This window comes from Pleurodeles waltl, chromosome 4_2 (genome assembly GCF_031143425.1).
Source record: "Pleurodeles waltl isolate 20211129_DDA chromosome 4_2, aPleWal1.hap1.20221129, whole genome shotgun sequence".
NCBI lineage: Eukaryota > Metazoa > Chordata > Amphibia > Caudata > Salamandridae > Pleurodeles > Pleurodeles waltl.
In genome coordinates this window covers 39,323,960-39,468,138 of record NC_090443.1, presented here as the reverse complement: position 1 = coordinate 39,468,138, position 144,179 = coordinate 39,323,960, and the positions used below count along the sequence as shown (strand labels likewise).

The following is a 144,179-nucleotide window of genomic DNA, read 5'->3' as shown; positions in this document are numbered from 1 at the left end:
TGGTTTCATTCCACAAGGTTTCATATCCAGTTCGTTTAGAGGACACCAAATATATTGCCTCATAAGGACTATAATATTTGGTATCCCTTTTATTTTTCAGGTTACAGCTTACCATGATTCAATATGACATGGTCTTCAGTTGGCTGGCCGAACCCAGTATTTAAATGATAATAGCACCCTTCCCTGTGTTTTCCAGAATCTTTTAAAATGGGGATACCACATACTCCTGCATTGCTGTAATATCTGGTATCCCCTATTTTCCAAGGTTTAAACCTTTAAAGCACTGACCACTTCAAGTTGCCTTTTATTTGACAGCAGACTACAGTATCTGTTCACATATTTGGTTTCATTCAACAAGCTTTCACATCTCGTTCCTTTAGGGGATACCAAATATAAAGCCTCATATGGGCTATAATATTTTGTATCCCTTATCCTTCTGGGGTTAGAGCTTCCCAGTATTAAATATGACATGGCCTTCTGTTGGCTGTGTGAACACAGTATTTTCCTGCCAAATATCACCCTTCCCTGTTTTTTCCAACATCTTTTACCATGGGGATACCAAATATTACAGCTTCTGCATTGCTGTAATATTTGCTACCCCCTACTTTTGGGTTACCTTTTAGCCACCACCCAATTCAAGTTGCCTTTTAACTGATAGCAGACTACAGTATATTTTCACAATTTTTGTTTAATTCCACAAGACTTCACATCTGGTCCCTTTGTGGGATACCAAATATAGGGGGTCATTCCGACCGCCGGGGCCGGGGATGCGGGAGCACCGCCAACAGGTTGGCGGTGCCCCGCAGGGCATTCTGACCGCGGCGGTTTGGCCGCGGTCAGACCAGGAAAACCGGCGGTCTCCCGCCGGTTTTCTGCTGCCCTGGGAGTCCCCCATGGCGGCGCAGCTTGCTGCGCCGCTATGGGGGATTCCGACCCCCTCACCGCCATCCTGTTCCTGGCAGTTCCGACCGCCAGGAACAGGATGGCGGTGAGGGGTGTCGTGGGGCTCCTGGGGGCCCCTGCAGTGCCCATGCCAATGGCATGGGCACTGCAGGGGCCCCCGTAAGAGGGCCCCACTTTGAATTCCAGTGTCTGCTTTGCAGACACTGGAATTCGCGACGGGTGCCACTGCACCCGTCGCACATCCTCCACTCCGCCGGCTCCATTCGGAGCCGGCTTCCTCGTGGGGAGGGGTTTCCCGCTGGGCTGGCGGGCGGCCTTCTGGCGGTCGCCCGCCAGCCCAGCAGGAAAGCCAGAATTGCCTCCGCGGTCTTTCGACCGCGGAGCGGCCATATGGCGGCTCCCGCCGCCCGCCGGGGTCAGAATGACCCCCATAGTGCCTCATATGGGCTATAATATTTGGTATCCCCTATGTTTCTCAGGTTAGAGCTTACCAGTATTAAATTTGACATGGCCTTCTATTGGCTAGGTGAACACAGTATTTTCCTGCCAAATAGCACCCTTCCCTGTGCTTTCCGGCACTGTTACTGTGGAGATACAAGACATTACGGCTCCTGCTTTGATGTAGTATCTGGTATCACCTACTTTTCTAAAGGTTTCTTTTTAACTACTAGCCAATACAAGTTGGCTTTTATTTGACAGCAGACTACAGTATCTTTTCACATTTCTATTCCCTTCGGCTCCTGCTTTGGTATAATATCTGGGATCCCCTACTTTTCAAGGGTTACCTTTTAACTGCTAGCCACTTCAAGTTGCCTTTTATTTGATAGCAGACTACAGTATCTTTTCACATTTTTGGTTTCAGTCCACAAGTTTTCACATGTGGTTCCTTCTGGGAATACCAAATATAATGTCTCATATGGGCTATACTATTTGGTATACCCTATGTCCCTCAGGTTAAAGCCTACCAGTATTACATTTGACATGGCTTTCTGTTGGCTGGGTAAACAGAGTATTTCCCTGCCAAATAGCACACTTCCCTTTGTTTTCAAAAATATTTTACTGTGGGGCTATGGCAGATTATGGCTCTTGCATTGCTGTTATATCATGTATCCCCTACATTTCAAGGGTTGCCATTTAGCTACTGATTAATTCAAATTGCTTTTCATCCGATAGCAGACTACAGTATCTTTTCACATTTTTGGTTTCATTCCATAAGCTTTAACATTTGGTTCCTTTAGGGGATATCAAATATAATGCCTGATAAGGTCTATAATATTTGGTATCCACTATATTTCTGGGTTTACAGCTTAGCAGGATTCAATTTGACATGGCCTTCTGTTGGTTGGCTTCTCATGCCAAATATCACCCTTTCCTGTGTTTTCCAACAACTTTTAATATGGGTATACCACATATTACGGGTCCTGCACTGCTGTATTATTTGGTATCCCTTACTTTTCAAGAGTTACCTTTACGCCACTGACCAATTCAAGTTGCCTTTTATTTGATAGCAGACTACAGTATCTTTTTCAAATTTTTGGTTTCATTCCACAAGGTTTCACATGCGGTTCTTCTAGGGGATACCAAATATACTGCTTCATCTGGGCTATAATATTTGGTATCCCCTTTGTTTCTCGGGTTAGAGCTTGTCATTATTAAATTTGACATGACCCTCAGTTGGCCCGGTGAGCATAGTATTTTCCTGCCAAATAGCACCCTTCCCTGTGTTTTCCAACATCTTTTACTGTGGGGATACCACATATTACAGCTCCCTCATTGCTGTAATTATCTGATATGCCCTACTTTTAAGGGTTCCCTGTTAGCTACTGACCAATTCAAGTTGCCATTTATTTGATAGCACAATATAGTATCATTTTTAGTTTCATTCCACAAGTTTCTACGTCTGATTCCTTTAGGGGATAATGCCTCCAAAGTTTTTGAAATTCCAAGACTGTGACATGATCCTACAAGAGGTGGGCTGTGGGAATGTCTGCCATGAAAACTTGCAAATTCTTACATTCCCAGACTACACATGTGAAGTCCAAAACCAGTGCTGCATCTTTGGCTCAGTTAAAGGTTGCAGGTGCTCCAACTGCAATTTATGCTACTATTCCCAGCAAAACTCAAGGGCCTCTATCAGGGGAAATCCCTCCTTTTCCAGTCACTGGAGGAGGCTTGGGGTTGCCTATAGGAACGCCCACAGCTGCAGGGATGCAAATGGCTGGGCTGGCGCTGCAGCCACCGAGAGGCAGCCTGACTGAGGAGGAGCAGATAGCCAGCAGGCAGTGTCGTTCAGTGGCACATAACTCCATGGGGTATCTGCCAAACAGACTGCGGCCTTTGCGGGTCCTGGGTGTCAGCACCCACACAGATGGCAAACAAACTGGGACACCCAAAATGACTCAGGGGGACACACATGGAGGCTCATCTTCTCACACCTCAGGAAAGGAGGAATCAGCAGGTTTGGATGAGCCACATAATATGGCATTAGCAATTAACACCCTGGAGCAGGAGCCATACCTATTTCCTGATAACAGCAAGCCCTGTATCCGGGGAAGACACTTCTGAAAAGGTACTGTAAGTCGGAGATGGACAAACAGTCCAAGGGACTATTTCAAATCTCCCAGCACTTCACAGGTGGAGCTAAGTGCGAAGTTCCATTTTCTACGTTAAGACCACTCTTCCAGAAGGGCCAGTGGTACTAGATTGACATGGTTGTTCTATTATGGGGTTAAGTTTAGTGGAGGGTGGTGGACTACAGACCTCTCATACTCCTTGCACAAGTAATTCCGTTTAGTAATTTGGTTTATTGCTTGTTGGGATGGGGTTGGGGTTGTGGGGAAGGAAAAGGGGTTATGTTCTTAGTAGTTATTAAGGCTCACAGACGAGGGAAACCAGTACAGAAGTTTGTACATCATGTTCACAGGGGGCATCTGTTCAAATATTGCACCACTCCAGGTATGTGGCTTAACCAAGACTCTGAGATGATTCGGGACTCACTGTTTTGACGTTGAATGTCAACGGTGTGGGTAATAAGGTCAAGCGGGCCCGAGTTGTGCAGTACATACAACGATTGCACGCAGTATAGTCCTCCAGCAGGAGACACACTGGGGGGGGCACACATTGCTTTTTCCTGGGCAGAGGGGCATATAGCACACTGGCCCACACCAACTAAACATCGGGATCAATGTGTGTTGCTATCCTGATAAGGAAGAACACCCTGTTCCAAGTGACGCATAGATAAGACTCCAATGGAGGACATGTGAGGGTTCAGGGTCAGTGGGGATGGACAGCCATTACCTTGCTCAGCGTGTAAGCACCACATAGTCTGCAAACACCCACCTTAGATGAAGTTGCTGAAAATCTTCTGGAATCAGACTACTCTCTACACTTAGGGGCACAGTTAAGAAAAGTGGTGCTGCACCCTGTGCAGCACCACTTTTCCTGCGCCCCTTAGCTCCCCCTACCTCCACCATGTGTGCGCTGTATTTAAAATACGGTGCCACCATGGTGCGGGGTAGAGGGCAATAGCATCATTTTTTTAATGCTATTTATGTACTCTGCAGGAGTAGGGACAAAATGTTGGTGCTACTCCTTCAGAGTACATAGGGGCCCATTATAAATAATGGGATGCCCTCTTTTAACGTCTGCTCTGAGATTTCTCTTATATTTCCTTGCACCATTTTTTCGTACCCCCTAACAGGCATTCCCCCCGTACCCCCTTTCTTGCATACATTATGCCTAGCGCTGGCATAATTTGGTGCAAGGGTTTACAAAGTGGCACAATGTACGCATTGCGCCACTTTGTAAATATGGCGTGGGGAAAATGCCACTTTAGCGCTGCCTTAGTGTAAAAAAAACATGATGTGGCAGTGCTAAGGTGGCGCTAGGGGTTCTTAAATATAACCCTTAGTGGGTGGGGACTTTAATGATGTACTGGACCGGGAGGGAACCCTTGCAACAACTACATCTCTTTCTGGGTTCGCTGCCATGATGGGTCTGTCTGATCTGTGGTGATGCTCACACACGGAGGAGAGATGCCACTCGTAATTCCCTGGGGCCCACAAAGTCTTCTCAATGATCGACTATGTGTTTGCACTGGGAGGGGATGTTCACACTGTGGAAAGGGTGGAATACAGGGCTAGAGGGCTGTCGGACCATTATCCCCTGCTGGTCATGATGGGTCATCATAAACAGCGTGGGGTGGAAACTGAGTGCATGGGACCTGCGGCACCAGGCAGTGGAGATGGTACTCCAAAGTGCCACAGGACTCTATTTAAGGAAAATGAGGGGTCTGTTATATCTAAGAAAGCTCCATAGGAATCTTATAAGGAAGTCTTGTGAGACAGGGCCCAAAACGCGATTGCTCTGAAAAAGAGTAGGGAGGTGGTGGAACTTGAGTCTTGAGGCAAGACTTCTACGGTTGACAGTATGCCTTAGTTGGACACAGATACTCAAACCCTCAGAGTATTGAGACCTGGCGCACGAAGGGCCAAAGAAGCAAATACTGGCCAGTTTGCACACCTTTATCACACCTGGGACAATGCTGGTAAACTCTTAGCATGGTTGAGCTGGAGGGAAATAGGGGCCATATGGGTGTGTTGCATTATAGACGAGTCAGGGGCGTCCCACACCACAGATGAACACATTGCAGAGGTATTTGCTCACTATTACAAGGCGTTTTACAGGGCTACATCACTGCAAGACACAACCAGCATAACATCTTATTTGGACACAGGAGTTACCCCTGTTTTAGATGCAAAGGCCCGTGAGGCATTGGAAGGTGCTATAACACTATAAGAGGTCCAAGCATCCATCATAAAGTTGAGAATGGGTAAGTCCCCGGGGCCCAACGGTGTCCAGGCAGAATTCTATAAGCGGTATGCTGGACACGTGGGGCCACACTTCCTGAACCTATTTAAAGAAGCTAAAAATATGGGGGCCCTGCAGCCGGATCTTCATTGCTGTGATACTCGAAGAAGGTAAACCTAGGGACCACAGTGAGTGATATGGCCCAATTTCCCTAGTCAACACAGCAGTTAAAATACTTGCCACCATCCTTGCCACTAGGATCCTGCACACCATTACTCCCTTGATACACAGAGCCCATTTGGCTTTAGGCCAAACAGATCAACACAATATAACTTAAGGTGAACACACAGTAGGCTCGCAGAGGTGAAGCATTTTGATGCATCCCAAGTCTACTACTCATGGTACATCTAGGAATGTGCCAAAATTCATGGGTGGAAGCATGGGAACACCCATTCTTCACCCTTGGAACACCACCTTGGGAAAGAGTAACACAAGGCAGTGACTAGCGCTGCCTTGCATTATTCCAGATTTACCAAGTCACGCAAGGTGATCGTGTGTGGCTTAGTAAATCTCATTCAAGGTTTTGCATCACCCTGCATCCACTTGCATTGCCAAGGGTGTTGCAAAACCTTTGTTAAATATTCCCCTCAATTTACAGGTCCTGGGAACATGTAGCACCATATATTAGGGACTTACAAAAATGTAACAATCAGGTGTAAGCCAATTGTATCATGTTTTAAGGAGAAAGCACAAGCACTTCAACTGGTTGGCAGTGGTAAAGTGCACAGAGTCCTAATGCTAACAAAAAACAAATTAAGAAAACATGAGAGATAAAGGGAAAGATTTTGAGAGTGACCCTGCAGAGAGGGCCAGGTCCAACAGTTACCTTGATTGAGAGATAACATCAGCAAATTCAATATGTGACTGCTGATAACTATTTTCTCAATGCAAGAGGGCAAAGATCTAGAGAGAACTATATTTCATTCTCACAACCAGCTTGGTAGGAGTCTCAATTTCAACTGGATGAAATTCTGATAGTAATGTAGCAAAAGGCAGATCAAGCTTCGAATCCACTTAAAAAAATATATTTTTCAACCCCACTTCTGATGCCACTGATTTCTATCAGTGAGTTCAGTTGATTTCAGAGCACCCTAGAAGGAGCTTGTAAGAGAATGGGTTACTGGTTGGGGGTAGGGGGTGAAATGCTTCTCAAGCAGCAACCATAATTCTTCTCAGGGTGAAGTCACAAGCACACCCTAAATTAACCTGTGCTCTACCCTGGATAGCTTGGCACAGAGCAGTCAGGTTTAACTCAGAGGCAATGCGTAATGTACATGTGCATTATTTCAAAGAGTAACACAGTGAAAACACTCCACAAAAGGTTACAGTGTAGAAAAATAGAGTAATTTTAAAAGAAGAAGAAAACAACAAAAATTCAATTAATAGAATCAGAGATATGCAGGTTTTTCGATTTCAGTAAAAATAATGCTAAAAAGCACAAAGCACCAACTGTAGATATCTGATTGCGCCAGACCATGAAAGTCACAAGTTCAGGCCAACCACAATGGAGCATGGGCCAGCTACAGGGACCCAGTTTTGCCCGCTGAACAAAGTGCCCTAAATCGTGGTTTGCAGAAAGTTGAGCGTCAATGATGCATCGCCCAGCTGAAGCGATGCATCAGTTATGAGATGCGGCGATGCTGCGTGTGCAATCCTGCATCAGGCAGTTGGGGCAGTGCGTCGGTTCTGAGGAGCTGAAAGGTTGTGAAGCTGAGCTCGGTATCATTGTTGAGGCTGCCGCTGATGAGGGATGCAAAGTGTTGTGCTGAGGATGCGCCATGCAACTGCAGTTCCAATGAGGCAACGGGCTGCCATGTGATGCAGGTCTTTGCAGCGGTACTGATCCATGCAGTAGTAGTAGTGATGCATCGGTTGTGCTCATTGTTGTGCTGCGCAGCAGAGGAAAGGCATCAGTTCCCTTGATCCACAGAGGCTGGCAAAGCACCTTAGGCCCACTTCCAGTGATCCATGACTGGGGTGGCACCACCTGGGAGGGTAGACTCACAGATGTCGCAGTTCAGATGCAGGGTTTAATAGTGTTGGAGCGTTCTGCCTCTGAGGCTCAAGTCAGGAGGCCAGCCAACTAGCCCTTGGAGTCACTTTGGGGTCCTTGGACAGATGCGGGTCCATTCCTTCTCAGCCCATGTCAAGAAGGGAGCAGTCAGCAGGGAGCACAGCAGAGCATTAGTCATTCGTCCTGGCACAGTATCCACAGGCCCAGAAGTGTACTGAAGAGTTGGTGTCTAAGGTCCAGAATGTATACCCAGTTACGCCTTTGAAGTGAGTGAGGAGCGTCTAGAGGTTTCCCTTCAAAGTCCCTATGTACCCTGCCTACTCTGCTCTGGCCCCAGACTAGCTATAGGCGGGCCCTTTGTGTGAGGCAGGACACAGTCTATTCGAATGTAAGCAGAGTTGGGTCCAGCTCAGCCGCGCATTCTGCCAGTGATGACCCATCCAGACGCACCTAAGTTCTTTATTGTGTGTGGATGTCTAAGAAGAATACACAAAGCCCAGTTGTCAGTTACATCCAGTCATGTGGCTCCTGGACAGGCTACATGCGCTAATGGCTAAAGCAGGAAAATGCCAACTTTCTAAATGTAAAAACAACAACAGATGATGGACGAAATGCAGAGCAATTCAAATATTCACCCCCAGTCACAGATCTGGGTTTAATCCATCAGTTTTTTTGCTTGCATGCCATTCCAATTTGGACCCAGCCAAATGCAAATCAGTCTTGACCCTGTTCCCCATGGGAACAGTCCAGCCCGAACTGCCAGGCCAGGTCCTCCCTGGACCAGAAGCAAGCATCTTGAGACTGGTTTCAGGGTATCACCCTTTATCAGCCAGGCTAGCTTGAATCTGGTGGCATAGCAAGCACGGGACCCACGTCTGGGCATACCCTTCCCACGTGGGGTGACAAATGCAAAAACAACAAATGATGGACGGAATGCAGAGCAAATCAAACATTCACCCCCAGTAACATATCTGGGTTTAATCCATCAGTTTTTTTTGCTTGCCACGCCATTCCAGTTTGGATCCAGCCACATGCAAATCATTCTTGACCCTGTTCCCCATGGGAACAGTTTAGCCTGAACTGCCAGGCCAGGTCTTCCCTGTGGGTGGAGATGCGCGGAGTGGCCCACTGGGGACTGCTGGACCCGGCTGACGAGGAGGAGATTGCCACTGGCCTTCGCTGCTGCCAGTGGACCGATATGAGGTGAGGACGGCGGTAACTGCTCGGGGCAGAACCTGAGGGGCTGGTGTCCCCCTGAGCTGGGGATCCTTGGCTGGGGCCCTAGGAGATGCTCTTGCCGGTGGGTGAGCCCTGGGTTGGCTGTGGTCAGACTCCAGGTCCTGCAGCACCATGATCCTGTTCGGATCTGGATGTTATGTCACTGATGCGGAGCAGACCTGCCTGCAGTGCTGCATGCTGAAGGGGGCTCGCAGTGAGCACCAGTGTTGCTGTAGACCCCACTTGGCATACTCTAGCTGCAGTTTCCTACATGCATAGTCGTGAGCAGGGTCCCTCTGCTTGCCCGACTGCCGGTGTTTCCTGGGGGTGTTCCATTCTTATCTCCCCCCCTTGCGCCTGTACTGGACCTCGCAGAGCACGCTGCTGTCACGCAGTGGGTGTACCCCTTCAGCGCTGCTGTCGTTGCGTGTTGCACCCGCTTGACATTTGGTGACATCAAGAGGTGTGAGGTATGAGTGATATATAGCTCCCTACCGCTCTGCACAAATATCCTCCGCACCCCTGAACTGTAGTCTCAAGACCATTGCTACCACTATGCAGTCATAGATCGCACAAAAGAGAAAATCATGGACTGTAAGGACTACGGCCTGCAGTCTACACAATCAGAGAGTTCCCCGGTATCCATGTCTGAAGACTACATAACACCAACGCTTGCCGACAACCCATGTATAAACTTTATGTTATTGTAAAAGAAATCTGAGTGTCAAGATCTGCAATAGAGCAGCAACTGGGGTCCATTACTACTGAGCTCGGCCTCCTTACAGATGAACACAGGAAACTGGCAGACAAGGTGAAGACGGCCAAGGCAGACATTGCCACCCTCATACACTAGCATGAGGACAGTGAGACCACCGTTGTGCAGCTATGGAAACAGGTTGAAACTCTACAAGAGAGAGTGGAGGATGCGGAGGGGAGATCGCGCTGCAACAATATCCATATAATTGGTCTGCCAAAAGGCTTAGAGGGGCATGACGCCACGCAATATGTGGAAAACTGGCTGATGGACATGGCGTCAACTGGCCTCTCGGCCTTGTTTACGGTCGAGAGGGCACACCAAGTTCTGGCAAAGAAACCTCCGCTGGGAGCGCCGCCCGCACAGGGACCGAGGCACTCTCCTGTGCTGAGCACGGGTGACAGATACTATCATCGTTAACAATGCCCGAGTATCTCTCTATCAAGACTATACGCTTGCAGTGCAGAGGCAGAGAGCCTTCTTCCAAATTGTAAAGCAAAGACTCCTTGCAGAAGGCCTCTCTTACGCATTGCTATTTATGGCCCGATTGCGGATCAAACATAATCCCCAAAACCTTTTTTAACACACAGGAGGCTTTGCAAGACTGGCTTGACCAGACTTTCCCTCATTCATGCAACCACGAACCCTTCCACTCCTTGCAGTCAAAGATTCAGTGCCTGCCGCAGAGGGAACGGCGGTCTATGCTCCATCTACCCCCGGGAGTACTGGAGCTACACCTACGCAAGCTCTAGAGAGCCAGAGAGCAGCAATCAAATCATTGTATTCCATACAACAAGGCCATTTCTCTCCTCCCAGCATTGTTTCTTCGGTGGATAATACTCTCGGAGGGGAGCGTCGCCTTGTTTCCATCTATTACACCCCAAGCGGCCAATGACCTACAATCCTGGAGAAGCTACGACCTACACATTTTTGAGAGGCCCTGAAAGGATTGGAGGGGCAGTTCACTGTCTGGCGATGGCCACCTGCTTCTGCTTCTATCATAGTGGGAACCCAACAATACTTCAGACCTTGACGAATTGTGGCGAACATCATATGCAAATGAGTTCCCACTAGTGTTTGACTTGGTTACGAAGCAATGCTGCAAACTATGCGAAGATGTCTCCTCTATTGGTCACCCTGGGCTCCCCCTTCCTAGGGAGCACCCAGTTACCATTGAGTAGCAGGCCTCAGTGGGCACTTGTACTGGTTACCATGTTTATCCCACTGCTAATCATTGACGAGTAGTTTTATATCTGCAGGCCTACTGCCCCAGTAGTGACTGCATGTATAACTTTGTGATTTAATGGTTCCTTCTTTTTACAGGTTTGGCCAAGTGGGTTTATGCTTAGACTTGTGTTGTGGATTGTTTGGGGACGTGTTTTCATGTCACTTATTGAAAATCTGAAAATCTACAAATCCAACACATGACCTATATGATATTCATTGCCGGCGCACATATGCCACCCAGTATCATTACACACTGAGGGCCTATGATGACGTCCATACATAGCTATAACATTGTCACCTGGAATGTGCGTGGAATGGGCTCTATTCATAAACGGCACAGAATACTGGCTCAGTTAAACTGCCGCAAAACGCATAGTGTATTTGCAAGAAACGCACCTGACCACACACAAAACAACTAAATTGCGTAGGAAGTGGAGAGGGCAATTGTTCGACACTTTAATCTGCATTTGCCCATGGAGCAGCCATATGCTCCTAAGTCCCCTTTGAAGGGATAGACACTAAAACTGATACAAATGGTAGATATGTGCTACTCCGGGGCACCTTAGATGGTGAGCCTGTGGTAGTGGGAAGCCTCTATGCTCCCAACACTGAAAAGGATACATTCCTTGCACATCTGTCTACTGCCCTGACAGATTGGGCACGGTTATCTTGGTTAATGGGTGGAGGATATAATGCAGTACCGGACGTATCCCTTGACTGATTGCACCCACCATTGCCTGGTACTAATTCCCATAGACAAGCTGAGGCACTGAGAGGCTGGGTGCAGGAATTGACACCAACAGACATATGGCATGCCAGACATAGGGCTGCGCAAATACTCATTTTATTCCCCTCCACACAACCTGCATGTCGGCTTGATCACATACTGTGCACTACCACACTACAGACCCATATAACCCACACCACTTAATTGGGGAAAAAGCGGTCTTATCACAAAATGCTTGAAATGACATGTCCTGGGGGAAGATACCCACATTGATCCCCACTTGGCGGCTGCAACCCCAGATCTTGGAAGACATAGGCCCTCATTACAACATTGGCAGTAAATGCCGCTTACCGCCGTGCAGAAGACCGCCAACACACCGCCGAGGCAGCGGAATTCCGCAACAGCTATTACGACCCACAGCTCAGAATCCGCCAAAATCCAGACACCCACACAAGTCCGCCACACCAAAGGTCAGTGAGAAACTGGCGATAACAAAACCACCACCGTCATGCCAACAGGAATACGCCCACACTATCACGACCCACGAATCCACGCAGCGGTCTTTCAACCGCGTTATTCCATTGGCGGTACACACCGCCGCGCTCAAAATACACACACATTTACAAAACACTACCACATTGGACAATTCCAAATACACACACCTGATACACATACACACACCACTCCCACACACTCAATACAATATAAAACACACACCCATATCACCCACAAACCCTTACGACCAGAAATGTAGACGAAGGCCAGAGAGACAGCACAGCAAAGACAACCCCACCATACAGAGGCACACAACACCATCACACATACACATGCACGCACAAAACACCACACACCCGTAAACATCACCCCACACATCACAACACACACCGCCTCACACATCACCCACACCACCCCATGGCACCGCAAAGACACCCCAGGTTTTCTGAGGAGGAGCTCAGGGTCATGGTGGAGGAAATCATCCGAGTAGAGCCAAGGCTATTCGGATCACAGGTGCAGCACACCACCATAGCTAGGAAGATGGAGCCATGGCGCAGAATCGTGGACAGGGTCAACGCAGTGGGACAGCACCCAAGAACACGGGATGACATCAGGAAGAGGTGGAACGACCTACAGGGGATGGTACGTTCCGTGGTCTCAAGACACCACATCGCGGTTCAGAGGACTGGCGGCGGACCCCCACCTCCTCCCCCACAACTAACAACATGGGAGGAGCAGGTCTTGGCTATACTGCATCCTGAGGGCCTCGCAGGAGTAGCTGGAGGAATGGACTCTGGTAAGTCAAAGCTTTCACTACTTCATCCCCCACCTTACCTGCATGCTATCACATACCCCCCCTCGCCCTCACCCCCATCACTCCAACTCCTCACATATGTCCCTCTATCACAACCCACCCATCCCAACACCAAGCCCTGCATGCAACAACAAAGCATGGACACCCATCACCAATGCATGGCCACTGTACATACCAACACACACCCCTAAACAATTATCACACAAGGTCTGGGGTACAGGGTCAGCCTCCCATTGCACACCATGGCACACACAGATGCAATAATTATACCTTTACACCCCTGCAGGACCCCTACCCAACGTCACCGGACAGGAGGTTCCAGACATGTCCACTCCCCCCACAGTGGTGGCAGCAGCTCTGTCCAACTGGATCTAGATGACCAACCCGGCCCATCTGGGACCTTGGGACAGTCGGTTCCCCTCACACTGGCACAAGACACAACAGAGCCTCCCCCCTCTGGAAACACCAGCACAGCACCCACCCAGCAGGCCCATACCTCTGTCCCCAGGACACGTCAAGCAGCAGTGTGTCCACCATTACAGGGAACCCATGCTAACCCACCAACCAAACAACAGCAGGGACCTGGGGGCAGTGGAAGTGGGCACACGGTTCAGGGGACAGAGGCCCAGGAACACAGGGGAACTGTAAGGGCTGCTGTGCGACAGGGGGAGGACAGGCCCAGGGAACCCACTCTCCACGAGGCCCTCTCCAACATCATGGGAGCCTACCACCATTCCCAGGAGACGATGGCAACGGTACTGGCCAAATTTCAGGAGACCCAGCGGCTGCAGGAGGAACAGTATTTGGGGTTCAGGGAGGAACTCAAAGCTATCAATTCCACCCTGGGCACCATTGTAGGGGTGCTGAAGGAACTAGTGAACACCAGGAGGGACACTGTGGCACAAGAAGGGGCCCCTGACACTAGCCTGGACGATGAACTGCCCACCACCTCCGCCGGCGCTAGTGGACAGGAGGCACCGCCACAGGACCACGACACCAGCACCCTGCAGCACCCTGCAGATGGAGAACCACCCCGCAAGCGGTCCCTGAGATCCAGGACAAAGACAGAGAACAATGCCAAGACCCCCGCCAAGAAATGAGACCACCCTGATTGTCATCCTTTTGTCCCACTTTGTCACCCTGTCCATCCATCAACTGCCCCAGCTCCACTTCCTATGCCCCTTTGGACAATGCACCTGTGAGACTAATAGACTGGACTCTGCCATGGACATTCCTCCACCATCACCCATGACCATTTTACAACCCCCTCCACTGTTTAGTACTTAAATAAACACCCTTAAATCACAAAACTATCTGGAGTCAGTCTGTGCTTTCACAAATGTGTATTTGCAATAACTGAGGAAAAATGATATATCCATTGTATTGTCAACATACCTATGTCATACAGCTCTAGTCCATGAGGAAACAAAGCAGATGTCACACAGTCGGACCCACATCTGTGAAATCGAAAGGGAAAGTGACAACTCAGGCTCCATACACTGGGTGAAAGTGACAGACAGATGAGAGGTAGAACAAGTGTATCAGATGTAGCAGGCAGTGATGTCTTCTTACCTGTGTCTCACTGGAAGTATTGATGAATCACTGTGTTTCTGTTGTCGATATCCTCTTCTTCTGCTTCCTCGTCTTCACTGTCCACAGGCTCCACAGCTGCCACAAGTCCTCCATCTGGACCATCCTCCTGCAGAAAAGGCACCTGTCATCGCAAAGCCAAGTTGTGAAGCATACAGCAGGCCACAATGATGTGGCACACCTTCTTTGGTGAGTAGAATAGGGAACCACCTGTCATATGGAGGCACCTGAACCTGGCCTTCAGGAGGCCGAAGGTCCTCTCTATAACCCTCCTAGTTTGCCCATGTGCCTCACTGTAGCATCTTCTGCCCTTGTCCTGGGATTTCTCACTGGGGTCAGTAGCCATGACAGGTTGGGGTAGCCAGAGTCACCTGCAAATGTCGAGGGACAACTGTTAGACACACACTAATCCTTAGGGACAACCCCAGACCCAGACAACTATTCACACTGTATAGGGTCCATGTCCTCACCTAATAGCCACACACGGTGCCTCTGGAGTTGCCCCATCACATAAGGGATGCTGCTATTCCTCAGAATGTAAGCGTCATGCACTGAGCCAGGAAATTTGGGAGATGTACTGGTCGAACAAACACACCATCTGCACATTCATGGAATGGTAACTCTTCCGGTTTCTGTACACCTGTTCACTCCTGCAGGGGGGACCAAGGCCACATGTGTCCCATCAATGGCACCTATGATGTTGGAGATATGTCCCAGGGCATAGAAGTCACCTTTCACTGTTGGCAAATCCTCCACCTGAGGGAAAACGATGTAGCTGCGCATGTGTTTCAGCAGGGCAGACAACATTCTGGACAACACGTTGGAAAAGATAGGCTGGGACATCCCTGATGCTATGGCCACTGTTGTCTGAAAAGATCCACTTGCCAGGAAATGGAGTACTGACAGCACTAGAGGGGGGATACCTGTGGGATGGCGGATAGCTGACATCAGCTCCGGCTCCAAGTGGGCCCATAGTTCCAGGATTGTGGCATGGTCCAGTCTGTAGGTGACAATTACATGTTGCTCTTCAATTGTCGACAGGTCCACCAGCGGTCTGTACACTGGAGGATGCCGCCATCTCCTCACCTGCCCCAGCGGACGTGCTCTATGGAGGAGAACAGCGATCAGAGGGTCAGCCAACACTGAGGTACGAAAACACTACTTTATTGCACACATTTTTCAATCCGCTATGTCCCTGTCGTAATGTGTATGCAAGGCCTAGATATGTGTGACGCATTTAAAATTAATGCCATGTGGCCCCCGGAAATGGCGGCTGCCTGACCTGTAATGTGGGACAAGGTGATATGAGGTAACTGCGCTGGCATTGTACACCGTCGCGGTAGGCGGTCGAAGACCGCGGCGCAATCCTGCATTGGTTAACATTGGACCCTATGGGTCCCAGGAGCCAATGACGATGTACGCTGGCGGTGACGGTACGCACCGCCGCGGACGTGACCGCCATTTTCTATCTGTTCACTCACTTGATACCTGATCTTTGACAGGAGAGGACCTACACTGTAAGTGCTGCTGTGACCTCAGTCTGGAAGAGACAATGGCTCATGTGTCTGGGGAAAGGGCCCCTGCCTTCACCACGGAGGAGTTGGAGAAACTAGTGGATGGGGTCCTCCCCCAGTACACGCTACTCTGCGGTCCTCCAGAGAAACAGGTAAGTACGCTGTGAGCAATCTGTATGGGCAATGCCTGTGTGGAGTGGTGTGGATGGAAGATAGGGGGGGGGAATGAGGCGTGCATGAAACGACGGTGAGTGCATGTGCGTCATGGCAAGGGTAGGAACGTGGGCCAATGACTGTCACGGTCCGGACGGTTGTATCTTCTCCTTTTCCCCTGTACCATTCCTCTAGGTCAGCGCCCACCAGAAGAAGGATATTTGGCATGCCATCGCCAAGGAAGTCCAGACCCTGGGGGTCCACCACAGACGGAGCACCCACTGCCGGAAAAGATGGGAGGACATTCGCCGCTGGAGCAAGAAGACGGCGGAGGTCCAGCTGGGGATGGCCTCCCAACGTGGGAGGGGTGCCCGCTGCACCATGACCCCCCTGATGTTCCGGATCCTGGCGGTGGCATATCCGGAGTTGGATGGGCACTTGAGAGCATCACAGCTGCCACAAGGGGGTTAGTACACTCTCATTCAGCTGATTCAGTGCGCATTACGAGGTGTCTGGGTGGGGGAGGTGGGATATGGGTTCCCCTAGGCCAGGGCAAGTTTAGTTGGCAAGTTCTCTTCGTAAGGCAGGCCATGTGGCACCCCACCCCACCAGTGTTCCGAGGCAACTACACCTAGTCAGGGTCGTGTGACTTCCATGTGTGCATCAATCGGGCATAGGCCTTGTACCCTATGTCCCTGTGATTAATTAGGGAACTCTAAGTGAACGGCATAGTGCAGAGGTTTTCTGTGTCTGTAGTGTCCGCCAACGGTAGCGGTATTGCATGCACTCAACATGTCCTTCTTCTGTCTTCCCCCCCTTTTTTTGGTTTCCCTGTTCTTGTGTGCAATAGCATCATCAGGAGGAGGAATAGTGGCACAGGGGCAGGAGGGAACTGCATCCCACATGGCCCTGGAGGGCGAGACAACGGAGTCTGAAGCCACCAGTGGGACGGAGGGTGAGGGGAGCTCCACGGCAGGGACAGGAGCTGAGACCAGCGACACGGACTCCTCCTCTGATGGGAGCTCCCTTACAGTGGCAGGCCCCTCTGTGCCCCCGCATCTACAGGTACAGCCACCACCCCCCCTACCAGCAACGCCCTCCCAGTAGCCCCTCAGCGTGTGCCCCGTAGCCACTCACTCAGGAGGGTGGGCATCTCCTTCGCCCCAGGCACCTCAGCCCCTGCCCCTGTCAGCCCTGCTGCCCTCAGTGAGGAGGCCATTGACCTCCTCAGATCCCTCACTGTTGGGCAGTCTACCATTCTGAATGCCATCCAGGATGTAGAGAGGCAGTTGCAACAGACCAATGCAAACCTGGAGGGCATTCATTCTGGTCAGGCAGCCCAACAGCGAGCTTTTCAGACTCTGGCCTCAGCACTGATGGCAGCCATTGTCCCTGTGTCCAGCCTCCCCCCTCCAACTTCCTCCACCCAGACCCAAACCCCTGTACCTCAGCCTATCCCAAGCATACCATCAGACCAGCATGCTCACACCTCAACACACAAGGGAAGCTCTGGCAAACATAAGCACCACACATCCCACAGGCACTCACACAAGCATCATATCCATGCAGACATACCAAAAGCCACTGCCTCCACTGTGTCCCCCTCCTCCTCATCTCCCTCCTCCCTCCCTGTCACGTCTCCACTCACACCTGCATGCACTACATCTTCATCCACTACGTCCATCACCAGCACATCCATCACCACGCACCGCTCACGTGCAGTCACCACCCCCACTACCATTCACACATCCCCTGTGTCCTCTCCCAGTGTGTCTGTGAACCCACCTCCCAAGGTACACAAACGCAGTCACACACCACCCAACAGCCATCCACCTCACGACAGCCTCCAGCCCATGCACCTTCACCCAAAGTCAGCAAACGTACACCTCCTACAACCACTACCTCTTCCTCCACTCCCAAACCCCCTCCATCTACCCGTCCCAGTGTGTCTTTTCCTGTCCAACCTTGACCTCTTCCCCTCACCTCCCCCACCCCTTCAGTCGCCTAGGGTACGCCTTTCCAGGTCCCAACCCAGCACCTCAGCCACCACATCAGCGGGAACAGTGGTGCCAGCAGTAACCGGCTTCTGGAGTGCGCCAAGCAGCAGGGCAGCCAGTGTGCCAAGGAGCCAGACCACGGACAGTCCCCCACCTCAGAAGCATAAGAAGTTGCCCACTGCCCGGAGGGAGAAGGGTAAAACACCTGCCACCAATGGCCCTCCCAGGACTACAGTTGGGAGTGGGAAGAAAGCTGCGCCACCATCCAAGGTGGGGAAGGGGCACAGAAAGAAAGGGAAGTCGCCGCCAACCTGCACGGCGGACAAGACCGCTACCAGCACCACTGCCCAGGATAACGCCGCCACCAGCACCGCTGCCAAGGACACCGCCGCCACCAGCACCGCTGCCAAGGACACCGCTGCCACCAGCACCGCTGCCAAGGACACCTCCGCCACCAGCACCGCTGCCCAGGACACCGCCGCCACCAGCCCCGCTGCCAAGGACACCGCCGCCACCAGCACCGCTGCCAAGGACACCTCCGCTACCAGCACCGCTGCCAAGGACACCTCCACCATCAGCACCGCTGCCCAGGACACCGCCGCCAGCAGCACGCTAACTGAGCCACCCACCAGCACCGCAGGCCAATGAGCGCCGCAAGCACTGCCGCTACTGAGGCCGCCACGAGCAGGATGAAGCACTCTGGGCACAAAGCCCCCTCCAGAACCAGTGGAGAAAGGCATCCACTACCTCTGTCCTTGGCAGGATGAAGCACTCTGGGCACCAAGCCCCCTCCAGAACCAGTGGAGACTGTTATCCACTACCTCTGTCCTTGGCAGGATAAAACACTCTGGGCACCAAGTCCCCTCCAGAACCAGTGGAGAAAGGCATTCACTACCTCTATACTTGGCAGGATGAAGCACTCTGGGCAGCAAGCCCCCTCCAGAACCAGTGGAGACTGTTATCCACTACCTCTGTCCTTGGCAGGATGAAGCACTCTGGGCACCAAGCCCCCTCCAGAACCAGTGGAGACTGTTATCCACTACCTCTGTCCTTGGCAGGATGAAGCACTCTGGGCACCAAGCCCCCTCCAGAACCAGTGGAGAAAGGCATCCACTACCCCTGTCCTTGGCAGGATGAAGCACTCTGGGCACAAAGCCCCCTCCAGAACCAGTGGAGACTGTTATCCACTACCTCTGTCCTTGGCAGGATGAGGCACTCTGGGCACCAAGCCCCCTCCAGAACCAGTGGAGAGTGTTATCCACTACCTCCGTCCTTGGCAGGATGACGCACTCTGGGCACCAAGCCCCTTCCAGAACCAGTGGAGAAAGGCATCCACTACCTCTGTCCTTGGCAGCATGAAGCACTCTGGGCACCAAGCCCCCCTCCAGAAACATTGGAGAAAGGCATCCACTACCTCTGTCCTTGGCAGGATGAAGCACTCTGGGCACCAAGCCCCCTCCAGAACCAGTGGAGAAAGGCATCCACTACCTCTGCCCTTGGCAGGATAAAGCACTCTGGGCACAAAGCCCCCTCCAGAACCAGTGGAGACTGTTATCCACTACCTCTGTCCTTGGCACGATGAAGCACTCTGGGCACCAAGCCCCCACCAGAACCAGAGGAGAAAGGCATCCACTACCTCGGTCCTTGGCAGGACGAAGCACTCTGGGCACAAAGCCCCCTCCAGAACCAGTGGAGACTGTTATCCACTACCTCTGTCCTTGGCAGGATGAAGCACTCTGGGCACCAAGCCCCCTCCAGAACCAGTGGAGACTGTTATCCACTTGAGAGACTGTGGCTTTGCACTTCCCAGGATAAAGCAGTGGGCAAACCACCCACTGAAGAGACTTGAGAGACTGTGGCTTTGCACTCCCCAGGATACAGCAGTGGGTAACCCACTCACTGGAGAGACTTTATTGGGCACCCGAAGGGACTGAATGCCCAACACCCAAATTTATTCAGGCAGTCTATACCATGGGGCAAGGGAAGCACTTGATCAGATGGCTTTATAGAGGTCTTCGGGCGCAAATGTGAGGAAGATTTAGGGAGGGACATTCAGGATATAGAATGGGCCTCCATGCTGGCATATCCTAAGAGGGTATCTCGAAACTCAAGATTTAAATTTATACATGACTCAATACTGCACAGAGCATACCGTACGCCACATGGACTACACATATTATACCCGACAGCGTCACTGGCATGCCCTAGGTGGAAAACTGAGGAAACAAAGCTATTACATATACTTTGGAACTGCCCCAGAATATCCACATACTGGTCCCGAATTTGAATAATTCTTGCTAAGGTGACGGAGAGAGATGAATGGCGAATGGCAGACTCCTGTCTCTTAGGGATCTTCCGACACACTACGAGAACAAAGATGACATCATGATTTGCTGACTTAGCCTTAATATTAGTGAAACGATTAATAACCAAGCACTGGAGAGCCACCAGGGCACCTCCAATACCACAGTGGCAGAAGTGGGGGAGTGGGGCCTAACTGAAAGTACAGCACTTCGCAGAGAAGAATACAGAGGACTACGGAAAAACTCAATAGGGTTAGAGTGGGTTACTCTCTTGGAATCCTTTAAAGCACTTACTGACATTGAAACAGAGACTGAGTAATGCTACATCCATTGCCAGCCTCATGAGTTCAGGCTCTCCTGATGCGGCCAAGGCTGGCGGAATGAGGGACTCGGGCCCCCGTGGGGGCCCCTTCACGGCCCATGCACTTGGCATGGGCAGTGCAGGGTCCCCCATGCACAGCTCCGTCGCGCATTTCACTGTCCGATTTATGGCCATTGAAATGCGCGACGGGTGCTGCTGCACCCGCCACACTGCCACACTGCCACATTGCCGCCAGCTCCATTTTTTAGCCGGCGTGAATGTTCATGCCCAGCTGGATGTTCATTATGTGGCCGGCGGGGGGTTCTGCGCGCTGGTGGTCTTCTGTCGACCATCAGCACCGATCTCGGCGGGGAAACCCGCTGAGATCGTAATGGGGGCCTAAGTGCCCTAAGGCAGGGCCGCTAGATGTTTAGGAGCCAAGAAAGAAATAATTTTACACCGTATAGAATAAATACTTTCAAGGAACGGAGCAACATAAAAAACAATTGCAGATGGAAAGTCTGTTCTACAGATCCTTAGGGCTAATTTACATTGCCGGATGCCAACAAACGTCATAGGGGACAATCCAGCGTTTTCGCTGCTTAGGGTATACAGGGCAGAAAAACAATATATGACCATCAGTTTCTTCACCCCGCCATAGGTTAGACAGGTCTTGCTACCCCAAGCTCCACCATTCCATTTGGTAGTGAACGCTGTAAGTGGAAGAGTGCCCAGCCTAAATTTTATGTATAGGGACTTTGGGCCTGATTATGACCCTGGCGGACGGCGGAGGCCGTCCGCCAAGGTACCGCCGCTGAATGACCGCACCGGCCATTTAGACATTTCCTCTGGGCCGGCTGGCGCTCTCCAAAAGAGCGCCCGCCGGCCCAGAGGAAATGCCCCTGCAACGAGGACGCCGGCTCAGAATTGAGCCGGCGGAGTTGCAGGGATGCGACGGGTGCAGTTGCACCCGTCGCGTATTTCAGTGTCTGCTTAGCAGACACTGAAATACTTTGCGGGGCCCTCTTACGGGGGCCCCTGCTGTGCCCATGCCATTGGCATGGGCACGGCAGGGGCCCCCAGGGGCCCCGCGGCACCCCCTACCGCCATCCTGTTCCTGGCGGGCGAACCGCCAGGAACAGGATGGCGGTAGGGGGTGTCAGAATCCCCCATGGCGGCGCAGCAAGCTGCGCCGCCATGGGGGATTCTAAGGGCAGCGGTAAACCGGCGGGAGACCGCCGGTTTGCCTCTTCTGACCGCGGCCGAACCGCCGCGGTCAGAATGCCCTGCGGGGCACCGCCGGCCTGTCGGCGGTGCTCCCGCCGACCCTGGCCCCGGCGGTCTTAGACCGCCGGGGTCAGAATGACCCCCTTTGTGTGGGGAGGATCTATCTCATCCATGTGCGCCACAAATGAGCGGAATGGCTTGAACTTTAAAAATCATTTGGTCAAATGCTCCAGGCCTGGTCGTTTAAGCATTCTTTCCTCCTTCCGCTCCCAATAGATAGACTTCAGTTTGTTTGCTGCAGTAGATGGAATAGTGTGCGGATCAAGCCAATATTCTTGAAGGCCTAGAACATAAAGCAGTTGTTGCACATGCTTCAGCCATGGTAGAATCTCCCGTCTTTGCTGCCTGGCTAAAACATCTTTTAGGCCTTCCCTATTGTGAACTCCTTCAGGGGTGTGCCAAAGTCACAACCAAAATAAGATTGGTTTAAGGTTAATTAAAGGGGCTTTGGGCTGAAAATCCAGATGTTGTCTGAAAACTAGTGGGGATCTTTTGGGGAGATTAAGTGCCACTCTAATAAAATAAACTTCTGCAACTTCCAGTGCATTTAAGTTACTGTAGCCCCACAAGTCTGCACCTTATGCTGCAACAGCAACAACTTTACCCCTCCAAACTTCAAGAAAGGGAGATATAGAGTATAGAGAGGTCTTACTAGCAAACTTTGAGATAGTGGCTGCACTGTGATTCAATATGAGTGCCTTTTATAACTTGATTTGTCCAGGTATCTAAGCAAGATAAGTGGATGCCAAGATAATCAAAATTGGGCACTCTCTCAAGTACCACCCAATCTAGGATTGTTGCACCTCTAAAAGGATGGGTGTCAATACACTTTGTTTTACTTGCATTGATTTTCAAACCATGGTCATGGCAAAATTTGTTGAATTTCTCCACAATGGTTTCAAGGCCTTTCGAGGTTTTTGATACTAACAAGGTATCATCGGCAAACAACAATGCCAGAATCTTACAACCCCCAAGTACTGGAGAATCATTGTCACAATCCATTAGATAATCTATACATTTTTATAATAAACAGGAACAACGTAAGGGCAAGAACTCAGCCTTGCCTAACGCCCTTGTTGACCCTGATGGGGTCCGCGCTTTCCCCATTTAGCCCCCAACAGACCTGTGCAAATATATTGTAGTGTAACCAGACAATGAGATCAAGAAGGGGGGCCAGGAAGCCCTAGCTCTATAAGAGGACTACAAAAGTTATCTCTGGGGACCATGACGAATGTCACTTTTAAATCAACAAAAGCAGCATAAAGACTTCCCCTCTTGAGGTCAATTTCCTTCCATCTAAATAAGTGAAACCTGAATACCTGGTTCACAGAGCTAGTCTTTGAGTAGAATCCTGCTTGGAATTGAGTCAAAATCTCATTTTACTGCTCCAGGCCATCGGGCAGTCATGCATCAATTTACAAAATATTTTTAGCTAGAGTCTATCAAGCCAGTTGGCTGGTATTTAGAATGATCTGTTTTGGGACCTTTTTTGTGGGTGTGATTAACTTCAGCACTTTTCCAGGATTTAGATAAATCAGCTCCTGCTATTAGTGCATTTGCCATCCAAGTGAGGCAAGGAGCCCAGATGTCAGGTTTGGAAATAAAAAGGTCTACCGGAACATGGTCTAGCCCAGGGGCCTTACCTACATTCTGTGACTTAATGGGAAATTTAATTTAACCACAGTAAAAAAAAAACATCAACATTGAAAGTATTAGGCTCATATGGGGTTAAGATATAGCAGCCGTTAGGGGGCCATGCTTGGCAGGGACTGGAGTAGAAGAGTGAAGTGGAGAACCATTGTACAGTGATTTAAAATGGGTAACCCAATCTTGCTTTGTTATGAGAGATTCTGGCTTCATCCCTGACATTGTAGCACAATGGGAGATCACATGCTAAAAAGTTGGCTGGTTTCATGGGTGCACAGCTGCCAAAATGTCACTCCAAATATCAGTGGCCCAGGTACCTTTGGCATGCATTTGTGCTTGTTTATAGGAGGCTCTAGCAGATTGTATTACTGGTCGGAGACTGCCCTTGAGGGCATTGATAAGGTGTTTCTTTGGTAGTCTACAGTCCCTATTGAACCACTTAGGGTCCGATTTGGGAAGAGGACTCTTTAAAATAAAAGGTTTGATGAAAAAATGCATTTTCATTTCATGACACTACTTTATGTGGACATTCATAATGGATTTAGGATCTAGCTCTGGCTGGGCAGAGCTAGTATAGGGGTCAGACCCTGGTATAGTTGAGCATATGCAGCCTTATCTTTCACTACACTCTCCAATCGGCCTTCCTATGGTTATTACTAACACATGTATCACCAGAGGGTAATCGCTGCATCTTACCTGTACTAACAGAGTTGCTATGAAGGGTAAGAATCAAAGGGAAATGGTAACTCTCGAATCTAGGGAAAACTTTCATATCAATTATCTTTCCCCGAAATTGGAGTTCCACCAAAATATAATCTATGCAGCTTCAGTACGAGTTCCTTCTAAAGGTGGGCCGTCTCACTATGTCCAACTCAGTTCTACCATTGCAAGCTCTCAATTGTCAGCTCAGACTGATGTCCATCATTTGCAGGGCTACCCTGGAAGGAGTTGTCAAACTGGGGCTAGAAATGGGGGAATACCCCAGTATTGGTCCTCATCACCTGCAGTTTCCTTCAACAGTGTGGACGGTTCAAAACACACATTAATGTCCCTGGCCACAATCATAACTGCCTTCTCCTTAGACTTTGAAAGAATAATATCTCTCAAGAGATATAGAAGCGGGGACTCTGCTGTCTTGGGAATACTTCTACAATATACATTAAAGAGAAGAATATTTACATTCTCCCCTAGGATTATCTCGAGACCTAACAAATCAGGGGAATCAATTCATAATTGTTTCACATGGCAGTCCAATGACATTTAGGCCAAATAGAGAGGCCACCTGGGGGTCTACCAGCCTTTGACTTGAGAGCTGCCACGTGGCAGGTCTTATAGCCTTGTCTTTAGGAAGAATCAATCTCCCAGGTTTACTGAAATAAGACTATACCAAGTATGTCAATAAACCCCACCCCCCGTCGCTCTGCAAGAGCTTAGTAACTACTGTAGTTATATTCCATAAAACCAGCAAAAGATCATTTCTAATGCTAGGCATGGTCTCGTTGTGTATACCCTTTGGTGGAATGAGGGGAATATGAACACTGGTAGAAGGAACGAGAATGGATTGGATCACCTAGAGCAGTGGTTCCCAACCTTTTGATTTCTGTGGACCCCCACTTTAACATTAATGGAACCAGGGACCCCCACTGAATTATCATGGGAATCCGGGGACCCCCGCTTGAGTCATTACTGGAAGCTGGGGACCTAATTTGTCAATATTTGTTAATATCTTTGAATTTTCTAGGCTCTGGTGGACCCCCTGAGAAGGCTTCGCTGACCCCCAGGGGTCCCCGGACCACAGGTTGGGAACCACTGACCTAGAGCCACCACGGAGATGGCTGGAGCATTACTAGTAGTAATCATAGTACAAACTTGCGTACTTTTTGTTGGAAGAGTATTAGCAGAACCAATGTGTATTTCTGTAATGGGGAGGGTAAAAGGGGACACCCTGGGCAGCCGCAATGACATTTGCAGAACTTTTAGTAAGACTTTGCTTAGATGAAAGCTTTGGGGGATAACTGTTGCACATGGCCAGAAACCCTGGGGAGCCCATTCAGTCCACTCAGAAGAGGGGAGATGATACTTGAATTTCCTCAGCTCTCTGTCCTAATGGAACTCAGGATTTCAGATGTATCTGTGAGTCCATAAGAATAAGGGTTCGCGTATGTAAAGATAGCAAACAATCAACAAACCCAGGGTGAGAAAATGTAATTCTGATAAATCAGTGTTGTCTGTATGGGATAGCTGGAGTGCCCTGACTATGTCTGAATGGATTACAGTATGGCATTTCCTCAACTGCCTAATCCAATGGATCGTTTTAGTTTTCAGAGAGGTCTCATCTTCTTTAGCAGATTGCAGTAGCTTGGAAATGTAAATCATCCTAATATGGGAATAGGCATTGTTATTAGGGTTAATCGGTGTGTAGATTGGTAACGGTGATATTTGGGAGGGGACAAATTCTTACACAACAGGTGATGTTGGGGGAGGAGGATTTGAAGTATATAGATTTAACATGGAACCTCCGATTCTTCCCTCAAGCCAAAATGTTGAATTGTGGGACAACGGATTGTACCTGCACTAGTGGTGCATCAGAGAAACATTTGGTTTTCCAGGCACGGGCCCCCCGGGAACTAGTTTGTCTATTTTGGCTCTCTGGGATATAAGGACAGAGAAAGGATCCATGGGTGTCAGACTGCCTGCAGCTCCCCTTCTGACCAGCAGGCTGGGACCCAAGGCCCTGGTATTTTAGTAGGACTTTAACCTCACCCATTAACTCCCTTATTTCAGCCCTAAGGGAGCCAATAACCATTCATAGCTCTTTAATCTGGGTGTTGGCCTCCTCGGCCACTAGGGACTGGGAGACTGGGGCTACAAGGGCCCCTGGGTCGTGAGGGGACTGCTCGCTAGAAATCAAAGGTAAAAAGCGATTGGAACACCCAATCACAGGGTCAAGTGGAATAGTAAGTCTGGTTGGGGAACACTTAGGAGAGCTAACTACAACATTGTTCCCTCCCTCCTTCTCTTCGTGTTTACTGGCCTGGGGGTTGCGAGAACTTTCTCTTTTGTTCTAAATAGGGGGGCAACATGTGGCTTTTTTTAATTTAGCCCCAGGATTACTTGGTGCATCTGCATGAAGAATGTGCTTCATTTCCTCAATGAAGGTGTCAATGTCTTGCAGGGTGCTGGTGTCTTTTTCCCCATGGGTTCACCAGCTGGCTTTTCTCAGCATTTCCTTTTCCCAATGATTTTAAGCAGCGCTACACCTACAATATCAAGTCTAAATACTCAAACTACAGAAGTGGAGGCGATAAGATTATTAAATAAGCAGCCGCAGCAACTCTAAAACATTATTTCGACCAACCAAGCCCAAGGCTAATAAAAATAATCAGTTTACTAAGGTAACATAGTAAATTATATCATACAGTGGGTAAAACGTTTGCAAGTTTAAGTCTCTGATAGTTGTACACATCAGGTGCTGTTACCTGGTAGGGACTAGGCCTGAAAATTAGGCCACAGTTACATTGATGGGGGTCAAGGAATCCCTTTGCAGTCAAAAGTAGGATCTGGAGGATCAAGTGGGGTGGCCCCACCCCGGCTCGACCTGGCACTGATGGGCGCAGGATGGGCCTGCGCAGCTGGGCTGATAAATGTGCTATGTAGCGCCGGAATGAAGCACAGCTGGTGAGTAATACTGGGACTGCCTCCTGGGGCCCTGGAATGCTGGAATCTGAAGTCCACCTGCAGGGAAACACAAAAATGGTGCCGATGATCTCCAAATACATACCAACGGATTGGCTGATTTTTACAGAGTGAAACCAGAAAGCCTATATAAATCACGACTTCCCTGCTTAAATTGTGTGATCTTAGGTATATATTTTATTTCACCAAAACTCCATTTTCTTCATAATGGCATATTAAAGTACTTTAAATATGTGAGTTCAGAATACCAGCTCTCCAAAATCCTACAGTATTTCATTTATTAGACCATAATGTTGCTTGATAATGAACAGGGGTGCATACAAGGTTCACATGGCAATTGTCTTGCCTTTTAGTTCACTAACGGCACAGTCACCAGTGTGGAGGCAGGGGCAGGAAAGTTTCTACAGACATATTTAAAAACTATCACTTTTACTGAGTACTTCTCAGGGCAGCACTCTAATGGGAGGTTTTCATGTCCAGGTTTCCATATGTTAATGAAATACTCTTCTTTGAAATTTGATCAGACTTCATCATATTTTACACAAAGTTTGTTGTATGATTAAAATGTCAAACATTTTCAGGCTGGTGTACCAGTTCTAAGAGCCAAGCCAGACCTTTGGCTCATCTCTCACTATTAATTTGTTAGCTAGATCAGCTCTGAGCTGAATAGGGAGTCAGAGGTGTAGGGTGACCAGATGTCCCGGATTTCACTGGACAGTCCTGGTTTTTAGAGGACTGTCCTGGTGTCCCGACGCTTCTCTTAATTTTAAATAAATGTCCTGGTTTTTTGGACAAAAATCAGATCATTAAATAAATGTCCCGATTTTTGGGCCAAAGGTCAGATCATATAGTGAAGGATAAGTTAAAAGTATGCTCTCCTTTAACAGGACACCTACAAAGTATGAAATAATTTAAGTAATTTATCTGTTACTGTCAGGCAACATAGTCCCCTGTCTGCTCCCAGCAGAGAGACGGAGTGGGGAACAGAGAGAGAGAGGAGGGTGGTTGAAGGTGCAGGGTGGAAGGTCAAGCCATAGCTAAATTTCTATATGTAGGCTTGTAAATTTCTGTGTGTGTGTATATATATATATATTTTTTTTATTTTTATTTTTTATTTTATTTAAACACACATGTATAGGCACACATTCACAAAGCTACGCTAAAAAACGGGACAGGCCATATATAAAAGTGATAGTATTTAGTCCTTCTTTTATGTCTGACCTGTCCCGGTTTTTGCTCCTCAAAAGCTGGTCACCCTACAGAGGTGTCATATGAGATATTACCACTGGGTACATGTCTACTTCCAAATATGGAAGGCATTTGCTTCTTCTGTAGGTGTAGTATCTCAAGATTTGAATATGTTTTTCATTATTAAAAGGCCAAAATGTTTTATTTCTGTATTCCTCTCATGCGCTCTTTCTCCTTCTTTATCAACCCTGCAAATATTCCTTGCTTCCCTCTTGTTTTTGCATTATTTTCTTGGGTTGTCCATTACTGTGATGGTTCCACTCACTTTGTATTCTATTTTCTTCGTGTTCATTTCGTTCCATTTCCTTAAATCAATCTTTTCCTTTAGCATTGGAGATCTCCGTTTATTTTTCTCCTTTGGTTTACTTTTAATTAATATTTTGAGTTTGTCATCGCACATAATCGAAGGTCTTGGAAGGATAAACAAACGGCACAGTTAAGCACTTTATTGAGGCCCTTTGAGTGTCCAGCAAACAGAGCAATGGTTTTATTTCTAGCACCAGCTCTGCTCGGAGAGCGGCTGCTTCTGCCTGTTAAAGCCGAAGTTCACCTATCCTGGGCGGTGCTGCTGTAGGCCCGTCCCAGCTGGCCGATAGGCAAGACCTCCTAAGACAAGTAGATCCCAAATATTACAAAACACCGGTCTATTATTGGCACCCAGAGGGTAGATGGTCTCCAGCTTTACCCTCCCTTCCGGGTCTACTATTGGCACGCAGATGGAATATGGCCGTCAACCTTGCCCTCCCTTCCCAGCTATGACTGTGTTCACCCGGTTACAGAGCAGGATCCACGGTGGAGAGAAGGGGTGTTGAGACGGACCGAGGGAACGACCGGCAGTGGGAGAGAAGAGGGATGGGTTGGGGACGGGCCAGTCAGCGACCGGTGGGAATGAGAGACGTGGGAGTATCAGAGATGAGAGGAGGCAGAAGAGAGCGAGCGAACAGACAGCTGGGCGGCATGGGACCCTCGGGTAGGGCGGAGTGCTTGGCGAAGGGCGGGGTGATGGGAGGAGCGAGGGAGGCCAGTGGAAACCGAGGGAGGCACGGACTGAAGATCAGTAACGGCTGTGACGAGTCAGATATCGCTCCGGCTTCTCCGTGCCCTTCCTTTTACCCCGGCACCCCCTGACCCCCCCGGAGCCGCCATGCGGGCTGGGGATGGAAGCGGTCACCGATGTGTCCGTTAGAGAACAGCTCTTCCACCAGAGGGTGCGCGAGACCATCGTAAGTACCGCGGAGGGCAGCGCGAGGGGTGGCCGTTGGGGATGTGTGGTTGTTGGGCTCGGGGGACGTTCAGGGTGCAGGAGGTTGCTAGACGGCAGTGGGCGAAATTGGAAGGGTACCAGTTGCCCTTACTTTTATGGTGTATGAAAGCCCGTCCCCCTACTCTTTTAAAGAGACCACCGGACGGTTAATTCTGATAGTTTAAATGCCTCAGCTGAAGTGTCATTCAGTGAGTCTCGTAGACAGCTAAACAGCCTTCCTACCAGAGGGCCTGCTTGCCTGAAGGAAATGCAGATGTGTGCTACAAGTTAATCTTCACAATAAAGTAATGTTTTGGAGGTGATACTGGCTTTAATTGACCTAATCACTTGACGCTTTGTTATGACAAAGATTTATTCTTTTTGAGTGGCTGTGCGTTAACAACTGGTATGTGAAGTGCCTGATTTTAATTCTAATTGTATTTTTATTGCGCTTACTACACCTGGAGGTGTTGAAGGTACAGTAATATAAAAAGTTGCACTGTGTTCACTCTTTTTATTATTAAAATCTATATTTTGGAAACACTATTTTATCTTAAGCATTTTGCGCATTTTGTAGCAGTCTTTTTTTACTGTGTGTAATGCAAATTTAAAATAATGAATTGCATAATCACAGTGCTTCCTGTCACAGGCTGTGACCTTGTAGCACTACAAATACACGTCACTGTTCTCCACTGCACCAACCAAGGCTTAATTGTGTGGCTCTCTGGTTACACACAAAACTCTGCTATGGATTAACCAATAGAGGTTTCATAATGTACGATTGTGCATTTCCCAATGTATAACTTTTTTTTAATGAATTTTTCATTTAAGCTGCATTTTATTTTATATCTAGCTATCTTTATGGTGAAAGTCTCAAAAAAACTTACAGAATATTCTATTTTTTTTCTTTTTGTGCCATACCTTTGATCCCACCCCTATGCTCACTGCCCCTTCCCAAAGCATACAGTATTGCAGTGCCCATACTTTTTTTTTTTGTGATGCACTTCGACCACTGCATGGAGGACATGGTTCTATGTGGCAGAAGCTTTCAGAACCAAGGGCATTCTGAGGGAGGCACTTTATGGAGGTAGATACTTTCTGATTGGAGGGGGCCTCTGTGTATTTTGAGGGAGGAGATTTATGGGGAATAGACTTACCTGTCTGCTACTGACACACATATGGTACCTAGTCTCCAACTTTACCCTACCTTCCTGGCCTTCTATTAATACACACAGGGTAGCTGGCCTGCACATTTACCCTCACTTCCAGGACTACTATTGACACACTAATGATTCCTGGTGTCCAATTTAGCCCAACTTCCAGGTCTTCTATTGACACACAGATGGTAGCTGGTCACCAGCTTTACCCTCCCTTGCAGGTCTACTATTGACACACAGATGTTATATGGGCATCAGCTTTGACTTCCCTTCCCAGCTGTTATTGTGTTTGACAATATTAAAGAACAGGATCTACTATGGAGAGAAGGGGTGCTGAGCCGAACCAAAGAAAGAACAGGCAGTGGGACAGAAGAGGGATGGGTTGGTAACAGGCAAGTCTGTGGCAGGTGGGAATGAGAGACAGGAGATCGACAGGGAATCGGTAATAAGGGGCAGAATGATGGTGATGGGAGGCCAGAGGGAGCTGAGGGAGGCACACACTGCAGTAACAGCTCTGACAAGTCAGACACCACATTGGCCTCTCCATGCCCCTCCTTTTACCCGGCACTCCCTAACCCCCGGAGCTGCCATGCGGGATGGGGATGGAAGTGGTCGCTGATGTGTCTGTTAGAGAATAGCTCTTCCACCATGGGGTGTGCAAAACCATCATAAGTACTGCGGAGGGCAGCACCGGGGCACTGCGAAGAAGGACCGTTCGGAATGTGTGTGTGTTTGTGCTCAGGCGACTTTTGGGGTGCAGGAGCTTCCTGGTGGGCATGGTGCAATGCAGCAGAGGCTTTAAAAACCAAGGCATTCAGAGGGAAGGGCGTTATGGAGCTAGGTACTTTCTGGTTGTAGGGGTACTCACTGTATTTTGAATGAGGGTCTTTACAGGTAATAGAGACTTTCTGATTAGCAGAGCTATCAATTTTTGCATGTCCGTGCATGAGTACTTGAGACAGTCCAGTGTTAAGCTTTACATTCTTGGACTTGGAGTCCAATTTAGCCAATCCTAAAATCTACGCTACAAGTCTCAGTATACAAAGCATACATTTGGGCTGGATGAGCCTCTGCGACTTGTAGCGCCGTTTAGACTACAATACAATCAGGACTACAAGTCCCAGAATTCAAAGCAGACCCCTGGATTGGATGGACTACTCATGCATAGATGGATCTGGGAAACTTTATCGCTCTATATATTAAAGTGGGCTTTGTGGAGGAGCTCATGGCATTTTCATGGAGGGCCTTAGCCATATGGCTTTTTGCAGGAACACTTGCTATCTAAGATGGAGGGATTCTGTAAGGCTCAATACTACCTTATGGAGTGGTTCATATGTGTGTATATTTATGAGCAGAGGGATCCGTGAAGGGAATGCTCTCCAGGGAGCTCAGGACATACAGTGAGAGATTGGCCTATGCTCCTGTCTGGTCACGAGAGGGATCTCTGATGGGCTCAAAAGGTTTTGTGATGTGGGCAGCGTTGACTTATTTAGAGTTCCTGATGGCTTCCTGAGAGGGCTGAAAGGGATTTGTGAGGGAAATACTTACTGAAGGGGCACTCTGGGGATTCTGAAGAGGGGTTGGGACTTACTTAGGAAGTTGCAGTGCTTTTGTGGGCTCAAGTGACTTCTGATAGTAGTGGGCCTTCTGGAGGGTCAAAATGCATTCTACGTGAAGAGTAGGAGTCCAGACTGTTAATGTTTTTTTACTACAGGACATTGTGGTAATGGAGGATTACAACACAGTGTGCGAAATTCTATTTCTTCGTTGATGTGCTTCACAAGTGATGAAATGTGCATGTTGTCAATTTGTTTTGGTTATGTGTCTCATTCCAGCATGTGAACCCTTATGCAGGCCAAAGATATCCAAAACGCTGTATTGCCTGATACTGTTGTAGGCAGGGGCAGTATGAGCGTAATTGTGGCACAGGCGGTAAAATTAGAGTAAACCTTTGGGGTAAAATGTGGCTCAATTGAAGGACTCAAAGCTATTGATTTGGAGAGGTCAGGAAATATGTACTACAGTTGTAAGCTACACAAAATGTTAGTAGGATGAACATGCTTATGCAGCTTTATGCCTGCCCCTGCTCAAAAAGGCTTTGGCTATGAGGACCAAGAACTAGGGCACTCTGAAGTTAGATTTGGACGGCAGTGGTGGGCATGCTTGCAACATTACATGAACTTTTGGCATTACATTAAATTGGAGCATGTTGCACTAGAGATTTATCAAAGCCAAATTTGTTGGTGGACCATTGTCCATGTGCAAACTGAGTAGTTGGAGCTTAGGAATCGGGCAGATTGGACAGAGGTTGGTAGCTTGTATGTGTCCATTCCTAAGGCCATGAGTGGTACCACATAAAAGCAATGAATGGGTAGCCATGGTTAAAGAGGAGGCTTCCAAGGACACATAGACACTGCCAGGGATATGCTATTAGCTTTAGGATTATACTCTGTACTACAACAAGAGGGACAGGGAGATTAATGGTCCAGTGTACAGCCTCCCGACTTATGATACTTATATACAAGAGTACACTGCTCCAGAACAAAGAAAACATAAGTCCAGAAGGTACTCCTAAACTAGAAGCAAATGCCCTCACTTATCCAATCGGATATCATGTTTCATCATAGGGCTTGCTCCTCGTCAGACCGGCGCTGCAATGTTTGACAGGCACCCCATAGAGGGGGCACTTTGCCGGAGATCTTTTATCAAGATTATGTGCCGTGATGTAAGCTATGGGGCAGAAATTCCACCTACGCACAAGCAGACAATGGGAGAGCAGGAAAACTGAAATAAATTGGCTCAAACCCCTACACACAAACACCAATTTACTGTAGAGGAAAGGGTCTTGGCCAAGATTAAAAACTCGTATGGGAGTGAAAAGGAGATAATGCTCGATCACTCTCTCAATGCTCATCGACTAGGCGTTAAGCCAATCCTATAGTATGCAGCTTCCCATGGAGCCTGGTCTTTAATGTGGGATGGTCTCCCTCCCTATACGACTAGATTATTGTGTATGGCTGTTTTGGGTAGGTGACTGGAGTATTTTGACTTACCATTTTAGACATATTATGCTTTTTTGTAATATTGAGGAGAAGTGTTTTGTTTGTTAGTTGGTCCTGATAAAGCGTCACTGGATCCGTATTGACCCCTTAGACGCGAAACACGTTGACCTAGTGCAGGGGATAAAGGTCACCCCTATTCAATGAGCTTTGAGAGAGTGATCAAGCATTAGCTCCTTTTCACTCCCATATGAGTTTTTAATCTTGACCAAGACCCTTTCCTCTACAATAAATTGTTGTTTGCGTGTAGGGTTTTGAGCCAATTTTATTCCTTTTTCCTGCTCTCCCATTGTCTGCTTGTGCGTAGGTGGAATTTCTGCCCCATAGCTTACATTACGGCACATAATCTTGATAAAAGATCTCTGGCAAAGTGCCCCCTTTAAGGGGTGCCCGTCAGACATAGTAGCGCCAGTCTGATGAGAAGCAAGCCCTATAATTAAGCATGACATCCAATTGTATGTGTGAGAGGGCATTTGCTTCTAGTTGAGGAGTACCTTGTGGACTTATGTTTTCTCTGTTCTAGAGCAGTGTACTCTTGTATATAAGGAGGATACTCACTATCCGGTAGGACGCCCGTCTCTAAGTTAATATGGGGTCTGCAAGTTTTTGCATGTTATCTGAGTTCAAGTAAATGACAATTTTCCTTGAGTGTTTACTCTTCCCATAGGGAGCGTAAAAGCACATGCTCATAGGATATACTTAAAGTAAGGAGTAATTCAAAAATAGGTTATGCAAATAAAAACATTTACACGAAAAGAGGTGCATAACACATTTGGTAAAAAGTATTATCTAGCTCATGGAATCCTGAGACTGATTGATTCTGATGGTATTGGCAAATGTGTGTATATCAGGGTCACTGTGCGCCACATGGCGATGCTAAAATGGAGACAGCACATAAGTATTGAATTATGAGGTTGTGGGTAAAACCACTGACCAAATAAGTTGTATGCGTTATTTGTGCAATTAATGTTTGTCAAATTGTGTCAAACGCACAAAAGGTGATGGGAGGAATACTAGCAATAAGTTTAATTACTAACAGTTGCTCATAGTAGCGATCCAACCCATTGTTCTTTAGCCCATCCTGCCACCTCCGTTTAGACCCAGCTAAAGTCCAACCTGAGATGGGTCACATACTCACTGTGTCACTGGAACCAAGCTACACCCAACTTATGTGCCCTAATGAAGGCAAAACTGTTCTTGTCTGCTTGGGTTCTGGTTCAGGGAAGATCTGCTCTGGCATTTCGGGCAGGACTGTTCCTATTGGAGGTGGGCCAAGACTGATTTGAACATGGCTGGGTTCACACTGATGTAACATGGTGGACAAAAGAAAGACAGGTTGGAACGCTAGCCCGAGCGATTGCCAGTGGTTAGACTTATTGTGAGCATTCCGCCCATCACATGTGCATTTGACAATTTGTCAGTGAATTATTACACCAAATTTCCAGAGGTAAATGTTCTCTGTAGAGAGTTAAGAAGGCGAAAATGAAACGTTCTTCCTATGTCATAGATTTCCAGTTCAAAGTCAAATGAAAAGCATTTCTGTTAAAAAGAAGCAAAATCAGGATTACAGAGGTGCACTTTTTATTTTATTTTCTCTGGAGAAGGAAAACAGTGATATTAGTACACTGCTTTTGTCTTGATGCATCATTGAGATCACTCTTGCAAATAAACGGCACCAGTCAGAAGACCAATGACCCAAACAACAGTGATGAATGTTGGAATTGTGTAGAAAAGATAAATAATTTACTAAGTACATGACAGATTATGGCAAAGTTCAAGCAGGATGTCGTTAAGATTAAGTTACTTGGTTTTGGCAGGATGTAGTGCACAGTTTTGTGAACCCACTGAGGTGAAGTAGGTAGTTGCAAGTGTAGGTGTAGCCATGCATAGAGGAGTGCCGCATATACAGAGCACTGCATTGTACTACAGGTATGTCGCTGGTGTAATGGAGAATGAAAGATGATGCTAATTTGGGCATAGTGTTAAAGTGTGGTGCTGCTGTATGTCTGAATTTAAATGAAGTTAGATCAAGTAGCTCAAAATTGAAATTTTGTGGGTGCCCCTGGAAATCAGAGCAAACAAAAAGGCTTTTGTATCCTTCTCAAAAAGGCAGGGGGCAGGCAGAAGTGTAAGTCGGAGTTAAACAAAGGTTTAGATTGACAGAGTTTGTTTAGCGTGTGTGTGAGAGCGGAAGAATGCACGTTGGACTGACTTCGCTTCTGAAATTGTGGAGTCATTTGTCTGCCAATCTAGGCCACTGTGGTTTTGCATGGGATGTCACTGGCATGGTGTATCCCTGTGGAACAGCACTTTCTTGGCCAGCAGCTGGTGGTGATGATGACGTTCATGATGGTGTTGCCTTATCTTGGTCTACCAGTAGGGTGGGGTGGTTGATTTAACGTAGTCATTGGTATCGGAGGCCTTGTCTATGTTACGTACTGCGCTGGACTTCTCCCCTCTGGATACGGGGTAGGCGAATACACCAAGTCTTCTACAAGTTCTGGATACTCCCAGATAAGGGCGACCCCTTCTAGTAGCCACGGTGTCACTTGACAGGCTATGCCAAAGCAGACCGTACCTTCCAGAAGGAGTCCCAGAGGGAAAAAACCCCAACACTGGGGAAAAAACCTCAAACAAAAACTCCTCAAGAAAAAACAGGACTAAACAACAGGAAACAAAAATAGGCAAAATCTCCCAAGGCAAAAAGCAGGAACAAAGAACAGGAGCGAACAGCACAACCAGAAGGAAGTGTTTGCAACGCAAGGTGGAACAAGACTGACTGACTTATATACTGAGAAAAGGGAAGTGACATCACAGGAAAAGGAAAGAACACCATCTTGAATTGGTAAGAGCCCATAGACCAGTATAGGAAAAAGAAAGTAGTATAAAAGAAAAACAGAGCATGCTGGGACAAAAACACGAAGAAGACAAGATGGACACAACATGGACAGAGACAGGAAAAAAGACCAGACAAACCCACCACCAACAAGAAAAAGAAGAAAAAAGGGCTACAGGTAAGCGTAGCGTGACAGGGTGCGAGATATATGCTTCCCAGAATGTGTAGTCAAAAAATGCTGGGAACAGCGCTCCAAGTATCAGTAGCGCGTTCCATCCGCGAGGACAGAAAGAGACGCCGCATCTGAGCGTGGCGTTACAGTAGGTCCCCTCCCCGAGGCACCAGGTTTGTCAGGATGACTGTCAAAAAACAGGTGGACTAAACGGGGAGCATGGACGGAGGAAGCATCCTCCCAAGAACAGTCACTGAGAGGGTATCCTTTCCAATGGACCAAAAACTGTAGTTTGTGTCGAAAAATTCTGGAATCACAGATCTCCTGGACTTTATACTCAGGCTGTCTGTTAATAGAAAGAGAAGGTGGACGCTGGAACTGGCGATGGTATGGATCAGGAACAAAGAGTTTTAAGTGGGACACATGGAAAACAGGATGAACCCTCCAGGTATGAGGTAAGCGGAGACGCACAACTACAGGATTCAGGACTCCGGACTTGCGAAATCCGAAAGGGTCCATAAAAACGTGGCTTGAACTTATTGGTGGAAAACCGGGTTGGTAGAAATCTGGAAGAAAGCCATACCTTGTGGCCCACTTGATACAAAAGTGTGGCTTGTCGATAACGATCCGCCTTTCGTTTCGTTGCTTGTTTCGAAGCTAGGAGAGTGTGAAGTAGGCCCTGGATTCAACAGATCTGTTATGAAAAAGAAGTGACAGCTGGCACAGAAGAGGATGTTCGGGAAACAGTAGTGAAAGTCCTCGGATGAAATCCATAGGTACAATAAAAGGGTGTGGTCTTGGTCGCACTATGTATTGTGTTGTTATAGGAGAACTCGACAAGAGCAAGATACTCCGACCAATTGCTTTGTGTGCCATTACAGTAACATCTCAGATACTGCTGAAGTTCTTGATTCACTCTTTGAGTTTGCCCATTAGTTTGTGGATGGAAACCAGAGGATAAAGAAATCTCAATGTTAAATAAGGCACAAAAGGCTCTCCAGAAACGTGATACATATTGAGGCCCTCTGTCCGAAATTACCTCTTGCGGAAGACCATGGAGGCAAAAAATATCCTGAAGAAAAATACGACTCATTTCTGGGGCCGTCAGTAGTTTCTTCAAGGCTGAGAAATGGGCCATCTTGGTGATTGAATCCACGGTCACCATGATTACTTGGTTACCAGAGGAGTAAGGTAGAGAGCATATTAAATCCGTGATAGAGTACACCAAGGAGCGGAAGGAACCGGTAAAGGTCTTAATAAACCTGCCACCTTAGTTTGGGGTGTCTTAGTCTGAGCACAGACTGGGCATGCTGACACATAGGTTTTCAAGCGAAGGCCACCAAAAAGATCACTGAAGCAGCTCCTGGGTCTTCCTGATACCTCGATGACCGGCTATAGGAGAATCATGGCACATTTGTAGAGCTTCTGTCTGCACTTTCTTGGTAGGTAGGAAAAGAACATGTTGATGATAGAAGTAGTTGTCCTTCTTCTGCAAAAAAGGAGTCACTCTATCCCATTCTGAAGCTGACAGAAACTGGTACTCTGATTGAACGCATTATTGAAACGATTGAGTAGCTCCGATGATTCAGCTAGACTCAATAAGATGTGGAGAGGAGTTCTGGGCTATGTCAGGATATCTGCGGGATAAGGCATCTGCCACTGAATTCTGGAAACCAGGTATGTACGTGATCATGAAATCATACTGGCTAAAGAAGAAAGCCCATTGAGCCTGACGACTATTGTGACACTGAAAACTCCGAAGACATTGGAGATTACGATGATTAGTCCTGGCTTCAAAAGGCTCTCTGGAACCATTCAAGAAATGCCTCCATTCTTTACAAGCTACTTTGAGAGCAAGTAGTTCTCGTTCCAGTACAGAATAATTGCGTTCAGCCTCTGATAGGATATGAGACAGATAAAAGATAGGATGTTCCAATCCATCGTTGTCTTGTTTCTGCAGCAGAACTGCCCCAATAGCTCTGTCTGAGGAATCAGTCACAACAATACATTTCTTGGTATTGTCAGGATGACGCAACACGGGTGCTTGGGTAAAGGCTGTCTTCAATTCTTGACACGCGCGTTCAGCATCCTTGGTCCAAACGAAACCCTTCTTCAGGTTCTCTTTCTTAATTGTTTGTGTTATAAAACTTTGTAGGTGGGCAAAGTTCTGAATAAACTGACGATAAAAGTTTGCTAAACCAAGGAAACATTGTGTTTCCTTAATGGACGTTGGAGAAGGCCAATCTAATATGGCACTGACCTTGTCAGGATCCATGGATATTCCATGTTGATTAATACAGAACCCCAAATACTTTACTTCAGATTTATGGAAATCACACTTCTCAGGTTTACAAAACAATTGGTTTTTCTTGAGTCTTTCCAGGACTTGCGGACCATGATCTATATGTTGCTCAGGATCACTGGAATATATCAAGATACCATCTAAATAAATGACTACATATTGGTTTAGTACATCAGAGAACACCGAATCCATAAATCGTTGAAAAACAGAAGGGGCGTTGGTCAGTCCAAAGGGCATAACATGATACTCATAGTGCCCAAAAGGGGTACGGAAATCTGTCTTCCATTCATCTCCTTCCTTGATCCGAAGGAGATGATAGGCACCCTGTAAGTCTAATTTGGTAAAAATCTTGGCTCCTTGAATGGCATCCAATGTATCTCTAATTAAAGGCCGCGGATATCGATCCTTAATCGTTATTCTGTTGAGTTCACGAACGTCAACACAAGGACGCAGATCCTTCGTCTTCTTTGGGACGAAGAAGAGAGGAGCCCCAGCAAGGGACGAGAAAGGAGCAATCAAACCGTTGTGTAAGTTATCGTCTAAATATTCCTTTAGCACCTTCTTTTCTTGGTCTGTCAGAGAATACATTCGACCAAAGGGGACGACTTCATCAGGAATTAAAGGAATAGCACAGTCATAACTGCGATGAGGCGGCAAACTAGGTTTCTGAAAAATCATGATATATTCCTGATAACAATCTGGAACCCCCTGGATCATATTGATAGAGTTAGTGTTATCCTTAGTTGACTGACAGGACCTTTTGGTAGTCCAATAAGAAGTAGTGGAATAACAATTCTGTTGACAAAATGAAAACGTTAGGGATATAGTTCTTGTTTCCCAATTGATATGGGGGTTGTGTCGGGCTAACCAATGTATTCCCAAAATCATGATGTGATTTGGTGAGGCTATGAGATCAAAGGCAACATGTTCTTGATGCGCTTCAAATGTCAAACAAAGAGTAGGAGTTGAGGCCACCACAGGTCCTGAGGTTAACGGAGAGCCATCCACCGTGTGAACCTGCTCAGGAGTCTCTTTAAGAATGCAGGGAATTCCTTTACTCGTAGCCCAGGTCTCTTCCAGATAGAGTCCACTGGCTCCACAGTCAAGGAGAGCCAGAAGGTGTTCTTCTTGATCTTGTGAACTTTGTAACTTGACTGAGAGGATAAACAGAGTGGACATGCTTTCTTTGGAGGAACATATTGATGGTACTTCAGCTCCTCCCGTCTCCTTCCTCCTTACAGGGGACGGGAGCTGGCGTTTCCCGCAGGTCTTGAGGGGCGTACCGGACAACTACAGATCCGGTGGCCAGCCTTACCACAGTACAGACAAAGTCCCTTTCGTCGTCGTTCCTCCCTTTCTGACTCCGTCAGTGGCCCACAAACCAGATCTATCTGCCTGGGTTCTTCAGGGGGAGGTGGAGAAGCTTCGGATGGAATGTCTTCCGTTCGCCGACTGCTAGCATGAAAGGTACCAGACTGGTATGGAGCTTGCATTCTACGTCTCTCCATCTTGCGCTCTCGAAGTCTATATTCAATGTTCATAGATTGATCCATTAATTCCTTCAAAGAACAAGCTGAAGAAGAATGTACAAGCTCATCTTTAATTTCTTCACACAGGCCTCGGCGGAAAAAGGTTATGAAGGTGCATTCCACCCGGGAGGTTTCAGCTGCCAGTTGTTCGAAGCGGGTTATACACTGTAGAACATCCTGATTACCCTGCTGAATGTCACATAAGGCTTCTTCAGCTGCTCCTTCTACCCCAGGTCTCTCAAACATTTGTTTGAAAAGAGTCAGGAAATTGAATAGTTAGCCAGGACTGGGTCTTCTGTAGAAACCAGAGGAGTCGCCCAAGCAAGCGCCAGCCCAGACAAGGCGTTGATCAGATAGCCCACCTTAGCCTTATCTGAAAAAAACTGGAGTGGACGAAAGGCAAAGAAAACCGTCAGGGCATCCAAAAATTCCTTCATCTTTAGAGGATCTCCAGAATATCGAGGAGTAGTGGCAGATAGGGGTGTTGTGTTCATTGATCGGGAAGACCAGACCTGTTGTAGCGCGGTGTTCTCTGCCCGTAACTGTTGTAACTCTTGAGCTTGTTGTTGGACAGTCTGCAACATGGCTTGAGCATTTTCTGACGCCTCTCCCTGTGGATCTTCCATGGCGATCTCGCAACGCGGAATCTTTTGGGGTTGCAATCTGTTACGTACTGCGCTGGACTTCTCACCTCTGGATACCGGGTTGGCGAATACACCAAGTCTTCTACAGGTTCTGGATACTCCCAGATAAGGGCGACCCCTTCTAGTAGCCACGGTGTCGCTTGACAGGCTAGGCCAAAGCAGACCGTACCTTCCAGAAAGAGTACCAGAGGGAAAAAAAAACAACACTGGGTAAAAACCTCAAACAGGAAGTCCTGAAGAAAAACAAGAAAAAACAGGACTAAACAACAGGAAACAAAAATAGGCAAAATCTCCCAAGGCATAAAGCAGGAACAAAGAACAGGCAAAAATCTCCCAAGGCAAAAAGCAGGAACAAAGAACAGGAGTGAACAGCACAACCAGAAGGAAGTGTTTGCAACGCAAGGTGGAACAAGACTGACTGACTGACTGACTTATATACTGAGAAAAGGGAAGTGACATCATAGGAAAAGGAAAGAACACCTTCTTGAATTGGGAAGAGCCCATAGACCAGTATAGGCAAAATAAAGTAGTATAAAAGAAAAACAGAGCATGCTGGGACAAAAACACAAAGAAGACAAGAAGGACACAACATGGACAGAGACCGGAAAAAAGACCAGACAAACCCACCACCAACAAGAAAAAGAAGAAAAAAGGGCTACAGATAAGTGTAGCGCGACCGGGAGCAAAATATATGCTTCCCAGAATGTATAGTCAAAAAACGCGGGGAACGGCGCTCCGAGTATCGGTAGCGCGTTCCATCCGCGAGGACAGAAAGAGACGCGGCGTCTGAGCGCGGAGTTACAGTCTATACCTGGCTGTTAAACTGTGATGTGTTGCTTTGGCTAATGGTAACTTTGGTGTTGGCTTTGCTATACTTTATATTTGGCGGTATTGCCTTGTTTTGGCCTTTGGACTGCAGGTGTACCTCAGTTGGTCTGGTCAATGGCAGCCTTCGGTTAGTCTGTGGCAGTATTGTCTTGGTCTTGTTGCCTGCCTGGTAGCATTCACTGTAGGGTAGTCTTTGACCTCAGGGAGACCCTAACCTTGTCTTTAGCTGTGGGGCTGTATTAGTTTGGTCTTCGGTGTGAGAAGTCTTTGCTTGTTCTAAACTTGCATCACCACTCTTTAGTAGCTGTGATGTTACTGAGGTGGTCTTGTGCTTCTTCCATTCCTGGCCGTTGCCTTCCGGGTCAGCCATGTGGTGTTTTATTATTATTTTTCACCTGCTATGTATTTATTTGTTTACTTTTCGGTGAGATGTCATTGACGTGAACGTTGTTCCATGTCAAGGCCATGGCACCGGATGTGGTGGTTGTGGGTTAGCATTGGGCATTGGCCAATGACATGACCTCTGCTGCTCGAAGGTTTTTACTTTTCCCTGTGACCGTTTCCGTTTCAGTGTTGCATATACAATACAGGTTCCTCTTTTGGAGGTTGTTGCCTGCTGAACAGATACCAAAGAAAGGAACTCCTTTGCCCTGGCCTTCTTAGTGCGTTCTGAGCATTTTCGTATTGCCCTCTTCCTGACAGCTCCACGTTTCTAGGTACTGATTTACCCCCTCTCTTCATTGTGCGAACTGTTCTGCATTAGGACCCTTGACTTAGTGACTGCTAAGTATTGTGGTCTCCCCATCAGGTGAACCGGAAATACATCTGATTGCAATTTCAACGGGCACCCATCACGGATGATGGATTCGTTTTACATCACTAACCGCAGAGCGGCAAGGTGGTAGCTATCAGTTGTCCAGTGGCACGTGGCCCCTTGGATGCGAGTGTCCCACTGCAACCTAGTTAGTACCGTATTTTACCACCTAACCAGAAGGAGATGGCCCCGGCTTCTCTTGTTTGCATTAGGCCCCTTGATGTCTTAATTATGTCACTGGACAGGTCAGTAAAATCTGATAAGAAGACACTCCTCTCGATGTGAGGATGTTTTCCCCTGGGCGAATGCTTACATTCTTAGCTTACATTCTTAGTTATTTTCAGAAATGTATAACAGGAATTTGTGTGCGAGGCCCAAAAAATACTAGAATTCCAAAGGAAAATGGGGAAGATACTATAAGGTAGTCTTAGGCTCCCTTGTCATTGTATTGGTGCTTCGCAATATAATGTATTTACCGTTAGAAAAGTTATATTATTCGTTCACGAGTTCTTATCCAGCAATATTGTCCAGTTCTCATCTGCCATTGACATTGGGAGGTGCCAGTTTTTGGCGGTAGCGGGCCTGCAAAACAGCAAGCAACATAAAACTTGTGGCACACATTGCCCATCCCAACCAGTTGTAAATAAACCCTATATGTAGAGGATGAGCAGTCTAGGGCTCTTTCTGATTATGGGTGCCCACTGAGTTATCGGTTTGGCTGAAGGGAATGGCATAGAGGGGGTTCTGGGAGTAAAAAGAGAGATGGAGTAGTTCTGGTTGTGTTGGTGACATAGATCGCTATTGGAGGGTGTCCGTCACACTCCTCTGAGCTCCTGCTTCACTATGTGGACAGTGGGCATAGGTCCAGGGTGTGGGGGGCTGCCGACAAGAGGAATTTGTGGATTCAGCACAACAGAGCTAGGTAGCCTCTGAACTGTCTGTCCCCTCTCTTTGTGTCTGTCTTGCTGGCCTTGTCAGCAAGCCAAACCTTAAACCCCCTTTGTTTCTGTTAATTCTTCTGTTTTTCTGCGATGTGGTCGTTGACAATTTATTTTTCTTCTTGAGTTGCAGCTGACTTCTTCAGGGCTAGCAATTACTTGTAAGATACCAAATATCAATTCAGATGCCTTTGTTATGAGTATCCTTAGTAGCACCGTATCTCCAGCACAAAATATATATGTTTGTATCGGGTATTGTCAATCTGGGAAAGTGCTCCCTGCTTTGCCTTGCATCTTTCCGGTAAACAATCGCATGGAATCATAATCGGGCTTGTTGGTTCTGTCCTGAAGACACCTTGGTCAGTCAAACACCAAAAGTGCCAGGGGTGACCAAAATGACAAGCACCTGTTGACCATTAAAGAGAGTACAGGGTCGCCACATTGTCCCATCTCTACCCATTCTAACAGTCTTCATTTTACTGTTAAACAGCTGGGACATTGGTAAGGGGTAAAAATGCAGAATAAAGAGGCCTGTATAATTTCAGTTGCTGATGCGGTCTTCTCGTGGTTGGAAGTACACTATCATTTATCCCTTTTAAGATGCCAGGCTGGTTTGGTCCAGAATGACCTGTGCTGCTGCTGGTCTGATACAGCTTTAATCTGGTCCCCTTAATTTAATATAAATTTTGGTGCCATCATTGGCATTTTCCCCATTGGGATCCACGAATAGTCGAGAACATGCACTGGGCCGCATGCCCTGCATCTGTAAGTAAGCCTTAGCCTCTGTTGGCTTGGGCCATCCCTCACTGACTTGTTGTCCTGGGACCACGTTGGGACCATCTGCTCTTCTGACCACAAGTTGTTCTAGCCCACCCTGACCCACATATTTCTTTATCCGCACATTGCCCATGCTCTCGTTGACACACGTTTTCCTGCGTCCACATGATGTCCTAGCCCTCCTGGTCAACGTCCTTCAATGCCCGCACCTCCCGACATGATATCTTGAGCTTACCCGGGCCTACACATTATTATTGCCATAGCCCTCTCAGGCCTGGCCTGATCCTCATGTGGTCTTGTGACCAGGTGTCGTCCCAGACCAGGTTGGCCCACACGTTTACCCGGACCTGTGCTGAGCCATGCATTGTCCTGTATAACATGGTTTACTAGGCCTTTCCTGGTCCACTTTGTATGGTATCTTCCCTGACTCACATGTTGCCTCGCACCTTTGCGCTCATGCTGATCCACGTGTTTACCTGACTCCACATGTTGTCTTGGGCCTTTCAAAGCTCACCTGTAGTGCTGCGCCGATGCCTTGTTGTGGGCCTGCACTTGCCCACACGCTTGCTTGGGCTTGCGCTGAAACATATATTCTAGGTGTGAATTTAAATCCATGTAAGTCACGTTTCATGCACAGTGAAGATAAACAAGGCATGGTACAGGTTCTGCGCTTGTTCTGCCACAGTCTCCTGGATTACTTCTGCCTTTTGAGATTCATCTCGCACATTCCCGGGAGAGCGTGAAGGTGCATTCTTCACACCAATACTATAGGCATCTGTTGTGACCCCACTTCACTCTAGGCTAGAAATGATTGTGGATGTTTAAGGGTGGAGCATACTATTTATGTTGGAACCTGCCTATAGTGTGGTGAGGTTTGACTAGGAATCTGTCCTCTGTGACCTTTCTAAACAGCGCTGTGAGGTCCGAGGGCAGGTTCTGTATGCAACCTGTCTCTGTAACGCAGTGAAGCATGATGGTATAATCTGTATTATGTGATTATTTTTTGAAGAAGCACAAGAGGGGTCTAGGCTTTATTCTGTACAACATGGCCTGTTTAGGTCTGGATTTTGACAGCACAGTTGTCAAACAGACCTGTTGCTTACAAGATACATAATGGACTTACAGTCTGTCCCTTTTAATGAAATGACTTTCTTTGTCCAGTTTCTTTCAGGCCTTGCTTGAGGCTGTCAGTCACATCTTGGGTCAGCCCAATGGAGTAGTCATCACTGACCTAATAGTTTTGGGTGTATTCTTCCCCTCTTCTTGAAAGCTTGCATTGATCTGCTTGAGAGACCACTTTACAAATGTAGCTCTCTCTGTCCTGCTCGCTCCCTTCCAAATTTCACAATCTAAGTGCTAACTCTGCACCTTACCACATTAAACCCAGAGTTCCTGGCTTTGCCAAAGCTTGTTTTATAACTCTGTGGGGTCAGAGGCTAGAATCTATATTTGTAACGTACCTCACTATAGCTGTGAAGTCTTATCTTATGGATCCGCGCAATATGCGCCTTGTCTAAAAGCGCTGACGTTAGGATGATATGAACCCTGTTTCCATTGAACCATCTGTTTGTATCATCTGTGGTCCGTTACTTGTCTTTGTAGTACTGTGAGTTCTGAGGGTTAGTATCTTTATAATAAGTTCCTTGCTTCATAAAGTCACTAGTTCTAGTGCCTATATAATATGTGACTTGTGTTTTTATAGCGCCGTGAAGTCCGATGTTTAGGTCTATGAAGTATGTGTTCATCTATACAGGGAGTGCAGAATTATTAGGCAAATGAGTATTTTGACCACATCATCCTCTTTATGCATGTTGTCTTACTCCAAGCTGTATAGGCTCGAAAGCCTATTACCAATTAAGCATATTAGGTGATGTGCATCTCTGTAATGAGAAGGGGTGTGGTCTAATGACATCAACACCCTATATCAGGTGTGCATAATTATTAGGCAACTTCCTTTCCTTTGGCAAAATGGGTCAAAAGAAGGACTTGACAGGCTCAGAAAAGTCAAAAATAGTGAGATATCTTGCAGAGGGATGCAGCACTCTTAAAATTGCAACGCTTCTGAAGCGTGATCATCGAACAATCAAGCGTTTCATTCAAAATAGTCAACAGGGTCGCAAGAAGCGTGTGGAAAAACCAAGGCGCAAAATAACTGCCCATGAACTGAGAAAAGTCAAGCGTGCAGCTGCCACGATGCCACTTGCCACCAGTTTGGCCATATTTCAGAGCTGCAACATCACTGGAGTGCCCAAAAGCACAAGGTGTGCAATACTCAGAGACATGGCCAAGGTAAGAAAGGCTGAAAGACGACCACCACTGAACAAGACACACAAGCTGAAACGTCAAGACTGGGCCAAGAAATATCTCAAGACTGATTTTTCTAAGGTTTTATGGACTGAAGAAATGAGAGTGAGTCTTGATGGGCCAGATGGATGGGCCCGTGGCTGGATTGGTAAAGGGCAGAGAGCTCCAGTCCAACTCAGACGCCAGCAAGGTGGAGGTGGAGTACTGGTTTGGGCTGGTATCATCAAAGATGAGCTTGTGGGGCCTTTTCGGGTTGAGGATGGAGTCAAGCTCAACTCCCAGTCCTACTGCCAGTTCCTGGAAGACACCTTCTTCAAGCAGTGGTACAGGAAGAAGTCTGCATCCTTCAAGAAAAACATGATTTTCATGCAGGACAATGCTCCATCACACGCGTCCAAGTACTCCACAGCGTGGCTGGCAAGAAAGGGTATAAAAGAAGGAAATCTAATGACATGGCCTCCTTGTTCACCTGATCTGAACCCCATTGAGAACCTGTGGTCCATCATCAAATGTGAGATTTACAAGGAGGGAAAACAGTACACCTCTCTGAACAGTGTCTGGGAGGCTGTGGTTGCTGCTGCACGCAATGTTGATGGTGAACAGATCAAAACACTGACAGAATCCATGGATGGCAGGCTTTTGAGTGTCCTTGCAAAGAAAGGTGGCTATATTGGTCACTGATTTGTTTTTGTTTTGTTTTTGAATGTCAGAAATGTATATTTGTGAATGTTGAGATGTTATATTGGTTTCACTGGTAATAATAAATAATTGAAATGGGTATATATATTTTTTTGTTAAGTTGCCTAATAATTATGCACAGTAATAGTCACCTGCACACACAGATATCCCCCTAACATAGCTAAAACTAAAAACAAACTAAAAACTACTTCCAAAAATATTCAGCTTTGATATTAATGAGTTTTTTGGGTTCATTGAGAACATGGTTGTTGTTCAATAATAAAATTAATCCTCAAAAATACAACTTGCCTAATAATTCTGCACTCCCTGTAATGCTGTGAATTCTAATGGTAAGGTGTGGATTGTATGTGACCTGCCTCTAACAGCTATAGTGTAGACCAGTGTTTGTATTATATGTGACCTGTCTATGGTGCAGTGAGGTCTCAAGATAGATTTATAACTTGTGACATGTCACTATAGCACTTTGATGTACGATAGTAGAGTTTATAGTATATGTGATCTATATCTAACATCTATAGGTCTTAAGGTGTGCTCTATATAATACGAACGGTATCCAAAGCACCGCTACGTCGTGGAGAATGGTCTGTATATAAAAAAAACATACCCATGTGAGGTCTCTAGATAGAGTTATACGCAATGGCCTTTCTATATAGCACTGTGAGGTCTGAGGACGTGGCTTGAGTAGTATGTGAAGCGTCACCATAGCCCTATGAGACCTGATGGTAGGGTCTATGTAATATATGGCCTCTCTCTTTCGAGCTGTAGCCATGGAATATGGTCTGTATAATATGTCACATATCTAGAGGCGTGAGAATGGGTGGCAGGACCTGTATTATGTGGTGCATCTGTCTGTGGTGCTGTGAGATCTGACGATGGAAGTTTCATGCCGTGTGAGCTGTGTGGTCTGTGAAGTGTTGCGCGTCCTGTAAACCCGTACATCAGCCCATGGGATGCCAAACTTTCCTCTCAGTTCCTCTGAGCTTCTCTTTACCAGCCCTGCGCCAGCCGTGAAGTGGGATTAATTATTCTTGTTTTTCTCTGGTTGCCTGTGGTTCGTAGTTAGGAGCTTCACTAGCGCAGAGAAAGGCCGATGTTTGATGATACAGCATCTTTCCGTGCAGGTGGGAGGCTTGAGATCCCGCCACCATGGACTAAACTAGTGGCAGCCTTCCAATTGGGCCCTGAGAGTCAGTTTGGTGGGCAGCAGAACCGCCCTTACCTGTTGTAATGCTTCTCTAGGTGTGTGAGATGGGGTGCCCGGCTGTGCCTGACATCGGTTTGCAGACAGTACCCCACCCTCTGTGGCCAGCAGGGATCCATTCACCCGCCGTTCGTCACCTACATCAGGTGGCACTGATAGGTGTGCGTCCCACCTAAAGACACTCGGTCTTGTCTTCATCATCACCACATACATACCATCTGTAATATGACGAAAAAATAATCCAATTTAGATCCATCTGAACTAATAATAACCGCTTTGCCAAAGTTCTGTTGTTGAGACTTAGCACACACACCTGAGAAATTGTAGTCCTTTATCGTTGACAGTTTACTCAAGGTTATTGCGTATATAGGGACTTTAGGGCTTCTCGTTTAATAAATACATAAATTATTTTTCTTTTCACGATGTCGCTGCCTTGTGCTGAGAAAATACGTACGAAGATGGTCTCGATGGACCCTCGGGTAAAGAGGCGTCTTTGTTTTTGCCTGGGTTCAGGCCTCTCACCGAGTTTTCACTAAATAATATGCCCTTCGCCTTGCACTTCTTTTCAGATAAGCTGTACCTCTCCTGCGCAGCCATTCCTCTCTGCAAGGTGTCTGAGATGCACCATCTCTCTGTGCACTGTAGAGCCTATGACCCCTTGTCACACTCTGCGAGTCTGCCAGAGAGAGGCAGGGCTCGTGTAAGAGTGCCCGTCCCTTCTTCTTCAGGACAAAGGAGCGTTGCAAGCTGTGAGGGAGAAGTGTTCTCTTTGTGGCTATCTTAGGGCTGGGGATCTGTGTGGGTTAAATGGTCTTCAGGTATGAGGTCGAGAGACCTTTTTGGATCAACCAACTGCTGCCAGTCTGTTAAATTTGGGTAACAAGACCAGGGCTACTGGAGTTATGAGACTGCGCCCGAAGCGCTTTCTGCAATTGCCACGAAATCCATGATCTGCATGATATGAAGATGATATGAAGATGTCAACTAAAAAATGCTTTTAGCTCAAAAGGATCTAAAGGAAGGCCCTTTGCAAAGGTTGACTAGCCACCTCTCTGTTGCTTATTTCTGTATTTGGGTGTGTATGTAGTACTGATGCGGTGAAGCATTTGCCTAGATAATGTTAACATGTTAACACAATTCCAAAATGATGAGATAGTAGGAACACAAATTTGTGCTGCTTTACACCACACAATTTGCCTTTTCCTTTGCCACCCTTGCCACATAATTCCAGTGACCGTGAATAAGACTATAGACCAGAGGTGCGTTGCGGGGCCGATTGCTCTTGTTCTCTTTAGGCTCGGCTGCATGATAGTGTATCTGAACAGCCCTTGAACCTTCATGGGTGACCAGGAAGATACAGGGGCAGAATACATGAGGCATGGTGTCAAAAAACTATTTCAGATACATGAACATCTTTCCAGTCCGACTCAAGCCGTTTTTGTTGACGGTGTTACTAATCTGTACAGTTTAATTTGCTAAGTGCCCATCTTTAAAATACCTTAGTCACACAGAGCCTGGCACACTTAGAACCATTTTAATGTTGCCACAATTCCACTGGGATGCGACGAGACAACGTCCTAGTACAGGCATGTCCCTCAGCTCCCAGGTATTTTTAGCTACAAAGAGTCCCAGAAGTGTTGATGCGTGATAATTGGAATTTGTATGGAAGGGAAGATACGTATTTTTTATTTGAAACGCAATCTACCCAAGCTACAAAGAACACATCGTTCTTATTCAACAACAATCTTATCTTTGAAAGATACAGAACAGTTTTGTTGCTTGGCCTCCATTAATACGAAAACAAACGGAACCCAGAGTTATGCCCTAACAGTTATTTCAAAGAAAGCATTGCCAAAGGAAAGAGGTTTTTTTTTTTTGTGGGTGAGAAATGTTTGGCGAGTTTAGTTGCATGTGTGTTGCAATAACATGGACGCCGGGAATGCTGCTCGTTTATTTAACAGACGCAATGGAGGGGTGGAGCTGTACCCTGAAAGAAGTGCATTATGAACAGGAGTCTGAAGAAAATGTTAGCCTTCTAAGCGGCGAACTTAAATGGCATACAGAGCAAAAGTACTGCACTGGGGGGGGTACTTTTGACATAGGACCAGTGTGTTCATTGCATCTTGAAGGAAGCATTGGTTCAAGCACCTCTCTCCTGTGTGAACGTGGCATCCCAACAAACAAGCCTCGGCAAAGCTAGTAAGTCCGAGTTTATTGTGTCAACCCATGAACGTTAGCAGGTCAGAGCAAAATATCAGGAAAGAAGCAGCAGCGGCGGACAGAGGGGGTTATAGTTCAAGCATTCATTCACGGAGATCAATGCTAGCACTCGAGTAGAGGCGGAAAGATATATCAAAACAGCCAATAGCATTAGGTAAGGTGGTGAACACTCCACTGGGGTTAGAAAAGACATGATTCACACAGCCTTAAGCCAATGGTTGAAAGAGGGGTACTCCGTGCCCATTCTATGTATATAAGCAGTAGGTCAGTTTAATAGCTGAGCTTTTAAAACCTAGACTTAAAAAGCCATAAACCAGCAATTTAAAAGTTGTGTCAGCAAAGTAAATGTATCAGAGAGCACTTCCTAGCTTTACATTAACAGAAGGACTACTCTAATCTTTAACCAAAACCTAATGGGAACACTGATCGGATAATTGAACCATTCCTGAAATGCCATTGCCTTGATGTCCGCCCATCCACGCAATAGCAAACCATGAAAAATGCATGACTACTAATGGCTGATGGGAACTAACCCAAATCCAACCCTTTCTGTACAGCTTACTGTACGTTTTCAAAGAATTGATGACTCAAGGGCTTCCAGTCAGCTAATAGTTTCTTTAGTCAAACCTAAGAAGTCTGGGAAAATATCTTGCAAAATAATATTTAGCAAGTGTATGCAATGAGGATCAAGTAGTGCCTTGTGCATCTCCTGTAACAAAATGACCTCTCACGGTGCAGTTGTGGCTGCACTTCCTCTGGCAGAATAAGCAGTGATGAGACAGTTGTGTTAGCTGAAGAAGACTGGCCCAAAGTCTCTGTACTCCTTATTTTACGATTAGTTTAAAGTTCTATGTATGTAGTCAGACCTATTAAGTTTCGGCCTAAGTAGGTCTGCAGTGCCGACCAAGTGGCAGCCTGCACATGTTTTGCAATGGAATGAGCTCTCATAATGCAGTAGGCTTTGTGCCACTCAGTCCGTTGATTTGGTTTTTTGCCAACCAGCTGGGTGTCCACTACTTCATGGCTGTGTCAGTGCTTGCGACCAGCAGGAATAGAGGTATTCATGTTTTTAGGTGAGACTGACTTGTGCTTGCCAGCTGTGAGGTGCTAATATTAACACTGTCCCTCCTGTGGGACCCAGAACTGAATGCAGACCTGGTTGGCTTTCAGCCAGTCTGTGTTGTCCGCTCCAGTGAACTAACATTTCAGTGACACTTAGGGCTCTGCACATAACTTAAACTAATTTTACAAAAGAGAAGGGGGAGTCCTACTTAGACTCTAGTACACATTTGTTTGGAAGTGGTAAGTTGCTTCTGGGACAGTTGTAGCATATATAGCAGAATCTCATGTTTGTCAGTTCTCTGCTCTTTCACTCGGGAACTGGTGACAGTCTCCGCTTCATTGTGCCATGCATTGAGAAGACGAAGTAACAGAAACATTAGTAGCCCTAGAAAACGTAGTCAAGCTATAAAACTATCCGCTCAGTACTTTACCCATAATATAACAGAGACAATGAATATCAGATCTGTCAATGACTTGCTTCTTCGCACTTGAACATCTGTGCCCTTATATGATGGCTTGTGAAGGCACTAGGACCTTCTATTTTTGTGTTCATCTTATATTAACTGGTCATTGTATAATATGTCTGCCATTAGTAAGCTAGTGTGTTGCGTTGTTTTCTTGTACCTTGACATTCTTACTCGGTGTAGCTGTCATATAATTTCTGAACTGTAAGTTATTCTTTCCTGTTTAAAGAAATAACATTGTCTGGGCGCTGACCTGCATTGTCCTATTCCTGACCCTACATCCGAACTTATGCTGCCTTTTGAAGTAAGCCTGGCCTGCTCGACTGAGCTACCACTGGTGGTTCACAAGAATAGTGGGTACTTTGGGTGATTAAGCCTGGGACGCCTGTCGAACACAACGTCACCCATAGGGATATTGCCCATTACTAGCAAAGGCATTTTGCAAAGACCAGACACACACCACCTGTTTGTTACTGAGAGGGCCCCCAATGCGAGGCACACCATCCTCCCACCGCTTCATCCGTGTGGCAGAGGTAGTGGAGGTTCCGAGGTGTAGGAAATACCTCGGTGGTAGGAGAAATATAGCCTTGGATCAGCGCTGTTGTGTGTTGCCAACATTCCAGTGCGAGGTGTGCCCACCTGCAGGTGTTCCTGCATGTTGGGTCTTGGAGAATATTGTGAGGCCCTTTCGGGGCCCGGCAAGGGTGGGGATTGTCTGGTGCCTTCCCATTGGACAGTGCAAACCCTGGCACGCCAGTCTCCTTCATGCCGAGTAAGGATCTATACCAGATAACTAGCCCAAGGAGCACAAAGTAGCTGTACGTGTTAGAGTGCTCCCTTGAATCTGACAGTCCTCTGCATCGAAAGACCTGCCCTCACTGCACACCAAGCCTGCATCAACAAGACTCGAGCACCGCACTGGCTGTCATCGAAAACACCCAACACCTTCCACAGAGGTCACACTTTAAACCTACTCTACTCTACCAGCCATGCTCGCAAGCTTATCTTGGGGCAAACTAGGCAAGGACTGCACAGCACTTCATTGCCACACCAGTTGTAACTACGTATTCTAGGGCTTCACATGATATGATGGTGTCTCCCATAGAATGAAAACCTATAGAGAACTCGTCGTGCCCCTGCAGCTTGGCATTAGAAGTTTGCCATGCTGGGTATGGTCGGATTCAGGTCCTGGTATGGAGGCGTGTGCTGGCTATGGTCAGGGTGAAGGCCTGGGTGCTACAAAGTGTGGCCTCGCAGGGGCTTCTCCTGTGCTCAGAAGGGGGAACTGACCTTCGGGGTCTGGAGTGATGGGAGGGCACTGCTGGTTAGGTCATACCTTTAGAATTTGTATAGCGCATTTCTGTCGTGTGTCTTAAGTCCGAGGAATCTTGTAGCTCGCGTTCTGATCTTACTGTGTCCTCTCACGGCTAAATGGGGTCTAGTGATGTTGGTATTTGGGTGCCATTTTCGTGCTGGGTCTGGGAACTCTGTGACTTAAGTCTGGGTTGTCTGCTGTCGTTGTTTTTGAAAATTATTAGTTAATAGAAAAATAGAATGTATCCCATTTTGACCAGGAGCTCTGGGTCGTGTTGTGCGAGTGGACACAATGCCGAAGGTCTTTTCTTTTGTTTGGTTTAACAGGGGTGCTCGGTTGCTCGTTGCACAGTAGGAAAAGACTGGTCTGAGTGTTGTTGTTTAGTTTTGCGTAAAGGGTGGCTACGCTAAGCTCTTCCAGCATGATTTTCGTATGTATGTTTGTGCGAGCAGAGAGATGCCCTGCTCAGGTGGCCACGTTTTGCCAACCCCAAGTGTTAGATGCCGTGTTGTGTCCATGAGGGACCGTGGTGCCCCTTTACGTGTTCTGTTGGCAGAGAGTGAAGGATACACATAAATGAAAAGCACGGAAGAATATGCGTTATGTTAGGAGCTGCTGGAAGACCAAGACAGCCAGCGCACGACCTATCCGAGGGCTGACGTGGGTGGCTGTGGGCGATTCGCAATTTCTCCGTGATTACGCTTGTGGCATTAACTCTAGTGTGGGTGGGTGGGTGGTGATGAAATCCCGAGAGCTGCTCCTGTCCCCGCGGTGACGGTCACAAGGGATGTTGCTATTCCTGTCAGACTAATGGTATTAACCCGTCTTTGTGTGTTGGGGGAGGGGCACTCACATGATCCGTGATGGTGTAGCTAGTATTAGCCTTACTGTTCTGTGGAAGGAAGTGGGAGTGGAATCCATTGATGAGCTCCTGTTCCCGTTGCATTATTGATTATTGTTCAGTTGATTGATGGTCTCCTAGTGCGCACGCTCCTATGTTTGTTTTATGGCGGCTCTTGACACCTGGTCCCTTTCCTGGATGTTGTTGCCATGGTGTCGGACGTCCGGTCCGTTCCAGTCTCTCAGGACATTGCATGTTCAGTGACCCGGTGCCCTCAGCCCGGGTGTGTCCTGCTTCTCTGGGCCGGTATTTGGTCCTCCCTCTCCCAACACCGTGCGCTCGTCGTTGTATAAAAATACATCATAGGTTAATGCTGTGCATGCAAGTATTCAGTCCCTTCTGCCTGAAGCTACCAAATGACAGCAACCCATTGCACCTAAGGCGCGGTGTTTCTCTCCCCGATTTCCCTTTTACAAACCATTGCAGTCCAGCAGCTTAGTCCAGTTGTCTACATATTGATGGGTTTCAAGACTACAAACTACCAGAATGCATGCATGTGTTACACGAAGAGACCTCGTCTGAAGCACTGCATATTTGACGTCAAGTAGTCATCCGGCGCTCTTGTGCTCTACAAACGAAATGTTTTCCACTAATCCCTGGCCACGTGCACCCTGCTCGGTGGTGGTCATAGGTTTGAGGGTGGGGCTCGCACCTGTTCTTGTGGTTCAGCAGTTCACAGGCCTTTTCAGAACATGTGTCTGAACAATATTGTTACGTGGGTTAAGACGCGGCATGCTTATCTGCTGTGATCCGATCACCAAATCCAGACAAAATAGGCTCATCCTTTGCTTCAGTACATTGAACTGCATTAAAATGGGTAATAGTAACATCTTTTATTTACAGCGCTTGGAAATGCCATTATTGCGGTATGAAGCACTATTTAAAAAAAACAAAAAACATTGGTAAAGCCAGTGGATGTCTCTTTTATAGTGCAAATGTTAACGTTTTGGTTTTACCAATGCTTGATTGTAAAGTATTGTTAAAAAGCTAAAAGAAAAAATCAAGATACTGGAAGAAAATACCTCTTAGGGATCTAATCTCGAAATGGGACGGCACGACTAATTCTTGTGATTTGTGCCAAGGTGGGGTACAGAATATAAAACATATTTTATTTGTCTGCCCAGCTTTAGCCGCGCAGAGGAAATTATGGTTGAAACCCCTCTATTTGCGGTTAAATGTGAGATCTTATAAAGAGGTTTCTTTGCAGATATATTGACCCTCCCTGATTAGATCGCCTTCTGACCCCTGGCCTAGACAGCAAAATATATATTGCCGGGACTGGAGGGACCCATATGTTTAAGAGAATTCCTAACTATGAAGGAAGGGAGGGATAGGTCTTTAAATTTTGTTGCGCCAAGACCCTTGGACTTTTAAGAATTGGTGATGGTAGTGGGTTAAATTTATAATAAATCTATGTTTTTTTTAGATTTAAAATTGTCATTGATTTAAACTTTTAGTATTATGTGAAGCCTGTAGGAATGAATTGATAGCTTGTAATTTTATTATCTTTTTAGAAAGTGTATTAATTTATTATGTATTTATATGGTTTTGTATCATCATTCCTGTGGATCTCTTTGGAGTTCCAAATCATGATAGTAAAATATTTGATTGATTGGAAGAAAAGCAGACGCTTCGCGTATCTTAAGGAATTTCCAAATTGAAGTAAGCATTATCAAACTTTAAAAATAGCATGGTTTGTTTTTCAATTTTCACTCTGAACACTCTGAACAGAATTTAAAAAGCCAGCTGCAATTGATCACTTTAAAAATAACGCATAGGATTAGTAGCAGGTACTTAATATGCTGTATTTGTTGAGCATTAACTATTACGCAAAGGTAATGAACTGGAGTGGGGTGAATTGGACTGGAGCGGAGTGGATTTAGAGTGGGGTGAGGTGGATTGGAGTGGGGTGGATTGGACTGGATGGATTGAATTGGAGTGAAGTGGGGGTGGATTGGATTAGGGCAGATTGAGGTGGACTGAACAGTTATTTGTTAAAGCATCATTTCAGAAATTACACAGAATCGAGAAACAATGTAATTTTGCAATATTTAGGACACGATGATCGTCATCTTTCGAGAACAGTGCCCACAAGTACAAACATCAGTGCAAAGTGAGAAAAAAAACGTCTTGGCAAAATAAAAGAATGTTAGCTATAAAAATAAAAATAAAAAAAAATCATCGTAGTTTTGTTTGTCCTTCTGGGCACATTTTTGCCAGTCACAAGCCTTCTGTTTGCAGGGCCATAGAATAGAAGTTAAAAAAAAAAAACCTTACCTCAATCATGGCAAGAGCAGTGGATGGGCAGTGATTAAGTCGAATCAATTAGTGTTTGGTCCCTGCTCCTCACAGAGGAACGGAAATGATGCTTGACCTGCAGTGATTAATTACGAGGCTGTAAAGAAGAGTGACACGCAAGCGATCAATTGGTAAGCGACAGGCAGGCTCCAAGCCCTTTACTGTACACAACAAAATCTTGGAAACGAGACTCGTGCGCTAGCGCATGCACTCGCAGTCTTAACCCTAAAAATGAGAAAAAAAGAACGAGAAGTGGGAATAGCCAGGTCTTTAGCAGTTTCCCAAAGTTCTACAAAGAGGACCCTTGTTACACTTTGTTCTACAGATTCTACCCCCAGAGTAATAAGTTGAAACTTTGGTACTCTGTGGAAGACGGCTTCTTCGTATCTTATACTGTGATTGGGTTTGTAAAAAGAGAATCTCGTGGATATGGTATTTGTATGTGAATCATGTAGAGGTTTGTGTTCCGAAAATAGGACCTCAAGCCTTACACTTTGGTTTGCAGGGAGCCAGTGTAGATTAGTCTGAACTAATGATATAAACTTGCAATTCTTTATATTAAAGATCATTCTGGCTGCTGCATTTCGCACCAGCTGAAGCTTAGTAAGGTCAAATACAGGGCACAGTAGTAGTCAAAGCTGGCTGAGATGAAAGCATTCAAAACCACTACTTTCTTGCTGTGAAAATATATTGATTATGCATGAAAGAACATTACGACTGTTACATATGTTTCAGAATTTAAAAGAACATGCTTGCTATTTAGTTTCCACACACCTATTTAACCAGACAAAATGTTTCAGCTCTTTGGTCCTCTGCAGCAGCCTGAGGAGCGGATTTATTGGCCTTCAAGTGAAGTTACATCTTTCCTGACTCTCTCTGCCACAAACAGTGACAGAATGAGAGCACCAGCCTCTTCTTTCCTGAGTGCCACAAATGCTGACTTTTTGTATCAAATCCTGGGCTTTCATGCAACATGGGGCTGGCAGGAGATGAAAGAAAATCTGTCTGATGAAGTCTACTCTATAGACAAACCTGGAGAAATGCACTTGTGCACTGCTTTTACAGATGATCAGGGAGGGGAGAAAAGCAGAGAGCACAGGGGATGAAGATTTGAGGGTGGGGGGAGAGAGACAAAGCATTTATTGCCATTGAGTGTGATTGAAAAATATAGTTCCTGAAGTGAGCCATGGAAGAATACAAGTCATTCAGCTAGAAGGATGGTAAAAAAAAGCTGTGCTCAATTGAGGGCAAAGAAAGGAAGAGTAGCTATTGAATAAAAAGCAAGAAGACAAGATTTGCAAGAAAGGCAACATGTTAACCCATGAGCTAACCCAAAAACTAGACTAAGTTTTGGTATTGTACGCAATAGGTCTTCAAGACCTAAAAAATAATATGATTTTGTTGACTTGAAGTTGCCCTTGAGCATTGTGCCTAGCAAAGAAGTAACTTCCAACAGGTGCCACCAGAGCCTGCCCATCACACATTTTCCATTGGGGCAGGGCTGGCCATTGCTCAGTTGAAAGCAATTTTAAACTTTTGACAAGTTTGGCATTCCTCAATACTTGGTGTCAACATCCTAGTGCTTTCCAAAGGCAAGTACATTATCCACTGTATGAAGATGTGGAAGACAATATTAAAATTCAAACTCATTAAATAATAGATAGCATTTGGGTTCATTAGAGATGTTGTGTTAATCATTGGGAGGAGGAGTACAGAAATCACCAGTGTTAGAAATGGGGTCTCCAGTCGGATTGCACCCTGTCCAAGTAGGGACCCTTATTCTAGTCGGGATAAGGGAAGATACCCACTCAGATAACCCCTGCTCACCCCCTTGGTAGCATGGCATGTGCAGTCAGGCCTATCTCAGAAGCAACGCATTTGCACATAACACACAGTAACGCAGTGAAAACACTACAAAAGGCTGCGGTGTGAAGCGGGGTGGTGCAACGTGCGAAGTCCACAGGTCACGATGCAGGCAGCGTCATCGTTGTTGCGGAAGCGCTGTCGTTGGTAGGCCCAAGCCAGCGGTGCGGGACGGGACGGTGTTTTGCGCTCCTCACGAGCGGTGTCCACAGGCCATGGTGTAGGTAGCGGCACAGGTGTCAGCAGAAGCGGCATCGTCGAGGAGGTGCAGGGTGCGGTGTGAGCAGGTGATGCCGGAGTGCAGGGCCCACAGGTCACGGTGCGAGCATCGGCTCAGTGAAATCGTCTGATGACCGCGTCAGTGAGACCAGGGTCACGGTGCGAAGCGGGGGGCAATGCGACTGTGCGGCGTCGGCAGGTCACGGTGCAGGTCAGCGGCTTCGTTGGTGGCGGCGCAGTGGTTTTTCTTTTTGTACAGCATAGAACACACAGTTCCCAGTGCTGCAGGTCGAGGAAACTGAAGTCTTTGGAGTCCCTGAGACATCCAACAGGAGGCAAGCACTACTCCAAGCCTTTAAAAAACTTTCTCAAGCAGGACACACAGCAAAGTTGACCCTTTGCATTCTTTTAAGGCAGAAGCAGCAACTGAAGGCCAGTCCAGCAAAGCAACACAGCAAAGGGTCAATACTCCTCCTCCAGCTCTTCTCCTTGGCAGAGGTTCCTCTTGATTCCAGAAAGATTCTAAAAGTCTGGGGTTTTGGATCTTCTTATACCCTGTTCTGCCTTTGAAGTTGGCAAACTTCAAAGCAAAGTCTCAAGTGTTTGCACGATCCTTCCTTGTCCAGGCCAGGCCCCAGACGCCCACCAGGGGGTCGGAGACTGCATTGTGTGAAGGCAGGCACAGTCCTTTCAGGTGTGAACGACCATTCCTCCCTCCCCTCTAGCTCAGATGACTCATCAGGATATGCAGGCTACACTCCTGCCCCCTTTTGTGTCACTATCTAGAGAGGTGCAAAACATCCCAGCTGTCAAACTGACCCAGACAGACAAACCACAAACAGGCAGAGTCACAGAATGGTTTAAGCATGAAAATGCCAAACTTTCTAAAAGTGGCATTTTCAAACAGACAATTTAAAAACCAACTTCACTAAAAGATGTATTTTTAAATTGTGAGTTCAGAGACCCCAAACTCCACATTTGTATCTCCTCTCAAAGGGAATTTGTGTCTTAAGGATATTTAAATGCAGCCCCAATGTTAACCTATGAGAGAGATAGGCCTTGCACAGTGAAAACCGAATTTGGCAGTATTTTACTGTTAGGACATATAAAACACAAATAGTATATGTCCTACCTTAAACATGCACTGCACCCTCCGCTGGAGCTACTTAGGCCTACCTTAGGGGTGCCACACATGTAGTAAAAGGAAAGGTTTAGGCCTGGCAAGTGGGCACACTTGCCAAGTCTAATTGGCAGTTTAAAACTGCACACACAGATACTGCTCTGGCAGGTCTGAGCCATGTTTACAGATCTACTTATGTGGGTGGCACAACCAGTGCTGCAGGCCGACTAGTAGCATTTGATTTACAGACTCTGGGCACCTCTAGTGCACTTTACTAGGGACTTACCAGTAAATCAGATATGCCAATCATGGATAAACGAGAGCATATTCACTTTAGCACTGTTAGCAGTGGTAAAGTGCCCAGAGTCCAAAAGCCAACAAAAACTGGTCAGAAAAATAAGGAGGAAGGAGGCAAAAAGACTGGGGATGACCCTGCAAAAAAGAGCCGGGTGCAACAACCAGTTTAACCATTAGAGAGTAAATGACTGCTTTATTTATTAGGGCATCTACAATAAAAACCAATCCCCGCTTCACTAATACATTTTCAAAACCTACTATTCCACATTTATGAACTCGCCCAATCAAACAGTCATAGCAAACTCTACCTTCCTGTCTCCTTTTCAATCACCATTGTTTCAAATATGACACAAACCTTTTATTCCATGTGCAACATCTGCTAATGTCCATCCGCCAACATCCCATACTCCTGGCTTATTGCCTCAGCCTTGTGATTACCTGCTACCCCTGTTAAATTGTAAAATCTGGCATCACACCTGAAATTCCTGTCAAAGTAATCTCAGACAAAGCCACACAGACAGAACAGCACCCGCCTAAGCCAAAAAACAAAACTGCCAAGTGCAGCCACAAATTGTTCCATCCACTGGCCCACAGTAGGCAGAAGGTCAGATTTACTCTGACTGCCTTCTTCGTCCCACTCCCTTTAGTCAATCTATTAAACTGTTACCAGTTCTGCAAAGCTGCTGCATGATGTGCTTGAATTACCCCAGAAAAGATGTCGTAGAGACTTCCTCCTCCCAGATACCCCTAATGCAGACATCAAAAATGAGATCTTACTTTGACTGAGGGTAATGGATAAATTAGTACAAGCATTTGCAATGCAATGGTTCTCACATTTGCTTGAGTTAGAGCTATTGGCGTTGTAAATTCATAACTGGACTGTTTAGCCACATAAGAATGAGGAGTTACCACTGGGAACAGAGACACCACTGTAGAACTGCCTAGAGGATTTAGAATGGCGAGTTACTGACAGGACCTGAGAAGCAGCTAGTAGCACTGTCTAGAGGACTCAGAATGAGGAATTACCGACGGGACCAGAACAATATCTAGCAGCACTGTCTAGAGAGCTTGGAATGGGGAATTACCACTGGGACCAGAGAAGCAGCTAACAGCACTGCCCAAAGGATTTAGAATGAGGAATTACCGACTGGACCAGAGAAGCAGTTTACAGCATTGTCTAGAGGACTAAGAATGAGGAATTACCACGAGGACCAGAGAAGTGGGCTAGCAGCACTGTCTGGAGGATGTAGAATGAGGCATTACCACTGGTACCAAAGAAGAAGTTGCAGCATTGTCTACACGATTAAGGATGAGGAATTACCGCTGGGCCAGAGAAGCAGCTGCAGCAGTGTCTAGAGGACTTTAGAATGAGGAAGACTGAAAGTGGATGAGTCTGCCAGAGGGTGCAAAACACTCACACAGAGCTAATTATTTCTAAAACAGCAGTGGAGGGAAAGGTGGCATGGAAAATGTCAATTAAGTATACCCAAGTGGTGTGAACACATTGCTATGGACAACCAAAAGAACACTAAGGCTGCAATGCCCAGATGGCCAACAAAATTGTCCTCTTGGTGAAATCGCCTTTGAGAGAGCTAAGCACACAAAGGGGGGACATTTATCAAAAATACACCAATAAAAAGGAAGCATTTAAGACCAGTACAACAAAGAACCTGTGGCAATAGTTGGTGTGGTTAAAGCCCATAGACAGCATATACAGCATGTCTTGAAGAGAGTGCATGCGCACTGCCGAGGCGTGACCTAAAAAGAAAGGAGATGGAAATAGGGCTAGCCCTCCCCACCCCCTCCCCACCTACAAGAACAAATTCCTAACTAGATGCCACTTGCTAGCATGTTAAGTGTTTATTTCAGTAGTGTGTGAAATTGCTCAAGTTTACTTTCATGGAATGCTAGAGAAAGTGGTCACGAAATGTGCAGTTTCTTTATGTTTTTTGTATTGATAGAAAAAGGCAGCAAAAATATTTTTTACAAAACTCACAAATTCACTCTGTGCTTTTTTTTCATCGTTTTTCAGAGCCATATTTTTGAAAGGTTAACTTTGCAGACGATTGCATGAAAATGGAAAATAATTACACTCTCCCAATCGCGCTAGAGAATTTAATAATTTCGCTCATCACTCAACTTAAAATAATAAAAGTTTCTCTTTGTGTGAAATTCCATAAGCACAGAAAATCATCTGTGCTATCAGCTTTGATTACAGTATGGCTGTTGTGTCAACGGGTACTGAAACAATATGGTCTGCATGCAGCATTTTGTGGCACTTTCATGAATAAATAACGGCTTACAAACTGGTTCTGTATTGCATCACTGAACTTCAAACAAATCAAAATACACATGAAGAGTTGCATGGAAGCACATGTCTAGAATTGTTTACATGTGAACACAGTCATTGAGTACAATCCAGTGGGACGTGAAAATGAAACTATGGTGCCTTCACTTGTGATCTAACACATTCAAAACTACAAAGTACAACCGAGGAAGGACTGTTTGACCAGATGCATGCATGAGAGAGACTGATACTGGCTTAGCTGAGTGCAGCCACAGCAGACGATGCTGGCCGCAGGGGCACAACATATGTCTTGGTCAGCTTGAACCATACCAGAGTTTCAGAACATCCTCGTAAAATAAATTTGCATAGAAGAAATTGAATAAAGTTACATAGTCCGTGTTTCTGGTGAAATAATTCTATAGAGCTGGCCATCTTGGACTTGTGTTGATTTACACAGATAAATATGTTCACGCACCTGTTTGGATTGTCACTTCCGTGACCAGCCAGCTGGGGCATGAACCAATATTGCTGTATTGCAGCACTGAGCTATTTCTTAAACAGGAAATTGTGAGAGTCAACATTTCCTGCCAAAAGGAACATAACAGTTGTCCCCACTAGTAACAGAGAAAATGTGTTTTTCATTTATTTTCCCACCTTGTGAGGGTCATGTTTGCCCAAGTCTGTGACTCTTTCCCTATGGAAGAGATTGTGGTTAAAACCGGACCTTTCTTGGCAATTTTGCAGCTGCCAATAATTTCTTGCCACTATATAGGCCATATCAGCCACTTAAGTGGTCCTGAAGCGCTCTTAATTATATCCCTTAGAGACCTGCTGAAACATACACGTGTGGATGAGAAGGGTAGAACGGTGCAGCCCGTAAGCTGTGTTGTGGGTGGGGTACTGAAGAGTTCATGCAGTTGTCGTTGGAGGAATATAGAAGCGTGAACTAATAATGTAGTGTGCAGGAGACTGCTTAAGGAGGCTGCACAGGGTTATAGCTGCATAATAGTTAGCAAAGCAATCAGGACGTTGGTGATGCACGTGTGTATGAATGTGGCAAGCATGGACTATTAATTTTTTGATCCCACCTACTAGACAACACAAGCTGTCTGGTTCTGAAAACACCTATTGTCAGCTTAGGGTGGACTTGGAACCCACCCATTGCTTACCAAATGGTTGGCTTTCTCTGTCATTCTTATTCACTTGTTTATTATGTATCCGCTTGTGTGGGTTTTTTCTTCCTCCTCTTGTAAGTACAAAAACCTATAAATCATCATATACCGGTGAAATTATTAATCTTGTGGTCCTTGATGATATTGTTTTAGTGCTTAGAGAGATTTTGTAGATGGTGACCAGTCGACACGTTTCACCCCATGCAGCCTGCAAGCCTGGGGCTTTTTCAAGGCTGTAGGTATATTTTCAAGAAACCCACAAGTAAATTACATAATAAATTAAGATTTTGACATACATAAAAGTTGAGGAAGAACAGAATGAGCATTAATTCCAGGTCCCATCATGAGGGCCCATAAAATAATCAGTTTTGATAGACCTAAGTCATAAAGATAACATAAAGAACAAACAGAAAAACAAAAGAAATAAATATTCTAGTTATACCACCTGCGTCTTCTGTTTCTTCTGCTCTCGCCCCTCCCATGGTGCTTCCTCCCAACCGCCTTCCATGTTCAAATTCGGATCAATAAATAAAAAGAATGTCTGTGTCATTTTGTAGGTGCGCGCTTGCATGATTATGTGCCTACAACATGTTCATAGGCTTTTTTCTCTCTACTACTTTGCCATATTGCACAGCATTGCTAAGATCCTTTGGCAAAGATATGTCCCAAAGGTAAGACCTATTGGCTTTGCCAAAGATTTGTATTTTTGGGGGGTTGCTGGCTTGGTCCTTCTAATATTCTAAAGGTTCTGGTTTTCTACCAACAGCAGTGGGCATGCTAGGCTGTGTAGTTTGCCGGTTTCTCATACTAAGTATGCACCTACATGAAACACGTGACTTGCTAAAATTGGACCTTGTCACTCAGTCCAGAGTTTTGGTCCTGTAACCTTTTGTGTGCTGGTTGGGACCACTTTCAGCACCACGCGGGTCTTAGGTATTACAAAGCGTAACAATAACTGAATCTCTTCTACGTCACAAATATTTGGTATTGAATTATGGCCCTCGTGCACTGTGTCACGTTTGTACACAGCTGGCACTATTGTAGCCTGCAAGAGGTCCAGATCGATTACAGGCGGCCTTTTACGTGGTTGCTGAGTTTGTGGTTGTTGCCCACCCTATATGGGAGTTGAGTGTAATGTGTATGGCAGACCTGTATGTTTGGTTGGAGAGTGGTGCATTTATTGTAGGCCCTATGAAGGGAGAGTTTGGTGTAAGCAGCGGGGGGGGGGCTGTGTGTTTGGCTATAGCTATACAAAGTGTGATTGTAGTATGTCCTGTGTAGAAAGAGTTGGATGTGATGTGTAAGGTAGACTTGTATGTTTAACTGGAGATGGTGTGTTTATTGTTCGTTCATGTGCACGAAGAACTGGGACGATGCATAAGATGGGTCTTCTTCGTGTGGATGCACTCTGTCCAATGAGGGAAGAGCTTGTGTGACGTATAAGATAAACCTTTATGCTTGGTTGTAGTATGTCCTGTGCTGAAAGAGTTTGGTGGGATGAGTAAGATCCTGACATATAGTCTGGTTGTGTCACGGTGCACTTGATGCTGCTGGCACCCTTACCAATTTGTATAGGGGTACTGTGTCGTCAGTGTTGTCTCTGATGTGCCCCTCTCTTTCTCGCTCTCCCTAGATCTGCTCGCTTCTCTTCGGAATTCTTTACATCTTGTCATACGTTGTCATCACCCGCTTCAAGAAACATGGCGACTTCACGACAGGTGAGTGGGAAGGCTGCGAGTGACGTCACTGTCCAGCCGTAAGTAGAGCACAGGTGGGGCACGGCGCAAACGTCTCGTGAAGCCCACGCACTGCAAAGGCCTCTTGAGGGGCCTGCGTTTTGGGGGCCGAGGTGTGAACTGTGACAATCACGAAGTGAAAATCATGTGTTTCGGGATCATGTGTTTCGGGATCAGTGCGAGTAGCTGTATAGAAACCTGTCTGTAAAACTAAAGGATGCTTTAAAAGAGGTGTGTACATTGGGACATGTATAACTCTCTTCAGGAGACGTCCATGTAAGAGGGGTGGGTTTGTTACCTGCGGACGAGATGTTCTTGAAGATAAAGTGTGCGCGTGTGTGCATTTCCAGAAGCGAACGTGTTAGAAGAACTCATGAATTGCATGTTTCAGGGAGGAAATGGGGGCCTGCAAAACGTGCTGGTTGTGTCAGTGTTATAAAGTGCATTTTATTTTTATTTGTTTTTGGGGGGGAGGTTGCGGTTGTGAGATGTACTTGTTTTGTGGGCCACGTTGAAGTATGCGTATTTTGGGGTCCTCATTAAGTGTACTTGTTTCGGGAGGGGCTTGTTAAGGGTGTAGGTTTTGTGGGTGTCGCGAAGTGTGCATGTTTTTGCGGGAGGTGTGAAGCGTACTTGTTCTGGGTGGCACATTTAATCGTATATTGTGGGGCGCTTGAAGGGTCATGTTTTAGAGGTCTTGTATAGGATGAACTTTCAGGGGGTCCATGAAGTTTGCGTGTAACGGTCTCCTGCTTGACACTTCCCTCCCTTATGAAAGGTGAAGCTCCCGCGTCCCTTTTTTGTTGACCTATGCAGCCTGTATGTTCACATTCCTTTGATGCGGTAGGGATTTGATGACGTACACATCCCCGTTTTATATGCTGTCTGTAGTCCCTTTTCCGTTGCATTACGGTTGATTTGCCAAACCTCCCCAGCTGCCAACGGAGACTTAGTTTTTCTAGCATTGGGCGGCGTTTTTCATCTTCTGTCTCTTTTTAATGTTTTCACCCCTTCTTTATGCTGTTCGCTCCTCTTTCACCTGTCGCTCTTATTGTTTTTCATTGTAAACATTGTCTGTTGCTATTTTCCTCTCACATTCTCTTCTCTCCCGCCTTCATTACACTCCCCTCCCCTCTCGTACATCATTTTTCACCAGTTGCGCTGTATGGTACTCCTCAAATTCAAGCAATGGAGAGACAGACACAGGTGCCTTGAGATCCCACAGTAGGGGGGCGGGTAATTGGCAACCAGATTCTGTGCTGATGAAACCGAAGTTGGAAAATGGTTCGCGCCCTCCTGGCCCAGCAGAATGTGGCCTTGTCATTCCAGGGCAGGGTTTCCTTTCTGTGAGGACTTTCACCCCGAACAAGTTCTTCTGCAGCTGCCCTTCCTCTCCCTCAAAGTGACGTTGAGCCTCAACTTGTTCAGCCTGTTCCAAAACGTGCTCTTCCTGTGGCAAGCTTCTTTCTCTTGCAGTAGCAGTAGCATAAATGCGGGCCGTTCACCCTTATTGTCACCGTGCTGCATTCGTTGCCTGTCACTATTAAATTAAGGAAGGGGACGTACTTTGGAGAGACAAATTTAGGCTTCCAACTGTGTGATCTTCTGGAAATAGTTGTCACCCAAGAACCCCATTGCTGAATCTCTTCATTTGCATCCTTTCCTATGAAGTAAGTGTCGATGCTTCCCCTGGTTATTGTTAGCAGATGCTTTCATTACAAAACAAGCATCTGCAGTGCAATTGGTCTTGCGTTTGCTCAACTTAAAGCTATTAGTGTTGTAAAGTCCTAACCAGAATTTTATTGCCACATGAAGTGAGAAGTCAAACAGTTTTGCATAAGTGAGCTGATTTAAAGTACCACACCATGAGCGTGAAGGACCACACACAATGAAACAGAAGTTCGCTCCCAGGATCGGCAAATGTGCAGCAAGATCGCTCTGCGTAGGAAATAAAAAGAAAAAGTAGTCCAGAAACCATGCTGAAAACGTGGAGCCTCGTATGTTTTCAGTAGTTGGCCGGTGCGCTCGAAGAGGGCTAAACACCAGAAAAGGCATTATGCATGCATGCCTTTCACAAATAAAATCAAGCAATTTTTAAAAGGCAAGTCCATAAACGAACTAAACTGACGGGTGTGTGGTGGGTGTGGTTAAAAGCCCACCGAGAGATTACAGCAGGCTAGAGAGCTTGCGCGCTCGATCCCCAAAACTTTTAAGCCCTGGGCATTCCTTTTGTGACTCATGGTTTTCATGTTTGTTTGTTCAGTTGAGCTGGAGGGATGCTTCAAGTGGTAGATTGTAATGGGGGTTTAATGAAAGCTCAGGACCTAAAATTAGGTGCCCCGTAATATGCATTATTCTGGTAAGATAAAGGGGTGCTACTTGTTGCAGAATATTCATCCCTATACGGCCTAGACCCCTGTTAAAGCAGCTCCATGCTTGTTACTGGTTTGTACGTGGCATCAAATGTCTTGTCCCCCAGGTATATGTGTGATCTGCAGGCTGGCCTCAGCCTCTGCTTTCCCCCTGCATTAATATGCTTCTTCTTTTCTCTTGCAGTCGACGATGAAGATGCTGCAGTCAACCGCATTGCGTGAGTTAATGTCCATTTAATGTACATTGCTAAAAATAAATAAATAGGCAGTCAGTTAGTGCTCCCCTCTTCTCCACTATCTGTACCCCCTTCTTCCCTGCCACTTTGCTCCTGGTGTCCCCTTCTGTGCTTCCTATCCCATAACTGTCCCTTCCTCTCCTTTCTATCTTCTACCAGGGGCGTAGCTTGGTGAAGAAGATTTGGGGGGGTGAGCTTCAGATTTTTTTAACAATCACGCTGGCATTTAATGGTAAAATACGTTCTACCCAAGCAGGGCACACGAGGGCCCTAAGGGGCATTAGAAAGGAACGAATGCAAATTGGTAGAGGTGCTGAGTAGGAGAAAACACAATATTTTGTCAAATAACCAAGAATGTTGAAGTAATTCAAAGCAGAGTGGGAAAGTGTGTGTGCATTTTTGTTTATGATTATGTAAAAATCCCTGGTAAAATCCGACAGACACCTTACCATACCCAACCTAAAGCACCTGTACCCGGCTATTTATTGGCAGATACATTTATTAGAAGAGTATTACGCCCCTGTCTTCCATTCTTTTCCTCCCTTGTTGCATCGTTTGCTTTTCTCTTCTCTACTGCTTGCCTTCTCAGCCTTACATCCTATGGTGTTCCAGTCTCCTCTTGTTGTTCCTTTTTTCCATTACCCTTTTCTGTCTGGCCCTGTTCCCCTTGTTCTTTTCGCCTGTCCTGCTTGCCCCCTCTTGCTTTCCCATTTTCTCCCGCTATGTAATCTGTTCCTCCATGTACCCTTCCTTTCCATCATTGCTTCCTCCCTCATCTTTTATTATTTTCCATTCCTCTTAAGTTCTTACCCTGTGCCTTCTCTCCACCCCATCTCTGCCGCCCTTCGTTTGTATTCTTCTCCTACTACTCTGTCCTTCCCTTCTCTCTACGTATATGTCCCTCTTGCCTGCTTATCTTCACTCTACCCATCCTCTTACCCTTTCTCCCTCTCATTTTTTCTCTACTTCCTGCTCTCACTTGCTGCCTCGCTCCTCTTTCACGTCCTTACTGTACTCTCCCTTCTGTACTCTCCTGCACTTTTGAATTCTTCTCTCCCTTCTTCCCTGCAGTTCCTTCTCAGTCTCTCCCCTCCCAACCTTTCTCTCCCTTCCGCTACCCCTCGTTCTCCCTGCTGTTCTAACTGCTGTTCTCCCCATGCCCCACTTCCCTGAGCATACTCTTGCCTGTCCCTCATCATTCTCTCTCCTCCCCCAGCCTTTATTCAACAGCTCCCTTTCCCCTGCTCTTTCTTTCATCCCGGTTGTCCTTGCACTCCTCGGTCCGAGAACCCGAGATTCCCCGCCTACCCCCATTTTAAGTGGCTAACACTTCTGCCTGCAAAGGTGGACCCACCCTGCTGGAATCTCGGAAAGAACTCTGGATGACAATGTTCACATCATCTTTAGAATACGGCCCTGCACGTAATCCCCCACCCCCTCCCCCCTAAGACAGCGCAAGAGATTTATCAGTGCATCTTTTAAGGAGCTGGGTGGGGCTCACCGTTTTAGAGTCTTAGAGGGAGCTAATATGGAACCCCTTTTATGTGCAGAGGTGTGTGAGAGAGAGGTAGATTAGTGCGAGAGGCAGACAGAAGAGTGCGACTCCTTGTTCGTCATCTTCCGCATTCTGAGTGGCCAGTCGAAGCTGCCTCTGTCAGTCTACGTTGACCAGAGGGGATCCAGGGGATGGCGGCAGAGCTCGTAAACAGGCCCAGCTCTGTGTCTGAGGCCTGCTTGTCTCTTGACCAGCTCGTGGTTGAGGCCCCCTCACGTTCTCGCCCAACCCCTCGGTTCAATCCCTGACACTGTTTGGTGGAGTGCGCCTAGCTTTACTTGGGTTAAAAAGGTCACAGAGGGTCGGAACTTCAGCTGCAGACGCCCAGTGTGACCTTGAGCACGTCATGCGCTCTCCTTGGGCTCGCCCAGCACATTCCAGTGTGTTCTGTTGTCCAGCCACGGGTTTCCCTACCAAGAAAGGAATGAGGCACAGCAAGCAGAAATGCCGCTTTCTCCGAATTAATTAGGTGATTACAGTAAGAAACGTGTCTGGTGTTTGTGTACCTTTAAAGAGCCAGCGTGACAATGCACTTTGGGCTGGACCGTCCCTTTTGGGGCGGGGCCGAGACAGATGAAAACAATTACAGAGTGAAACGCATCAAGAGAAAACACAAGAGTTTGAGATTCATTCCGACGTTTCCACCTGTCACCTTTCTGTTTCTCTGATGAAGCGACTAGGCATGCCTGTTTCTGCCTGTTCATCTCTCCTCCAGCGTTGGAAGAGCGGCAGCATTGGCACTCTCGCGCCCTGGGGTGTGTTCGCGCCCACCCCCTACCTCCTCCTCAGGGCACCGTGGCAGGGCAGAGCTCGACTCTGTGTGCAGGGTCAGACTGAACATTGGAGCGCCTTCCGACACGTTCACACAACCAACCAACCTTTGCCCCAGTGCGCAACAACATCCAGCGCTGAGTGTGCCAGGAACTGCGAATTCAGCGTAATTCTAATGCCTTTTCCAGGTGATGCTTGAAAAACAATCTGAGGCCGTCAGATCGCGCCCTCTCTGCGCTTGGCTGGCTCCACATCTTCCCTGGATGTCCTGACGACCCTGTGCCAAACGAGCAGGGCTTGCACCAAGGCGCTATCATGTGTGCAAATCCGTATAACACAAACCTAACTACAAAGCAGTTAATCACTGTACATTAATGTTGAGGGGTACAAGGAAGGGAGGGCAAACCGAGAGCCAACCCAGACTGAACGTGCATTGCCAGGAGGTCTCACCTATGAGACAAGAGTTATTGGCTTTGTCATTACTTTTTAACAATGTTATACTGCACCGTGCCTGCCATGCAGCATGACAGATTTTTTTTTTTTTAAATCAAAAACTCTCTGGCCCACATCGTTTAAAAAAAAAAAAAAAAAAAAAACACACACACACACACACATATATATATATATATATATATATATATATATATATATATAATAATTGCTGGAGGGGAGGACAGGGTGGAAGGCCACACGGAGGGAGGAAGGAAAAAGGGCAATTCCATAGCCAGTGGTGTCCATGTCCTAGCACTTTTTTTGTTTTTTTGTTTGATGTGTGTGTGTGTGTTCTGGCACATGGAATTGCAAGTAATGACAGATAATGCAGTGAGGTAACAAACCTTGCCTTTCAAAAATCCTTTGTTATCATTGGTAAATGCTTTACGTTTGTCCCTCTTGGGGCGTTTTTGTTACCGCCCTGCAGACTGCCCCTGTTACATGGATAATTGCACGATTGCTGAGACGTTTGACTGCGAGCGATCTTATTTTCCTTTTTGTGTCTCTCCCTCGCACTCATGCTGGCCAGGGCGCATTGAATTGGCTCGCTTATGACAGCTGTTTTACTTTTCTTTTTCAATTTAAGTGGCAAGAAAAGTACAGTTAGAAATTTACAATGCTAATAGCTCTAAGTCGAGCAAATGCCAGACCCATTGCATTGCAAATGCTTTTTTAAATTTTAAATCTGCTGTGTTGCAGCCAGGTCTTAGCCCTTTTTCATTGGTAACTGGATGATGGGTGAGAGGCAACACGGAGGGTGAATGATATGCAGCACGGACAACTGAGGGTGTGGTGAAAAAAGCTCTGTGATATGGCCAGCAGTGTCCATAGCATAGCCCTTTTTTTTTTTTATTTAATTTAAATGACGGGTTGTAGGGCATACAGTGACACAGACTAGAGAGAGAGTGTGGAGGCAACCACCAACACGGGAGGATAGGTGGATGAGGCGAAAATAGCAACATGGATAACTGGGAGGCAAGCAACAACATGGATGTTTGGGGACAAACAATAATATGGATGATGGAGGGCAGGTGGGGGGAGGCATCTTAAACACGCAGGGGGAGGTAAGTAATGCAGACGACAAGGGGAGGGACATGGAGGGGCTTAAACACACAAAAATGTGTCCCCTAAAAACAAAGGACAGTGGAAGGACACAAGTAATGCGTCGATGTTTGAGGGGATTGGCAAATGGGAAGGAATCCTTAAGCAACTGACCAATAAGAAGCAAGAAAATGAAAGTGACAGTGGTAAGCAAAAGGTGCCTCTAAGCTCACTGTTTTGAAATAAAAGATCGTGAAAAGACAGCACATGCGCAGTCTAGAAGATACCTTAAAAGGTGGAGTTTTTTTTGGCGCATTGATTCTGGTTCTGGCAGGTAGTGATACTCAAGTGACAAAATGTAGGCATTCGTAGTACTGGACTTTGCTCTATAGCATTGATTCTGGCTGAAGAAGATGAAGACACAGCATTTGCACATACTAGTCAGTATTACATTGAAATGACAACTGTGGATACTGAACTAGGCACAGACAGATCTGGATTTTAAATGAAGAGTTGCATACCGTGCATCTTGCCTTGCAAAATCCATGCTTGGATGTTTTACATTGGTTCTCAATCTTCTATGGACAGGCATTTCCAATCCGGGCTACTAGTGTTCATAACGAAGCACTCAGTTGAGAACTCTTTTCCTCTCCCCCCCCCAAACCCCTTGAAACTAATATCAAATGCGAGGAGGATAACTTAGGTGATTTAGTGGTGGAAAACGTTGGAGATTTCTGGAATAGACCAGAAGCCCCTGCAACCATTGCTCCTTTCACTACAAAACATTTTCAAGGACTGCTTCTGCCAGCAGGCAGTGCCAGGTCCCTGGAAGATAATTTGCTAAGAAATAAGGGCCTGGTAAATTGATCACTGTTCACATACCAGGGTGTGCAAATTGCACTTCTACTGGTTAGCAAGCTGCCAAAAATTCATGAACCACTGTAACAATAAATGTTACAAATTGATGGAGAGTCCAAAATAGAAAAATATAATATTTTTTTGAATTCAGGAACAGTGGTTTGCAAATTGGTATGTAATGTGTGATGTAACCTTCGTACAATGAGGGCACATTGCAACTTGCCCATTAGCAGAAGGCTTTAAAATGACCTGTCTAATGTATATGAATTAGGCAGGGCACAGATTGTGATCCCTTGCGAATGGTTGTGAGTGCAGGGATGGTGGTCTGAAAAGGACAGCAGAAGGTCATCCCTGAAGTTGCTTTAAAAAATAAGAAACATTTTATTTAAAGCAGCCTGTGTCCATTTTTTTTTCCTCCTAAAAAAAGGTTCCATTTGGGATGACAAAAGAGGGGACAAGCGTTTGGCTACTGGACATGATTTCCATGTAAGAAGTTTCTCCATGGCCTCCCCTTTGTGAACCAGTTACTACTATAGTTTGGGTGTTGGTAACATATCAGTGGTTAGCGACTGCATTTGCAGTTACAAACCATGCATGCTTATCTGATGGGGACTTAAAGTTGCAGATTTCCCTCAGGTGTCAGTCTGGATCCGGCAATTTTCTTTGAGCAGTGCCCATGTGTATTGTTAGGTGGTGGTGTTCGGCTCCACATCCATCGTTGGTGTTGTGCGTGCCGGATATGACGTCGTAGGACCTATATAGGCACCACCCTGACGTGTTGGCATCAGTTCTTCTCTTTCCACACCAGCCAAACGCAGATCTGAGGAAGAGCAATCCCAAAGTCACTTTTTGACTGATCTTTTTTGATGTTTTGTCCACGATTTTTGAGTGGTTACACTCCTGGTGCATTGAGGATGTCTTCACACAAGACCGGGTTCCAGCCCTGCGGATCCTGTCATCGGGTGATGTCTGTGATGGATCCACACTCTGTGTGCTTATGGTGTTTGGAGCGTGACCACGACCCAAAGTTGTGCTCCAGGTGCCTGGCCATGCACCCACAAGCTTTGAGGGAGCGGTCCCTAAAGCTACTCCAATCCTGGCAGTGAGGACTGGAAGGAGTTGCTGAACCCTTTGGAATACCAGTTTGAAGATCCCATGGACTGGTGGACGGACCTGAGTGAGGCTTGTGTTCTGGACACTTCCCCTGATAGTGGCATGCTTTCTCCCCGTACTGTGGCTACAGAGGAGGGGGCCTCCTACTCCATGGTGGTGCAGAGAGCAGCCAAGGTTCTGGGCTTTGAACTGCCTTCGGTGGCAGTCAGGACTGACTTAACAGAGGTGCTCCAGCCCTGGGGATCCACTTGTGAACACCTTATGCTCTTTGATGAAGCCCTCACTGATGTCCTGCTGGGGACCTGGTCCAAACCCAGCACATGGGCTCCTATGAGCACAATCGCCGTCAGCCATAGACCAGCTCCAAATGGCCCAGTGTTCCTGATGCAACACCTGACCACTGAGAGCTTGGTTATCCAAGCCTCCATGTCCCCAGGTGCATTCCCTTCTGCACCCCCAGACAGGGAATCCAAGAGGCTCGATCAGCTTGGAAGAAGATGTTTTCTTCCTCCAGCCTGGCATTGCTATCAGTGAACACTGCACGCCTTTTGGGCCATTACACCCATACCTTATGGTACACGGTTGCACAGCTGCTGCCACAGGTCCCGTAGGAGGCCCCGGCCATTCTCTCCCAAGCTGTTGCTGACAGGAGAGATGCAGCTAAGTTCACAATACGATGTGGGATAGATAGGACTGACTCACTAAGCAGATCGCTTGCATTGATGGGACGTCCCAAACATCAGTTTCCCCTCCAGCTACCCTGCTGTGTGGTCAGGGACGTGGGATCAGATGTCCTTATAGATCAGAGAGCCAGCGGTCTAGTCAGTCCTCTGACACAGCTACCCACTCCCCCCATCCTTTCCCGGTGTCTCCAAAACTTCCTAATCTGACGCTTCCCCATTAGGGACCAGTCAGAACAGTCTTCACCATCACCTGCCCTGCTGGCAGTCCATCACATCAGACAGATGGGTTTTGCAAAGCCTCCGAAGGGGCAGCTCCCTCCCCTTCAAGACTACACCTCCATCCATGCCACCGACCTACGATCGGGTGACTGAGGATCACTTGGCACTTCAAAGCGAGGAGGTTACAGCTCTCTTGGCCAAGGGAGCCATAGAGATGGTGCCTCTGCCAGAAGCTCATCCACCCTATCCTAGACCTCCAGTCTCTCAATCTCTTCCTCAGGAAGGAGAATTTCAAAATGCTCACTCTGGCCCATGTTCTATCTCCCCTGGACCCAGGAGACTGGATGGTAGCATTGGACTTGCCGGATGCCTATTTCCATATTCCCCTCCTGCCTGCCCACAGACATTACTTGCGGGTCACAGTAGGCAACGAGCATTTTCAGTTTACAGTGATCCCCTTTTGGCCTTACCAGCAACCCTTGGGTGTTCATCAAGGTGATGACAGGGGTCGCAGCTCATCTGCACAGGTCAGGGGTTTCAGTCTTCCCCTACCTTGAATGCTGGCTGTTGAAGGTGAGTTCGCCCCAGGCTGTCATCTCCCACCTTCAGACTACAGCAGACCTCCTGCATTCGCTGGGGTTCACTATAAATGTGCCGAAGCCACACTTGACTTCCTCTCTGATGCTCCTCTTCATCTGAGCTGTTCTGAAATCGGTGTTTCGGGCTTATCCTCTTGAGTGGCGAGTCGTACGTATTCAGGCTATGATACCGATGTTTCAGCCTCTATCCTGCATTTCGGTGAGAGTGACTCTGAGGCTGTTGCGCCTCATGGCCTCCTGCATCCTGTTGGTGATGCATGCCAGTTGGCATATGCGGCTCTCCAGTGGGACCTGAAGTTCCAGTGAGTGGAGCATCAGGGAAACCTTTCTGACATGTTCCAGATCCCGGAGGGATTGGCGCAAGATCTGCAGTGGTGGCTTTTGAACCGTGATTGGGTCACAGGTAGATCTCTCTCCCTTCAGCAACCAGATCTAACAGTAGTGACAGATGCGTCACTCCTGGGATTGGACGGCCACATGGGAGAAGCGGAGATCAGAGGCCTAGGGCCTTTGGTGGAGTTCGGGCTCCACATCAGTCTTTTGGAGCTCAGGGCAATCAGACTGTCATTAAAAGCATTTCCTCCCTCTCTCAAAGCGAAAATGGTGCAGGTGCTCATGGACAACACCACTGCCATGTGTCTTGCAACAAACAGGGCGGGTGGGGTTGTGGATTCTGTCAGGAGGCTTTGCGCCCCTGGATATGACTGGAACATCGGGGCATTTCCCTGGTGGTTCAACACCTGGCTGGCTCTCTGAACGCCAGAGCGGACAAACTGAGCTGACAGTGCCTGGTCGATCACGAATGGCAACTCCATTTGGAGGTGGCGCAGGGTCTCTTTAAAAAATAGGGAGAGCCTTGGTTAAATCTGTTCGCCTCCACAGAGAACATGCAATGTGAGCAGTTTTGCACGTTGGGACTTTCTGAATTGGCACTCGCTCAGCACTGTTTCATCTTGAGTGAAGCTCAAGTCTCCTGTACTCTTTTCCCTCCCATACTACTTTTGCCCAGAGTTCTCAAGAAGATCGAGGACGACCGGGCCTAAGTGATTCTTGTGGAACCGGACTGAGCACGAAGAGTCTGGTATCCCAACCTATTGTGCATAGCCATCGATCCTCTGATCAGACTGCCCCTTTGGGAGGATCTTCTGTCGCAGCAGCAAGGAAGGGATGTCCACCGAACCTTTCCAGTCTCTGCCTTCTTGCATGGAGATTGAGGGGTGGCAGTTGGCATCTTTTGACCTTCCATCCGAAGCCTGTAATGTTATCTTGACAGCCAGGCGTCGGTCCACCAAAACAATATACACCTGTTGATGGAACAAATTTGTGGCATGATGCACACACAAGTCCGTTGACCCCCTTTCTGCCCCTCTTTCTGAGGTCCTTTTTGTTTATACTTTCTTTGGCCCAGCAGGGCTCTGCTGTGGGAACCCTCAAACATTATTTGTCTGATATCTTTGCTTTTCTGAAATTACCAGACCAACCCTCCTTGTTTAAATCTCCTATTGTCAGTAGATTCCTTAAGGGTCTTACCCATATGTTTCCTCCAACACCATTCATAATGCCCCAATGGGATTTGAATCTGGTTCTTATTTTCTTAATGTGCGATCCTTTTTAGCTGCTCCGCAATTGTCCTCTCAGGCTTCTGATGTTAAAAACGCCCTTCCTTGTGGCCATTACATCTGTCCACAGGGTGAGTGAATTGCAAGCATTGTCATCTAAGCCGCCCTACCTTTCCATCTGTTCTGAGAAAGTGATGATTTGCACCAGGGTTTCCTTTTTGCCAAAAGTGGTCACGCCCTTTCATGTAGACCAATCCATCACCTTGCCTACTTTTTACGTACCCGCTCATCCTTCTAAGGAAGAGGAGAAACTCCACCGCTGGACCCAAAAAGAGCATTGGCGTTCTACCTTCATCGTACTAAAGAGTTCCGGGTGGATTGTCAACTCTTTGTTGGATATGTGGGTACAAAGAAAGGTCGGGCAGTGCAAAAGAGAACCATCTGTAGATGGGTTGTTCTCTTCATTAAAAAGCAACCCCCAACAGGTTTGTGCTTATTCTATCAGAGCGACAGTTGCAACCACTGTGTTAGCACAGGGAGTTCCAGTCCTGGACATCTGTTGGGCGGCAGCCTGGGCATCATTGCACACATTCACCAAACACTGCTGCCTGGACAGTCGAATCTGGAGTGATGGGTACTTTGCCCGTTCAGTCTTGCAGGACTTCCTAGTATGATCTTGGTTCGCAGACCCTCCTCTGGGAATGGTATTGCTTGGGTATCTATTCTACAGTAAATAATCTGCAACTAGATGTCTCTTATTAGATGAACAAGTTACTTACCTTTGGTAATGTCTTATCTGGTAGCAACATGTACTAGTTGCAGATTCCTTACCGACCCACCCATCCTCATTGCTCTGCAAACTGATTTCTAGGGACAGGGACTTCCCTTTCAGGGCCCTAGTTCTGATGCACCAGTAGTCCGTGTTCTTCATGGCTCCGTGCTTCTGGTGTGGAAAGGCGTGGAAAGTAACTGTTGTCAGTGTACCGGGGTGGTGCCTATATAGGTCCAGAGACATCATATCTGGTGCTGACTATGGAAGCGGAGCCGACCAACGCCACCTAACTTCCCGCAGGGGTACTGCTTGAGAAAAATCTCTGGATCCAGACTGATGCCTGGGGTAAATTCTAAGGTAAGCCATCTGAAATTAGAATATATATCTACCAGTAAGACATTATGGAAGGTAAGTAACTTGTTTTCACAGCCTTTCTCTTTGCGACTCTAAAAAGTTATTTTATAACTTAAAACTTTTCCGCCTTGTGGAATACCTTTAGTACATTGCATCTCACTGCAACTCAGTGCTTTGTGGTCAATGTAGGAAGGTCGCCTCTTTCTAGCCTTGTTACCCCCACTTTTGGCCTGTTTGTGAGTATATGTCAGGGTGTTTTTACTGTCTCACTGGGATCCTGCTAGCCAGGTCCCCAGTGCTCATAGTGGAAACCCTATATGTCAGTGTGTTTGATATGTGTCACTGGGACCCTGCTAGCCAGGACCCCAGTGCTCATAGTTTGTGGCCTGTATGTGTTCCCTGTGTGGTCCCTAACTGTATTACTGAGGCTCTGCTAACCAGAACCTCAGTGTTTATGCTCTCTCTGCTTTTAAAATTGTCACTGCAGGCTAGTGACTATTTTCACCAATTCTGATTGGCACACTGGAACACCCTTATAATACCCTAGTATATGGTACCTAGGTACTCAGGGTATTGGGGTTCCAGGAGATCCCTATGGGCTGCAGCATTTCTTTTGCCACCCATAGGGAGCTCAGACAATTCTTACACAGGACTGCCACTGTAGCCTGAGTGAAATAATGTCCATGTTATTTCACAGCCATTTTACACTGCACTTAAGTAACTTATAAGTCAGTTATATGTCTAACCCTCACCTAGTGAAGGTTAGGTGCAAAGTTACTAAGTGTGAGGGCACCCTGGCACTAGCCAAGGAGCCCCCACATTGTTCAGGGCAAATTCCCCGAACTTTGTGAGTGCGGGTACACCATTAAACACGTGCGCTACATATAGGTCAATACCTATATGTAGCTTCACAATGGTCACTCCGAACATGGCCATGTAACATGTCTAAGATCATGGACATCAAGATCAAGCCAAATCTTGTTTTGGGGTGCCAATCCCATGCATACCCGTGGCTCCAGCATGGGCCCCGGGTACTGCCAAACTAGCTCTTTGGGGTTTTCACTGCAGCTACTGCTGCTGCCAACCCTCAGACAGGTTTCTGCTCTCCTGGGGTCTGGGCAGCCCAGTCCTAGGAAGGCAGAACAAAGGATTTCCTCTGAGAGAGGGTGTTACACCCTCTCCCTTTGGAATTAGGTGTTGAGGACCTGAGAGGAGTAGCCTCTGCTGGCCTCTGGGAATGCTTTGAAGGGCACAGATTGTGCCCTCCTTGCATAAACCAGTCTACACTGGTTCAGGGATCCCCCCAGCCCCTGCTCTGGCACGAAACTGGACAAAGGAAAGGGGAGTGACCACTCCCCTGTCCATCACCACCCCATGGGTAGTGCCCAGAGCTCCTCCAGTGTGTCCCAGACCTCTGCCATCTTGAATGCAGAGGTGTGAGGGCACAATGGAGGCCTCTGAGTGGCCAGTGCAAGCCGGTGACGTCAGAGACCCCTCCTGATAGGTGCTTACCTGGTTAGGTGGCCAATCCTCCTCCGAGGGCTATTTAGGGTCTCTCCTGTGGGTTTCTCTTCAGATAACAAATGCAAGAGCTCACCAGAGTTCATTTGCATCTCTCTCTTCAACTTCTGCCAAGGATCGACCGCTGACTGCTCCAGGACGCCTGCAGAACCGCAGCAAAGTAGCAAGACGACTACCAGCAACATTGTAGTGCCTAATCCTGATGGCTTTCTTGACTGTTTCCTGAGGGCGGTCTGTCTTCACCCTGCACTGGAAGCCAAGAAGAAATCTCCCGTGGGTTGACGGAATCTTCCCCCTGCCAACGCAGGCACCAAACTACTGCATCACCGGTCCTCTCGGTCCCCTCTCATCTTGGCGAGCGTGGTGCCTGGAACACAGGAGCTGGATCCAAGTGACCCCGACAGCCCAGTGGTCCTTCTGTCCAAATTTGGTGGAGGTAAGTCCTTGCCTCCCCACGCCAGACAGTAATCCTGTGTATTGCGTGATCGGCAGCTGCTAGGACTTCTGTGCACTTTTGCAAGGATTCCTTCGTGCACAGCACTTCCCAGGTCCCCAGCACTCCGTCCTGCATTGCTCAACTCGCTGAGTTGACCACCGGCTTCGTGGGACCCTCTTTTGTTGTGTTGAAGACGACCGCCGTGCTCAGATTTCTTGAACGCCTGTTCAAGTGCTTCTGCGAGTGCTGCCTGCTTCTGTGTGGGCTCTCTCTGTTGCTGAGCGCCCCCTCTGTCTCTTCCTCCAAGGAGCAACCTCCTGGTCCTTCCTGGGCCCGGGCAGCACCCATTATCCTCAACCGCAACTCCTTGCAGCTAGCAAGGCTTGTTTGCAGTCTTTCTGCGTGAAAACAACTCTGCATCCTCCAGCACACCGTGGCACATCTTCTGACCAAAGGAGAAGTTCCTGGCACCGTCTGTTGCAGAATCTTCGGCTGCTTCCACCCGGAGGCAGCCCTTTTGCACCTTCATCCGGGGTTTAGTGGGCTCCTAACACCCCCCCCCCCCCCCATCCCGGACACTTGCGTGACTCTTGGACTTGTTCCCCTTCCTTTGGAGGTCCTCAGGTCCAGGAATCCGTCTTCAGTGCTTTGCAGTCAGTTGTTGCCTTTGCAGAATCCCCTATCTTGACTTTACTGTCTTTCTGGGGTAGTAGGGTAACTTTACTCCTACTTTTCAGAGTCTTGGGGTGGGGTATCTTGGACACCGTTAGTATTTTCTTACACTCCCAGCGACCCTTTACACTGTACACTAGGCCTGGGGCCCATTCGTGGTTCGCATTCCACTTTTGGAGTATATGGTTTGTGTTGCCCCTAGGCCTATTGTCTCCTATGCATTCTATTATGTTCTACACTGTTTGCACTACTTTTCTAAGTGTTTACTTACCTGATTTTGGTTTGTGTGTATATTTTGTGTATTTTACTTACCTCCTAAGGGAGTATATCCTCTGAGATACTTTTGGCATATTGTCACTAAAATAAAGTACCTTTATTTTTTAATAACTGAGTATTGTGTTTCTTATGATACAGTGCTATATGATATAAGTGGTATAGTAGGAGCTTTGCATGCCTCCTAGTTCAGCCTAAGCTGCTCTGCTATAGCTACCTCTATCAGCCTAAGCTGCTAGAACACTACTAATCAGGGATAACTGGACCTGGCACAAGGTGTAAGTACCACAAGGTACCCACTATAAGCCAGGCCAGCCTCCTGCGGTCACAAAACCTGTGACCACAGAACAGTTTCATACATCAGCCTCTACTCTGTTCTTTAGTGCCACGGTATTCACAGGCACCAGGTTCACCTAATATTAGTGAGTCCCAGTTCATATGAGCTTTTCATGGTGGTGCAAGATGTGTGCCCTGCAGGATGTCTTTACTCGCATGTATGATGGTCCATGGAAAAGCCCCAAGAATAAAAGATCTCACCCTAACTCGAAAACAAATAAGTTACTTATTAATTTTGTGTAGTTTCAACCGACCAATGCTAGAACCCATGCTTGCTATCTCTTGCACTCCGAAAGTAGGGTCCAAGTACTCGTAAAAGGTTGTCAATATGAATCAATGTCACTTAGTGCACATTTTCATTTATAAACCACATGCTGGGTGGTCTAAGAGGTGTTATTATCATGTTTTATTTTCTCTGGTGGCCAGATGAGGCCTCCTTAATATTTGAGTACTACAAAAAGTGATTTATATTAACACCAATGTAAACATTAAAAGAACATTTAAGGTGGCTTACTGGTGTAAATCACGTGTATATGTTCCATATATTGAGGAGCTGACCTTTCAAATGATTCAAAATGACTTTTTAAAACCAGGGTTACACGTTGGTGCATTTGAAAAGTAAATGTTTTGCTTTGAACGTAAAGAGTTCTTGGGTGCTAAGGGTATGAGACATGGGAAGTGGCTTTGAGCTGAAGCTTAAATGTCCCATCATCCCAACACAGTGACGACACAGTCCCCTTTAGAAATGCTGAGTGGTCAGCTTTATTTTTTTTTTTATTTTTTTTTTTAACGAAGGCGTCTGCCAGTACATGAGCCTTACAAACTGACGCCTGTGATGCGATGCTGTGAGTTCTTGCCAGCCTGCCTTTTGTACCTTGCTCCTCTGATTTTACAGCAGCGAGGTCGACAATCATACCCGACCCCGATGTTGCGCAAATACTGATGCAAAATCGAGATTTGCTGCAGGGCAAAGACTGTTTTCGGTATACCGGAGGCTGGTGACCTCGTGTGGCTGCTAATGGTACTACAATCATTCAGACAGACGCTTCCCGATCCAGTCTTCTCGGACGAAGAACGTCACCTTGAACCTTCGCCTGCACGTCCCACCCCTGCCTCGGAAGGTGATGCGGGCCCCATGAGTCTCTGATACCTCACAGGTCTACATTGGCCTTGGTCGAAGCGCGCCCCCCTCCCCTCCCTTGAACGGTTTCATACCCCAAACGCACTGCGCCGCAAGGAGGACCGCGTTATGCCCCTCATTGTATTGTGCTCTGAAAGCTCCCCACGTGCTCTCGGTGAATCCTAGGATAAAGGTCACGGTGTTTTTCCATCAACGCCAGTATAGTTGCAGACCAGCCTCCCCACTGACTCAAATAGGAAACTGTGTTTGGCAGCGGTTCGACTCGTCACCCCTAGAGTCTTCAAGCAATTGTAAAATGAAGGTGGGGTTATGGGTTAAAAACCCTCGGGTGTGCACAGCGCAGTACAGTTCACTAAACAGAACTGTTCGCTTTCCCACTACGGACCTTCATCCACATGGGTGTGTAACCGAAGAGTATCTGAGAGGGGCCTTCACTCCACCGGCTGGAATCCAAAGTACTGTTCCTGACGTTGTACGCTTTCTGGTCCAATTAGAGCCCTCGGAAGTAGCTAAACATGGGCGTAGGAAGTGTGGGGGAACGCGGGGGATGTATCCCCCCCCCAGATTTTGGAGGGTGGGGGACACGGGGGACGAAGGTAGGGGGGACAAGGGGACACAATAATTTCCCCTCACATCTATTATTCAGAGGGCCATTAGCGCACAAAAGCGCTACTTATAATAGCCCTGTACCGACCATCCTCCAATCTGATGGTAACAGAATGAAGGTGAGTCAGGAGGCCCCCTGCGTCCTCTGCCCTTTTATTTGTCCTGTTCACAGCTGTGGGCATTAAGGGTGCTCATAAGAACAAAGGGCAGGAGGAGGAGAAAAGAGTTTTGGATGATTACTGTCTGCATCACCTGCCGCCTTGAAGAGGAGCACTGCAGGAGGCCTTCAAGAGGAGCTGCAAGACAATGAGGAAGATCTAAAGAGAGAACAGAGTCCCACTCAGCCTGACACCTGCAGGCTAGAAAGGAGACTCTGTGAAACACAATTTTTGTATTTGCCCAAGATCACACCAGTTGGTGAAACAATGAAGTCGAGATTGAGCCCAGATTTTACCTTTTCACACAACAATTTAGCTATTAGAAGGGTATATATTTCTAACATTTATGTTTAATGTTTTGTTTTCTAGGTAATGAAGCGCTTGATTATAGCATGGTTAACAAGGAGAAGCCATATTTCATTTTGGGCTGTTATGCCTAGCGTTATTATTTATGTTGTTGTTATCGTTACATACTTCAACATATTGAAGTATATTATCTTTTCTCTATCTTTTCTTCACTCTACTCTGAAACAATCTACCCTATGCCACTGCACCCTACACCACTTTTCTCCACTCTGTGCAACTCTACGCCACTGCAATCTATGCTGTACCACTCCACTCTACACCACGCCACTGCAATCTATGCTATTCTACTCTAACCATTGTACACTACGCCCCTGCACTCTGCCAGTGCACTGTTCACCACTTTACTCAAAACCAATGCACTCCATCCCACTGCACTCTATGCCAATCTACTCTGCACCACAGCACTCTATTCCACTGCTTTCAATGCCACTGTACTCTGTGCCACAGCACTCTATGCCACTGCACTCTGTCACTCTACAATACACCACTGTATTCTGCGACCCTCTAATCCGCAACATTGCACTTTATGCCACTGAACTCCACGCCACTCTACTCTGCACCACTGCACTCAGTGCCACTGTGCTCTGTCCCACTGCACTCTTTTCTGCACCACTGCACTCTAATCTACTCTACACCACTCCACTGTAGGACACTTCACTCTTCTTTGAAATCAGCTCCTCTGTGCCACTGCAATCTACGCAACTCTACTCTATGCCAGTCTAATATACCCTGCACCACTCCAATCTGCTCTGCACCGCTCTATGCTACTGCACTATACTGTACTCTGCAGCAATCCACTCAATGCCACTGCACTCTATGCCACTCTATTCTACTCTGCACCACTGTACTCTACGCCACTATTCTCTACTCTGCATCACTGCCCTCTACACCAATGCATTCTATGCCACTCTACTCAACAGCACTGCCCTTTATGACACTCTACTCTGCAACAATGCACTCTGCCTCTGAACTATACTCCTCTCTACTCGGCACCGCTCAACTATATGCCACTCTACTGCACTCTACACCAATGTACTATATGCCACTACACTCTATGCCACTCTACTCAACAGCACTGCCCTTTATGACACTCTACTCTGCAACACTGCACTCTGCCACTGAACTATACTCCTCTCTACTCTGCACCGCTCAACTATATGCCACTCTACTGCACTCTACACCAGTGTACTATATGCCACTACACTCTATGCCACTCTACTCTGCATCACTGCACTCCACCACGGCACTCTACACCAGTCTACTCTACCTTGCACCACTCCACTCTACCATGCAACGCATCACTCTGACACAGCACTCTGAACCACTGCAATCTATGCTGTGCCACTCCACTCTGCTCCCCTCTACTCTTCACCACTCTACGCTACTGCACTGTACGCTAAACCAGTGCAGTACTCGCCAATGCACTCTACACCACTTTACTCAAAACCAATGCACTCTATACCACTACACTCTACACCAATCTACTTTGCACCACTGTACTCTATGCCACTTCACTCTAGACCACCCAACTCCACTCTGACACTTCACTATGACATTACACTCCATGATACTAGACTCTGACACTCTATTCCATTAAACTAACACTTTCTCCACTCAGTAACTCCCTACACAACTCCCTCTACGCCACTCCATTCCACTTTACTCCACTGTATGCCACTCCACAACACTCTATGCCACTTCAATCTACGATACTCTACTCAACACCACTGCACAACCCTCTATGCCACTCCACTATACAACAATGTACTATGTTCACTGTAACACTCTACCCAACTTTCTCTATGCCACTTCACATTACTTACCTTCACTCTACTCCAGTTCACTCTTCCTTATGCCTTTCCACTCTATGACCGTCTATTACACTGTGACACTAATCCACTCTACTACTACTTTATGGCATTGGCGCTTGATTAGAGATTCAGATCTCCATTGATTGCCTTCTCACTCATATGAGAAGTGAGTCCGATTTATCTTTGCCGTTTTGGTTACAAGCACTCTGTAACCCTTTTAACTCAAGCTTAATGAAGGCTTAGGATGATCCTAATACTTGTCTAGGGGATCGAAATATCTTCGGCCAAAGTACCTTGACTTGAATTTGTGATATTGTACATAAGTTGGCATAAGCATAGGTACTATGAGCTAATGACTTCTTGATTCACTATTTGAGTCATTCATGTAAAAGTCGGTGTATAAAAGCTTGTAAATCATTATTGTGGATGCTATTCTTGTAGGAAAGTAGCCTCTTTCTAGCTTGGTTACCCCCACATTTGGCCTGTTTGCCAGTTTGTTTGAGTGTGTCTACTGGGATCCTGCTAATCAGGACCCCAGTAGTTATGCTCTCTCCTTTAAATTATGGTTGTTGCATACTGGTAACCCAGTATTTCACCCAAAATTGGCATACTGGTGCCCCCTTATAAGTCCCTAGTATATGGTACTTAGGTGCCCAGGGCATTGGGGTTCCAGGAGCTCCCTATTGGCTGCAGCATTTCTTTTGCCACCCATAGGGAGCCCATGCAAAGGCTTCTGCAGGACTGCCATTGCAGCCTGCGTGAAAAGGTGTATGCACCCTTTCATTGCCAGTTACACTGCACCAGGTCACTTATAAGTCACCCTTATAGCAGGCCCTCCAGCCCTGAGGGCAGGGTGCAGAGAAACTGTGTGTGAGGGCACCCCTGCACTAGCAGAGGTGCCCCCACGACCTCCAGGACCATTTTCCCAGACTTCCTGAGTGTGGGGATGCCATTTTACACATGTACTTGAAATAGGTCACTACCTATTCCCAGCTACATAATGGTAACTCCAAACATAGGTATGTTTGGCATCAAACATGTTGGAATCATAACCCAAGGCTTTTGCAAGCACTTGTATGATTTCATGCACTCTGGGGGCTCCTTAGAGGACCCCCAGTATTGCCATTCCAGCCTTCTGAGGTTTTCCAGGCAGGCCCAGCTGCTGCCACCTCTCAGACAGGTTTCTGCCCCCCTGTTGCTTGAGAAGCTCAAGCCCAGGAAGGCAGAACAAAGGATTTCCTTTGGGAGAGGGGTGTTACACCCTCTCCCTTTGCAAATAGGAGTTACAGGCTTGGGAGGCGTAGCTTCCTTCCCCAGGCCACTGGAAATGCTTTGAAGGGCACATTTGGTGCCCTCCTTGCATAATCCAGTCTACACCGGTTCAGGTCCCTGCTCTGGCACGAAACTGGACAAAGGAAAGGGGAGTGACCACTCCCCTGTCCATCACCACCCCAGGTGTGGTGCTCAGAGCTCCTCCAGAGGGTCCCTGTGTTTTGCCATCTTGGATTCCAAGTTGGCAGCGAACTCTGGGAGCATCTGAGTGGCCAGTGCCAGCAGGTGGTGTCAGAGCCGTCCCCTGATAGGTGCTTACCTGTTTAGCTGACCAATCCCCCTTTCATGGCTATTTAGGGTCTCTTCTTTTGGAGGTTCTTCAGATTCGGATTGCAAGACTCCAGCAGAAATCCTCTGCATCCTTTACTTCACCTTCTCACTGAAGAAACTGCATCTGGACCCTCCAGGAACTCCACAAACTGCAACAACGAAGCAAAGACAACTTCTGCAACATTGTATCTTCAGCTCTTACCAGGAAATGCAACTGTTTCCCGGTCGTGCATCCTCACAGGACAGCCTGTCTTCAGCCTGCACCAGAAGAATGAACGAATCTCCCTTGGAGTGAAGGAGTCACTCCCCTGCTTCAGCAGGCACCTCTCTGCAATGACGACCATCTGCTTGGGTCCCCTCTCCTGTTGAGTTGCATGGATCCTACATCACGGGTGGTGGACTGAAGTGGTCCCGATGGTCTGGCCGTCCTACTGTCTAACTTTGGTGGAGGTAAGAGCTTGCCTTCCCACGCAAGACAGTAACCCTGTTCACCACGTGTTTTTCAGTTGCCAAGGCTTGTTGGCATCCTTCTATGAAATTCTTTGTGCACAATGTAACTCTGGCCCCCAGCACTCCTTCCTGCAATGCACAGCTTCCTGAGTGGTTCTCTGGCGGTGTGGGATCCTTTGTTTTTGTGCTGCATGGGCCTCCTTTTGCAACTCCTTTGTCCCTGGGCTGGAGGACTCCTGTGTGCATTGGCTGGTCTTCTCTGGGCTCTATGAGTTGCTGAGAGCCCCCTCTGACTCCTCCTCCTAGGTAGAGTCAACCAGGTCCCTGTACTCTTCTGTGCTTCTTGGACCTAATCCCATTCTTCCACAGGTCTTTAGGTCCAGGAATCCACCCTTTGTGTCTTGAAGTATCTTCTGGTTCTTGCATGATCTTCTTTCTCGTGTTCTTGTGTGTTCTAGGAAAGTTACTGTGATTTACTCCTGCTTGCCTTGGCTCTGAGGTGGGTTCTATTACTTACCTTTGGTGTTTTCGAATACTCCCAGCGCCCCTCTACACACCACACTTGCCTAGGTGGAAAACCGACATTCGCATTCTACTTTCTTAGTATATGGTTTGTGTTTCCCCTATGCCCGTTTCTAACCATTGTGATTTTCACTAATTGCACTTTTCTAACTGGTTTTATTGCTATTGCTGCATACTTGTGTATATAATTGGTGTATTACTTACCTCCTAAGGGAGTATAGTCTATATGGTATTTTTGGCATTTGTGTCACTAAAATAAAGTACCTTTATTTTTGTAACACTGAGTATTTTCTTTCATGTGTGTGAGTGCTGTGTGACTACAGCGGTATTGCATTAGCTTTGCATGTCTGCTAGATAAGCCTTGGCTACAGCTACCCCTAGAGAGCCTGGCTTCTAGACACTGCCTACATTTCACTAATAAGGGATAACTGGGCCTGGTATAAGGTGTAAGTACCATAGGTACCCAATACAAACCAGGCCAGCCTCCTCTAAACCACTGTACTATATAAGTTACTTTTTACATTTTTCTTGTAATTGGTGACATTGGGTCATCCAGATAACTTGTGTAATGCCCGAATACCAGTCTTTCTCGATTTCCCCTGTTGATGGTTTCCCAGTACATTTGATCTTTTATATTTTGATTGAATAAATGTATGAAACATTCCATTCGCATACTACTTTAATATCATTGTTTATGGGAGTGGTGTTGCATTTTATTCAAGGGACCCCTGTTCCTTTAAAGTTAGTTTACTGCTCCATTTTAGGACACTCTACTTACTCCATGACACTACGCCACACCAGTCGATGACACATCATTCTCCTTTATGCCATTAACTTTGAGCCATGCTGAATAGTAGTCTCACTAGTGTACAGCATGGCTAAAACACATTGGCAAAGGCAATAGAACTTGCATAGGCGAGACCTATTGGCTTTGCCAATGCTTGTTTATAATGTACGATCTTCAAGGTGACTTGCAATATCCTTATGTATGCCAGGGGTATTTTACCCCATATAATACATGGTCACACTACCAACTTTCCCACAAACCACTTAAAACCTTAGTGTATAGCTTCTGTCATTCCAAGCTATTAAAGTAGAGCAGAAGAAAGAAAAGCAACATTCAATGTTTTGCTTTAAACAGCTGCATTAATTATGCTCTGTGACCTGATCTGCCTTTTACCTTGGCTGCTAGCTCTGGCAGAAGGCACTGTAATGTCAGAACTCGACTGTAATAACCCTATCATAGTCATTTTCCGATGTCTTTTCTTCGGTGCCTTGGTGCATCACAAACAGCCGTTTCTAAAGAAATTAGTGACTGCAGTTTATACAGAGATTAGAGAATCCATGTTTATATAGCCTGTAAATGCAAGAGCTTCTCCAGTTGAAATGCTTCTAGTTATGACTGATGTGGAGCTGAGCTGCCCAAGATCACACACAGGAGTAGAAGTGTTATTAGAACTATGGTTTCCGAGCACAGTTTACAACTCTTGTACATAATTGCTTTTGATATCTCCAGTGCAGTTCCAATTGGCATGAGGCGAAGGGCATGGTGGGTGTGGGGCGCAAAGGGCATGTTCTTCCTTTTTACCCTCCTGCCTTTATTTGCTTGGTGCATGAAGATGCAAGGTTAATCAACATGTTATTTTCACATTTGAGCTAATTACTTTGTGAATGTAAATAACAATTCAAGATACTTTCAGACTGTGAAAACATGCCTTCCTTTCTCCCTATTTCATTTCCAATATATATGATTGTGTATATTTATCGGAGCCTGCAGTTCGTAAACAACGAGCGATTTGTATAGGGTTGATCGAAAGTCCCCAAGGCTGTCCCTGTCCGCCCCAGAAATGTATTGTCTCCTACGCCCCTGTAGCTAAAGGGGAGGCGCAGCATTCTACAAAACGTCTTAATAAATAAGTAATATACTTAATACACTAAATGTACCTCTCACTTTTCCTCATCTATTTTGTGGGTTTTCTTTCACTTTTAAATAAGTCTAACATATTAATGACTGTAGGATAGTACGTATTTTTTATTCATGGTGTTTTTCTACAAATCAACTCCTGTTGGAAAGTATTATCTTTTAGATTTGTGGATTGGTGTCTCCATATTACAGAACTGATAGGTAATTGCTTTTCAGACCAGTACCTGATTACATTACAGAAGTCTGTCTCTCCACAACCTTATTCTCAAGCTAAAATTTTTTTTAGCCTGTTTGTTTATACAGACTCAGTTAACCATTTTGAAGCTTTTTACTGATACTTAATTAGCAGAAGGGGTAGCACTTTGTTTTATATTACTATGATTGTGGATTGTATTGTCATTTTTAATACAGGTACCTTGTATTTGAAAAATGTAATACATTGTTCAACACATTGTGTGTTGGGGGGAGAGGGGGGCAAGAACTATCCTCGCAGTGCTTTGCTCCCTGTGGTGGTAATCTTCCCCTGGGGGGAGGGGGGGCTTCCCTTGATTACTCCGACCCCTGGTTTCTGCTGTGCTGGTGTGTTCTTCGAGGAGGGAGAGCGTTGCTCTTCCCTTCCAGATTGGATCCCCTCTACTTTCTACTGAATATTTTTGCATGCTGCGGTTGGACTGAGTCTCCTTTCATTATTGCAGTGTTTTCGGAGAGGGGCTGGTGGGCCCTCCGTTCCTTTCCTGTATGTTCTTCTGTCATGTACAGTGTGTGCGTGTGGAAGGGAGCACTAGGCTGCGCGGCGTGGGGCTGCCCTTCTATAAAACACAACTCTGTATCTAGCGTTCTGCAGACTCTGGGGTGCTCTGTGTCTCATGCTGACCTCTTACCTCGCAGGCTGTGGATGTGCACCTTCACTCTGGCCGTGTCAGCGGGGGCCGTGCTGCTGCTGCCCTTCTCCATCATCAGCAACGAGGTGCTGCTCTCCTTCCCGCAGAACTACTACATCCAATGGCTGAACGGCTCCCTCATCCACGGTGAGGCTCTGTGTGCCAACATGACTCGCACCCAGGGCATTAGCAGAGGTCACATTTAACCGCTCACCCTGACAGCTATAAGGCAATGTAACGAGGACAGGAAATAGATACATATACAAATTGTGTGTGCTACATCAGGCCGCACCATTGCTACCCACAGCATGCATAGAGAGTGCAGTAAGTGATCACATTCCACAGCATAAAAAGAAGATCTGGACCACATCAAAGTTTAATGTCCAGAAATGGTACAATTGGGAACCCAAAAAGCTGCCTACACGGGATATTTGTTTCACGTTTAATTCAAAGCTCATATTTGCCCAACAGAAATAGTGTCCTCACGTTCTTTGTCTATTGCTTCTCAGGTCTCTGGAACCTCATCTTTTTGTTCTCTAATCTCTCGTTGGTCTTCCTGATGCCGTTTGCATACCTCTTCACTGAGGCCGAAGGTTTTGCTGGATCTAAAAAGGTAAATTTGTTCTGACTGTAAACGATTCTCTTTGGCACCCCAGCTCTGTAACCATGTATCTAGACCATGCAACCTTGTAACTTTTAACCATCCCCAAACACACCTCCCCAGAAACCGCACCTCTGTGTTCCCTTTCACAAACCTTACCCTCTACCCCACATGCTCTGAGTGCAAGACCGCACTGTGGTATAGGATGCCTCATTTGTGAGCGAATCTCCTACAGGACATTCATGACTAATAATTTCCAGGATTTCTGAGCAGCAAGAACACTTTACAGTGGTACTTCATGCAATTTCTCTCTGCAGTCCTAGGTTGTCTGGTATTGTCTGGCCCACGGCCGCCCTGCAAGGGTTCACTTTATCCCTGCTAGTTTTCACTCTGTTTATAAATTAGTTTCCTGAGGCCTGTGCTGTGCCTTGTCTGTATTTGCAGAACCTGTAAACGTTGTCCTACACATCTACCGCACTTTTTCAGATATTGAATATATGGGTCCTTTTGTCCTACGCAGTCTCCTTTTTTGGGGGTTCTTCTAAATGCTGCCCTTTCTGTGTCTCTGCAGGGCATCATGGCACGTGTGTACGAAACCTCTGTAGTGCTGCTGCTGCTCACCCTGCTGGTTCTGGGCATTGTTTGGGTGGCATTGGCGATTGTGGACGAGGATGCAGCAAGCAGGGAGTCCCTGTACGGTAAGTAACCTTCCACCGTGGAAAGGATATCTAGATCGCCCCTCCCCCACCGCCTCCTCACATACATGAGGTTGTTGATTGCATGGTGTTTTGCGCATTGCCAGTATCTGGAGCAACCGTTGAAGAGAAGAGGGTAGGGAAGTGATGATGATTTATTTTTTATTTTTAAGTTGTCTTGGTGTGACAGCAAGCTTTAGACATGGACATGGGGGTCACTTTTCCTAGGGCTTTGTGACTGCTGCTCACTGTGCAACTCCTCATCCGATTGGTGAATCTGGTCTTCCACATGAGATTTTCAGTATGGGAATCTGGTGTTATATACAGGACTGTGTTTTGGATACTTGGTCTGCAGTTCAGTCTTTTAAGTGTGTGCATCTGCTTTGAAAGAAGGTAACTTTTGACTTTCTCAAGCATGTCTGTCATCGCCCCTTGATGATGCAGAATCCCAGCTGAAACGTTCATGATTGCAAGGCATCCTCTTGCTCAAAAAAGAAGAAAAGAAATTACAAAGTTTGCTTTTATGCTTACAGTTGTTTGCTTTCCTGGCAGTCTGGAACTCACGTTGTCAATTTTCTTCCAGATTTCTGGGAGTATTACCTGCCGTACCTGTATTCCTGCATCTCACTCTTTGGGGTCCTTCTCCTTCTGTGTAAGTACCACGCAGTCTGCTATTTCTAAGCATTTTGATGGGGATTCTCCATCGGTCCCTGCGGTCCTGTGTGGGAAGCTCTGCTGTCCAAGTCCTGTCGGAGGCCCTGTTATGGGGGTAACCCCTATCACAGGGAGGCTGCGTATTGTATTGTGTCACATGCCATTTGTGCTGCATGCTTCTCCAACTAGTATGGTCTTGCTGTGCTTTTTCCTTATCCAAATAGTTACAGATTAGAGCTTTGTAATGTTTGTTCTAGCGTTGTAACAATAATACCTCAGAGGTTCCATCAGAGCATTACCTGACTAGAATGCACAATTTTGTAGCTCATTAGTGCAGTGATTTTAGTAACTGGAACATGATCAAACTTGGAGACTCCCTCCCACATTCCCTTTATTGCACTGGATATTTGCAGGGGTTTTAATTTCCCTGGATAACTTAATTGGGGTGACTCAGGCTGAGAACATTCCCAAAATTCACTGACAATTTGTCTCTCCTTTAGGGATGGTAGCATCATCCCAACGTGCTAGACAATAGTGGGCACATTTTAGCAATAGTTTGCTGTACCTTTGCAGCGCGATGAATCCTCTGTGCTTGCTTTTTGACCTTGCACCACAGTCTATAACCCTTTCCTGAGGTATAGCATAAGATTTCCCTTCTTTGTGTGTCGCCTGTTGTGTTGCCCCTCAAATATACATGGTAGCTTTTGTGTACTTGTTTGCCCATCCAAGATTAAACGTCCAAATAGTGTTCCATTCTTTGGGAGAAGAGGGATTCAAAGCAGCATTTCTTAAGCATTTCTTCAGCAGCCTGTATGCCACAAACTCATTAAGAGATTTTTATGCCTTCTCTGGGGGAATTATAATCAAAACGAACATGAAAGTGTAGTTTTCCTAAGACACTTATGTGCCACTCTGGCTAACATCGAACAGTCTGGTGCTGTCAGAAGTGACATGCAATGCGGCCAGGCAGCACTTCCCGGCACACCGATCTACGGTGACATGCACCCAATTGGTGATTGTGGAAGATGTTTGCTAAGTTGATTTTATTTCGAAGTTGAAGAAGCTGGCACCTTGTGGCGAAAGTGCAGTTAATGCCTTCATCTTGCACAACATGTCATGTTGGCCAGTTTGATAGTGCCTCAGTGCAGGTACCCTCACAGTCCCTTTTACCTACTCGTTGGAAAAGCCTTCACTACAGGAAGGTGATGTTGTCATTTTCAGCTGGTTGGACTCGAAGGGGGGGGGGGCTATGCTTTGCATTCGCCATGAAGCAAATTTTTCGTAACTTTTCCACTTGGATGTCAATTTTTTAGCTGCAGACTGATCCGTGAGGGTGTTTGTTCCCTGGAACTCGAGCTATCAGAGATCTAACAAGTTAACTAGCTCCACAGGGTAATTATGGCCTTCATCTGCTCGTTTGAGGGTGAAAATCTCAAGGATCAAGAGGTGACTGGCTCCTGCTGTAGACACGTTTGTTAAAATGTGTTTTGATTCAACCCATAATTTTATCAACCCAGAATCTTGTGTTCTTAATGGGATTTCTTAACCTTGGGTACCTTTTCTTTGTCCATTGATTCCCCAGGACTCTTTTGCTACTGCACATTTTGCCTTTATGTCATTTCATAGTTTGCACATGTGGTTTGTGCTGTCCATTCCCATGTTGTGGTACTCTTGTCCTCCTGTATTGCCTTCTCTAATTTCTTGCACCACTATTATCGATCCCCTGCTCTGATTGGTTCTGTTTCTTTGCAGTATGTACCCCATTTGGTCTCTCAAGAATGTTCAGCGTTACTGGGAAGCTGCTGGTCAAGCCTCGGGTGAGAACCGAATTCTCTGCCTCCAAATTTACTGTCATCAGTCAGCCTTTTCCAAGAGTTTTCTCTCAATCTTTAGCTGCATCTGCTGTCTTATTTTGGCTGTCCAGGCTGTTTGGGTGGGGCATCCTGGCTTTCTCTGTCTCTCTCTTCATCATTCTTTGCTTTTTCCTGTTCTTCGTTCTTATACCCCCTCTTTTCCTCTCCTTGGCAGTTGCTGGAAGATTTGGACGAGCAGCTGAGCTGCACTGGGTTTGAGGAGGATGCAATATCTCGCAAGATTTCAGGTGATTGATACTGTGACTTTAACAGCTGACTCAAAACTTGGAATTCGGCAGTGATCTGGGAGATGTGTGTGGGAGCATCGGGTAAATGTTGTGAGAATCCTAGGACCTAGAACCAAGGGCCCGGCATGAATGGGATGAGGATTTGTATCCCGCGGTCTTAGGTGGTTCTAATTGCGACTTGTTTGTTTTTTCAAGCATCATGTTGGCTGAATTTCAATGTGGAGTTGCTCAAGAAAAAGTACCTGATCATCAAAACTCGAAGACTGGCTCTGGGTAAGAAGGGTGCACAGTGAAGGGAGGGACTTTGTGGTTGGGGGGACACTTGGCGGGTGGCACCGCATTGCATTGGGAGCAGAAGCTTTGAACAGGAACTTAACACAAAGGAGGGAGCAGAGTGGATTTGAATGATGAGTGCCCTGTGCCAGGATGTGGAAGGAGCCACAGTTTTCACTGGTGCTGTTAAGGAAGTCATACTTCTTCACTTTTCTGTGATTTTCCCACCCTCAGTATAACTGCCCCCAGTGACATATATATTCCCATGTTCCTAGTTTCCACAAATAAAGGATGACACACCCACCCACCTCTTATTTGCCATGATATCATCTTGCTGTGTTGCTTCTCGAGTCTGATTTCTGTGGTGAGATTTATACACAAAAGGCAGCATTGTTGTGGCAAGTTGGTGCTGACTGGTTGTTGGTAAATAGCAATGTGCATAGAATTTCTTCGACCACAGGGAACATGGAAAGCTTGAATAAATTCCAAGCGACCGCCCTTCTTTTCTTCCTGACCATTCGTTCCCGAAAGCTTTATGATCCTTATCAATGTTTTCCACTCCAAGCATACATCATGCCACTAAAGGTGGTCGTAGGGTTTCTGTGTCTGAGCACCCTTAGTGTTCTTCATGCTTTCCGGCTAAGATCATGCCAAACTTGTTTACAGATGTTAAGAAGTGCCAAAGACTACCTCCTCGTGTTAGATATAGTCCTCTCCTCACTTCGTCATTGATTGAATGCATTGTACCACCTGAGCTCTTAAGGTTTTGATCATTCATGCAATCCTGTTGTATATAAATAGAAATATGTCCAGAGTTTAATGGTGTGTAATACTTGTCCCCTGCCTCCCTCCCCCCACCCCCCCAATTGATATCTGCCATTCAATGTTTCAATGTTTGCTGCATGTTTTAGGCAGTAAATGCCATTTCTTATGCTTCTTCAGTTGGCAAATAAAGGTGTGTTTGCCTTCTGGTTCATCTTCCTTGTCACATCACTTCCTCACACTCTGACGCACGTCATTGAGTGGTGGGTCGTGTGATGGTTTTTGTTGATTTGATTTCGCGTTAACCCAGTGCCCTCTAAATACAAGTAACGCTCTTGATTTTTTTTTTTTTCATAGTGTGCTACTGCACCAGGAGATTTCTGTGAGCAATTTACTTTTTGTTTTCTAAATTGTTATTTTCCCGATTTATATTTTCCCCTTTTTGTTAGCTGGAAGACGTCTTCTGTGGTAAATGTACCTTATTAACTGGAAGGAACTGAAGACCCTGAAGCTAATAATGGTAGTTGCTATTCAGCCGACAACGACAAATCCACTTTTTTGAAGGTTTTCTGTGCAGCGGATCCCATTTTAAGGCAGGATGGATAGCAACCTAAAGTGTCTTGATAAACTGCCTTCAGGGTCCTGGTCCCGACATCATCGGAGCATGGCTCCAGAGCAATTAAGGGAAAGCTTGTGCCAGCCGACACTCAGTATTTTTCTGAGGGAATGATCCTGAGGAAGGGTGGTATGGTCCTTGTACAAGGCCTCGCACAGCAGCACCAGAATTTGTAATAGAGCAGAATGAAGGCAGGAAGCGTTTCCCTAGCACCCGTTCCAAGATGTTCAAAATGACCTAACCCCACCCACTACCTATTTGTTTGAGGGAGGCCCATAATGGAAGAGCATGCACCCCCAGGTTGTTGAAAACAAGAATGTTGTTCAAAAGATAAGAAGACTGGAAATACAGACGAATCCACTAGACAGAGGCTAAAACAGGGGTCCTGCATGGAGGCAAAGCGACGACCATCGACTGTCTCCAAGGCAAGCTTTAGGTAAGAAACAAGAAAATGGATGTGCCTTGGTTCAATCCCCATGAAGGAAAGAGTTGTAGATATAGGCAGATAATGCTAATACCTTAAGGGTAATTCTCCATCTTACATTCAGCTATTTGAAGCACCATCGTGCTTTGTGCATTCCTTCATCAAAGGGAGTCTTCTTAAAAAGGGTGAAACGTGAGTGTCCTCTTAGGTAGGCCTCGAGTCCTCTACTTGTGGCCATGGATGTTAATGGTGTCTGCTACCTGTGATCCATATGGTTTCTCCTCGTATTGCGGGTCTGTGGACTAAGCTTCCAGTGCTTCAGAGGGGTGTCACAGCTCTCATTCCCCAGTCTTACTGAAACCTCTGCAGCCTGAAGGAACCCCCTTGGACAGACCAGGTGAATACGTAGGAAATATTGGTGTACAGAGAGACCTTATGGGGGCATTCCATGGGTGTGTATATGCTGCACTGCCTTTTAAGATCTAAAGCACCGTTGTGCGATTATAGCTCTTTCAAGCTATTGTCTTTTAAATAATGAGCTTTAATTTTTGCGTTTAGCTGTTAAAAGTATTACCCGACGGTTTGATTTCTACACCCTTAATTTAATAGCATTTGTGTATGCTTGCTGTTAGAAATGGGGTTTTTGGTTGGCAGTCAGGTTGCCCTCTGTCCAAGCAAGAACCCTCACTCTAGTCAGGGTAAGTCACACACAATCCAAAATCAGCCTGTGCTCACCCTCCGGTAGCTTGGCATGAGCAGTCAGGCTTAACTTAGAAGGCAATGTGTAAAGCATTTGTGCAATAAATCATACAATACCATAGCATAACACCACAAAAATACACCACACAGTGTTTAGAAAAATATATAATATTTATCTGGGTATCTTCAGGTCAAAACGATCAAAGTTGCAATATGAATTTGTAAAGATATCACTGAAAAGTGATATAAAGTGTCTTAAGTCTTTAGAAAGTAAACAAAGTCTCTTTCAAACACAAAGTACCTGGTTTCTGGTGGAAAATCTCCTCAGAGGGCCACAGGAGAAGAGGTACGTGGAAAACTGGTGTGTGCGTCGATTTCTCCTCAGCACACACGGACTTTCGTCGTTATTTTCCACGCGGGGAGTCGTGCGTCGTTTTCCGGCGCGCGGACAGTCTCTTTCTGTGGTTCGCGGGGAGTACCAGATGTCCCGGGTCTGTGCGTGGATTTTCCTGCTTGTTTTCCGGCTGCGCGTCGTTCTGCGGGGCTGCGCGTCGAAGTTTCGATCTCACGGCAGGCGTCGCGTCGATTTCTCCTGGGGAGTCGGGCGGCGTTGTCCTTGCGAGACCGTGCGTCAAAGTTTTGATCTCACGGCAGGCGTCGCGTCGATTTCTCCCGGGAAGTCGGGCGGCGTTGTCCTTGCGAGGCAGTGCGTCAAAGTTTCGGTCGTCCCAAAGGCGTCGCGTCAATCAGCGTCAGTGTGCAACGTTTTTCTTGCCGCGGAACAAGCTGAAAAAATTTCGGCGCACGGAGCGTCCAAGAGGAAGAGAGAAGTCTTTTTGGTCCTGAGACTTCAGGGAACAGGAGGCAAGCTCTATCCAAGCCCTTGGAGAGCACTTTTACAGCCAGACAAGAGTTCAGCAAGGCAGCAGGCCAACAGCAAGGCAGCAGTCCTTTGTAGAAAAGCAGACAGGTGAGTCCTTTGAGCAGCCAGGCAGTTCTTCTTGGCAGGATGTAGTTTCTGGTTCAGGTTTCTTCTCCAGCAAGTGTCTGATGAGGTAGGGCAGAGGCCCTGTTTTATACTAAGTTGTGCCTTTGAAGTGGGGGTGACTTCAAAGAGTGCACCAAGCCCCCTTTCAGTTCAATCCTGTCTGCCAGAGTCCCAGTAGGGGGTGTGGCAGTCCTTTGTGTGAGGGCAGGCCCTCCACCCTCCCAGCCCAGGAAGATCCATTCAAAATGCAGATGTATGCAAGTGAGGCTGAGTACCTCGTGTTTGGGATGTGTCTGAGTTAATGCACAAGGAGCTGTCAACTAAACCTAGCCAGACGTGGATTGAAGGGCACAACAAGATTTTAGTGCAAAGAAATGCTCACTTTCTAAAAGTGGCATTTCTAGTATAGTAATATTAAATCCGACTTCACCAGTCAGCAGGACTTTATATTACCATTCTGGCCATACTAAATATGACCTTCCTGCTCCTTTCAGATCAGCAGCTGCCACTTCAACAGTGTATGAGGGCAGCCCCAATGTTAGCCTATGAAGGGAGCAGGCCTCACAGTAGTGTAAAAACGAATTTAGGAGTTTTACACTACCAGGACATATAACTACACAGGTACATGTCCTGCCTTTTACCTACACAGCACCCTGCTCTAGGGGTTACCTAGGGCACACATTAGGGATGACTTATATGTAGAAAAAGGGGAGTTCTAGGCTTGGCAAGTACTTTTAAATGCCAAGTTGAAGTGGCAGTGAAACTGCACACACAGGCCTTGCAATGGCAGGCCTGAGACAGGGTTAAGGGGCTACTGAAGTGGGTGGCACAACCAGTGCTGCAGGCCCACTAGCAGTATTTAATCTACAGGCCCTAGGCACATATAGTGCACTCTACTAGGGACTTATAAGTAAATTAAATAGCCAATCATGGATAAACCAATCAATAGTACCATTTACACAGAGAGCATATGCACTTTAGCACTGGTTAGCAGTGGTAAAGTGCCCAGAGGTCAAAAGCCAACAACAACAGGTCAGACAAAATAGGAGGAAGGAGGCAAAAAGTTTGGGGATGACCCTGTCAAAAAGCCAGGTCCAACACTTGCAAACTAATCTTTATTTAATAGTAGTTTACAAACTCAATTCACATTTGTGACAGATATTCCTTGACCAGGGACCGATATTTCTTTGGAAATATTTGAAGCAGTTAATGCACTATTTTTTCCTGTGGTTTGCTGCTGCCAAATCGGACGAGATCTTTCTACTCTTAAAATCTCTGCCTTAATTTCTAGCGCCTCCATCACTGTTTTCACCTTCCTTACACTGAATGAACAACTTCCGATGTAAAACATTTCCTTAGTTGCTTTGTTTACAGTCACTTCTTTCAGTTGAGTAGGCCCCTTTTCCCCAGAGCATGAGCTAAGGGTAGTGGTCCTTGTAATCTTGTTCGAGTCTTCTACGCTTATCCTCTCTTGTATTGAGCCACACTCATCGGCTAGTTACTTGGAGTGGTCAGTGAAGAGGGCCTGGCTGGCCTGGCGCTACGCAGCATCTTTCTTCAGTCTGCAGGTTCCAAATGTGTGCCATATTTGCTGCATATTCTAACAGACTGCACCTCCTTGCCAGTTGCCGAAGTGGGTGATTCTTGGGTAGGCGTTGCTGCCTATGCTCTGATATTGGTGACCGTCACATTTTTGTGAGGGGTGAGCCCTCAGTCTCTGGTTCTACTGTGCTCACCAGAACGAATAAGTGAATACCAACATTGAGGTATTGGGAACATGCAAGCGCCAGAATACTCTGGAGTCTTATTTGGGACCAACTTGAATTGTTTAAATGCTGTGACTTCCTTGTTTGAGCACAAGTGCACCTTTTCCTCTGATGCCTGATATTTTGCTGTTGAAGGTGTGAATTTTGCGGTTAATCTTTGAATCATTTGTCAAGATATGTAATACCCCTGTAATACATAAGGAGGTCGCTAACATGCCATGTAATATGAGTTAATAATGGGGAACAAATTAAACCTGATGTGAATCTCTGCAAATACCAGAATACACTAGAGTCTCTTAGCAGCAACTCCTGAAAACAAATGCTCAAACTGTCTCAGCTGAGCGCAACCATATCTTCTCCTCAACCATGTACCTATGCACTGTGTTTGCAGAGAAGCAGCCATGTGTAACCCAGTATTTTGCAATATGTAAATTAGTTGCCTGTGAACTGTGAAAACTCTGAATGAGGCATGGCCATGCCGGGGGAATTAGTGCATGGTTTAGAGGGACACTTTGTGCTCGGTCCTTCGAAGTCGTTCATGGTGTCTATTGCTTTAAGGGGCAGTGTGTATGGTGACCTTGGAAGTTCTGCTTTACTTCAAGGTCTACAGTGAGGGCTAGGCCTCTGGAAGATATGCAAGGCTTAAAGATGTTGTTGCTCGGGCTGTGTTCCTGTAAATTGCTTAGGTCCCTTCTGTTTTACTCGCCGCCTCAGACAGTGTCACTTAAGTTGTGTCGCAAGTTCCCGGTTTTTATTTTTCACCCTATCTGTCTTCCCCGCAGAGATGAGGAGGAGAGCGTCACCATGGCAGAGAAACCTGGGATACCCCCTAGTGATGTTACTTCTACTGGGCCTAACGGTGAGTTCATGACACTGTGCGGGGGACAGATGTGATCGCTGGGTGGAACCAGTGTTGATGGATGCTGCAGAGGTTTTAAACTATTGATGTGGAATGGTTGTTGATGGATGCTATCGTGGTTTTGATCCTTTTGGCGATCACTCGTTCTCAAGCAACTCTGAGCATCTTAACAATTGTGGCCCTCAAAGTTGGGTGCGTGGCAGAACGTGAGTGTGCACAGCTGTGCTTCAAAATGAACCACTGGATGAGTGAGAGGTAATGATAGCTGATAAATATCCGCTTGTGTGCATATGAAGATGTCTCTAGTGTGATCTGCATGGAGATGAAGAGGGTTACATCTGGTTACCATTGCGTGTCCAATTAGAATTGTAATTTATTGATGAGTAAGCTGTTTGATTATTGAAATTCAGCTGTCTGAGATTTTTAAATGTAAATGAGGACAATTGATAAAAAAAAACCTAAGGATGAAGCAACAGGACAGAGTTTAGAAAAAGGGTGTATTCTGAACATGTTCTGATGGGTCTTCGGGTGAGGGGTGGGTGGAGCAGGCTCTTGTTAAAGAAATAGAACACCACCTAACCAAACTGAGGTTAATAGCCTGTTCTGCAAGCTAAGCCTTGATGGGTGCACCTCTGGTTCTCTGACAGACTCAACTTTAGAAAATACTTGGGTTAGCTAGTCCTTTCATTTGTCTCGATGTTGGCACTACCAAGCATCACCCAGAGGGATCTGTGGCTCTTTCCTGCGGAAGCTCGACTTGACCAGAACCCAACAGCTTTGGTGTCCTTACCCAGGAGAGAGACACGTTGTTGAGGTATAAAACCCAAACAGATGCTTGCTTTGGTACAGTCCGGCCTCACAGGCTTGATAGAAAGGTTCGGTGACAGGCCATTGCCTGGGATGTAGAGGCTGCTCTGGGGAGCTTTTTCAACCTGGAGAAGAAAGGAGATGGCTGCTGGAGTTTTATCCAACATCATCAGTATTGACACAGATGAGTGTCCATGCCATGCCAAAGCAAAAGATGAGTGTGTGTGTGTGTGTGTAATCCGAGTGTAGGTTTTAACATTGACACGTCTGCCTTCTATTCTTCACTCAGGGTATCTCTGTGTTAATCGTCTGCTTCCACGTCTTGGAGCTGCTGATCGATGAAGCGGCTATGCCAAAGGGGATCCAGGTAAAGGGTCCTCATTTGCATACAGCTCTGAGCGGGGGTGGTGGGGGTTTGATTGGAGAAAAGCCCTTTAGCGCAGGTACAGTGCCAAACCGTTTGAACAAGTGGAGCGTACGATCTATGCGGGAAAGGTATAAACCCCTGGAGCTTAAAAGACCTGTGATAGACTTCCATGGTGCCACAGTATTGGATTATACACAATGCACTGCTGTGAAGGACAAATTATATGGCATGGTTGACTAAATCGTGCCAAAAGAAAAAAGCAAATTCCGCAGCATAATGCAACACTGTCAGTCATTTTAACGCACATTAACTCTATGTAGTCACCGATGTCACCACATTTTAACACCCACCTAGAGCAGTCCGCTTCAGTGGTTAGTTAACTGTTGCAGAGGGCCTGCCGCTGTGCCTAAACGTGAGCAGAAAACACAGTAGCCTTAATTATACACCTGTGAACTGTACAGCTTCAAGCCGGAAATTCCACGGAGAAGAAGAAACACAGCACTAGGGCACACAGTTCCACAAAGAGGTGCAAAAAGAGGAAGAAATAGGGAGACCAATGAGACTTACTAGAGGAGTGTGTGAAGAAAATGACCACGCTGGTCATCAGTACACCGCTGGTGTATACAATGTCACCCTGAAGGAATATACACAGCAAGTACACAGTATACTGCAACAAGCTGGGTGTGGAGCATGAAAATGTTCACCACTGGCCAAAGTGACCGCCTCCCTCCTCGGGACACTGTTTACACTTGTTCGGTTTTATGGGAGAATCTGATGTGTTTTAGATGTAATCTTATTTCTCTTCCATTGCTCTAGTTCGCCAAACAGACCTGATAGCAATGATTCTGAAGTGTAGAGCCCTTATTGACAACAGTCTCCGTAATTAAATGAAGTGAGATGGAAACTCCTCCGATTCGCACATACAACCCTCATCGGAGATGTTGCTACTGTTAGAGCATATATGTCCGTGGTGTAGACATCACCCTGCAAGACGGATACACGCATAGCCACAGCAACCTCTACATATCTGGCTCCACCAAAGCAATGTTTGACACAGCTCGGTGTAATTCCGCCATCCTGGAACCCATGATCTGTCCCCGTAACAGACTGGTCTTGCATTGGCTTTCATTGCTTGGAGTTGATGGTTGTTTTTTTTTTCTTCTGCTGTCTTTGGGACAAGGAGTTGTCATTAATCTTTTTTTGTCTCCTGTGCAGGACGCCCACCTGGGGAAGGTCTCCTTTTCTATGTTCGGCTCACTCGGAGCTGCTGTGCAGGTCGTTCTCATCTTGTATCCTTTCAGACGCTTGCTTGTTGAGCTTATGGAACAGAAAGTTCTGGAAGTGTGTCACACTGGAAGTTCGAAAGAAAGCCTGCACATGCCCACAGCAGGGTGAATGTGTGGGCAGGTCAGAGAAGAGCGCGATAAGTGTCCCTTGTAGGGTGTTTGGGTGAGTTGAGGGTGTAGTCAGAGGGGAATCGCTTGCTTATACCTTGGAAGAGAGAGGTTGTTCTCACAAAATTGGGAGTTTCATAGCTATTTCTGAGGTAAAGTAGCTATGGGGCAGTTTCTCTGATAATACAGCACTCATGATCTTTGCCTTGTCCTCCGAGAGCCCATCTCGAACCTCTGACATCCTCAGGTAGGACATAGAGTACACATCAGTTATTCATAGGAGTGTACTGAATGTAGCATCACTCCTGCTGAGGCCATGTAATTTAATCATTTACATATACCTTTTGTGGGTACAGAAATAGTCTCTGCAGTGTGAATCGGAAAATGAAATGCAGTCAAACGGAAAAGATTCAACACAGTGTAGATGTAGGCACATTAGCCTGTACAATAAGTCAGCACAAATCATAGCATACTGAGCAGAAATATGAATATCTAGCCACTCCTCAAGTACCTTTGACAGTCTTAACCCCATACAGGAGAATACTTCGGTTTTCAATTTTTTTCAAAACGGTGGTTATGCATAGATGTATTGCGAGTCAGAAAATAACATTTCCTCCAGTAAGACGTCCAAAACTAGTGTGGGAATAGAATGCTATGCTTCAAGGTAAGGTCAATGATTGCACACTTCAGGCCTGTGCAGAAGAAAAAAATAGGATATTGGCCTTGGAGGTACTATTTACTGTAGAAAACGCATTCAGACTTCCAGCTATTTAGACCACCTGCAGCTATTTAGACCCTGTCACAGCACTGAGTCGGTTTAGTGGGTGGTTTTAGATGACCTCAGGATGGCTGCTGACGCTGGTCACTGTTCATTCAGCCTTAGTGTTACTAGACCTTTCCACAACCTTTGACATAGTTGACCACAATATTTTACTGACTTGTCGATGCCGCTAGCTTTAGGAATCTTGCTTCACCTGGTTGAAATTGTATCTCCTCGACCGCACTCGTGCAGTACAACTTACTTGGTTTGTTGCTAACAAACTCCTGGTCTATTGCAAAGTTAGGCCGGATAACCATCTTCCTTTGCAACTGAATCCTAATCAATAGCAGCCTCTCCTTAACCCCGTATATTCCATCCGTGGCTTCCATATGCATTTTTATATTGCAACAGGTTAGAAAACTGACTCCTTGTCTGACACTTGAGGCTCTAAATATGGTGATAATAGCAACGATAATCTCGAGATTAGATTAGACCAATTTTCTTTACCTCGGCTACACAGAAACTCCAGGCAGTCCAGAATGCAGCTGTGACTTGTATTAAACAAGCACACTCCTTTTTTAAAACAGCTTCATTGAATAGAATAACACTTAAATCTCTGTGCTTCATTGTCAAAGTTGTAAAAAGCCTAGCTCTTTCATTTATTTCTGGGCGAACCGACCATCTAGGACACAGAGAGTCTCTTCTGCCAACCATTTACAGTTGCTAGGAACTGCAAAATCGAGAGCAGGAGGGCGGTCCGTTTCTACATGTGCTACCTCTTTTTGGAATTCTCTGCCTCCTTTTTAGGGTCGAGCCTGCGTAGCATGCGCTTGCAAGACGATTTAGTAGTTGGAAAAGGGCTCGGAGCCCCGTCAATGTCTTTCATTGGTTCATGGGCTTGCCTTTTAAAATCTGCTTGCTTTCATTAGTGGAAGGCATGCATACGTCATGCCTTTTCCGGTGGTTAGCCCTCCTCGAGCACAGTGACCAAGTACTGAAAACATATGAGGCTCGCTGTATTCCGTCCGGTTTGTGGACTACTTTTTTTTAGCTCTAACTCGGAGAAATGCGAGACCCGTTGCATTGCAAATGCTTGTTTTGATTGGAAGGTACACTGATATCTTTCAGAAAAGGCTTGGGTTTTCAGAAAGGCTTTTTGGTTCTCCACCTAATCATTTTTAAAACAGACTGATGGTTTTATATGGTTAATGTGTTTTTTATATGTGCCAAAAAGCTTTTTGGTCTCCAAGCGTTGTATACATTCTTTGAACATCATAGGACAAGATGCACATGTAGACAGACTGCGCTGGTTTATTTACAAGTGTGCTACTTGATACTTTCTTCAAAGCACACTCGTCTACTACAGGCTCATGCTGCAAAAGGAAAGGTTAGTTACCTCGAAGAGTAGATTTTAGCACGAATGTTGGAGATTTGCATACGAATTCTTGAGGTGAAAGAATATATGAAGGGTCACTTCATCTTAACATGGCACCTCGTCTATTGAGGTTGTGGAGATCGCGCTGATGTCACAAAGTCTAATCGCGGCAGCATGTTTTTCTATTTCTAAGACTTTTGTGGGTAATTCTGGATCCATTAACCTAATGTCTGAATTGCATTGGAGAGGTTTAGCTAAATGGATATGAAATTGTAAAACGAGTTCATTGGTGTGTAACTTTTTCCAGTTCTTCCGTTGGTGTTGTCCCAACCTGCGTAAGAGTTACATTTGGTGTGAAGAGGAGCTAAAGGAAATGCCAGGTTCATGGGAACATTAAAGTCTGCAGAGTGTTCCATGCAGCAGAAGCTTCCAAAGAAAGGCATGAATTGGTTTGGCTATTGTAGCCCACTAAGTAGTGATGTTGTTATAAAAAAGTGTCTTGCAGTATCACTCGTGTTTTGATACACGCACCCAGCATTGTCACCCATGTAATCAACCAGGCTTTCTGCAGAATCACCCATGTAGTCATGCACGCTTTTTACAGTATTACCCCTGTGAAGATGCATTCATCTTGTAGTACAGCCCGTCATCAGTGAAGATTCCTGTGTTTTCTGTAGAATTGATTTTAGGATTTACTTCCCTGACCTGTGATTGATTACCTTCTTTTGTTGGTTCCTTAACATGATCTTCAGTTATTTGATGGTCTCGTCGTTTGTGGGCTTTTACAGCTCCCCGTTCTTCAGCAGACTGCTTCCACAGTGGCAAGACACAACCATGACCAAGGTACGCACCCTCTTCTGGTGTCGCAGCCATGGGACTCCCGCTTTATTGGGCCAGGGGCAGCTGCCTAACCAGTCCTGCCATGGATACTCTACCATTCTTTCCTGCCAGGAGCACAACCTCTTCAGTCCTGCTGGAACTACTATTTCCTACAGTCCGACCAAGAGCTAATCTCTCAGTCCTGTGAGAGGTCCCTCTAATTCCTTCTTTACTTTTTGATTTCCCTCTTTCCCTTCCTCTTTCTTCTCTCTCCCTCTATTCCCTGTTCATCCTTTCCCTTTTCTTCCATCCTTCTTTTCACATCACTGAGTTTTTCCTTTTTTCTCCACAGATTATCGGGAACTGTGTGTCCCTGCTGGTGTTGAGCTCAGCACTGCCAGTCTTCTCCAGAACACTGGGTAAGTCCTTATGTCTTCTGGAGCAGTCACCAAAGAGTGTAGCCCGTTAGACATGCAGGTGTAATGGCAGCATTGCTTTGGCATAGGGCTTTATTGGATACTTGTCACAGATGTGTAGTTAGCCCAAGTCTCTTCAGAAGAACAATACAGCAGTGTGCCAGCAGTTAATGACCTATTTTGTTCCCCAATCGACTAGGAGAACGATAGGCAGCTGGAACACAGTACAAAATGAGTTTTGTCCTCCGATGATTTGAGAACCCACACCAAAATGAACTAAAGTAGTTTGTCTTCTTGGGAGCGTGGCCATATTCAAATTTTTATTGAGATCACTTTTATACAGTGCATTATACCACTGATGAGGCATTAAAGTGCATTTGCTTAAGGTAGTATGCTACTCGGCAAGCGTGGATTGAATTGGAAGAGTGTGGTTCTCTCATTTTGCCTATGTGGGTAATGTTTCAGTGAGCAAGAGGACCAGAATTGTGTGTTTTTTCACTGTGCCTTAGTGTGTACTGACGTGAAAAGTAGGGGGAGATAAGCTTTTGCATTATATGCTAGTTTATGGATTGGTAGAAAGTGTATGGACGCAGTGTTGCCTACGTGGAAAGTGGTTTGGCGTTGTGGCATGTTGCTAGACGCTAGTCATACTGTGTTGAAGCAGTTGTGCTGTCTCACAAAAGTATGGGTATAAAGTGGATATGATGCACTTGTAATAAGGTAGACAGGATATCCTTCACATTTGTGATGGGATAACCCATTCACCAAATTCTAAATCCGACCCCTAGTGTTTGCTAGGAGACTAATGAATACCCAGGGGTGGGAATATAGGTTAATTAGGTGTGAGGGTGTAAGGGCTGCATCAGCCTTACAGCTTCCAGAAGGGAGGACCACAGCAAAGTAAGTAATCATATGTAGGACAAACCTCAGTGCACCAAAGTTAAATGTGAGTATGTAGGGCTCAAACCCTAATGATTGCCGAACCCAGAAGTGATGATTCTGCATCAAAGGAGTAAAGTTAGTAAGTGAAGCCTATCTTAAAGGGAATAGGTGCCCCTTCTTGGGAGACAGCTCACAGCTCCTGCTTGTTTCTCGTATCCAATTGATCATGCTACCTTTTATGCATCAAGTTCAACTTGGAACAGTATCATTGACCAAAGCAGATGAGTTCCAAGACCCCTCCTTTCTTCAATTCCAACCCTTCAAGAGCAACATGCACCCTTCGTGCTTCTCAAGAAATGAAATTCTTTGCTACAAGACTGTGGGTTGGATGTCATGGTTAAGTTGCATGTTCTACACAAACAATTTCCACAATTTTATAGCAGTTTTCAGGTAGTGTTGGTTGTTCATATCACATCCATAATGCATTACGTTATATATTTTTTAAATTATTTTGTAGAAAAACAGAACCAAAACTCCAGTGACTGCAATAATGTATCTTGCAGGATACCACATCAAACTTTCAAATGCACTCCACGTAGAGGCCCCTTCAACCCTAAAGCCCCTTCCACACACAAAGACACTTGCCATTTACGAGCCTTACCCAGACAGGATGTTGCTCCTGTCCCAGTGGGCAACCCTGGAGGCCCCGATAGGTCCCCCAAATACTCCATACTTCTTCCCACTTGTGGGGGCATCCTATACCTTCATAAACCTGCACCAATCCATGTCAAATTTTCACGCCTCAACACTCGGTGGATCAGTCGCTTCCCACCTGCAAAGTATAATTTGCTTAGCCACTGCGAATCCCAGGGTGGGTAACAGCCTGGGGTACTTTCTGGGACCTTCCCCCCCCCCCCCCCCCCGCCCAGACATTCAAGACAATCGTTTTGTGTGAGATTGCAGCAGATAGGCCGGCCCCCTCTTAGAATCCCTCCTGGATCCCCGCCCAGAAGTCAGCTAGTGATGAACAGTCCCATAGTGTATGTAGAAACCCCCTCTGAAACTTGCATCCCCAGGATTATTATCAGTGGTGGCCCTTCCCGTCCTGTGCAAAAGCACTCTAGTGTAGTAGGACCTATGTAGTAGACACAGTTGGATCAGTTGAAATCATGCTCTGATTGTCACTTCTCTGGGCGAAAAGATCACCTCCTCACATTCTTCCTTTAGTTCCCCAATTTCTGCCTGCTAGGCTTCCTTCAACTTCATTAAGGAGTTGGAGGCATTATTCATCAACTTGATGTAAGTGAGGGAGATCATTTTGTTTTGAGGAGTGGTTCTGACCAGTCTGTCCTCGAGTGGCGAGGTGTCTTCCAGCGGCTGACCCAACGCCACATGCACCTGCAATGCATGACGCAGCTGGTGTTATTGAAAAGTTTCCTTGGGTGCCATCTTGTATTCTGCCTGCAGTGGCTCCCAGGCAATCAGATCCACTAACACATGTTTCATAACGTCGAGATGCCTGTCGGATCCCAACCAAAAAACGAATCCAGTCTTCCCACCTCAGCCAACATATTGCTGTCCCACAATGGGGTCATCTCCGTGAGTCTTCCCTGCCAGCCCAGAAACCGGTTAGCTAACTACCAGGTAGAGGCTGTGACTTTTGTCAAAGGCGGGGAGATCTGCAACCTCTCCTGAAGTTTTACGCCCATGTGAAGCCTCTAGGTTCCAGAACCCTATGATCCGCCTCTTCAAAGCTTCTGTGTGTGGGGGGGGGGGGGGGAGGGTTGTGGGGAGACCCATTCATTGATAGTTATCAATTGCGATGCCCAATAGCACCTATCCAAGCCAGGGAGGGCAATACCCCATCGTACTACCCTCTCATGAGTTTGCAGCTGCTATTCTGGCCGTCCCCCCATCCCATTGGAGCTGTCAAACTATTTAGTTAATCTTCCTAAAAAAAAAATAGGCGGAACCTCATACTAAGTATTTTTTAGCATATAAAGGAGGACATTGATTTTGTACATTGGCGCTCTCCCCAGGAGCGACAGCTGGAGTGATCTCAGTGTTGCACATCCGCTTTAAAGCGTTCCAAAACAGAGTAGAGACTGGCTGAGTAGAAGAGCTCAGGCTGCCTAGTAACACAGAGGCCCAGTTACTTAAAGCCCACATTCTCCACCACCAAGCCCTCTGACAGGGTCTGCTGCACAGTCCATGCACACAGGGGGTAAAGAAGGGATTTCCCCCAGGCTATTGTGTATCCCGAGTAGGTTACATAGAGGTGAAAGGTACAGAGCAGTCTGGGAATAGAGACCTCTGGATCAGACAAATACAGAAGGATTTCTTCCTATTCCTCTCCCTAGATTAGACCATTTACCACTGGATCATTGCACACCCAGCACTCTAGGGGCTCAAGCACCAGGGTGAAGAACATCGGTGACAACCGGCATCCCTGTCGAGTGACCCGGTGCACCCGAAATGGGCAGGACCGCACTCCATTAACTTGCACCTGCATCAGTGGCTCACTGTATTGTAGTCTTATCCACCTTATATAGTTAGGACCAGAGCCCATCGCCCCTAACAATCCCCACAAGTACTCCGACTCCAGCTTATCAAATGCCTGACTGCATCAAACAACAGGACTGCAGCCGGCCCATAACCTGTCCTGGTGCCCTCAATACAAGCAAAGAACACACCTGAGATTGAACCGTGTCCCTCTGTTTGGCATAAAACCCAACTGATGAGGGTATATTAGCTTCTGTATAATTCGTTCGATGGCATCTGTTGCTGCAGATACACATGTTGTGCACAGTCCGCCATCTGGTGTTGGGTCGGAGTGTTACAAGTTGTTTTTCTTCGAAGAAGTCTTTCGAGTCACGAGACCGAGGGACTCCTCCTCTTTGCTTCCATTGCGCATGGGCGTCGGCTCCATCTTAGATTGTTTTTTTTCCGCCCTCGGGTTCGGACGTGTTCCTTTTCGCTCCGGGTTTCGGGACGGAAAGATAGTCAAAACTTCGAAAAACTACGTCGGTATTGTTTCGCTCGGGATCGGGATAGTTAGAATCGACACCGAATCGTGAAGAGCTCCGGTAGCCCTTCGGGGTAATTTCGATCCCCCGTCGGGGCCTGGTCGGCCCGACCGCGTGTAACATCGACACCGATGGAACGGACCCCGTTCTGATTCTGTCCTAAATGCCACAATAAATATCCATATACAGACCAACATTTGGTCTGTAACTTGTGCCTGTCACCCGAGCACAAAGAAGAAACTTGTGAGGCCTGTCGTGCGTTCCGGTCCCGAAAAACGCTCCGTGACCGTCGAGCCAGAAGATTACAGATGGCGTCCACGCCGACAGAACACCGAGAGTTCGAGGAACAAGGAGAAGAGGAGGAAGCCTTCTCCATTCATGAATCGGACTCGGAGGAATTCGACGTCGAGGAAACTGTGAGTAAGACGTCGAAAAGCACACAGCACAAGAAAACAGACAAGGCCCAGGGGACGCCACTGCCAACTGGCCATGGCTCAACCCATAAAGGTGACCGTCCATCGGCACCGAAAAAGGCCGAACTGGTGCCCAGATCGTCCGACTCGGGTCGAGACACAGGCACGCAACATTCTCGGGACCGAGAAAGTGTTGCCGAAAAAGATTGACGGCGAGACAGCGGAGCCGACGCTGCTCGACGCAGAGACAGCGGCACCGAGGATGATCGACGCCGAGAAGGCTCGACTCTGAAAAAGAAGAAATTTGCCTTGGAGACGAAAACAAAAAAAAGACACAGTTTCGGTGCCAAAACAACCAGCAACCAAACCCACTACCAGCTCATATTCAGAGGAACAATCATTGTCCTCTCAAATGCGTAAACACAGGTTTGAAGAGGAGTTACAGACCACTGATGTAGACCATACACAAAAGAGGATCTTCATCCAGAGTGGAACAGGGAAGATTAGCACTCTTCCACCAATCAGGAGAAAAAGGAGACTAGAGTTCCAAACTGAACAACTAACACCACAAGCAAAGGTGGCAAAGAAAGCAACTCCGCCACCCTCTCCTCCACCTGTAACTCAGATATCACCGGCACAAACTCCGTCACATTCACCGGCTCACACCACCATGAGCCAAGATGACCAAGATGCTTGGGACCTATACGACGCCCCAGTATCGGACAATAGTCCAGAGTCATACCCTACCAAGCCCTCACCACCCGAGGACAGCACAGCGTATGCACAGGTGGTAGCTAGGGCAGCAGAATTCCACAACGTGTCGTTACACACAGAACCTGTCGAGGATGACTTCCTTTTTAACACCCTCTCCTCCACCCATAGCAACTACCAAAGCCTGCCTATGCTTCCAGGAATGCTAAGGCACGCAAAGCAAATCTTCAAAGACCCTGTCAAGATTAGAGCGATCACTCCAAGGGTAGAGAAAAAATATAAAGCACCTCCCACAGACCCTGCTTTTATCACCTCTCAACTGCCACCAGACTCAGTCGTGGTAGGAGCAGCTCGCAAAAGAGCCAATTCACACACATCGGGCGATGCACCACCCCCGGATAAAGAAAGCCGAAAATTCGACGCAGCTGGGAAAAGAGTCGCTGTACAAGCTGCAAGCCAGTGGCGCATCGCAAACTCTCAGGCGCTCCTAGCGCGTTATGACAGAGCCCATTGGGACGAGATGCAGCATCTCATCGAGCATCTACCCAAAGAATTTCAAAAGCGGGCAAAACAAGTGGTTGAGGAGGGACAAAACATCTCCAATAACCAAATACGCTCCTCTATGGATGCAGCGGACACAGCTGCAAGAACAATAAACACTGCCGTAACCATCAGAAGGCACGCATGGTTACGCACATCTGGCTTTAAACCAGAAATACAGCAAGCAGTACTCAATATGCCGTTCAACGAACAACAATTGTTCGGACCAGAGGTTGACACGGCAATTGAGAAGCTAAAAAAGGACACTGACACAGCCAAGGCCATGGGCGCGCTCTACTCCCCGCAAAGCAGAGGCACTTTCGGCACCTTCCGTAAAACAACCTTCAGAGGGGGGTTTCGGGGTCAGGCAACACAAGCCAGCACCTCACAATCAACACCGTCTACCTACCATGGACAGTACCAAAGGGGAGGTTTTCGGGGCCAGAACAGAGGGGGACAATTCCCGAGAAACCGGGGAAAATTTCAAAGCCCCAAAACCCCAACAACCAAACAGTGACTTACAAGTCACTCAACCCCTCCACATAACACCAGTAGGGGGAAGACTGAGTCAGTTTTATCAATCGTGGGTGGATATAACAACAGACACTTGGGTCTTAGCAATTATCCAACATGGTTATTGCATAGAATTTCTACAGATCCCTCCAAATATCCCACCAAAAACACAAAAAATGTCAAAACAGCATTTAGACCTCCTAGAAATAGAAGTTCAAGCACTACTGCAAAAAGAAGCAATAGAACTGGTACCATGTACAGAAATAAACACAGGAGTCTATTCACTGTACTTTCTAATACCCAAAAAGGACAAAACACTGAGGCCAATCTTAGATCTCAGAATACTAAACACCTACATCAAATCAGACCACTTTCACATGGTCACGCTACAGGAGGTGTTACCACTGCTAAAGCAACAAGATTACATGACAACCTTAGATCTCAAAGACGCGTATTTCCACATACCGATACATCCTTCGCACAGGAAATACCTAAGGTTTGTATTCAAGGGAATACACTATCAATTCAAAGTCTTACCGTTCGGTATAACAACCGCACCAAGAGTATTTACCAAATGCCTAGCAGTAGTAGCCGCACACATCAGAAGGCAGCAAATACACGTATTCCCGTATCTAGACGATTGGCTAATCAAGACCAACTCGCTAACAAAGTGTTCACAACACACAGAGTATGTCATACAAACCCTCTACAAACTCGGGTTCTCCCTCAACTACACAAAATCACACATTGTGCCGTGCAAAATACAGCACTACTTAGGAGCGGTAATCAACACAACAAAAGGATTAGCCACTCCAAGTCCACAAAGGGTTCAAAATTTTCACAAGGTCATACAGGCCATGTATCCAACACTAAAAATACAGGCAAAAGTGGTTTTAAAACTCCTAGGCATGATGTCCTCATGCATAGCCATTGTCCCAAACGCAAGACTGCACATGAGGCCCTTACAACAGTGCCTAGCATCACAATGGTCACATGCACAGGGTCACCTTCTAGATCTGGTGTTGATAGACCACCAAACATACATCTCGCTTCTATGGTGGAACAGTACAAATTTAAACAAAGGGCGGCCGTTCCAAGACCCAGTGCCACAATACGTAATAACAGATGCTTCCATGACAGGGTGGGGAGCACACCTCGATCACCACAGCATCCAAGGACAATGGGACGTACATCAAACAAAACTGCATATAAATCACCTTGAATTACTAGCAGTATTCCTGGCGCTAAAAGCATTTCAACCCATCATAACCCACAAATACGTTCTTGTCAAAACAGACAACATGACAACAATGTATTACCTAAACAAACAAGGGGGAACACACTCGACACAGCTATGTTTCCTAGCACAAAAGATATGGCAATGGGCAATTCACAACCACATTCGCCTAATAGCACAGTTTATTCCAGGGATCCAAAATCAACTAGCAGACAATCTCTCTCGAGATCACCAACAGGTCCACGAATGGGAGATTCACCCCCAAATCCTAAACACTTAGTTCAAAATTTGGGGTACACCGCAAATAGACCTATTTGCAACAAAAGAGAACGCAAAATGCCAAAACTTCGCATCCAGGTACCCACGCAGACAGTCTCAAGGCAATGCCCTATGGATGAACTGGTCAGGGAAATTTGCATACGCTTTTCCCCCTCTCCCTCTCCTTCCATATCTAGTAAACAAATTGAGTCAAAACAAACTCAAACTCATATTAATAGCACCAACATGGGCAAGACAACCTTGGTACACAACACTACTAGACCTGTCAGTAGTACCACACGTCAAGTTACCCAACAGGCCAGATCTGTTAACACAACACAAACAGCAGATCAGGCATCCAAACCCAGCACCGCTCAATCTAGCAATCTGGCTCCTGAAATACTAGAATTCGGACATTTAAACCTCACTCAAGAATGTATGGAAGTCATAAAACAAGCTAGAAGACCATCCACTAGACACTGCTATGCAAGCAAATGGAAAAGCTTTGTTTGCTACTGCCATAATAATCAAGTTCATCCATTACACGCATCCCCAAAAGATGTAGTGGGATACTTACTACACTTACAAAAGTCAAATCTAGCCTTCTCTTCCATTAAAATACACCTTGCAGCAATATCTGCATACCTGCAGATTACCCATTCAACTTCACTGTTTAGGATACCCGTCATTAAAGCATTTATGGAAGGCCTAAGAAGAATAATACCACCAAGAACACCACCTGTTCCTTCATGGAACCTTAACATCGTCTTGACAAGACTTATGGGACCACCTTTTGAACCGATGCATTCTTGCGAAATACAATTCTTAACCTGGAAAGTTGCATTTCTCATTGCCATCACATCTCTAAGAAGAGTAAGTGAAATTCAGGCGTTTACAATACAAGAACCTTTTATCCAAATACACAAAAATAAGGTAGTACTAAGAACCAATCCTAAATTCCTACCAAAGGTTATTTCACTGTTCCACTTAAATCAAACGGTAGAGCTACCAGTGTTCTTCCCACAGCCAGACTCAGTAGCTGAAAGGGCACTACATACATTAGATGTCAAAAGAGCACTAATGTACTACATCGACAGAACAAAGGAGGTTAGGAAAACAAAACAACTGTTTATTGCATTTCAAAAACCTCATACAGGAAACTCAATATCAAAACAAGGTATAGCCAGATGGATAGTTAAGTGTATCCAAACCTGCTATCTTAAAGCAAAGAGACAACTGCCCATTACACCAAGGGCACACTCAACCAGAAAAAAAGGCGCTACCATGGCCTTCCTAGGAAATATTCCAATGCACGAAATATGTAAGGCAGCCACATGGTCCACGCCTCACACATTTACTAAACACTACTGTGTAGACGTGCTATCCGCACAACAAGCCACAGTAGGTCAAGCCGTACTGAGAACTTTGTTTCAGACTACTTCCACTCCTACAGGCTGAGCCACCGCTTTTGGGGAGATAACTGCTTACTAGTCTATGCACAACATGTGTATCTGCAGCAACAGATGCCATCGAACTGAAAATGTCACTTACCCAGTGTACATCTGTTCGTGGCATTAGTCGCTGCAGATTCACATGTGCCCACCCGCCTCCCCGGGAGCCTGTAGCCGTTGGAAGTTATCTTCAACATTTGTACATTTGTATATATATATATATATTACTTAACCTTAATTTGTACATACTTATTCATTCCATTGCATGGGCACTATTACTAACACACACAACTCCTACCTCACCCTCTGCGGGGAAAACAATCTAAGATGGAGCCGACGCCCATGCGCAATGGAAGCAAAGAGGAGGAGTCCCTCGGTCTCGTGACTCAAAAGACTTCTTCGAAGAAAAACAACTTGTAACACTCCGACCCAACACCAGATGGCGGACTGTGCACAACATGTGAATCTGCAGCGACTAATGCCACGAACAGATGTACACTGGGTAAGTGACATTTTCATTATTAGTCCGGTGGCCAAAGGTTTAGCAAGGATTTTATGCTCCTCATTCAGGACCAAAATTGGCCTGTAGAAGTCACAGTCTGTATGGGGCTTACCTTTCTTGTGGATTACCACAATAGTGGCTAACCTAAGATCGCACAAGAGGACACCCTCACGCCTCAAGTTCCGAAACATGTTGCGTAGGTGTGGGCCAGCTCACTCGCCAATTTTCTATAAAGCTCTGTCAATAGGTTGTTCTGGTCCTGCGCTGTCCCCGTCTGTATGTCCCTAATAGCCAAGACTATCTGTTCTCCACTAATGTCCGCATCCATGTCCTGCCTCACCTCAGCTATGATCTCCTACACAGTAACATCCCCCAGGAACTCCCTATTATGTCTGAGGGATAGTATGGTGCATTTTTTCTATACAGGCAGTGGTAGTATTGTGCAAATTCTTCTGCAGTTTCCCTCGACTACCTTACCTATCCAGTCTGGAGATCATGGACCACAGCTTCTCTCCCGCTTTCTATTGTTCAACCATGCCATTAGCCGTCCTGCTTTGTCTCCCACCTCATACACCCTCCTTTGGGTGGCAAGAGCAATGTTGTGGGCCGTGTTCTCTGCCAGGTCTCTGTACTCTTATTGTTGGAACTGAAATTTACCACGCTGCTCCGGCATGAGGGGTGCTCCTCCAGTGACCTCTAGTTCTAATATTTCTATCGGCCCATTCCTGATTATTTTGTTTTCATCCTGCTATCATCGACATTGCTTGGCCCTGGAGGACCGTCTATAGATTGTTACATTAGACAGCAGTCCTAAACCAAACAGATTATTTAAATACTATCAATATTCTAAAATAATTGCCATATAATTAAACAAGTTTTATCTGCAAAAGGACAATGGGACAGGAAAAAATGCGCATCCCGAGATATCCATAAAGGGGACATAAAGTTAAAACATAAAGACAAATGTAAGTTAAAACCATCTACATTTCATCATACTTTTAGTTTGCTTGCCCGCTGTTGAACACAAAAACATTTCATACGTTGAGAAGAAACTCATTACGTTGAACAACAAATGTACTCTCACGTGGTAACATTCATTTTCAAGTCAGAAAAGAGACAATTTTTTTTTTTTTTTAGTTTCCAAGCTTTTAACAGTTGCCTGTACTTAGATTCCTGTTAACCTTACACAAATAAAGCCAAAGGTATATATATATATTTTTTATAAAAATACAGCTGATAAAGCAGAAGGACATTTTTATCATGTTTGAACAAAAGTAACATCTAGGGCCTTCCTTTGGGTGTAGAGCACAGCTTTGGGTGTCCCTGTATGTTTGATGTCATGTGTGGCCATAGATACACATGCTCTGCATACTTCTGCCATCTAGTGTGGGGTCTGGAAGGTTTCAAGTTGTTTTTGTTAGAAAAGTCTTTCGAGTCATGAGGTATATTGACTCCTCCTCTTGCTGCGCATTGGGCTCCGACTCCTTCTACACATTGTTTTCTTCCGCAGTTGGGTCTAGTTGTGTTTTCAGTGTACTCTGGTACTAGGCCTCTTTTCCGTTCAGGAAACCTCCATTCTGTCGGTATTGTTATAGAAAGCGGTACTTATTTTCCCATGCGTTCCAGAATCAAAGAAAATTCTATCCCGATCGACTCGTCTTTAATTGAGGCCCTCATACCGGCATTTTCTCCATTCCACACCTTGGAGAATGAAATCCTGATGGAGCGGACGCCCTTCCATTTCTGTCTGAAGTGTCCCTCGAAATTTCCAAGGACCAATCTCGATGAAGTTTGCAACCTTTGTCTATCGCCGGAGCATTGAGAAGAAGACTGTGAAGCTTGCAGGTCTTTCTGTTCGAAAAAGTCTCCATGCGATTGGAGAGTTCGTCGAGAGATGCAGCGACAAAGTATTGAGAAGTATCTTCGATATCCTGGGCACCATGTCAGATATTCAGCAGTAGCAGCAGGAACTTCAGGAAGCTTCAGCTGCTGAGGAGGAGACTTTCTCTATTGAAGACTCAGACTCCGATGCCGACATTACGATTGAGATGCAGGAAATTCCAGCCAGTCAAACAACAGTGAGAACGCCTCCCCTTGCTCCCACCAAAAACCCAACCCACAAATATGGAACAAAAGGCTGTTGAGATGCCACTGCTCTCGGGCCACGGCAGGCATTGAAAAGCCTTCAGGCTTGGCACCTACACCAAAATATAAGGCTTCTACCTCGGTACCAACCCAAGCACCACCAGCCTCGGTACCAAACCCTTCTACGTCACCCTCCACACTGACTGTTTTGCCACTGAAGAGACTTTCTGCCTCGGCACCACCCACTTCCGCACTGAAAGTAAAGAGCATTTCCACACTGAAGAAACACTCTCCATGCAGCCTCAGAGCCCATTCTTCACAAAATGAAGCAATAACTTCATGCCCAGCAGTCACAGCTGCATATACAACCACACACAAGGAGAGTGCTGGTTAAAGCGATGGTTACTATCCCATCGAAGATGCAGCTTTCCTTCGAAGAGGCTATTGATCCACCAACAGCTCCAGTTAAACAGAGGAGAATGGAAAATGGACTTGGTAGAAATCCATCCATCCCTGCTTACATCTACACCACTAGTTACTCCTCCACCACTAAGTCCTTCTCCACGATCACAGAGTGACCCTCATGACATCTCTTTATAGGGCTCACCATATACTTTTCATTATACACAGGACACATCGGACGACAATCTCCCCCTACATCCTATATGATGTGGACACTTACATAGACACTGACACAGACGTATACCCAGTTAGACCTTCTCCACCGGCTGATACCACTTGTTTCAAGAACTCATTGGGAGGGCAGCTGCCTCTTTACAAAAAGCCGATTGAGGATTATTTCCTTTTTGAGATACTCACCACCTCACATATCTTCTTATTTTGAAGGGTATGTTGAGGCATGCGGACAATAATTTTCCAAGACCCCGCTAAAGCTAGCATTATCACTCCACGGGTAGAGAAAAAATACAAGGCCTCCGTGTCTGAACAAGTTTTTATTAAAGATCACATTCCTGGTGACTCATGGGTCGTGTCCAAAGCCCGAAAAAGAGCCAACTCCTAATCAGCTTGGGATGCTCCACCTCCTGATAAGGAAAGTAAGCGTTCGATGGCATGTGTAGCTGCAGATACACATGTTGTGCATAGCCCGCCATCTGGTGTTGGGTCGGAGTGTTACAAGTTGTTTTTCTTCGAAGAAGTCTTTCGAATCACGAGACCGAGGGACTCCTCCTTTTTGCTTCCATTGCGCATGGGCGTCGACTCCATCTTCGATTGTTTTCTTTCCGCCATCGGGTTCGGACGTGTTCCTTTCGCTCTGGGGTTCGGAACTGAAAGATAGTTCAAAAATCGGAAAATTACGTCGGTATTGTTGCGTTCGGGATCGGGTTAGATAGAACCGAATCGAATCGTGAAGAGCTCCGTTGCCCTTCGGGGTACTTTCGATCCCCCGTCGGGGCCTGGTCGGCCCGACCGCGTGTATTATCGAGGCTGATGGAACGGACCCCGTTCCGATTCTGTCCTAAATGCCACAACAAATACCCATATACAGACCAGCATTTGGTTTGTAACCTGTGCCTGTCGCCCGAGCACAGGGAAGAAACTTGTGAGGCCTGTCGTGCGTTTCGATCCCGAAAAACGCTCCGGGACCGGCGAGCCAGAAGACTACAGATGGCGTCCACGCCGACAGGGCACCGAGAGTTCGAGGAACAAGGAGAAGAAGAGCGCTTCTCGATCCATGAATCGGACTCGGAGGAATTCGACGACCGCGAAACAGTGAGTAAGACGTCGAAGCCAACACACAAGAAAACAGACAAGGACCAGGGGACGCCACTGCCAATAGGCCATGGCTCAACCCACAAAGTCGGTGACCGACCATCGGCACCGAAAAAGGCCGAAATAGTGCCGAGATCGTCCGACTCGGGTCGAGACACAGACACGCAGCAATCTCGGGACCGAGAAAGTGCTGCCGACAAAGATCGACGCCGAGAGAGTGGAGCCGAAGCTGCTCGACGCAGAGACCGTGGCACCGAGGAGGATCGACGCCGAGAGGTTTCGACTCCGAAAAAGAAAAAAGTCTCCTCGGAGCCAAAAAAGAGTAAGGACATAGTTTCGGTGCCGAAACGACCCGCAACCGAGCCAACTATCAGCTCCTATTCAGAGGAGCAATCACTGTCCTCTCAATTGCGGAAACACAGATTCGACGAAGAGATACAATCCACTGAAGTGGACCACACTCAAAAACGGATCTTTATACAGAGTGGAACAGGGAAGATCAGCACCCTTCCCCCTATTAGGAGAAAAAGGAGACTTGAGTTCCAACAGGACCAAGCACCACAAACAAAAGTGGCGAAGAAGGTAACTCCGCCACCCTCTCCTCCACCTGTAACTCTCATATCACCGGCACAGACTCTGTCACACTCACCGGCTCACACCACCATGAGCCAAGATGACCAGGATGCTTGGGACTTATACGACGCCCCAGTGTCAGACAACAGTCCGGAGGCGTATCCTACAAAGCCCTCACCACCAGAGGACAGCACAGCGTATTCACAGGTGGTAGCTAGGGCAGCAGAGTTCCATAACGTGTCACTACACTCGGAACCTGTCGAGGATGACTTCCTTTTCAACACCCTCTCCTCCACCCATAGCACCTACCAGAGCCTGCCTATGCTCCCAGGAATGCTAAGGCACGCAAAAGAAATCTTAAAAGAGCCTGTCAAGAGTAGAGCAATAACACCAAGGGTGGAAAAGAAATATAAAGCACCTCCCACAGACCCTGCTTTCATCACCTCACAACTACCACCAGATTCAGTTGTAGTAGGGGCAGCTCGCAAGAGAGCCAACTCTCACACATCAGGCGATGCACCACCCCCAGATAAAGAAAGCCGCAAGTTCGACGCAGCCGGAAAAAGGGTCGCAGTACAAGCTGCAAACCAGTGGCGCATCGCTAACTCTCAAGCGCTCCTAGCGCGATATGACAGAGCCCACTGGGACGAGATGCAACACCTCATCGAGCATCTACCCAAAGATCTACAAAAAAGGGCGAAACAGGTGGTTGAGGAGGGACAAAACATCTCCAATAACCAAATACGCTCCTCTATGGATGCAGCGGACACAGCTGCAAGAACTATTAACACAGCAGTAACCATAAGAAGGCACGCGTGGCTACGAACATCGGGCTTTAAACCGGAGATTCAGCAAGCGGTGCTCAATATGCCATTCAATGAGCAACAATTGTTCGGACCTGAAGTGGACACGACAATTGAGAAGCTGAAAAAGGACACTGACACTGCCAAGGCCATGGGCGCACTCTACTCCCCGCAGGGCAGAGGCACTTTTGGGTCTTTCCGCAAAACAACCTTCAGAGGGGGGTTTCGGGGTCAGGCCACACAAGCCAGTACCTCACATTCAACACCGTCCACCTACCAGGGACAGTACCAAAGGGGAGGTTTTCGGGGCCAATACAGAGGAGGACAATTCCCTAGAAACAGGGGAAAATTTCAAAGCCCCAAAACACCTACAACCAAGCAGTGACTCACACGTCACTCATCCCCTCCACACAACACCAGTGGGGGGAAGAATAAGTCAGTATTACCAACCTTGGGAGGAAATAACAACAGACACTTGGGTCTTAGCAATTATCCAACATGGTTATTGCATAGAATTTCTCCAAATCCCTCCAAACATACCACCAAAAACACAGAATATATCAAAACAGCATTCAGACCTCCTAGAAATAGAAGTTCAAGCATTACTGCAAAAGAACGCAATAGAACTGGTACCAGATACACAAATAAACACAGGAGTTTACTCACTGTACTTTCTAATACCAAAAAAGGACAAAACACTGAGACCAATCCTAGACCTCGGAATATTAAACACCTACATCAAATCAGAACACTTTCACATGGTCACGCTACAAGAAGTGTTACCATTGCTAAGACAACAAGACTACATGACAACCCTGGATCTCAAAGACGCGTATTTCCACATACCAGTACATCCGTCGCACAGGAAATACCTAAGGTTCGTATTCAAAGGAATACATTACCAATTCAAAGTACTGACGTTCGGTATAACAACCGCACCAAGAGTCTTTACAAAGTGCCTAGCAGTAGTGGCTGCACACATCAGAAGGCAGCAAATGCACGTATTCCCGTATCTAGACGATTGGCTAATCAAGACCAACTCACTGACAAAGTGTTCACACCACACAGATCAGGACATACAAACCCTCTACAAACTCGGTTTCTCCGTCAACTATGCAAAATCACACATTCTGCCGGGCAAAGTACAACAATACCTAGGAGCAACAATAGACACAACAAAGGGAATAGCCACCCCAAGTCCACAAAGAGTTCAAAATTTCCCAAATATTATACAAACCATGTATCCAAGACACAAAATACAGGCAAAGATAATAGTTCGATGGCATCTGTCGCTGTAGATACGCATGTTCTGCAATAGCTCGCCATCTGGTGTTGGGCCGGAGTGTTACAAGTTGTTTTTCTTCGAAGAAGTCTTTCGAGTCACGGGACCGAGTGACTCCTCCTTTTGTCTCCATTGCGCATGGGCGTCGACTCCATCCTCGATTGTTTTTTTTCCGCCATCGGGTTCGGACGTGTTCCTGTCGCTCCGAGTTTCGGAACGGAAAAAATAGTTAATTTCGGAAGATTTTCGTCGGTATTGTTGCGTTCGGGATCGGCGTACTTAGATTCCACACCGCATCGAAGATCGAAGAGCTCCGGTGCCCTTCGGGGTAGTTTTTTCGATCCTCCGTCGGGGCCTGGTCGGCCCGACCGCGTGCTGAAGAACGCCGATGGAACGGACCCCGTTCCGTTTCTGCCCCAAATGCCACAATAAATACCCCTACACAGACCAACACTTGGTCTGCAACCTGTGCCTGTCACCTGAGCACAGCGAAGACACCTGCGAGGCCTGTCGTGCGTTCCGGTCCCGAAAAACACTCCGAGACCGTCGAGCCAGAAGACTTCAGATGGCGTCCGCGCCGACAGCCCACCGAGAGTTCGAGGAGCAGGAAGAGGAAGGTACCTTCTCGATCCAAGACTCAGACTCCGAAGGATTCGACGATACACAAACCGTGAGTAAGACGTCGAAAACCACACAAAGAAACATTTACAAGGCCCAGGGGACGCCACTGCCACCAGGCCATGGCTCGACCCATAAATTTGGTGACCGACCGTCGGCACCGAAAAAGGCCCAAACAGTGCCGAGATCGTCCGACTCCGGTCGAGACACCGGCACGCAGCCTTCTCGGGACCGAGAAAGTGCTGGAGACAAGCCTCGACACCGAGATGCCGGTGTGGACACGGCTCGACACCGAGACAGCGGCACCGAAACAGATCGACGCCGAGAGGTTTCGGCCCCGAAAAGGAAAAAAGTCGCCTCGGAGCCGAAAAAACACGCAGACAAAGTTTCGATGCCGAAACAAACTGCAAGCGACCCAGCTTCAGGCTCTTATACAGAAGAGCACTCGCTAACCTCCCAAATGCAAAAGCATAGGTTTGAGGAAGAGCTACAAGCAACTGATGTGGACCATACGCAAAAGCGTATCTTCATTCAGCAGGGGACAGGAAAAATAAGCACCCTTCCCCCCATTAGGAGAAAGAGAAGGTTGGAGTTCCAGACGGAACAAGCACCACAACCAAAAGTGGTGAAAAGAGTTACACCACCACCCTCTCCTCCGCCCGTGATTAACGTTTCACCAGCACAAACGCCATCACACTCCCCAGCTCACACCACCATGAGCCAGGGTGACCAAGATCAGGACGCATGGGACCTATACGACGCCCCAGTGTCAGATAACAGCCCGGAGGCATACCCTACAAAACCATCTCCACCAGAAGACAGCACCGCGTACTCTCAGGTGGTGGCTAGAGCAGCACAATTTCACAACGTAAGCCTCCACTCAGAACAGGTCGAGGATGATTTCTTGTTCAACACACTCTCCTCCACCCACAGCTCCTACCAAAGCCTGCCTATGCTCCCTGGTATGCTCCGGCACGCAAAAGACATATTTAAGGACCCGGTCAAAAGTAGGGCAATCACACCAAGGGTGGAAAAAAAGTATAAGCCGCCTCCTACGGACCCGGTTTTCATCACAACACAGCTGCCACCAGACTCTGTTGTTGTAGGAGCAGCTAGGAAAAGGGCCAACTCTCACACATCTGGAGATGCACCGCCCCCAGATAAAGAAAGCCGCAAGTTCGATGCAGCTGGTAAGAGAGTCGCAGCACAAGCTGCAAACCAGTGGCGCATCGCGAACTCCCAGGCACTACTTGCGCGCTATGACAGAGCCCACTGGGACGAGATGCAACATCTCATTGAACATCTGCCCAAAGACTTCCAAAATAGGGCAAAACAAGTGGTTGAGGAGGGACAGACCATCTCCAACAACCAGATACGTTCCTCCATGGACGCTGCAGATACAGCTGCACGGACAATTAATACATCTGTAACTATCAGAAGGCATGCATGGCTCCGAACGTCTGGATTTAAACCAGAGATTCAACAAGCAGTTCTCAATATGCCTTTTAATGAAAAAGAACTGTTCGGTCCAGAAGTGGACACAGCGATTGAGAAACTCAAAAAAGATACGGACACTGCCAAAGCCATGGGCGCACTCTACTCCCCGCAGAGCAGAGGGAATTACAGCACATTCCGTAAAACGCCCTTTCGAGGGGGGTTTCGGGGTCAAAGCACACAAGCCAGCACCTCACAAGCAACACCGTCCACTTACCAGGGACAGTATAGAGGAGGTTTTCGGGGACAATATAGAGGAGGGCAATTCCCTAGAAATAGAGGGAGATTTCAAAGCCCCAAAACCCCTACTACTAAACAATGACTCACATGTCACTCACCCCCTCCACACAACACCAGTGGGGGGAAGAATAGGTCATTATTACAAAGCATGGGAGGAAATCACTACAGACACTTGGGTTCTAGCAATTATCCAACATGGTTATTGCATAGAATTTCTACAATTCCCTCCAAACATACCACCAAAAGCACAAAATTTAACAACACACCATTCCAATCTCCTGGAGATAGAAGTGCAGGCACTATTGCAAAAGAATGCAATCGAATTAGTGCCAAACACACAAATAAACACAGGAGTTTACTCACTGTACTTTCTGATACCAAAGAAGGACAAAACGCTGAGACCAATCCTAGACCTCAGAGTAGTGAACACTTTCATCGAATCAGACCACTTCCACATGGTCACACTACAAGAAGTATTGCCATTGCTAAAACTGCACGACTACATGGCAACTTTAGACCTCAAGGATGCTTATTTCCATATACCAATACACCCATCGCACAGGAAATACCTAAGGTTTGTATTCAAAGGAATACATTACCAATTCAAGGTACTGCCTTTCGGATTAACAACCGCACCAAGAGTCTTTACCAAATGTCTAGCAGTAGTCGCAGCACACATAAGAAGGCAGCAAATACATGTGTTCCCATATCTAGACGACTGGCTAATCAAGGCCCATTCGTTAATAGACTGCTCAAATCACACAAATCATATCATACAAACCCTCTTCAAACTAGGGTTCACCGTCAATTTCACAAAATCCAAAATTCTGCCACGCAAGGTACAACAATACCTGGGAGCCATAATAGACACATCAAAAGGAGTAGCCACTCCAAGTCCACAAAGAATTCAAAATTTCAACACCATCATACAACGCATGTATCCAACACAAAAGATACAGGCAAAGATGGTATTACAACTCCTAGGCATGATGTCATCATGCATAGCCATTGTCCCAAACGCAAGACTGCACATGAGGCCCTTACAACAATGCCTAGCATCACAGTGGTCTCAAGCACAGGGTCACCTTCTAGATCTGGTGTTAATAGACCGCCAAACTTACCTCTCGCTTCTGTGGTGGAACAACATAAATTTAAACAAGGGGCGGCCTTTCCAAGACCCAGTGCCACAATACGTAATAACAACAGATGCTTCCATGACAGGGTGGGGAGCACACCTCAATCAACACAGCATACAAGGACAATGGAACGTACATCAAACAAAACTGCATATCAATCACCTAGAACTTCTAGCAGTTTTTCAAGCACTAAAAGCTTTCCAACCAATAATAGTTCACAAATACATTCTCGTCAAAACAGACAACATGACAACAATGTATTATCTAAACAAGCAGGGAGGGACGCACTCCACGCAGTTAAGCCTGCTAGCACAAAAAATTTGGCATTGGGCAATTCACAACCAAATTCGCCTAATTGCACAGTTTATACCAGGGATACAAAATCAACTCGCAGACAATCTCTCTCGAGATCACCAACAGGTCCACGAATGGGAAATTCACCCCCAAATACTGAACACTTATTTCAAACTCTGGGGAACACCTCAGATAGACTTGTTTGCGACAAGGGAGAACGCAAAATGCCAAAACTTCGCATCCAGATACCCACACAAACAATCCCAAGGCAATGCCCTATGGATGAACTGGTCAAAGATATTTGCTTACGCTTTTCCTCCTCTCCCTCTCCTTCCTTACCTGGTAAACAAACTCAGTCAAAGCAAACTCAAACTCATATTGATAGCACCAACTTGGGCAAGGCAACCCTGGTACACAACGCTGCTAGACCTATCAGTGGTACCCTGCATCAAATTGCCCAACAGGCCAGATCTGTTGACACAGCACAACCAAAAGATCAGACACCCAGATCCAGCATCGCTGAATCTAGCAATCTGGCTCCTGAAATCCTAGAATTCGGGCACTTACAACTTACCCAAGAATGTATGGAAGTCATAAAACAAGCAAGAAGGCCATCCACCAGGCACTGCTATGCAAGTAAATGGAAGAGGTTTGTTTGCTACTGCCATATTAATCAAATACAACCATTACACACAACTCCAGAACATGTAGTGGGTTACTTGCTTCACTTACAAAAATCTAACCTAGCTTTCTCTTCCATTAAGATTCACCTTGCAGCAATATCTGCATACCTGCAGACTACCTATTCAACTTCCCTATATAAAATACCAGTCATTAAAGCATTCATGGAGGGCCTTAGAAGAATTATACCACCAAGAACACTACCTGTTCCTTCATGGAACCTAAATGTTGTCCTAACTAGACTTATGGGTCCACCTTTTGAACCCATGCACTCCTGCGACATACAGTTCCTAACCTGGAAGGTGGCATTTCTCATCGCCATTACTTCCCTGAGAAGAGTAAGCGAGATTCAGGCGTTTACTATACAGGAACCTTTTATACAACTACACAAAAATAAAGTCGTCCTAAGGACCAATCCTAAATTTTTGCCAAAGGTTATTTCACCGTTCCATCTAAATCAAACAGTGGAACTTCCAGTGTTCTTTCCACAGCCAGATACCGTAGCTGAAAGGGCACTACATACATTAGATGTCAAAAGAGCATTAATGTATTACATTGACAGAACAAAGAACATCAGAAAGACTAAACAACTCTTTATTGCATTTCAAAAACCTCATGCAGGAAACCCAATTTCAAAACAAGGTATAGCCAGATGGATAGTTAAATGCATCCAAATCTGCTACCTTAAAGCTAAACGACAGCTGCCCATTACACCAAGGGCACACTCAACCAGAAAGAAAGGTGCTACCATGGCCTTTCTAGGAAACATCCCAATGCAAGAAATATGTAAGGCAGCCACATGGTCTACGCCTCACACATTCACCAAGCACTACTGTGTAGACGTGTTATCCGCACAACAAGCCACAGTAGGTCAAGCTGTATTAAGGACATTATTTCAGACTACTTCCACTCCTACAGGCTGATCCACCGCTTTTGGGAAAATAACTGCTTACTAGTCTATGCAGAACATGCGTATCTACAGCGACAGATGCCATCGAACTGAAAATGTCACTTACCCAGTGTACATCTGTTCGTGGCATCAGTCGCAGTAGATTCGCATGTGCCCACCCGCCTCCCCGGGAGCCTGTAGCAGTTTGGAAGTTACCTTCAATTATTTATATATGTATCATCTCAACCTTAAATAGGTGCATACTTAGTCACTCCATTGCATGGGCACTATTACTACAATTCAACTCCTACCTCACCCTCTGCGGGGAAAAACAATCGAGGATGGAGTCGACGCCCATGCGCAATGGAGACAAAAGGAGGAGTCACTCGGTCCCGTGACTCGAAAGACTTCTTCGAAGAAAAACAACTTGTAACACTCCGGCCCAACACCAGATGGCGAGCTATTGCAGAACATGCGAATCTACTGCGACTGATGCCACGAACAGATGTACACTGGGTAAGTGACATTTTCATTTTCATTACAACTCCTAGGCATGATGTCCTCATGCATAGCCATTGTCCCAAACGCAAGACTGCACATGAGGCCCTTACAACAGTGCCTAGCATCACAATGGTCACAAGCACAGGGTCACCTTCTAGATCTGGTGTTGATAGACCGCCAAACATACCTCTCGCTTCTATGGTGGAACAATATAAATTTAAACAAAGGGCGGCCTTTCCAAGACCCAGTGCCACAATACGTAATAACAACAGATGCTTCCATGACAGGGTGGGGAGCACACCTCAATCAACACAGCATCCAAGGACAATGGGACGTACATCAAACAAAGCTGCATATAAATCACCTCGAACTGCTAGCAGTTTTCAGAGCGTTAAAAGCATTCCAACCCATCATAACCCACAAGTACATTCTTGTCAAAACAGACAACATGACAACAATGTATTATCTAAACAAACAGGGGGGGACGCACTCGACACAGCTGTGCCTTCTGGCACAAAAAATATGGCAATGGGCAATTCACAACCACATTCGCCTAATAGCACAGTTTATTCCAGGGATCCAGAATCAACTTGCAGACAATCTCTCTCGAGATCACCAACAGGTCCACGAATGGGAAATTCACCCCCAAATTCTAAACACTTACTTCAAACTTTGGGGAACACCTCAAATAGACTTATTTGCAACAAAGGAGAACGCAAAATGCCAAAACTTCGCATCCAGATACCCACACAGGCAGTCTCAAGGCAATGCCCTATGGATGAACTGGTCAGGGATCTTTGCGTACGCTTTTCCCCCTCTCCCTCTCCTTCCATATCTAGTAAACAAATTGAGTCAAAACAAACTCAAACTCATACTGATAGCACCAACATGGGCAAGGCAACCTTGGTACACAACACTACTAGACCTATCAGTAGTACCCCACGTCAAGTTGCCCAACAGACCAGATCTGTTAACACAACACAAACAACAGATCAGACATCCAAATCCAGCATCACTGAATCTAGCAATCTGGCTCCTGAAATCCTAGAATTCGGACACATAAACCTTACCCAAGAATGTTTGGAAGTCATAAAGCAAGCTAGAAGACCATCTACTAGACACTGCTATGCAAGCAAATGGAAAAGGTTTGTTTGCTACTGCCATCATAACCAAATTCAACCATTACACGCTTCTCCAAAGGATGTAGTGGTTTACTTACTACACTTACAAAAATCGAACCTGGCCTTCTCTTCCATTAAAATACACCTCGCAGCAATATCTGCATACCTGCAGATTACCCATTCAACTTCACTATTTAGGATACCTGTCATTAAAGCATTTATGGAAGGCCTCAAAAGAATTATACCACCAAGGACACCACCCGTTCCTTCATGGAACCTCAACATCGTCTTAACAAGACTCATGGGTCCACCTTTTGAACCCATGCATTCTTGCGAAATACAATTCCTAACATGGAAAGTTGCATTTCTCATCGCCATCACATCTCTAAGACGAGTAAGTGAAATTCAGGCGTTTACAATACAGGAACCTTTTATCCAAATACACAAAAATAAAGTAGTCCTAAGAACCAACCCTAAATTTTTACCAAAGGTTATTTCACCGTTCCACCTAAATCAAACGGTAGAACTACCAGTGTTCTTCCCACAGCCAGATTCTGTAGCTGAGAGAGCACTACATACATTAGACATCAGAAGAGCACTGATGTACTACATTGACAGAATAAAAGACATCAGAAAAACTAAACAACTGTTTATTGCATTCCAAAAACCTCATACAGGAAACCCAATATTAAAACAGGGTATAGCCAGATGGATAGTTAAGTGCATCCAAATCTGCTACCTTAAAGCAAAAAGGGAGTTGCCCATTACACCAAAGGCACACTCAACTCGAAAGAAAGGCGCTAGCATGGCCTTCCTAGGAAATATTCCAATGCACGAAATATGTAAGGCAGCCACATGGTCTACGCCTCACACATTTACTAAGCACTACTGTGTAGACGTGCTGTCCGCACAACAAGCCACAGTAGGTCAAGCCGTACTAAGAACTTTATTTCAAACTACTTCCACTCCTACAGGCTGAGCCACCGCTTTTGGGGAGATAACTGCTTACTAGTCTATGCACAACATGTGTATCTGCAGCTACACATGCCATTGATCTGAAAATGTCACTTACCCAGTGTACATCTGTTCGTGGCATTAGTCGCTGCAGATTCACATGTGCCCACCCACCTCCCCGGGAGCCTGTAGCCGTTTGGAAGTTAGCTTCAACTTTGTACATTTGTAAATATATTATTTAAACCTTAATAGGTACATACTTATTCATTCCATTGCTTGGGCACTATTACTAACACACACAACTCCTACCTCACCCTCTGCGGGGAAAACAATCGAAGATGGAGTCGACGCCCATGTGCAATGGAAGCAAAGAGGAGGAGTCCCTCGGTCTCGTGACTCGAAAGACTTCTTCGAAGAAAAACAACTTGTAACACTCCGACCCAACACCAGATGGCGGGCTATGCACAACATGTGAATCTGCAGCGACTAATGCCACGAACAGATGTACACTGGGTAAGTGACATTTTCATTATAGATGCTTCTGGCAAACGTGTCGCTGCACAGGAGGGCAATTACTGGTGAATCGCTAACACACAAGGCTTACCTGCCAGATACGATCATGCTCACTGTGACGAAATGGAGGAGCTTCTCCAGTACCTTCCAGAGAAGCATAAAAAAAAGAGGTCAGGAAATTGTCAGTGAGGAGCAGTTAATTTCCAACAACTCCATCTGCTGTGCTTTAAACTTGGCCAACACATCAGGAAGAGGAATCAACACTAGTGTCCTCTTATGCAGACACGCATGGCTACACGTTTCAAGCTTCAAGCAGGAGGTATAGCAGTCTGAATTAAATCTACCTTTTAATAAGGAACACCTGTGCGGCCCATAGATGGACTTTACAAATCCCCTGCCTCCTGTGGTACTTTTCGTAAGCCTCAATTTAAATCCGCCTCTAAGCTTTCTACAGCTAAAGCCTCACAGTCCTATAACAAGGGACAACAACACACACTGTCTCAGAGGTTTTTGTAGAGGGAATAACTTCAGAGGTAGGGGAAAACACCCTCCGCTGGAGCCTCCTCCACTGCCACCAAGCAGTTACTCACTAAACCTTCCCTCCGATTACCAAACACCTCCAAGAGGACATCTTCAGCTCTTTTTACACAATTGGGAAAAAATCACAGCACATCAGTGGGTGTTGGATATTTTCCAACATGGGTACTGTCTGGAGCCCAATTCCACACCTCCAAACATTCACACTCACAAACTCTCAAAAGAACATCTCACTCTTCTCAAACAAAAAGTGAAAGCCTTACTTCCCAAAGGGGCAATAGACCCAGTTCCCTTAAAACATAAGGGAACCGGGGCGTATTCACTATACTTTCTCATACCCAAAAAGGACGGCTCTTTAAGACCTACATTGGATCTTGGGCTGTTAAATCTTTACATCACATCAGAACACTTTCATGTGGTCACACTTCAGGACGTAATCCCATTGCTGCAACAAGGCGACATTTTGTCAACACTAGATCTAAGAGATGTTTACTTTCACATTCCTATTCACCCAGCACATCGCAAATACCTCAGATTTGCGATAGAAGGACGTCACTACCAATTCAAAGCGCTTCCCTTCAAAGTCACAACAGCTTCAAGGGTGTTTACAGAATGCCTCGCAGTAGTAGCAGCTCATTTACGTAGGCAGAAAATCCATGTCTAACCTGGACGACTGGCTCATCAAAGCAAGAAACTCAGTCAATGCTTGCATCATACCCAAGTCACAATATACTTATTTAATCAATTAGGTTTCACCATTAGCTTTCAGGAGTCTAATCTCAACCCACTTCAGATATAGCCCTATTTAGGGGCCATTCTCAATACACAGTCAGTAAAAGCATATCCATATGCAGCAAGGATACATTTTCAAATACTGCTTTCTCATTTGCGTCACAACCACGCAGTCAGTAAAATTAATCATAAAGCTCATGGGAATGATAATTTCTTGCATTGTGATATTACCACATGCTCATCTTCACATGCGCTTGTTACAGGAATGTCTTTCATGCCAGTGGTCTCAGGCACGGGTCAATTAGAAGATCTAGTGTTGGTGGACAGCTGCACCTTTCACTCTCTGCAGTAATGGAACAAAACCAACCTGTTAAAAGGGTGGCCATTTCTGGGCCCTGTTCCCCAGATCATTATTCTGACAACGGACGCCTCTCAGACTGGGCGGGGTGATCACCTACAGGACTACACAGTCCAGGGTCTCTGAGATTACACACATTGAGCCCTGCACTTCAGCTTTCTAGAGTTGCTAGCTGTTCACCTAGCAATCAAAGCCTTTGTGATTCATATCACCAACAAGGTAGTACTGATTCGCACAGACAACATGACAACCATGTACTATGTGCAAAAACAGGGGCAGGGGTACACGTTCTCTACATTGTTTCGCCTTGCACAGACAATTTGGTATTGGGCAGTTTGCCGCAATATATTCTTGTTAGCGGGACACCTCCCAGTAACACACAATTTTGCAGAATTTCCCAGCAGGATGTGGCACCAAGTCCAGAAGTGGGAACTCCCGCCCCCCCCCCCCCCCCGTCCTTCTCCCCTACTTTCAAAAGTGGGAATTTCCAGACATAGACCTCTTTGCAACAGAAGAAAACACAAAATGCCCAAACTTCGCATCCAGGTTACCACACCCTCAGTTCAAGGGCAATTCTCTATTGATGAACTGGTCAGGGATATTTGCCTACGCTTTTACACCTCTCCCTCTCCTTCCATATTTGGTTCGGAAACTCAGGCAAACCTTCTCTCACACTCATTCTTGTGGCACCTACATGGGCCAGACAACCACGGTTCACCGCTCTATTAGACTTTTCAGTAGTACCACACGAGAAGCTTCCCCTTGACCCAGACCTTCTCACTCAGAATCAAGGTCAAATCAGACGCCCCAATCTCAAGGAGTTGAATCTTTCAATTTGGCTCCTGAAGTCATAGAATATGGCTATCTAGACCCACCTCAAGAATGTATGGATATTCTTAAAGAAGCACGTAGACTAACTACTAAAGCATGTTATGCAGAAAAATGGAAACGTTTTGTGCACCTTTGCATTGCTCAAAATTGGGATCCCTTCAAGGGATCAGTCCAAAATATCATCCTTTAACTTCTTCATTTACTGAAGGCAAACTTTGCATACATTTCCATAAGGCTCCAAGTAGCAGCTATAGCTGCTTATTTTCAGAACAGACAACACTTGACACACTTCAAAATTCCTGTCATTAAAGCGTTTATGGAAGGGCTCAAAAGAGTAATATCACCAAGACTGCTCCCAGTACTTTCTTGGAACCTTAATGTGGTCCTCTCTAGACTTATGGGCCCACCATTTGAGACACTTCACTCATGTCCTTTATGGTTCCTATCATGGAAATTTGCATTTTTAGCTGGCATAACCTCCCTCAGACGTGTTAGTGAGCTCCAGTCATTAACTTTACAGGAACCGTTTTTCCAAATACATAAGGCTAAGGTAGTTCTTTGTACCAACCCAACCTTTTTACCCAAACTAGTAGATACATAGATATAACTTTATTTCATCAGAGTACAGCCATAAAAGTATTTCACACATAATATTTACAGCAAACAAAAGTTTAAAGTACCAAAATCACAGAAATAGATTACAAAGTGAGATAATCACTCATCACTCTTATAGTAAGAATGCATCTGCAAGGTAAACACCAACATCAAAATATCTAACAAAACAACATTAAAATACACTTTTCTGAACATACACATTAATAGCAGTATGTTTTTCATTACCCCCAATGCCTATAGGCCATCCATTATCTTGAAAGACAAGTTTTCATACTTGCAAAGGGAGCAGCATCTTTGCCCTTATCTTCCAAGCCCATTGGCAACATTTGGAGACACCTACTACAACACACTCCCTTCTATCTAATGTCTCACTCCCTACATCCTGCACAGTGCTATAATCCACTTTTTTCCTGGGCTGGACATACAGCGAACAGAAAAATGTGCTTCCGTTTCTTTAAGCAGTGATGGCAGTGGGAAGAGGAATTACCTGCTTTATCCCATTTTGCAGTTAAGGACCTTAATGGAAGTCTGCTATAGCGAAATTGTGCATAAAGACGCTTAGCTTGAACCTGAAAAATCCTGTTGAAGGATTGAAACCACAAGCTGGGTTTATGGGACAAAAACTGCTCAGTCAATCTCCCTGATGATTGTTGGGCCCAAATAGAAGCTAGGATGTTTTCCCAATATAGTAGCTTCACTTTGGGAATATCAGCCTCCCACATAAGGTGGTGAGCCCCACAAGTTACCCAGGTTAATCGTGTTACACACATTCTTGATCTGTTTCAACCAAGGGTTGACAAGTTATTTATCACAGGAAAGAAGATCTCATAAAGATTCCTTACAGATTGTTAACCGTGGGGTTATTCATATCTGCACCCGACAAAAGTGGTGTAAGAGAGAGCACCTGATGGATGTAATTCATCCCAAGATCAAATGAGGTAGGAGTGGGGTACCAGTTTGTAAATTAAGAAGGGACCTTAGGATTTTTTTTTTCCAATAATGTGAGACTAGAAACATCAGTGTAACCCTAAATCTCAGAGAAAAAGGTAGCTGCTGAGGCAGCCTTGGCCCTATAGATTTCCAGCACAGGCGACAGTGCGCCCCCCTTTGTGCAGTTAATCTTTCTCCCTATTGCTGATGCTCTCTGGCGCAAAATACCTCTGCTCTTGTCCACTTAGGGCCCCCATGCTACATTATCTGCCAGCCTCCCAGTTACTTTACATTATACTTCACTCCATTCCTACATCGACTACAGGAAAGCAGGCTGAAGGAGTCGATGCCCATTACCAGCAAGAGGAGGAGTCCGTATACCTTATGACTCGAAAGACTTTTCGAACAAAAACAACTCGCAACCTTTCAGACCCAACACAAAATGGCGAAAATATGCAGAGCATGTGAAGCTACAGCACTACATGCCACAAACATATGCTTGCTGGGTAAGTAACATCTTCCTTTCCAACCCACGTTGGTTGTTCTCTGTATGTTTTTGAGGATTCTCTTGGGACTCTAATCCCACAGAAAAGTGTGCACCCGAGTCACACACACATACCTAGCCTTCACAGGATGCTTGTTGGATAGAGACAGAATGTTCACGTTCGCCCACTGGGCGTTCGAAATTCCCAGTGGCTATCGGTCCTGGTTGATCAGCTAATACAAGATACAGTCGGTAGACATTTTTGGGAAGAAACGATGGATTTGTAAACGAGTGTGTCAATTAAGGTTTATGATTAGCCAGAAGAGTGCCAGCGCTGCTACTTCTGATCAGTAGTAAGTAGAGCTGCTAGTTGTGATCAGCAGAAGGGCAGCACTGCTAATTCAGATTAATGTTGCACAGTGGCATCACTTGTCATTGTTCCGCCTGCTGCAGAGTAGCAGCTTTCCTAGTTGTTGTAACTGTTGCTGTGGGGCAGCCGTTGCAGAGTGGTCATGCTGCTCTTTATCACCGGCGTCCACATTGGCAGTGCACCTCGTTGTGACATGTCCTCCAATCTTATCGCCCCTTTGGTTTCAGGAATCACCAGGTTTGACCTACTTGGTGATTTTGGAAGATTTAACTGGCTTGGAAACTTCTACCTCGTTTTCTTGTACAACATGGCATTCGCTGGTCTCACCACCCTGTGCCTCGTCAAGAAGTTTACCTGGGCCGTACAAGCTGAGCTCATCAGAGCACTAGGTGAGTGTTAACTGGTTGCAGAGATAAATCCTGAGTGACAGTAAATGCTAGTTGATTGTGAAGTGTACACTCAGAAGTACGAACCCATGGCAGCTTCTTTGAGGATTAGTTAAATGTGAAAGAGCTGTGACTGTAGGCACATGCTAGACAACTCTCTACAAATGTACGTACTGAGGGAGTGTAAACTGTCTATTTGTTAACCCTTTCTGACAGCCAGAGACTGACTGCAACCCCTCAGAAAGAAGGCCATGTTCCCTTTTGATTAGAATGCTGTACAATGACAAAGTTTGGTAGCCACACTGTGTGGAAAAATATAAAACTGGAAACCCTGCTCTTGTGCAGTGAAAAACAGTGTGCACAAAGTGCTGCTCCCCTTGTCCCATTAGTGTCTGCCCATAACATACAGCACCTCCTACCTCTGCCAGTTACCAATCTGGTGATCTCTCCCTTCCCATCTGTCTATACCTCCGTATCCCCCTCTTTCCTCTTACTCTTAAGCTTTCTTGTGCCTTCTGACCATCCACCCTCAACACTATTGGTAGAAGAGTCCTTGGGGCTCTTCCCTAGGATATGTCAGTACCCGCAGTCCTATCCCTTCTCGCAAGGCGCTCAGGGACTTGCTGCAAACCGGACATGACTGTGATCTCTTTCCACTCCCTAAACAATCTTACTGTTTGTCCTGACCCTCTTGCTGCCACGTGTCCTGGTCGAGCAAGCTCACCTCTAAAAGGATCCTTCTCCCACCGTTGCCAGTGAAACGTCCAGTCTTTTTGGTCTTTCCTCCCCTCAGCCCCACCAGGACATGGCCCCTGCCATCTTTTTCTTTCCGACTAACCGCTGCTCCACGCCTTCTAGCTGGCCACACCGGGTTTGGCTACTAAGGTCATATGACCATGATCTATGGCCAGCTTACTGCCCTGATTGGTGAACCCCACCCATGTGCACATCTGAGGTAAAGTGAGACTCAATAACCTAAGTTGCTCACAAAGTCACTTGCTGAAAAGGGGAGAGTGAAATTTATAAGAATATAGGATACAATCTCCCTACATATTACAACACAAAAGGATATCTCATACCCAACACTGAAACGGAATAAGAATCCTGCATCGGGAAACACAGTTTTTGTTTTGTTAGATAAACAAAAGTCTTAGGTATGGGTTGTAGTAAAAAGAGACTCACATTTTGGGGTTTGGAAGGGCCTGGGGAAAAAAAAAACCTGGTTCTGCAGTGACTCACAACTTCCATGAAGATGGACGTGTGAGATAAATACCTGCAGAGAGATGTCCCTCCTGACTCTCCTTGAGGCCCTTCCTTATGTGAGGGGTGACCAACTTCTTTCTCTGACCCAACAGTATACAACTTTATACTACATCTGTTATACAGCAATACATACTGCATACAACCGAACCCATCCCTACTGCCCCTGCCTTTTGCAAAAACACATCGTTCAGAAAATAGGGTAGTTGGAGAACGCTCTCCTTCTACCTACACAGTGGGGTGCTAAGGACTTTTAGTCCCATGGGGCAGACTGGTCTCTGTTTTTTCCCCTATATCATGGACAAAGCTGACCTGTCAATAACTGTACCTTGTGGTATAGAATTTACTTACACACACTTTGCTAAACTCCGCCCAGAGCACCTGTCGGTGAACTGAGTACAATTCTACATTCTGAGTAATAGACATCTGATTAATTGTGCACACCTGGCCCTTTCTTTGTAGGATTTTGTTCAAGCTGTAGCTATGGGGACAACCAAGGCAGCATTTAAAGGCAAGCACAGACAGGCTTTACTTCAGTACCATAGTCTACCTTCCTACATGTGCTCAGTGTCCTTGGGATTCTCCCCTCTAGCATGTTTCCGTACATAGGCTAAAACATGACCCAGCTGTTCTGGCAAATTGCTTTACCGGTAAGGTGGCAGGATTCTAATTTTCCTGTAACTTGAATCTGGGTTGCCCTGACAAATGACCTTTTTGAGATCTGACCAGTTCCCTACGTTCATTGTAAATTGAATATAGATTGTACTCGGAAGCCTTACTTAACGTCTTCTCTCCACTGTTTCTTTGCCATACACGTTTATGCTGTGCTCCTATAGGCCTCTAGTGATGCCACTTGATCACCTCGTCATGCCTGATCCAGGTCATTCCAGCCAGCACCCTTCGTGTCCACAAATACATACATCTGCATGCCTTTTAGGCTAAGGTAACATGGCTTTGAGGCTGCTCTTCTGGTAGCCATGTGCTATATAAAGGGCAAGGCAGGAGGATAAATGTTCCAAAGGAAAGCTTGACAGTGCCACATAGATATTTCAGCATAATGTTCAAAGACGTTCCATCTCAGTTTATACATGTGTAGGGTCAGAGTCTTGGAACGTACAGTATCCCCTGACGAAATCTGCAGAAGGAAGTCGGCGAAGGCTTTCTTTAATACCACAGCCAGGACAGCCATTGGTCACTTTTTTTTCTTTCTTAAAGTCCCTTACCCTTGCTTTTTCCTCATCTTCACTACTTCCTGCTTGCTCTTTTCCTGTTTTTGTGTACCTTTTCCTTTATTTACCCTCGTTTTCACTGCTTTCACCTTGCTTTTTGCCGCGTTTCTTTGAGTGCCTTCTTGCTTTTCCCTTGTTTTCACTAGTTTCTTCGGGACCTGCAAGCACCTGGATACCCTGTCGGGTGATGAGCTGTGCTTTACAAATCTTGATAAATTGACTGAATGTGATACTTTCAGTATTTTGTATTTTGTGATGTGTGTTGTTTAATCACACATGTGAGAAAGAAGACTTATCTTTATCCAACTAGTGAAAAAAATAGGTGGCCATTGCAAGCATTGAACACAACTTTTTTGTTTGAATCACAGTTACGTTTTACACTCTGAAGCCACATTTGTGGCCCCATGTACTATAATTTATTGGTGTCCGCAAGCAGTATTTTCTCTGTATTGTTTGCTGACTCGGACCCCTTATCACAGCTGACTTTAAGTAACCACTCTCTCTCTCTTTCCTCCGCAGGCCTTCATAAGCTACCTCTCCCAGTGTCCCAGACCTCTGGGCCTGGAAAAATTAGTTAACCCTGACATCCGTCTGGTCCTGTACCGTCATTGGTGCCTTCATCTCAGGAGGATGTCACTCTGACCTGCCCAGCTTTGGGATCTTTTCCTGAGGAACGCATCTTAGTTGTATCTTCAGGAGGTCCCTGGTGGGAGCCGCTCACGGAGTTCCAACCGTCTGCTTGTGAGTTTTTCCCCAGGTGTCACCATAGGCACTTGCCCAGTGTGAAGTGCTGCTTCTCTGTGCACCATCTGACGAAACATCACAGTATTGAAGTTTACTCGTCTTCATAGAAGGGCTGTGAAGTTGGATAAATGCCACCAAAGACACTCCTTGTTCCACAGACACTGCAATGTGTGGACTTTAATGAAACATTTAACTTGCTTCTCTGAGTGACCTTCACTTGCAACACTTTCTGGAGGGCAGGAGTGCTGCCTTTCCTCAACACCCTCTATGGAGAACGAGAGGACATGGGGGCATTTGTTCTAAAAATCACATCTGCTTGCTAATGGTAAAATTGATGAGAAATGAAACTTTCCTGTGACTGTAGAATGTTTACCTCGGATGTTCTGTGAACGTCCAATACGTGCCTGAGCCAAGTCTGAGGTCTACATCTCATTTTATCTCTTTTCTGATTTTAACACTGTGATGCGGCATGCAAGTGTGAGGTGTTTGATGTCCCTTCCAGAAATGGTCTCAGAAAGGAAACTGAGCTCAGTACAACCCACTTCAGGAGCATGAGGAAAAGTGTGTGTGTGTGTGTGTGTGTGTGTGTGTGTGTGTGGTGTCCACAAATACAGCTTCCATTGCCAAGACTCTAAAGCAGGAGGTGTAGAGTGGGTTGATATAGATCGCGCTCACATCCTCTCTTGTCTTGGGGTTTTGTGTAGTGGTGTCTCACAGAACCTCATGCAAAGTGCTGTAGCACGTGATTCGACTGAGCTGTTCTCAGGGCCTTGTCTAAGATATTGAAAGGACTTAGGCCTCAGAGTTTCTTGTCTGAAGTAACGTGTGGTGTGCTGCCTATCAGACCCTAGACTGAGGTGATGCTAGGAGGAGTGTTATCTTCACCTGTGGCCATGTGTGGAATGTTGTAGCTTGTCTCTTGTCTATCCAGACCCGTGAGCTTTTTTTTGTTATTGCAAGAAATACTTTTACTTTCTTTTTGGAAGGTGTGGGACAGGGAAGAGTTGGCCTATGTACCAGGTGTATGGGTGTCCACTTGTTTACATGACCGTCTGTGATGGCTCCGCCTGATGCTCCTAGGAGTACGAGGCAAGCACCCTCAGAGACGAAAATATAGTAGCGATAATTTAGGGACACTAGTGTTAACATCATACCAGGGGTCAGCCATTGCTGTACCTCCTCTGAGAATCCAGAGGCCAGAGCAGCTCACACCTCATATGTGCAATACTCCCAGTGCAGTCTGAACTGTTACTGGCCTGTCTTCTGCATGTTTGTCTGTGTGCCACATTTGTTTGCATGTTAGTTTTGTCTTATTTTCTGTATATGTTCCCAGTATTGGTTGGAGGTGGCTGAGATGCAATTGTTCTGCTTTCAGAAAGGCGGGGTATGTTTTGAAACTTTCATCTTTGCAGTTTACTTGGTCTTGTCTCCATTCCATTGTAAGATTCGCGCTCAGCTTGCACCAGGTGACAGCTTGTGCTTTAGAAACTGCCTGCCCAAACCATCTGATCTTTCGAGACAAAGGTCTAGCTGTGACATTGGTGGCATGGTTCCCACCTGCACTTCTTTTACATTGGCTGAGGACTTGTAGGATGCCAAAACCTTACGGTATCCAAGGGTCGGGTTCATAACCGTTTGGACTTTCTTGCTGTTTGTTCAGGCTCTGCCTTCATTCCGTTTGACTCTCCGCTGGCATTGCACGATATATCAATCACTTAATTACTTACGGGTTCTCTAAATTCCAACCAAGCATCAGCCCAGCCTTCCCTGTAGCCTTAGCACATTGGAAGAGGGGTCGCGTGTGGAGTGGGATCAACCCATAGGTCAGTTTGAATAGCCATTCGTTCCATTAAGTTGCACCCCAACTACACCATTACTTCCACACTCCGACAAGTTTCCTAAGGAGGAGGAAAATGTGTCTTTTTTTAATGCTTTATGTAGCGTTTATGCTAGACATAGGGTCATTGATTGTAAAGTTTGACTGCTATGAGCTGTTCACATGGCTTGGCTCCTGGTGCTCTGTGCCTGCGACTCAGCCAAAAGACTCTGAGCCTTTTCACCTGTTGAGTGTGACTGAAAATCTTTAGAATTGTAGCTTCTTAAACTTGAGTGGCGACTAATGTGGAAGCATTTTGTGGCATTTTTTTGTGACTTAGAATGCAGGCTCATTTGTCACCTATTTATACACCACAGCAGTGGATCCATCATGGAGCTCACATTTGCCAAGCCCCGTCTTAAAGATGACCTCTCCATCCCTACTGCTCTAGAACTTCAAGTCACTATAAAAATGTTTTGCAATCCGTGCATATCAAATTAAGAGAAATTAGAAATGTCCAAAATGTAGTTTGCATTGTATGTTTCGGAGGGACTCATATTAGGAATGTCCACTTCAGAACCCACCTACTCCTCTATGACATCAGTTGTGATATTTCATGAGGAACAATCGTGAAATCTTTTTGGTTAGAGAAGATAACTTTCTGTGGTTCTCTGCCCAAAAAAGGAAGATGGCAAATGAGTGGAACAAAGTTTTGCTGCGTAAGTGTGGGCAAACCTTGGTCAAGCCACCACCAACCACCACCACATCCTTAACCCAAGTTGTCTCGTAAATGTGTAGTGGGAAACTGAGGAAATTGAATGATGCAGGTTTCTGAGCCATCTTGAGACCTGAGACATTCCCATAGGTTGAAAGCATGATCCCAGTTTAACAGTGCGACAAATGAGCTTTCCCTTTTTTTTCAACAAGCTTTCCTTAGCCCTTCTGTTGAGTTCCACTAGGCTTCCAACGAAGAAGTGTTGCCTGTCACCAGCCTTTGCTTTCCATATTATGTTGTACAATCTAGGACATCCAAGTTGTTTGATTCTGTGAAAAAGAGAGCTGTTGTCTCCAAATAAACCTACGTTTTTTAAAGACTTTGTTGCATGTGTTTTTTATAAGTTGAGTGCAAGAGTCCTGCCAACACAATCCCAGGAAGTGCAGTTCTACACAAAGTGCTGCATGTGCAGCTGGATCTTGGACAATACAAATGTTCCAGTCTAAAGGCAATTAAAGAGCATTACCAAAGCCATTACAGCTTCATTTACCTATAGATAGCAGCTTCAACCACAATCATTACACTAGCACACCTGCAATACAAATCCAAACATAATCCATAAATATCATAAACAGAGACACAAGCACCAAACCGTAGTACCCTTTCAACACCTCTGCAGCCACAGCCAACCGAATTACTCATCAATAGCAGAGCCATGTCAACTTCGGCCCACTTCCCATATGCGGACACTGCAAGTTAAGGAGGAGGCTTTAGAGGTATAGTGAATTCCACCTATTGGGAACACAAGGTG

At 46.3% G+C, this 144,179-nt stretch overlaps 1 protein-coding gene across 1 annotated transcript; it reads left to right on the top strand.

The window, feature by feature from the left end:
* Positions 1-29,329: 29,329 nt before the first annotated feature.
* LMBR1L (limb development membrane protein 1 like) lies at positions 29,330-143,747 on the top strand. The gene is made up of 17 exons (XM_069230542.1): positions 29,330-29,980; positions 66,112-66,196; positions 68,771-68,804; positions 91,545-91,684; positions 92,047-92,150; positions 92,710-92,836; positions 93,417-93,485; positions 95,240-95,304; positions 95,516-95,588; positions 95,784-95,861; positions 101,899-101,975; positions 103,072-103,149; positions 104,365-104,438; positions 107,431-107,521; positions 107,850-107,916; positions 137,446-137,607; positions 140,613-143,747. The coding sequence occupies exons 1-17, from the start codon at positions 29,915-29,917 to the stop codon at positions 140,669-140,671; spliced, it is 1,449 nt and encodes a 482-aa protein (XP_069086643.1). The 5' UTR covers positions 29,330-29,914; the 3' UTR covers positions 140,672-143,747.
* Positions 143,748-144,179: the final 432 nt, after the last annotated feature.

Coding starts and splice junctions, on each gene's coding strand:
- LMBR1L (XM_069230542.1), top strand. CDS start 29,915: ATGGAAGCGGTCACCGATGTGTCCGTTAGAGAACAGCTCTTCCACCAG. Junction 95,305..95,515: donor AGCTGCTGGTCAAGCCTCGG/GTGAGAACCGAA, acceptor TCTCCTTGGCAG/TTGCTGGAAGATTTGGACGA. Junction 137,608..140,612: donor TGAGCTCATCAGAGCACTAG/GTGAGTGTTAAC, acceptor TTTCCTCCGCAG/GCCTTCATAAGCTACCTCTC.